Raw genomic sequence first — 144,179 nt, forward strand, 5'->3', positions numbered from 1 at the left:
ATCGCTTTTAAGGGCCCTTTAATGGTAGCATTATAGCTGCTGCAAGGTGAGAGAATCTATACAGGTGTAGGTAAAAGCGACGTTTGATGAAAGGCTCGGCTCGTGCACAGGTGACGACAGCTTTCTTCGCCTTTGTGGCTTGTGTCGAGGGATTTATTGAGTCCTTCGTATTTAAAAGCAGATTAGGCGGCGCTGATCGCTTGTACACAGCGATCAGCGCCGCCTCTTTCCTTGTCCCGCCATGTCCAAAACCGGGTGCGAGTGTGGGCGGCTGTCACCGGGGTGTCACAAATGGGTCGTTGCGTGGGCTGTTCAGGCGCCTTTTGCTCTCTACCACGGCGGCGAACAGCCACGGCCTTTGGATCTATGGTGGCTGGCGACAGCGACACTTAAACGACGCCCAGCCAGGTAAACTTTTTTTCGTAACATCGACCGTTAACAATGTACTTCAGTGACTATCGCAGAAGTCGCTGAAGCTGCGCTTAGCTATTTAATGGGTGAATTTCCGCAGACTTTCACTCGCCCTGATAATGTATCTCTGTAGGTTCCTAACAAGACGGCCAGCTTTCATTCTAAATTCCGAGCTCTGGTATCTTAAGTCATATCTGCAGTGGCTACTTTCATCTGGAAGTTAACGACTGTCTTCAGCTGGCTGCGTACCTAACTGGCAAAAAGCGGCTGCTTAACTCCATCATTTTCGACACGCATTCTTATTCTAACCAACTTTATAGATAAAGCAAGATAACTACGCATTTCCGAGAACGATTGTAAGCTTTATTTGTTGTTTCCAACACCCGCTGGCATGTGGCCTTGTCACTGTGATTAGGGAGCAGGAAAATTTCTTGTCTGTGTTTCTTTCACGCTCGGTATCACGAGTCGTGGGTTTGTCATTTTCTTTGTCGCGCAAGATCTGCCGAAATGTATCGTGAACGCTTCCAGCCACTCCTGTATGTTTCCACAATGTTCTAGTTTGTTTTAGTCACATTTTGTGTCTTTATCTAGATTTTTCTTCGCCCACATTAAATTAAGTACTGACGAGTGCAATGGGCCTTCGAAGTTCGACTAACAATGAGCACTTTTGCTGTCGTCGTAGCCACTGACCTACTTAGTTTTTTTCGGGTGCAAGTCAGCCCTAATAAAGCGCTATTTTCAGTTCTACACCTCTTCCCTATTTTTTCGCCTACGACATATTCATCACCACTTGACAGTACTTACCTGCCAGCGCCATTATTGAGATCGGGGCGGGTACCACGAAAAAAGGGCTGAACGTGTTTACATGACTTTGGCCACCTTCATGGCTAAGAGTTCTTCGAAACTGAGTGATATTTTCAAACCTAGAATATTTATTTACATGGAATCAGGAATTCTTAGCTTGAAATGTAGATATTCCATTTCGTGGAGGTTTTTGTTAGAAATGCCAAAGGAAAACAGTAAAGTAATGCATGTGCAACACATCAATCTTGTGCGCACGTGCACTCAGCTCATTATTGTTCATCAGAAATGCTCGTTACCTTCGCACTTTAATACAAGTATTTTATTATAACTTTCTCTTTCTCCAAGTGGTAATGTCAAAGCTCTGCTCACCCAGCTTTTTTCTCTTTCACAGCTGTTGAGGTTCGAGCTCTTTTTACCAAATCAACTCTTTAGCATCTCTGTAGTAGCTAACGAAAGGTTGGCCGGGGAATAGTTGTTTCAACGCAGTGATCTATGGCTGGCATTTCATGTGGCGTTTGTTAAAGTACCATCGAAATGAATATCAACTGCAAGAAACCTAAGTCATATTCATACAGGCGCAAACGAAACAAGTATTTTGTGCTATATCTGATCTTCACTAATGCGCAGTTTTGAAAGCCCTTCGGCAAAGTTCATGTGCCAGGCAGCTAGAAAATGTCATAACACAAACTAAAGACGAGTTCCTGAAAGCGCATTCCACAGATATGCGCATTCTATTTTCCTCTCACCATGACATACGGAGATGCTCATGATAATGCCAAGCGATGTCGTGAATTTTCATTTACGTGCCTTAATTCTTAACATCTTAGGATAATATTTAAGCAAATATACTGCATGCGAAGCCACAGAAAGAAAAACTAATTTGATTTCCTTAGTTTAGCTGTTAAACATTGTTAGCTGCTATTGTAGAGCAATCAGTGTCATAAATCATGTTGTAGTCATATGTTGTGGTCCCTGGTACATTTGTTTGGCCGTTCAGCAAAAGAGACATCACATAATCTTAGTAAACTGCAATGTTCGTGCATTGCTAGCTAAAGTCGTTTTGTTGCAGAAAAGTTTCCAATAATGCAGGAGATGCAAAAGCAACAGCACGTATATGAATCTCCTATTGTATATGAGAAAACATGTCCTGAAAGTAACTTTCTTAGAAGCCCGCTGACGGGTACAAGTCGTTAGGGCACTCAAGGCCTGAGCACTTGGACGCAGGTTCAATCCAGACAGCGCCGGCCACGTTTAAATGGAAGATATTCGCAAGGCGCGCCGTTTTGTGGGCTCCCGATTCTGGTAAGGAAGTTAAGGTTCTCTAAATTTATCCAGAGCTTTCCACTACGACTCCCTCTTTCTTCTTTCTTGTGATTTGTTAAATGAACAAAAAGAGAAATGTTCTCTCATGTCATATGCTATCAAATGTTGAAGCACCTAAGTGGCGGCCAACGGAAATAGACACGAAAGGCCCATCGGTGGGCCACCATTGATGGGTGCAATATGGATTCAGGCTAAGTGAAAGAAATAATTTTAAACTGTACGGACAGCGCCAAGATCGCTCGCAATTACCTTGGCAGGGAAATGGTGTAGTTTTCTATTCGAGTGCAAGTTATGACGCCGCTGGGCCAATCCACCAAAGTTTATGGTACGCGGGTACAAACTCGCACTAGTTAAACTCACAGCCATCCATCTTCGTCTGCTGGATGGCTTCTGGATAAAGACGTTAGTATATAATTACTTCGAGGGAAGATTGTGCTCCCCCCGTCGCACAGCCTGCTTGCTGTAGGAGCTACAAGCATATTATTCTAGTCACAGTTATGCTTCAAATGCGATGTAATTCAAAATATTGTGAGGCCATTGCATATTCTCGAAGGCGTTTCACGAATGAACTTATTGACTGCTACAAATTTTCACCTCCCACGCTGTCGTCCACCACCTAAACGGTGGCAGGTGCAATGACGGCCTATAACAGATAAAACTTCGATGGCTGGCTAGCCCCCGCCGCAAGCGGCGTTGACCTACCGTCCCATCCCCGTAGGGCCATGTGAGATCTTTACCGTCCGCTGGCATCGCACATCATACGACGTCTCTTCATTTTGCCTCCATCGAAACGCAGCCGCCGGCGGTTGGGATCTAACCTGGATACTTCGGCACACTAGTTGGGTGTCTGCCCACTACACCACCACGGCGGGGCCAACTTGTCGTCAATATTTTTCTCCGTCTAGGACACTAACCAGGGGTCCACCCGATACAAAGTGCTAGCCAAAAGTATCATCGTCAACAACGCCACAGACAATAAAAAGAGCCCATCGTCCAGCTGTTCGCGTGGCGCCTTTCCTATAGCGCTTTTTTGACGCCGCACCACACAGGATTCAGAAGCAGACGCAGTAAAGTAGTATTCACAGCACGTTTCAAATTGGTTTACAGGAAAGAAAATGCACAATATATTGTTACGAAGCGGCAAGCCGATGAAGACAGGAGACAGAACATGACCGATGACGATGGTAGATGACGTTTAATGAATGTGCGCGGGCCTAGCGCGAGCGCTCCTGACCGCGCCACTGCCCGCTTCTTCTTCTTTGTCGTCCGTAACATGACCCAGAGCCACCGAGCGATCGTCCCGATCATGGACGAAGACGTTTAGCGATGTTAATGATTTTATGGCATGATTATGGGCATGTCTGGATGCTTGAAGAAGAAGAGGAAGAAGGAAGAATAGAACGGCTTGCCGGTACGATGTCTGATGCGTGGGTGATCCGCCTCCCTTGGAGCTGTCAACCATTCGTCACCAGAGTCCATGCGACCGATGGCTCGAGGTCACGTCGGGCAGCTTGGGCGGGGGTTGCGTGTTCGTGTCCATCGGTTCCTTCGGGTTATTCGGGTCTTTCGGGTCCTTCGTCTCGGTTCTGATTCGTATGTCTGTTCTCCTTGTCTTCAGGTCCGGGCTTGGGGCTGGGCGGTGGTAGGTGTTCAGGTCTGGGCTTGAAGGGCTGGGGCGAAGCTGCTCGGCGATGTCCCTGGGCCCTCGGTGATGATCCCGGCTTGACGATGGCCTCGATGCTCCAAGGCGAGGATGGGGATGTCGTACCCCGCACCTCCAACGAAATGCTACGAAGCGGCAAGCCGATGAAGACAGGAGACAGAACATGACCGATGGTGATGGTAGATGACGTTTAATGAATGTTCGCGGGCCTAGCGCGAGCGCTCCTGCCCACGCCACTGCCCGCTTCTTCTTGCTTGTCGTCCGTAACAATATGTCACAATTCTTATTTGATTGATTGATTGATTTATAGGAAGGTAAAGGCGCGGTAACTGTCTCACTTGTTCTCTGTGGGCACCTCAACCACGCCGTAAGGGAAGGAAGAAAGGTGGGAGTGAAATTGGAAAGAGAGAAAGAGGAGCCGTAGTGGAGGGCTGCGGAGTAATTTCGACCGCCTGGGGATCTTTACGTGCGCTGACATCACACAGCATACGGACGCCTCCGTTTCGCCTCTATCGAAACGCAGCCGCCGGGGTCGGGTTCGCAGATACCTGAGCCGCAACAAATAGGAAGGTGGGAGCGCAGGAAGAATAAAGAAGTACCGTAGTGCATGGCTGACGACCACCGCGCTATAAAGGCTTTCGCCTCATCGCACTTTAGTGTTGTAAAGTCCCCCTAGCAATTTTAAGTACTCCATGCACGTGGATACTTCTTATTTGGCATAGTGCTCGAGGACATCGTCCGCAACGTTAAGCTTCTTTTGTTCTATATTATGAGATTTAAAGGTCGTACTGGTCCCGTAAAAGTCTAACAATGTCGCAAGTACCCCGCAGTCGCAATCATCTTCGTTGTAATAAACAAGAAATTCCCATTTATGAGCTGTTCCCATTACAGGGAGGAGCCATGCGGGGCAGCAGCAACGTGACGCGTGGTACGGACCCAATTTGACCCTGCGACCTATATTAGCGCAGAGCGGGCCCTTTAAACCCGTCAGCCATACCATTCCGCCACTACCTAAACGACGTGGCGACACCGGCCGCGCATCATATTCTTACCACCGCCACCTCTCTCGACCGAACGTTTAATCTAACGTGGATCCCAGGACTTGCCTCGATCCCCGGTAATGAGCGCGTTCATGCGCTGGCTCGAGAACTCTCTACCCAAGCCCCGGATGACCAGGCACCCGACTCCGCGAAGGAGGCCGCATCGGTGCTTTCTACATACCACCAATCACCGCATTCTACAAACACAAGCGCATGACACTGCCACCACCCCACAGCACCTTGTCACCCTTATCCAGTGCTACATGGCGACAATTGCAGACGGATTGTTTCATTTCCTTCTACCGTCTCTCATGCCTTCACCCTGGCTTGCCCCCTCACTGCGACACCTGTGGCGAGCCAAAATCCTCACTTTTCCACTACCTGGTGGAATGTCCTTCTTCCCAGGCAGAGACCCCAACTTCCAACCCACATTTTCTTTCTGGGAGGCTGCTTTGCGGACAGCTCAACCCACCGGTCAGAAATGGCTGGTAGATCGGGCTCTATATGAAGCAAAAGCCCGTGGACTCCTGGACTAGTAGGGGACCACCCTGGAAGACTTTTTTTTTATTAAATAAAGTTGTTTCCATCCATCCTTCCATGCCATGATAGCAAGATACTTCTTCCTGGAAGACCTTTAAGTTAGAGGAGCACAGATATTCTTGCTTCTTTCGCTCAGCTTAAAGGTTCCTGGGTTAGGTTTATGAGGGGTTCACTTTGTGTTGCCTAGCATTTCCTGTACCCTAGACAGCTGCCTCGAGTATAATGTTAGGCACTTCGTCTACTAAGTTTCGCTGTCATAGAGAACAGAAATTTCCATAAATTCTAAACCATCATTAGAGTATTTTCCAAAGATGTTATTTTATATACAAAAAATTCAGAATTCAGATTGTAGAAAACAAACGTAACCCATACTAGTATTCAGAGCATACATATTCTAACTAACCAGCGTATAATGATTTATATTATTTCATCAAACCTAATATGCTGAAAACTGCTTTCAACAAAAGATATTGAAATATTGAAGGATGGCATGTATGCTACATGTAGTGCAAAGCGTTGCATGGCGGTAAAACATTTATTGTGGGAACCAGGGTGCATTACAAGGATTTAGGTGGTTCCTGATCCCGGCTGGTGTCTGTCAGGCCGTGCCTTGCAGCGACCGCTTCAGCCCAGCCAACCAGCATCTTTTGCGCTTCTGGGTCCGAGCTGGAGACTGCAACCTCCCAACCCTCTTGGTCCGTGAGGCCCCAATGGGGCGGTGGCTTGAAATCTTCGCATAAAAACCATATGTGGTTGAAGGTGAAGTGTTATGTCATGATAGGTGAAAAGTTTGTCCCACGTGCTTCCCCAGTCTTCGGTATGACTCGTCCGGTTGACATGCGCTCGAGCAATTGAGTGGGCTGCCTCGTTGCCGTGGTTACCTTCGTGGCCTGGTACCCAGACGATGTGAATGGGTAGGGGAGTTGTGGAGCAAGAGGTTAAGATTTGGTGAGCTACTGGGTGTATTTTCCCTCTTGCGAAATTGTGAATGACCGGTTTAGAATCGCTGAGAATGTGTGGCAGGGGAAGAGCAGATGGCTAGCGCTATGGCTGCCTCTTCGGCTTCGGTTGACGTTTTTGCTTTGATAGAGGAAGAAACTGTGTTATTGAAGTTATAAGAAATCACACTGATGACATATTAAGTGAGGTGACTGTATTCTACCGTGTCTACGTAGGCCGCTGCGGTGTCAGTCGCGTGGGCTTTGTGTAACGCCTTAATATTGAAATATTGAAGGATTGCGTGTATGGTATACCTAATGCAAAGAGTTGAATAAGTATCAGTCGCCACTGCTGGAGAAGAAAATTCTTCCTCGCGACCTTTGACTCAGGCTAAAAACAATTGCGCAACCTCTCCCGCAAACCCATTAAGCAGCTTGGTATGAGCATTTGACGAGCTCTTTTTACATGACACAGGCGATGGAGGGAGAGGGAGTAACCGACTTGTGGCTAACCTCGTCGGGTTGTTTCTAAAAATACCTTTCCATTACGTTGACGGCTTCAGAGCCTTTTCACTCTGTTGGTTTTCACTCTATTACGTGAAAAAGTTACACCGAAGTTTAGTGCACATTGAGGTGACACAGCTGGAAACTGCATTTACAACTTCAGGCTATCGTTAGAATGTATCTCTATTCTTCGGTTTGTAACTGCCAACGTCAATCACATGCGCGTTTCATCTTGAGCTGCCAGCGTGAGCCTTGTAAAAGTAATTATATGCGAGCGCTCCTGACAACGCCACTGCCCTCTTCCTCCTTTTGTTACCCCAGTCACCGAGTGATCGCCGCTGATACTGTGATATCCACTTGACTAGGCGGGGGTTTGGCTACTGCTTCGCCGGCGCTTGGATCAGACGCGAACTAGTCCGATTACGTAAACGCTTTGGCGCAGGAGTCAGGCTGAGCCTCCTCATCTAGAAGATAGTCGTCCAATGTTGAGTCGTCGCCGAGAAGCAGCGAAGAAAACCTGAACGTCTCGAGGCAGAGGCAGAGACGGAACACGGATAACCTACAATGCAAAAAAAACTACACCGTGTAGCCATGCTCAACAGGCCTTACGCTCGGAAACCTTAGTTTAACTGGAATACTACTACTACTACTACTACTACTACTACTACTACTACTAATAATAATAATAATAATAATAATAATAATAATAATAATAATAATAATAATAACTATGATAATAATAATAATAATATTGTTATGTGGCGGCAAGCGATTACAACAGATCAGAGGACAGAGAGAAGATGCTCGATGGTCGTGAGATGACGTTTAATGAATCTGTGAGCGGGCCTAGCGCGCGCACTCCTGCCCGCGCCACTGCCCTCTTCTTCCTCCTTCGTCCGTAACATGACCCGGGGCCACCGAGCGATCGTCCCGATCGTTGACGAGGAAGTTTACCGATGATGATTCCATGGCATGATGATGGGTGTGTCTGGATGCTTGAAGAAGAGGAAGAAGTAAGAATAGAACGGCCTGCCGGCACAATGACCCATGCTTGGGTGATCCGCTTCCCCTGTAGCTGTCAGCCATCCGTCACCAGAGTTCATGGGACCGATGGCTCGAGGTCTCGTCGGGCGGCTTGGGCGGGGGGTTTCGTGTTCGTGTCAATCGGTTCCTTCGGGCATTCGGGTCTTTCGGGTCCTTCGTCTCGGTTCTAGTTGGTCTGTCTGTTCTTGTGTTCAGGTCCGGGCTTGGAGCTGGGCGGTGATGGTTGGTCACGTCTGGGCTTGAAGGGCTGGGGCGAAGCTGCTCGGCGATGTCCCTGGGCCTCCTGTCGATGGTCCCGGCTTACAGATGGCGTCAATGCTCCAAGCCGAGGATGGAGATGACGTATGCCGCACCTCCAACCAAATGTTACGTGGCGGCAAGCGATGACAACAGGAGAAGAGAGGACAGAGAGATGCTCGATAGTACTGAGATGACGTTTATTGAATCTGTGAGCGGGCCTAGCGCGCGCGCATCTGCCCGCTCCACTGCCCTATTCCATTCCTCCTTCGTTCGTAACAATATTACTAATAATATAATAATAATAATAGTAATAATTGGTTCACAGGATGCGAAAGTCATACACTGTCACACTTGTTGCTTGTACACCTCAACCGCACCGTAAGGGAAGGGAGGACGGTGGGAGTGAAAATGGAATGAGAGAAAGAGGAGCCGTAGTGGAGGGCAACGGAGTAAATTCGACATCTGGGTATTTTTAACGTGCACTGACATCGCCTAGCATATGGAAGCCATTTCATGCGGCCTCCATCGAAAGGCAGCTGCCGGCGGTCGGGATAAAGCACCGCAATTTTTCTCTTCTGCTAGACGCGGGCAAAACTAGACAAAACTGCTTCCCTTCAACCTGCCTAAATCTGATTTAAAGAGCGGAAGTAAGATTAAGCATAATGAGAAACAGTTTTGTTATATGGTTGAACCTAATACTGTCCGAGAACATCAAAGGAATAAAGAAATGAAGAAATAGTTCGAGCGCGCTAAGCGTCCATAGATATATGTGCACCTCAACAGCAATCCAGCCAGGTCTAGACACGAATATATCAATGTCATTTTCAGGGGCAAGTCTCAGTAGGCGAGTCATATGAGTAGCGGCGGAGGGAAGGGCCGGCAGTAGGTGACTGTAAAGTTATGCGGCATTTTGTCAGGCGACGTTGTATATTCGTGGAGGGATTTTCGGCACAAATAACGTTTTCCATACGTCTTAAGAAGAAGATGTGCGAAGAACAAAAGGCGAGCGCCTCCGGCGCCGCGTACCGCACGTAGGAAGCAGCTCGCAGCGCCAGCTTCTCGCGACGCAACATTATCATACCTGAACGCCTTCATGCAACAGTGTGAACTGGAGTGTTGAATCCAATAAAACTTTACCTGTCAAAGGTTTAAATTTTGTTTCTGACATTTAGCCTCCACAATGCACAGTCTGGGAAGCAAAAAAAATATAAGAGCATCCTTGGCTGGATTGATTAGCCTCCACAATGCGCAGTCTGGGAAGCAAAAAAAAAAAATAAGAGCATCCTTGGGCCTTTCCTGGGCCTGTTCTAGCTGCATCTTAAGGAACCCTCTTGTGTATACCAGAACTTAAGTAAAAGAAAGAAGCCTTACTCATTTTAATAATCAATGTTACATTCCTGATTAATTAGAGTAAAGTAAATCATAAATCCAGTAAATCCACGTCATGGTGGATGCTTCAAGCGTGCCCAGATGCCAGCGTGTTCTCCAGCAGCAAATCGACTCCGAGGGGTACCCATTTGGTTTCTTCTCTGAAGCTCCAACTTGATACCACCACAGTGGTTTCGGCCATGATCTGCTTGCCATCTACTCCGCCGTACAACGTTTCGACATTTGTTGTAGAGCCATGCAATTCAATTTCTTACGGGTCATATGCCTTTGGCATATGTGTTAGGTACGAACTCTTCCAAGTACGTAGTACGAGACCTCCGTCACATAGCTTCGGAGCTTACAGCGGACATCCGCCACATAAAATTCACCGACAATGCGGCAGCTCAAGCTCTTTCACGCATCACTTCTTGTGGCGCCTCTCCATCTCCGGTCGACTGTGTCGGGCACAGGTGCAGCTAAACGATCTTGAGCGGCAAGCATTTTGCGACCACCCCCGTTCTGTACTGACACTATTCAGCACCTCTACCTCGTCCCTTCATTCCGACCGCCTTTCATCTAGCGGTTTTTCACTCCCTCACTTCTGCCATCCCAGCATCCGAGCCACGCAGCGTCTCGTATCCCATAGGTACGTCTGGCCGATACTATACTCATGTTCGCAAGTGTACCTGCTCTTGCCTTGCATGCCAGAAAGCGAAATTGATACGGTGCACCAAGAATCTCAGCCAGTCTTTCCGGCCACCTGGCTGTCACTTCGACCACGTCCATCTCGACTTGGTTGGACCGCTACCTCTTTCCAACGAGAGTCGGTACAGTCTCAAAACATTTCACCGCTTCATCTGTTGGCCTGAAGCCGTGCCGCTTCTGGACATCACAGAAACGGTTGGCAAAGGCCTTGTCTGAACACGGCTTTTACGCTTCTTCTGCCCGAGCATTGCAAAGGATCATAACCGGCTAATTACTTGCACCTAGTTCACTCAGCTCACCAATCTGCTTGGTACTAAGTACTTCCATACCTTAGTTTACCACCCTTACGGCAACGCATCCTCGAAAAGTTTCATCATCGGCTCAAGGCACCTCTTACTGCGCTCCTGGAGAGGGAGCTCTGGGTCGACTACCTTCCTATGGTGCTTCTTGGCCTACTCGCCGTATATCGCCACGAACTGGGATGCTCAGCGGCCGAAGTCGTCTTCAGTGCACTCTGGCGGCTTCCCGGACACTACTTCGTCCACACAGCTGCCGCGCCACTGCCTTGATAGTACCTGCAAAGTCTTCAACACTGCATGCTGGAGATGCGCCCATGCGCACCTCGATCTTCTGACAGGCATATTTCGTACACCCAGAACATACGCCTTCAAAGCTGGTTTTTCTCCAGAGAGAGCTCCAAGACTTTCACCATCCTGCTGAACATTCGCGAGGAGATGGTTTTCGTGGACTGTCGCAAGCCAGCGTACGTTGACAAGCTTTCCGCTGAGCTCTCCTCAGATATCGTGGACATATCCATTGTTCTCTTTACCGTCCACGTAGCCTCCTCTCTGCCTCGCCGCTCTGCCTGCGCAGGGAGCCCTGTAACACCCACTGACGTCTCAACGGGGTGTCACAATGTTTGACGCTCCATGAAGGTGCATTGGTGACTGCTATGGAATGTGAAGACGAAAATAAAGTTTAGCACCGTGGGTCCGGTGCGAAAGCCGGGCACGGGCAGTTCGGCCTTCGAAGGATAGTATGTTGCACGTCTACTTCTTTCACTTCGCTGAAATGCCGTGATTTCCTTCAAATAAAAGGTAGGCTGTGCCGCTAACCGTGTCTCCACGCCTGATTGTGAGTGGAAGAGGTTAGGAACAGCTCTAAGGACCTGAGCTGGACAACAACCTGCCTAAACACCGCATCAACGCCCACCTACTACTTATTGGTGAGAGTTTATGACAATGAAGTCTGCGGACGGAGCAGCATCACATTTGTTCATTTCCTTACTAGATGCTTCCTCCAGAGAAAAGAATATTTTTGCTGATATTTTCCTGCATAACCATAAAACCACGAGTCCCTAGAGTAGGAAAACTAGGAGGCCTTTACCATGACACACAGCATAGTGAATTGGAAGACCAGTAAAGTACGACACGGTTCGAACTTCAAGGTTGGTCTTCTAACTCCTGCTTTTGATAGTGCATAAATGTCTATTAGGAAAGCCAACTTCAAAATTAGTTAATTTAGTTTTTGTAATCACCTATACGAGACATAGCTAAGCAAACGGTTTAAATATCGGTGCAGTGCACGATAAAAAATCACAGCTTCCACAGAACATTACACCTTCCCTTCTCTTTTCTGAAGAAATTATAGAAAACTGAGATATAATTTATTTTAATCTACTGTAAAGCCCAACAACAAGCGAAAGAAATGCTTTACGAGCAGTAAGAATCGAGATAAAATTTAACTACTGCAGACGGTTTATACACAGATGAAACTGGAAATTAAATTTTCCGAAACTTTAACATCAAACAAACCAAACGATAGCCCTGCAGTCTAACCTCCAAAGCCATCTCGAGCAGCGCGGCAGCGCTTTTGTCTCATTGTCATCTTTCTGAGCTGCATCAGATGTTACCTTTATAGCTCGCTACAATTGCACTGGGAACGAAGAGGATCTATCCAAACGACCTTTATTGAGAGCAGCAGGAGCAGGTCGTAGTAGGTCTTGAGGCGGCTGACGGTGACAGCTTCCCAGCCCCGGTGACATAATGTCAAAAGTTCGATGGACGGCTGCACGGCGTAATTTACGGACGATGTTGGCTCGACAAAGAGATAATTGTCGTAGATCCATGTGAAATTCTGGAGATAATCGCAGTGGAGAGCCGAAAACCCAGACGCAAACGACTAATCCAGTAAACATGACTTGTGGCATCTGATTTTAAACCTGATAATGCTTTTGATGGCCTTCGGATTCCGAGGTAGCAGAGCGCGCCAACTGGCAAACTGGCGAGATAACTCCGCATGCTTAGTAACTTAAACGAGAGGCCACTCGGACTGTAGGGGTATAATGGTGTCCATCGCGGACGAAGAAAGGGTTAAAGCAAGTGGTTTAGACTGCGTGGTAGTGTTGTAGGCGTACGTCATGAGAGGAAGGACCGCGTACTCGTTGGGTGCAATCGGCTGTGGTGTACATCGTGTGCATGTCTACTTTCGGCCTGATACTAAGTGCGTGGTCGTGATTGGCTATGCTACATTCAGTATATATATCACGGCATGTCCTACTACCAGTCAGCTTTAAGCAATTATACAGAACAAAAATAGCAGTCAGGCTTATATTTGTTCTTATAACTTTAACAATATCATTCAACATTGTTTTAGTGCTTTTGCTGTGTGATATTTGCAAATTACTGAGAATTGTTGGATTGTTAGGCAAAAGTTTAGAAAACACGACTGTGCATTTTTTTCTAAAATTAATTGAAGTGGTGTATTTCGGTAGCTGCAAAAAAGTGCAGAATACTAAGAAAAAGTTTCAATGCAGCAGTGCATCGTGCCAGAATATAGCGTTTAAATTTTACTTTCTTCTAGAGTGTATCTCTTGAATAATAATGATAATACTAATAATTTTATAATAATAATTATTGGTTGAGAGGAACCGCGCCTTAGGGGAAGGGAGGAAGGAGGGAGTGAAAGCGGAGAGAGAGAGAGGCAGCGTTGTGGAGTGCTACAGAGTAATTTCTCCCAGCTGGGCATAGCACACGGACATCTCACAGCACACGGACGCCTATCCGTTTCGCCTCCATCGAAACGCAGCCGCCGGAAGTCGGGTGCGACAGCGTTTGAAGGAGGCGAAATGACGCGACGTCCATGTGCTGTGCGGCTAAAGATAATAATTTTTCCTAACCATAAATGTGAATTTCCTAATTTTAGGGTTTCAAACATATATCAAAGGAGTACAGATGTACGAGGAACTTTTAGCGTGCTTGCTGCAGGGCTCTATCCCTGGAAGTGTAAACAATAACAAACATCTCATTTCTCCTCTTGTTATATATTATTCCTTTTCCGAGATATATTTTCCGCACTTTACAAAACCGGGTGCTTTCCTTTGTGTCGACATATTTAACCAGCACATATAATAACTTCATTGGAAACAATGATCATGGGACAGCGCACTTATACGGTTCTTTCTTGTACAGAACCACATACCGGGTGTTTCAGAAGAAAATTGCGAAAATTCTTATAACAGTGAATTTGAAATATCGAAAGAAATTCCATGGAGGAACTCGTAGGCAAGCGGGCATATTTTGCTGCTAAGCTCTTAGAACCACGTATCCAATTATGTGCCTGAAACTCAATTATTACATTTTTAAATATCGCAGTTGGGCATATATTCCGAACTGGGAGTTCCAAGCAGTGAGCATGACGATTTCAGATATCTGTTTTTGATACGAAAAAAAATTTACTTTCGAAAGCCCCAAAACCCAAAGCGATTCGAATATTTTTTCGTAGAAAACCGGAACTGAGTGCAAGAGACCCTCAAGAAGCTCGGCAGAAAGGCGACGTCTATTGAGGTTGTGTGCAGTATCTGCGGCGCATGCTCAAACTGACTGCTCAACTGGGACATGTCATGCGCTTTAAGACCACGAATTGGCAGTGACTGGAAAACACCAAGTACCCTTAATACACAGAGGGAGAGAGAGAACACCGCACGTCTCTTGTTAATTATGATTCGCTGACTAGCGCGTTCTATCACCCTTGCATGTTATCGATAAGGGGCCTTTCCCTTGCAACAAACTGCGAGGCAAAAGTATATACATGAAGTGACATTTTACCGGTCAAGTTCAACAGCGTCATAGCGCTATACAAATCATCGCAGGACGCCGCGTCAGCACTAACTTTAATACGTGGCTCTTGAGCTCAGTTTCGGTTTCGTACGAAAAAAGCGTCGAATTTCCTGGCGCTGCAACGATTAGGAAAGGAGTTTATTCGTATCAAACCTTGATGACCACCATCTTACTTAGCGTATGAAGGCCCCTATTTGAAATATCCACTAAAGTACAATGATCGAAATTTATTTATCTGGATAATTAGGGAATATTTATACGGTATTGTTACTACCGCAGTAGCTTATTCCTGCAAATACTCTTTCTCGATTTCGGCCCTGCTACATTCAAGAGTGTTTGAAAGTGTTCCCTGAAACAGCCGGTAACTTTAAACACACACAAGCACAAATCAGGTGACCCCGCTAAACGCACCCAAGATTTTCAATCAGTGACACAGCTTATCTAAGAACCAGGGGTCCGCCATTTAATCTTCCGAACCTCACCTTGCAGAGCGATGTTCTCGATGTTTAGTTTGCAACGCCGTTAACGCTGTATTTTGCTCAGAACGAGGCCTCAGAGCCATCGCGTTGAAAAGACTTGTGGCAGCCAATGAGGTCAAGTGACAACTGTTCCGTAGTGCGCCTTATGTTTTGTAGTTAAGTATTTGTTTCACTTGTCAACGTTTACAGAGTCCTAAAGAGTAAACAGCAAAGCTTTTACATTATTACCTTGAAATACCCGGTGGCAAAACAGAAGTTTTGGATCATCACGCAGAACAACTAGCAGCAATGATGCCATCAAGGTTCGTGTTACGTAGCTTATAGATTGGCCTAAAACTTACCGCGAGGAACGCTGCTCACTAATATCTTCGCTGCAGTTCGCACTCACAGCCTCATCTGTGGAAGCATACCAAAAATGCGACAATTTTGTTGATTTTGTTCTTCCTTGAGACACGCCTCGGGTTCTTCAGGTGGCGCAGCTGTCACACCAGTTTTAATCCTGCCATTTATGATAAAATCCCAGCACAAACTTTTCCTGAAGGTATCTAGGGCCTACCATAGTCATTTAGTTACATTTCAAGACAATCGCTTTCTCTACTGAAACTTAGTTTTATAGCAATTAAATGTACTTTTAACAGATTAGTATTTAGTAACTGCTACTGTGTAGAGCGCATATATAGGCTTAATTCTAGGTAACGCGTTTCTCAGTTTCTCAGCTGGTGTCACTGGGCGTGGACGCTTTGGTTTCTAAAAGCTGTAACAGATTTGCGAGGGGCATTTGATATATAGAGGGCCCTCATTTAAACTGAGCCAAGCGTTCATCAGTAAACGCACAAGTCTGACTCAAACCGAGCCAGGTACTAAATGCTGGAACTGGAACAGAGAGACTTAGGCGGTTCTAATATCCTCCGATCAAAAAGCTTTTTCAAAGCGACCAAATATATATACAAGGCTGGTGTAACCAATAGCTAACGAAATTTCACCCCAGTAAATTCAAACTGGTATCCTTTAACCGCAAAGGCCAGCGTTTCACTTTCACCTATATAAGCTCACACTTCAGGGTTCTGAATCTTACAGATAATTAGACGTAACCTTGAGCAAAGATCTGACCAAGAACAACACGTATCATTCAAGTATAATATCATTTCGTAACACAGCCCTGAAATGCTTAAAGCGTCATATGCGTCAGTTACCCCAAAACTTAAAATTACTAGCTTACGATTCATTTGTCTGGTATAGGCTGCAATATACCTAACCCCTCTGGAGCCCTAACCACATATATGTAATCATTTCCTTAAGAGCACTTCGGAATCGTAGTGCTAGATTCATCAATTCGTGCTAGTCGTATTAGGTATGGATAACATCATTAGAAAGGTAATCCGGCTAAACAATGGCTTCTCGGTGTCGACTCGCAAGTATGGGCTTTTTTCACGCGTGTTATTTTAATTTTGTTTCTGCAGTTCAATTCATCTCGCGGCCTACATCAACACTCTAGCACGCATCTCGATCCGATTGGTCATCCACACCACGTTGCCCGGTCATGAAGCCGAACTACCACATTTGCTCATTACTCCTGACCGATCAGCCCTGGACTGGAATGGCCATCCACAACACATTGTCGCAATCATGTCCTTCCCCATTTTTCAACCATGTAGCTACCATAATTAACGGCGAAAATTGGTACAGTTCTCTTTTCTTTCTGTTCTGCGTTACTCTCCTCTTATGTATTACCTCAAATTTAGGAGCCTTTGAGGTATTAAAGAGCAGTGAAGTTGTGTTTGGTTGTTTCTTTCCTTGTCTTTGGCTTTTATTTCTTACGTACGACATACAATGTTCGCAATCCCCCTCCAATAATGTCCCATGGCCAACGCAGGCATATATATAAATAAATAAATAAAACCTTCAAAACCTCAACCACGACGCTGTTAACACACTGCATACATTATGTCAAAAGATTTGGACAACCCTGCAGTGGCCACAGCATTGGAGGAGGTCAGTTTACATCCCCATTCCAAAGAAAGGCAGTGCCAAAGATTGTTCCAACTACCGCACGATCGCGCTTATTTCGCATGCTAGCAAGGTTATGTTGAAAATCCTGCAAGGTAGGCTGCAGCAGTATGTGGATCGGGAGCTTCCGGACGTGCAAGCTGGGTTTCGCAAGGGCAGAGGAACTAGAGACCAAATTGCCAACCTTCGCTGGATCATGGAAAAAGCAAGAGAGTTCCAGAAACCCATTTACTTCTGCTTTATTGATTATGCGAAAGCGTTTGACTGCGTAGATCACAGCAGATTGTGGCAAGCTCTCCAAGAGATGGGAGTTCCAATTCACCTCATCTGTCTCCTCAGGAACCTTTATGAAGGGCAAGAGGCCACAGTCAGAACTGGGCATGGTCTTACTGATTGGTTTCCGATTGAGAAAGGGGTGAGGCAAGGCTGCATACTGTCGCCCTCCCTATTTAACCTATATGCAGAGTGCATCATGAGGAAGGCCGGTCTGGACGAGTCTTCAGCTGGAGTGAAGATTGCTGGAAAACGTATCAACAACCTTTGATATGCGGATGATGCCACTTTAATGGCAGAAAGTGAAGTGGAACTCAAGAGACTTCTGATGCGCGTACAAGAAGAGAGTGAGAAGTTTGGGCTTAAACTGAACATTAAAAAGACGAAGATCATGGCGTCTTGCCCTATCAAGTCCTGGAGCATCAATGGACGAGAAGTGGAAGCTGTGACAGATTTTCTGTTCTTGGGAGCCAAGATTACCTCTGAAGGAGACTGCAGCCATGAAATTAGGAGACGCCTGCTTCTGGGAAAGAGAGCAATGGTTAGCCTTGACCGCCTAGTAAAGAGCAGAGACATTAGTTTGCCAACCAAGATTCGTATAACCCGTGCTATGGTCTTTCCAGTTGTGATGTATGGATGCGAGAGTTGGACTGTGAAAAAGGCTGACCGCCGAAAAATTGACGCGTTTGAATTGTGGTGCTGGCGAAGACTCTTAAGAGTTCCTTGGACTGCCAGAAGATCAAATCAGTCGATATTGTCGACCATAAACCCTGACTGCTCATTGGAGGGTCAAATTCTAAAGTTAAAGCTCAGCTACTTTGGTCATCTGATGAGAAGAGAGGAGTCGCTGGAGAAAGATTTGATGTTGGGAAAGGTTGAGGGTCGCCGGAGAAGGGGTAGGCAGCGAACGCGATGGTTAGATGGCATCCTCGAGGCATTGCAGATGAAGCTATGTGATGTTAAGAAGATAGTGAGAGACCGGAAAGCGGGGCGTGACATGGTGTATAGGGTCACGAAGAGTCGGACACGACTGAACGCCTGAACTGAACTGAAATAAATAAATGAAAAGGCATGTGGGTTTTCAGTGTGCTAGCACTAGATGGTTCTACACACCATATAGCCCATTAGATTTAAGCGTGCATGCTCATGCAGTAGCAATGCTCGTGTGAAGCACTTGTGTAAGTAGCGGTGGTATGTGGGACATCCAGAACCCGCATGTCATGATCGAGTGCGCAGCACCTTTCAGCTGGACATCACACCGACTAAGACCTTTGCATCCTGCTTCAGACGCGCTACTCTTGGGACATGGAGGAAGAAACGTACGGCTTGGTTTTAACGTAGCTTATTCTCATTCGAGTTGTTTCTCGAATTGAGAACTCCGACTTGGGCTTAGCTTTTGAGGTAAAAATTTAATCCGCAGGGATCGTTGGATCTTGAGTCACACACCTTTCGGCCATGTAATGCAGGACATGCAAAAATTGTGTATTAAAATGCATGAAATATTTTTACAGCACCAAAGAAAACGAGAAGACGAAAAAGACGTGAAAGAGCAAGTGAGTATTACAGCACGTCACAATTCCGACGACAATGCTTGGAACATGCCCTCAAATTAGCTTGCAGCAAAACAATAAGGCCGCTTGTTTTTTTTATAAATAGCATTAGGAAACAAAGGGCATTCAAAAACATCGGCACGAAATTTCGTCTCAAGCACTTTCCATTAGCGGTAGATATAAAATGTGGTTTCAGTAATTATATTTCACGGTTTATTGTATATTTATTGAAATAATTGTGGTACAGGAAGTCTAATTTTTATCAGTCCTCCTTCTAGAGAGTCCCGCTTTAGCTCTTGGTTTATACAGCCACTACATATATTAAACAATGCATTTTCGTAACAAACCACACTCCATGATTCTGGACGCGTTCCTACAGAGCAAAATGGGTCTCGACTTCAGTGCCCCATAATAAAGAAGCATTATAAATGCTCCCTAGCCTTTTGTGGGGATTCCTAAAATTTATTTTAAACATTTTCGCATTTTTGACGAACTTAGTTTCTATAACTAACCATTTTCTTCAGATCCCGTTAGTCAAAAAGTAATTGTCGAGATATCCAAAATCGGTCATTTATTATAAAAGGTGTTCCATTAATAATATCAGACACAGTGGGAGCGCAGCCGCAGATAAAAGAAACGTAGAAGTCGCATGCATGAATGGAATTCATGAAGAATTTGTCACACGAGCTTTGAATGTGGTCCATATTTGCTGAATATAATCATAGAGTATTAATAGCATCACACAAAGCAGATTCTTCCGAGCACAGACGCACCCGCCGGTGAAGATCTTCCGTGGTCTCATTCATATAAATTGAGAGCAATAGTTGCCTTAAAGCAGATTCCTATGAAGCATCAGATGTGATTGCCGCTATGCCGAAAAACTGCCGATGACCGAGACTAGGCAACAGCGAATCTTGCACTTCCGCTTCTTATTTCTAATATTCTTAATTGGACTCAAACATTTCTCCTATATCGTGAGCTCACTTTAGGTGGCTCCAAAAAGGCTCACCAAAGAAGTAAATCGGCATAAAAAATTGGGCAAAGGTTTAACTCTGCTACGCCTAAGTACCAAAAGCGAAAAGGGCGGAATCGGAACCGTTTCGCTCGACCTGCTTATCTTCGTCACTGTGTGGCAGCCTCTCGGCGACCGTCTAATTGGTGATCGGACTCTGTCTGTCATGTTCACAATGGAAGCATATATCGGAGCCCATGCGCGAGCGTGCTAGCTCTAGCGAAGGCGGCACTTCGTCTTTATTTTAAACAGCAGTGGAGGCTATCTAGACAGAGCGAGTGCCATAGCTCCAGCATATCTGCAGTTGTGTGACGTCACGGTTATCACGTGACTAGGCAATAGAGTCGTTATCGCGGTTTCGACGACGGCTGTGTGGCGTCATAGCTTCTATACGGTTTCTCCTCAGTTCAAGGTTAACGACGAGCACACGGCGCAGAAGATACAGAGGGGAGTAGTAAAAGCTTTCGCTTTTAAAATTCAGGGGAGGCCATCTGCATGTGGGAATACGATGGTTCTCTCGTGCGATGCATTGTCACGGCACAACCCCTCACCGCTTCCTGCCGTGGAGCGCTCGGCTCACAACCGGTAGCGCGACGCCTTCTGTACTCTTTCTTCTCAGATGATGACCCCTTGCTCCAGTCGTCCCCGCATCTACCGGGGCCGCGGCGGTAGTATTCGGGTTGTTGTGAATTTAGCACGGCATGCATTTGAGCTACGCCAGTCGTTGGTGTGAACCCTTATATCAAACCATCTACCAACTAGACTAATGGATGCATTCTAAATGGAAAGCGAAATGCTGTCACACAATCGAAGCGCTGCATGTAGAACTTTCCTATCACAATTTTCATGAAAGGGAATGGTGCCACATGCATGTCCCTTACTCACGGCGAACTAGCAAAGGCAAGCCAGAGGTGATAGACGATCCGCTCTGCCACAGTGGCATTTGACCTCAATAACCTTTGTTTGAATCTCTTATGCATACTACCCTACTCACGCTTCCGTGGCTGTAAAATGGCTGTTGCAACGTCATCTTCATGTGTGCATTCAGCCGCATTATTAATGCAAAATGTAATTTCGCTTAACGGGCCTAGGAAATGTTTCTCCTCAAAACTGTCTTGGTTTAATTTATAGAGTATAACATAAAAAACTAACTCAAGGTACGAAGGGCGACGTAGCACAGGGATTCCTACATCTTGAATACATGAGGTTCATTAATCTTTCGGATATCTCACGGTACGCGAACAGCTTCGTTTTTTCCCTACAAGGAAAAATTGCTACTGTAGACAAATTTGATCCCGCGCCCTCAGGTTCTGCATTCTAGCGCCCGGCCGAGCGTTTCTGCTGCCCTTTGCTGTTCAACACAATGCGCTTCGGTCTAAAGTAAACATTTATGCAAATGCGCTATTCATGTTAGATTTACCCCACCGAGCTAGCTGCTGAATGCCCTAATTATGTACTCTCAGTTCGACCTAGTCCTAGAGTCACACTTTATTAATTCTTGCCTAGAATTCCGTTGAATACCGTGTATTTTCCATTAACAGAAACATCCGCGGCGATGATGCCTGTGACACAAAGCTTTGATCCCGTCGCCATGCCGGCGCACTGTTCGAAAACGTATGCAATGGAACAGGTATAATAAAAATTATGAAACGCTGCATTCATGCAGTCGTGACTCGTACACAATATACAGAGTAGCATTACACAGCGCATAACAAGTACCTTAAACTGCAGGATCGCGTACACACATTAGCCAAATTCAACACGTAATCATTATAACGCTCTCACATTTTGACACTTAGCGTTTGCAAAATTTTCTTTCTGTTCGTTGTTTTCTCCTGTTTTAATTTTAGTGGCATCTTCCTTCTTTGAGACGATCAACCGTTCTACAAACTGATCATCAATAATTATCAGTGCCATTTTCCTGAAGCTGATCCGTATCGTGCTTCTGCTCGATGTTTATTGTTGTGTTAAATTGAATGTGAATTGTGAATTTGTTGAATTCTGAATTCGTTGAATTTCCTAAACAAAATATTTCTGAAGCAGGGGTCTTATAATTATCCCAAGTATTTGAATGCTCCCTGGGCAGCCATTAAGTGACATATAAAACCCTTTACGTAAGCAAATGTTTTCCCGAACCTACACACACTACACAAAATGTACCCCACACAATACACAAATAAAGGCCCATGGTACTTAGAAACACCCACGCTATATCACACGACGTGGGAATGTCAGGTAATTCCAGTAGCGCCTATTATAACAAACCCGAGTGTGGAGCCGTGGGAGGAAATGCTCTCCAGCAACTGGCGGGAAGAGCAAGAAGGTCTGATCCGAGGGGCCCAGCTGGCAGCGGCATCCTGCGGGGCCCTGGAATAAGGGCGGGCGACTACCGCTACGGAAGATGGTAGACATCTAACCACCACAAACTCTATAGATAAAATAAATGTTTATTCTCTCTCTCTCTCTCTCCACTTATCTTACTTGTTTTACCTTGATGGCATGGCTGGGCTGCACACTCTTCAGTGTTCAGGCACTCTTTATTGACAAAGTGAAAAAAAGATAAAATATTGCAACAATTATGTTTTCAACACGTGGGCCCAGTTCAAGTGCATAAGCTTACTTTGGCATTCCTTCCTTATTGCCCTTTAATGAAACCAGACGTAGTCACTGCGATGGGGTTGCCAAGATACCGACAAAAGCTTCCTTTTCCACCTGCTCTGAGATGAAAATTGTATCCTTTTCTGTTAGTCAACACAGAATAGCAAAGCAAGACCACTAAGCCTACCCTATGTAGATGTACAGTTTTATATTGCTACCTAGCACTGCCGGGTGGAGCATGACTGAGTAGTGAAGGACGACGAGATTGTTAGGACTATTCATTTTATATTTACTTACCTCCCGTTTTGTTTCCTTTCCTCTACCCTCAAATCAATTATTTTTCTTATGCAAGCATACTTAAAAAAAAGGACATTTTTTTTTGCTACCCAATCCTTTGCCGATCCCCCTCTGTGGGTATGTGCCATAAGTTATTTAGACAACAACAACAACAAGTGTCGCTCGCACTTTCGCGTTTATGCTGGTTGCTGTCGTTGTGTCTGGGCTAACTCTCTGCCATAAAAGAACGCATTGAGCACTGAGTACGTGAATGCTAGTGGATGCGCTGGTTAAAATGGTCGCTTATTCAAGAGTCACCATCTGGGAGACATCGCGCCAGCCCTGTGCCATTTGAAAACCCGGTGCATTACTCCAGTCGACGGCTCCAGGAACTGTCTCTGGAGCTTCAGTCATGAACCGCCGATATGACACCCAGGGCTTCTGCTCAGCACGTTGCAGGTGTCGTTCCTGCCTGAAACTACACCTTGCAACCCCCTCGGGCACCAAAGGCTTTCCACGGGCACCTCTTTGAGGATGTGGAGGACTGGTTCCTTCAGTTTGAATGTGTCGTTGCTTTTAAGCAGCGGGACGACTCTGGCGAACTAAGCAACACCTACTTCATCATCGAGGATGGCGCCCGTACCTAGTTTGAGAACCGAAAGCAAGTTTTAACATCGTGGCGAGAATTCTGTCAAGTGCTCGAGGTTTACACAAGGGCAGATCATCGCGAACATGCAAAACTTGCTCTCCACTCTCGCTTCCAGATGCCGAATCGTAGTGTTCAGGAGTACGTGGAAGACATCACACGCCTCTTCAGGCTAGCCGATCCCGCCATGCTTGAAGACAAAAAGGTGAGGCACTTAACGCGCGGCATAAAAGAACAGCCTTTCCCGTGCCTTGTGCGCAACCCACGGTCGACTTTCAACAGATTCCTTGCTGAGACTACCACAATAAAGAGGGTCCTACAACAACGTGCCGTCACGTATAAGTTATGCGACCTTTCCATACTGCCATAGTGACGGTATCCTTTGCATCCTTCAAGCTGCATCCCATTTTTTTTTTTGCACGAACTGATTCGTAGCGTCATGCTCGAAGAACTTAGCAAAGTTCTGCAACCTCTTGCAGCCATCGCCAGCTTCGGTTTCTGCTATTGTGCGTGAGGAGGTGCGATAGGTGTTTAAGAGCATTCTGTCGCCTGTCGATACGTACCCAACATTGCTTGCGGGGACCGACACTTGTCGCACATATGCCGAAGCTCTGCAACGTCAGTCTGCGCCCTTACCTGCACCTATTCTCGCGCCACCGATAGTTCCACTGTCATGGGTACAACCAGTGCAATATTTCGATGATCGTACTCTGCCCCGACGCGAAGTCAATATTTGGCGCACGCTTGACCGCAGGCCGCTCTGCTTCTGCGGAGAACCAATCTTTACCGCCTTCTCCCCAGTTCGGCCAACGACCCTGTGTTATTTAAGAGTACCGCGCGGAGCAGCCTTTTTCATGCCGTTCGCAACATCAGTACCGCTCCCCGTCACCAAGGCACTCTTGCCCGCGTCCGCTCACAGTTTCTTGCGAGAGGAGCAGGGCTGCTCGCCTAGCGGCCGTCGTGAAAACTGAAACCGACGACCTTCCGGGCGAGGCCGCTGGTAGTAGCTGCGCTAAAGACCTCCCCTCGTTGCCGCTCCGATCCGACTGAGATGTGCTGCTACCGTCGCCCAAGGAAGTAAAAAGCGTTTCTTTGGACATTCTTGTTACGTTAGACGATCGTACTACCGTCAATGCATTGGTTAACACCAGTGCCAATTATTCGATTTTGATTGGCCGCATGGCGACTGTTCTGAGAAACGTGCTTACTACTTGGCCAGGTGTGCCTCTTCGAACAGCCCACGGTCATCTAGTTACATTAAAAGGGATGTGCACGGCTCGCATTCAGACTAACGGATGCACGTTCATCGTTAGTTGCGTCATTTTGAGGGACTGCTCCTGTGACCTTATCCTCGGCATTGAATATCTGAGAGAATACGGAGCAGTTAATGATCTTCGGAAGAAATTCATTACGTTTTCGATGGGGCAATATGTCGAAAATGATATTAGCAATCCTCGCAATGCCGCAATTCTCATTTCCACACAGCGTCTCGCTGCCGCCACAAAACAGTGTTCTGGTTGACGTTTCTAGCGAGGACTTTCGGGCCGGCGACGTTGTAGCGGAGGCGACCCATTCACTCCTACTAGCTCAAATCATCTGCACTGCTCAAATTTTGTTGTCGCTTCACAATGGCAGGCCTGTACTCTTCATCAATTTTTCTAATCAGCACGGGCACTTGTTTCCAAGAACAGCTATTGTTTTCGCATACCCTGTTCTTCATGATTCGATCTGTTTTGCATCCACGGTAGCCGAAACATAAGACCCATCACTTGGCAACTTTGACATTAACTGCCACTTGTCCAACGATAAACGGCGGGCCTTAGAGAAACTGTTGCGGAACTGCAAGCAGTGTTTGCTTTTTCCTCGAAGGTTCGGCAAACGCCCATCATGCAACATCGCATCATTACTATATATGACGACGCTTGCCATATACGACAGCAACCTTATCGTGTGTCTGGCGGAGAACGAGAAGTGATCCAGACACAAGATCAGATCAGGAGTTGTTTGATAATGGTGTTGTGCAGCCTTTCCAATGTCCGTTGTCTCCGTCAGTTCTCCTTGTCAAGAGGGACGTGACCCTTAGATTTTACGTAGACTATCGGATAATGAACAAGGGCACAAAGAAAGCATGTGACCGTTGCCGCACATCGATGACTCGCTGAACCGATTGCGGCGTAAAAAGTATTTTTCATCTATTGGCTTGAAAAGCGGCTATTGGAAAATCGAAGTGGAAGAAAGAGACCGAGAAAAAAAGCATTTTTCTCTCGAAATGGCCTCTATGAAATCAAAGTATTCCCATTTGGATTGTGCTCTGCCTCAGCTACTTTCCAACGGAAGATGAAAATCGCCCTCACTGGCCTCGTGGCAGATCTGTCTTGCGTACTTGGACGATGTCTTCGTTTTTTTTTTAGAAAATATTGAACATCCCGTCTAACACTTTTAAGCTGTCCTGGAAGCCCTCCGTTCTGCTCATATCACGATGAAGCCCCATAAATGCCATTTCGTGCATACCGAACTCACGTTTCTTGGTTATGTTGTGAGCGGTGACGGACTGCTTCCAGACCCAGATAATACTGCTGCCGTCGCACGATGTCCCGTTCCAGGCAACATGAAAGCTGCTCAGTGCTTTCTTGGCCTGTTCTCGTATTACTGGCGGTTCATTGCGGACTTTTCTCACACTGCGGAACCCCTGACACTCCTCACCAGGAAGGCCACCTCCTTTGTGCAGAAGTCTGAGCAGCAGATGGCCTTCCCATTGCTTCGCTAGCGCCTTCCAACTACCCCTGTTCTGGCGCACTTTGATGAAGAGACTGAAACCAAGGTGCACACAGACGCCAGTAGCATCGGTATTGGAGCGGTTCTCGCTCAGTATCAAGACGGGATTGAGAAGGTAATAACCTATGCTAGCCGCACTCTCTCTCGTGCTGAAACTAATTACTCCACGTCGCAAAAGGAACACCTTGCAGTCGTGCGGGCCACTGTTAGGTTTTGTCCCCATATTTACGTCCAACCATTTAAATTCGTCACGGACCATCATTGTTCGTGCTTGTTGGAAAATCTGCGAGACTAATCTGTACGGGTTGCACACTGGAGTCTACGGCTGCACGACGGGCGATTTGGGTTTCCCTCTGACGCTCGCTCGAGTGCGCAACATGCATTACTGGACAGGAACTATCTGCGGCTTTGAAACGCTTTGTAAGAAGCTGCTGTGAATTCCAGCGCCGTACGACACGGCCCTTTAAACCTACCGGATTTCTCAAGCCCGTTAGAGCCCCGCGTATTCCGTCCGACCAAATTGGGATGGATCTCATATGCCATCACTTTTACCACAGGCGGGGAACAAATGGAAAGTAGTTGATACTGACTCTGAATCGATATACGCTGAGACAACATGACCACATGCGCACTGTTTGTGTGTTGTAATAGTCTCAAAAAACAGAAATATTGCTCCTAATTATTTACTTCCACCTGATGCCAACTCTGGTATACTTTAAAGTTATTTTTAGTAAGCATGAAATCAATGACATCCGCTTGAGTTTATTTTGAGGCGAAGCCATTAGAAGCTCTGCTCTCAAGAAAATCTGGCAATGGCATTTCCGTTGCAAACGAAAAGTCACAAGCATGCCCCTGGCAAGCTGTAGCTGACGGGTGACATGGCCGACCGCTGGCAAGCTGCGAATTGTGTGAGGTCACGAAACTGGAAGCTCCGTGCAGGCGGAAGCTTCTGCGAACTTTGGTAGCTCATGTGATATGCGAGAGTGAGATCTAAATCGAATATAAGGCCCAAGATCCCTTTTCGGGCACGACACACAACGTCCATGTAAGCAAACGTATTCGCGCTGTCTTGTCAAAGCGGGGCTACACAACAATGACGCCAGTTCATTTACATATAGTGTACAGCCACATATTAATCATTATATGTGAGATAAATGGGTGCAGACTTAAAGAATCGGTAATTAAAAATCCAATTTCATTAGGAGAATCGACAGAAGAGGACAATTGACGCTGTCGGATCATAACCTTAAAAGCAGAGCTTACCCTTTCCCCATACATATATATATATATATATATATATATATATATATATATATATATATATATATATATATATATATATATATATATATATATATATATATATATATATATATGCATATATATATATATATATATATATATATATATATATATATATATATATATATATATGCAGCTTAATTAAGGGGAAATGAGGGTACTCGTTATAATACATGAAGGAAAGAAGCCAACAGTCGGCGAGGCCAAGGAAAGCGTTGGGGATGGTACTTTGTTTTTGTTTCATTTTTTTTAATGCTTACTTGGATAAGCACAGAAATTAGTAATGTAATCTGTTTAGGGGAAAGATAATTTAACACAAAGTAGAAGAAAAAACAACGTGCCGATGGTGGGAACCGAACCCACGACCTCCGAATATCGCGTCCGGTGCTCTTCCATCTGAGCTACATCAGCCGCTGTCCCCCCTGCTACTTTCTTGGGTATTTATGTTGTCTCTATACGAACCTTGAGAGTGTTCACCAGCGCCACCCTCAGCCATAGCGGCGAACGTGGAACGTCCTTTGTTACCGCCAGCGTCACGTAGAACGTGATCAAGAGCGAGGGCGACAGCTGTGCTAGAACCCTCTTACGCTACCTATGGCTTCAAGACTGCCAGAACCGAGACCCCCGTAAGCTACAAGCAGCTCAATTAAGGGGAAATGAGGGTACTCGTTATAATACATGAAGGAAAGAAGCCAACAGTCGGCGAGGCCAAGGAAAGCGTTAGGGATGGTACTTTGTTTTTGTTTTATTTCTTTTAATGCTTACTTGGATAAGCACAATAATTAGTAATGTAATCTGTTTAGGGGAAAGATAATTAAACACAAAGTAGAAGAAAAAACAACGTGCCGATATATATATATATATATATATATATATATATATATATATATATATATATATATATATATATATATATATATATATATATATATATATATATATATATATATATACGTATAGCATACAGATTCTGCCTGATATGTCATGTTAAATGGTCGTCGTAAGCGTCGGACCTTTCAAGTCTTTAATAACCAAATCGATAATGGTAGATGACAACAGACGCAGGACAAAAAAAGCTTGCTTGAAAGCGTTGGTTCGAATTAAATAATTGAGTCAGCAGAAAAGGTTATCATTGACTTTCTCAGAACTGTGCATATTCTTTTGTTCTAGAACTCCTGGGTTTTTAGGCCAATAACTTTGAAAACATTCAATTCAATGAGATTCCCATCAGCGCTGGGAAGACTGTGTGCCCTAGTATATTTCACATCAGCCGTTCAAGGAATTAGGTATACTGTTCCGCGTAAATTATAGCCAGCCTGTGTCGCGAAAACGGGAAACATTGCCAGTCAACGTGCTTAACTTGAAGGAGCACAATAGGAGATTTTTCGCCTTTTCTAGATAAGTGGCCGCAGCCAACCTCAGAAGAAGCCGTTTGGTTAGCTAAAGGCTAACGTCAGGAAGAGGCAGAGCGTGCGCAAATTTGAAAGCCTAAATGTTTATTTATCCCAAGCTAGCCAGGAGACAGACGTACCGATGATCCATGAGAAGCGATAGTCTCTTTAACGTCTTGATCTCCGCCACTGCATCACCAACTGCAGTTCCATGCCTCCTGCTTTTGAACTTGTATCTCTCTGTATTGGGGCGAGCGCAATGGCACACAAGTAAAAAAGCGTGATAAGGCTTCACAGAAACAAGAACAACGTACCCGTCCGTGGCGAGGTCAAATTCTTTTTAGGGACACTTACACTGCGCATTTAAGGGTAGGATGAGATAGCAATGGTTAGCCTTGACCGCCTAGTAAAGAGCAGAGACATTAGTCTGCCAACCAAGATCCGTATAACTCGTGCTATGGTCTTTCCAGTTGCGGTGTCTGGATGCGAGAGTTGGACTGTGAAAAAGGCTGACCGCCGAAGAATTGACGCGTTTGAATTGTGGTGCTGGCGAAGACTTTTGAGAGTTCCTTGGACTGCAGAAGATCAAATCAGTCGATATTGTCGACCATAAACCCTGACTGCTCATTGGAGGGTCAAATTCTAAAGTTAAATCTCAGCTACTTTGGTCATCTGATGAGAAGAGAGGAGTCACTGGAGAAAGATTTGATGTTGGGAAAGGTTGACGGTCACTGGAGAAGGGGTAGGCAGCGAACGCGATGATTAGATGGCATCCTCGAGGCACTACAGATGAAGTTATGTGATGTTAGGAACATAGTGAGACCGGAAAGCGTGGCGTGACATGGTCCATAGGGTCACGAAGAGTCGGACACGACTGAACGACTGAACCGAACTGAGATAGCGTTGGTTACCACCCTACATATAAAACCCCGTTTTAACCATGCCGTATAAACCGTCTTGTGTCGCCTAGATCTTTGTTCCTCACTCAAAACACAAGGTTGCTGACATCTTGATTGGGATATCACTCGAAGTCCTACATGTAAGGAGAGGTCCGAATTGGCGGATCCTGTCATACGTAGCGTGAAGCAATCCTCCATCCAATCAGTTCGTAGCCACGTCAGATGCCAGCTACTACCTACCTGCGCCAAGCTCGTGATTTTTCGCTCACATCGCCGACGCCGACCGACTTCGCCGATGCCGGATTTTCTCGCAAACTGGGCCTTTATTGCTATCGCGTTAAAGCTACTGCATCAGCAAAAGCTCAGTTACATAAAAGTGATCGGGCACTGGGAATGCGGCTGCGTGCACGAAGCCTTTCCCACCGCTTGTGTAGGTGGCTTTTGTATCGCCTGTAAAAATATCTAGGAGTTAACCTTGTATATGCAACGCATTTTGTCTCGAACTACCTCAAGTGCCAAACGGTAATTCTTAACCGCGACAGTATTTACTCTACGAACATTGACGCAGTGTCGACTGGCTTTAGGAATGCCCTCAAACACCTGCAGCTGCAACAGAGAAGGAAAAGTGTGCAGCTACGTCGCAGCGAATGAAGTAGGTGCATAACACTGTCGTAATCACGGTAGCGCCGGCTGGGAAGCGCTGTACTTCTATCTGCAATAGGCTCAAATACATGTATTGTGTGGAGAAAGATGTGGCAAATGCGTCATTTGCGTTTAAAACATAAATTGATTGTTAAAGGTATTGAAATAAAACAGTACATTAACTAGAATTCAGCGCTGCTGCACCCAATGTGCTCTGTTGATATTAGACACATTGCTGATTTCAATTATTTTTTTATTGGTTTCGTTAACGCTCTTCGAATACGAACGCAGCTTTTGATCACTATAGTAAACTTTCTCTTTCTGTGTTTATTATAGCGCTGACAATATAGGTGCGTCCTGCTGCACAGCGGCTATCAGCAGTATACCAAACCATATGCCTCATATATGATGCATTGCAATCCCCCGCCACGACCTGTGCGAATATGACTTCCACCATCTCGTCCAGGCCTTTTTTTCCAGTCGCTAAATATATTCTCTTCCATATCTCTTCTTTTCTCGAAACGAAAACGACAGAATCTTCATTCGTCAGACGTATACGTCTTCCCGGTCCCTTCCCACAATGTCTACTGCCCGGCATTTTCTATGGGCATCCACAGCTCCCTTACAGAGCTGACGGAAGTCCATCGCACAGCTTAGCTCCTTCGTCTCACCTGCACACGTTCTGTTCTCACACTCCTCTCCACCATTAAGCTCTCCCTTCTTATTCCCCATACCACTGCACAGTCTATTCTTTCCCACGTCTCCTTCCTCCTAACCGTTAATACGCTGCCTAATACGCATCCCGAACACCCCCACTCCTGCATAGAAACGCAGGGCCCATGCTTAGGCGTCAGTGCGGACGGCAGCCAGGTATGGCTTGCGGCAGTTGAAGCCGAGGAGGCGGCTATTGTTTTTCCATTAAGCAAACCTCCGCGAAACACATTTTCAGTTACTCGAAGAGTGCCATATACAACTACGCGGTGGTACGGGTGGCACACACAGCCATAAGCAATCTTGACGTTCGGCATCAGTCCTTCTCGCCCCATCCAAATCATCTAGGTACTCCTCCCTGTGGCCTATCCTAGACACCAGGCGGCCGATCCCATCGCATGCAATTCGACTGACGGAGCAAGGCTACCGCCACGAAGAATGGAGATGCGTGACACTGTTTTCACGAACGACCAAATCACCCATCATTAGCAACGCTCGTCGTCTCATCTTCTCCCATCTGCCACCTTCAGGCCCACAATTTTCTTTCCCAGCATGTCTTGCTCTTCTTGATCCCGGAATGTACTCGCCGACCTGCCGCTTACGTGACAGTTCTCGCGACACCTATGCCCATATTCTTTACTCCTGCTTTAGGCACCCGCCCCCTGCCTCTCGGCACCTGACTAGTCCGCAACAGTGGGAGGCAGCGAGCGCAGAGCCGGACGTTCAACTTCGGCTGGTGACCTGGGCAGAGAACGTAGCGACTAAGCACGACCTGGGGCTACACCCGGAGGTCCGAAAGCAGTCCTTATCACTCGTACATAACTATTTTGACCTTCTTGCCAATGAAAGTTTGTTTGTAGAAACTGTTAGTTGGTTATAGGAAAACGAAGGGAGGAGTATGTGTCACATCTGGATGGACACTTGATCACGCCCTAAGAGAAAAGAACGTTGGATTGAAAGAAGAGAAAGAGTTGTCATAGTAGAAGGTTCTGGAGTAATGGAAGCGAAATGGCAGATGCAGCGTCGGAAGTATAAGAACTTAGGACGATGGAACGTCGAAGTTCCTTTATCCCTGAAGCTTTTTAGAACGCAGTGACAGCACGACGTTTAGTTGGGTCAGGAAGCAGACCGTCCTTAGAAACGACGTGGCCCAAAATTTATTAAGTTATTTATTTATTATTATTTATTTATTTTGCGTTAAGTACAGTGTCGGAGGACCAAGCAGGTCGGGAATACCAAGGAAAGTTTCAATTGTTGTGCGTTGCACTTATATTTTTGTTCAATTGGAGGCTAACTGCAGTATGGCAATCCGACACATCTCTCAATCTAGCGAGATGCGTCGGAAAATCACGCGAAAAAACAACAATGTCTTCCACATAGCACAAGCAGTCATAAGCTTGAGGACGCGCAACATGGTGTCCATTGTGTGCTCAAGCGTAGAAGGCGCTATACACAGTCTGAACAGCATTAAGTTGAATCCGCAAAGTCCATCTGGCATCACGAAAGCTCTTGGCATGGTCAACATTGGCCAGTGGTACTTGCCACTACCCTGAACGGAAATCTAATGATGATAAACATTCGGCGTCTTGCAAACAATCAAGGGTGTCGTCAGTTTACGGCAAGGGATAGATTTCCTTGCGGGTTTTTTTATCCAGGCGCCAATAGTCAACGCAAAAGTGGATTGAGCACTTTTGTTTCGTTACCAGAACGACAAGCAGGCCCAAGGCCTGTGCAATTGGTTGAATGACGGCACGCTTAAGCATATCAACCACCTGCTCGTCGAGTATTTGGCGTTCAGTCGTGAAAACTCGATGCGGTTGTTGGCGCAGGGGTAAGTAGGCCCCCATGTCGATACGATGCGCGACAGCCTATAAGCAACCTAAAGTTCGATGTGACAAATCAAAAGTGAAAAGCAACTCGTTAAGCAGGGCAAGAAGCTGGGTCGGAATGGGTCACTAGAAGTAGCAGTAGTAAGCGCAGCTACCGTTATGTGGGAAGCGCAATCATGGCAGTTGTTGCATTCAACCATCGAGGCGGAAGGCTGGACGCATCCCAGACACTCGTCACAAAGAAAAGAGAAGATGCAACTGAAGGGATTGATTACGATCATTGCGTTCTAGCCAGCTCCAACGATAAACACGACTAATGGCAGGGGTAAACAGTGGCGATCAGTGAAGTCGTCGGAAGGCGTGAAGATGCAGGCCCGTCAGAGAGAGATTCACAGAAAACAGAATGGAAACCACCATAGCATATCGGGATTGAAGCACCGTCAGCAACAGTTAGTTTGGCGCACATGGTAGGGGTATCGGTCTTAGTGCAAGTTCTGCACGAATATTGTCAATAACAGCCTGATGTTAGGATAGAAAGTCCCAGCCCAAGAACACGTCTTCAGAGAATGTAAAAATATGATGAATTAGGTGATGTACAGACCGCCTTGAATGCTAATCTTTGCTGTACAGGCAGCCAGAGATTCGGATAGCTGTGATGCTGTGACATGAAGCGAAAAACTATATGCGGCATCATCACTCTGAGCATCAGGCGGCAGTAGTTTTCGCTCAACACGTACATAGCATGGTCTATCACACAATTTGAAAAATCTAGCCAGAAGGTTTAATGTTAGTGTGGTTTTCTCGGCACCAAATAAACTGTCAAAAATATGTAGCATAGTTAAGAATAAAGCAGCGAAAAAAGTCCGGGAAAGAAACACGTGTCGGGTGAAGCATGACTTTTGCTATGTTCCATGTAAAGTAGGAGTGATATATAAGATTCCGTTATCTTGTGATAAAGTATATGTGGGTCAAACAGGCAGGTGTATCAATGTCCGGTTGCGAGAGCACGAGAGATCATTAGAGATTGGTAGAGGATCTAATCTGGTTATACACTGTAAGAGATGTGACGGCTGCCATCCTTCTCTAACAAAGACAGTTATTTTGGATGCCCATCCGGCACAGATTAACCGGGAAATCATTGAGGCCAGGCATATCATTCGATTGGGTGAAAAATGTGTTAGTGAACCGTCAATCGCTCTAACAGATAATGAGGTTGATTTTCTTGGACGTGGTGTGTGTGTGGGGTCATCATGATTTTCTTGTTTAATGTGCGGTTTGGTGCTGCTTGGCTGCTTTATATATCTGTGTTTTTTCAATAAACTTCAGCTGTGAGTTCAGCACCCGTCCTGTTTGTTCTTCACCTCCGTCCACGTCAGTTGCGCTGTTTTTTTTATCATGTCACCATACAAACTCCCCCAGATGTCTCTTCTATTACGTACATAGCACCGATGCAAATAAGAGCAAATAGATTGTGTTAAAACAGCGCTAGAAACACTAGAAGATAGGAAGACAAGACACACATTGTTTGTTTTGCTATTTTAACATCATGTCAAACCAACTGGCCCAACAATCCATTTTGCTTAAGAGCAAAAGCATCCATGCCCTCCACGGTAAAACGCAGTTCTTGTCTCCAGAACTATCACTAGGGCTGAGTCACTCGGAACTGTATGAGAGACACCGCAGCCACCAAGCTCCGATGTAGAGATGGGGAGATAGAGGGGTTTGGATGTTGAGTGTGGGTAAAATGGTGATCAGAGTCGTAAGCGTATTCTCGATGGTCGGTTTCGTGAAAACTGGACATGAAGAGTTGGCGGCAGTGACGCATCAAGTCACTGCTTTCACCAACCTGCTAGCCGCGAAAGCGAAGACGCTGCTCAGCGCGAAGTTTACGCTAGGTCGGACGTCCAAAGATTTCCTTCAGTGAAGGCGGTCTTAAGGCTGACCATTGGGTGAAGTCCGATTCGTGGGTTTCGAAGAGGAGTTGGCAAGATCGGTAAAGTAGAAGAAAATCATGAGCTTCATGATGTCATTTCACCCATCGTGAGCGCTCCCCAAGTCGTAGGAGAAAAGCCAGTTCCCCATTTCGTTGTCGTCTGTGCCACTGATAATCGCAGGGCCTGTTGGCGAAGCGCACCGGGGCATATCAAGGTGAAGAAGAGGCCGATTGGTTGACGTCGAATAGCATTGTGGTAGCAAACGTCCGACTACCTAACTCCAGGATGATGCACCACACACTTGACCAAGAATATAATGAGCTTTACTTTAAGCGACCTTGTTTACTAGGGCGAGGCAAGAAAACCGCTTGAAGCACCGAGCTCTTCCAGCTGGTGTTCGCGTCTCAGGTCATATTTACCTTTTGTATACCATCTGCAATGTGCATCTATCTCTAACGCCTATTTATGATGTAGGAAAAGACTACAATGGAATGCTTAGTGGGCTCAATTAAGATATACTTTGGATGACAAGTGGTAATGCTATTCACCCTAAGCTGTCCTAAGTCTTTTGTTTTCTTTGTATCTGATAAAATATAATCATCAGGCTGATGGAATGGTGCTGTCTTTTAAAGCCCGTTTTCCTCCTCACTGACATTTAAAGAAAAGGATTGACATTTCAAGTGTTTATTTTCCGCCTCTAAGAAAATCCTGCGAGTCATCTTACCACCATAAAAGAAGAAGCCACTCTGCAGTGTCTCTACTCGTCGTAGATTGAAGATCAAACGTGAGTAATGTTTCTTAACTTTAACTTTGATTAGATGAATAGAATTGAGCCTCTTTTGGGTGACTCTATTTTTTAATTGCAAGCGTGTTATCCTTTGCATGCAGACTAGAGAATTAGGTACCTAAATAGCCATAAGGGTATACATTATATTCACACATATTTGTTTATTTGACTGAATAGAAAATTTCAGTTACTCCAATTTTTAAACCGTATTAGAGAAGCTTTGACGTGTTCATTAGGTGCTTATTTGTACCAAATAACCAATTAAGTACATCATATGCTTTGCGCTTCGTTATTTTAGTTGCAACAAGCAACATAAATATCTTTAGAATTATATTCAACCATGAAGGCGGCGTTTTTTTTTTTCCAGCGCTTTGGTGCCGAAACACAAATCTTCACAAACAAGAAACTTATACTGGACCAATCCGTAATCGTTATAGGAGCCAAAAAACACCAGAAGCAGTAAAACTGAATCCCGCCTGAATGGGTTAGACATACATTTAAGTGTTTTGTAGAAGTAAATAGTTTTCTTCTTGACACTCGAACAACTTAACTTTGCGTAGATAAGTGACCAAGTCGGAAAATAAGAAGAAAAAGCTTCTCCTAAGATAGAGTTTATGTGATCTTGATGTGATCGGTGCTTTCTTTGCCTATAAAAGGAGAACGCCATTAAAACACATGGCAGAAAACTTCCTCCTTCCTTCATGTTTTGAAGATTACGGGTGGGCTAATGACTCGGTGGACTACAAAGAAAGAGGTAGTAACATGAAGGAAGAGTAGAGTGGGCATTATAGAAGAGGCGAGTTTAGGGAATATATTCAAAAGCTTAGCGGTAGCTTTCATGGACACGCAATTACGGGAGATTAGTTCAGATATTATTGCATGTTCGTGACGCCTGTGAGGTCAAAGAGCTTAAGTAGGATGATTTTGACTCAAAATATGTGAAACAAATCTTGAGTGTTTTAAAACACCACTTCTTTTCAGTACGTCTCTTTGCGTTGACTCTTTCCACTGCTAAGCACAACTCTCAAGTATAGTTAGTGCATAACCAGTTAATCTAAAGTATATCATATGTTTAACAGTGTACCAAGGAGCTGACAAAAGCATGGATTACCTATCATAGTACTCAAGGCGAACAACGAATTCCTCACCACTGCATTGACTAAGTGGTTAACGTTCTCGGCCACTAATTATTGAGACGCAGATGCTATCCAGGCACGGGGGCAGAGTTTCGTCGCGGAGAAATGTAAAGCTCCCGTGTGCTGTGCAATACCAGTGTACGTATAAGAACCTCAGCTAGCGAGAATTTCTCCAGCCCTCAACTGCGGTGTCCTTCATAGTCTGTGTAATTCGGAACGATAAGCTCCATAAACAAGAAAACGTTCTGCCAGATATTCTACGGCGGCGAAACTCCGCACTCACCAAGAATTCATCAAGTTTAATTTTGCACGTTGTCGAATATAATTGAACAATTCCGATGAGTGATAGCAACTTTTAAATAAAACTCAGCAAGCTTTTGCTGTAGCTTTAGCAGCATGGCTGTGTCAAAGAATTAGGCATCCTTTTAACATGCTGTCAGTTATGAAATGGTGTTGGAGATATCCGTTTCACGCTACACAGGAGATGGAAACCGTGCAGAGATACTCAATATTTTCAGTGATATAGCTTTCTCAGATTAGAGGGGCAAGAACCCTCTCTAGAACAGCTCTTCTAAAAGGTGTCCAGTACCATTTTAAATGTACAAAAGCTTTCAAGACATGTAGATTTTGAGGAAATTAACAAACTCTAGAAAATGTGGATAAACTTGGTAGTCGCGATCTTTTTAACTTTTGCTTTCTGAAATGTCCGTAAAAACAATAAATACATTTCTCCAAAAAGCGACAACAATTCCCCGAATAAACTTATTACGGCAGCTTGTTTGGTCCCTTTGGTTTTTTCACGGTTGCTTTGCATCAGATTAAGCAGCGCGCAGCACACGATCGTGGCGTCCCTGTATTTGGGATTGCTGCATGCTGGTCATACATTCTGATTATTGCTTCAATCATAAACACAGCAATGAGGTAAAATCTATGGTTGAGGCGCCGCCCATGAGTTATTCAATAATTACCCTTCATCCTAATAGTTTAAAGTTAACGTTATAATATAGGCCAGCTCTCTTTTCCACAGTTTGCGTTCAAGGTGAAGACCAACTCTCTAATGCGCTTATTGTAGGGCTTTCTCTACAAATGAGTCTAGACAAACAGGTGAGAAATCCAGTGCCTTGATTTATGTTTGATGTGTACCTCTTACGCATAAATAATAAAACAAATAAATGCCACACTTGAGAGAAAGTTTGTCTCAGTAGCACTGAAATACTTTCAAGTGTGAAAAAAGACCGCTTAAGCACTGTTTTCTCAAAATCCCTGCATCGAAATCTAAGCTTTGCCGCTTCCCAAGTACAGTATTGCAATCCCTGAGTGCAGGCGAACAGATAGAAATAATTAAATCAAAGTGCAAACCGTATTTTGCCTTTCTCGCTAAGACGGTCGTTTTGCATCTTTTAGAGTTTGAAGATACTTCTTTAGACATTATGTATGCTACACACAATGTTTTCCTCTTTTCTAGGCTGAGCTGCGCAGGCACTTCACTATAAACACCAGCATTGCGATCGCGTTTATACCCAATTTTCTTACCCGCGCTAGCGATTAGTGTGAATTACCGCTAGTTTGATTTGATCACGTCGAAGTTGACAACAGTTTTCATCCACGCATTGCTGACTGCAAAAATATGGAGTTTCACGCCAACAGCGAAAATATATCGAGAAATTTCAGAAAATAGTAAAGTTAAGTCGCCATTTATTCCGCTTGGACCACTTAAGTGGTAATATCACGTTTCACCGGCCTTTGATGACCAGCTGTAAACTTTATTCGGATTAACCACTGGTGTTGAACCACTGGAAGCAGCCGCGATTCCATACCCATAAATAAATCACTGCTGGCGTGTTCGTTATATGCTTACAGTTTGGTCGGTGAGAAAACTGCGCCTAAAAGGAAGTCTCTCCGGTTGTGACAAGAGTCAATGCATTCTTGGGGCTCCCAGAGAGTTGGTCTGTGTCTTTTCTTGTCATGACTGCTACTATTTAACAACTCCTGTTATACAGCTTCTGAACGTTTTGCTGTCGTTTCATGCGCTCATACAAGGCATAATCACGGCGTTACATTAGGACCGCGATGACACCGCCCACCGATCAATTATATTTGATTTCTGCACTAATGGCAACAATATAACTACAGAAAATTTGTATCGTAAGCAATAAACATATATAATTGCAAATAAATCGTGCCCGTGGAGCCCAACAGATGCCTAGCAATGGTGCGACCTTCCTACTAGTGCTTTTTCATTAATCTGCCTGATACCCACTATTTTGCTCTTTTTCAAAAGGCGCCCTGAGGGAACATGAAGCCGGAATTTAAATTTGTTTCCTATGTTCCTCGCACTGTAAACCTGAGCATTTTCTTCGGCTGAAGGAGAATCAAAATTTTCTTTTCGCAACATTTCCATTACAAAATATTGTCTTTTGGCCTGGACGCTGGGGTTGGACAGCTGGATTTTGCAATGCACTGGGGCAATAATGCTATCGTGTCGTTTTCCGTGGTATTTTTGTGAGCCTGAAGAAGATTCAGGCGCTGCATTAGGATGTCTAAGCTCGCATATATATATATATGTACAGAGGTGTGTGTATTTAGATCCTGCTCAGATAATTCTTACTCACCTTACATCAATTCTTAAGTGTTTAGATTGTAATTTAGGCCCTTATTATCATTATATGGTCCTAATTATTGACTATAGGGCACCATTATCAGAATAAATGAAAACAATGAAGACAGCATTCGAAGTGCAGCTTGAAGTACCGGCAAGTTAGCATGTGAAGGATCCAAATAAGCGTGTCTTGCGGCCTTTCTCGTTTTCCATGCACAGTGGGAGGCACAGTAACATGAATAAGCAACATAATACCATACGGTGTGATTCGCTACTCCTCTATTAAACTCAATGGCAAGATATCCCGGAGAGATACCGAATCACAGCGGAAAAGGAAATCATGGTTTTTGGATTTCTACTGTTGGCAAATCAACTAGTCAACCAACCATGGGAAAAAGAAGCCACTGTTCCTCAACCATGGTTTAATAATGGAACTACCGCACTATGTAAAAGAAAGATGTAACATTTTGCTCTTTTCGAGATCCTTACTTCCTCTGTATGGTGTAACGAACGGTATACAGGTACTGACAAGTTGACATCAAACAAGTCTTGTTACACGTGCTTTCGAGCTGCAGACGTGATAGCATGTCTCCCATCTGCGGCTTTTTTTGTGGACCATTATTCGAGTGCATTCCCTTGGATGCTGACTTCATTACTAATTCCTATAAATAAATGATTAATTATGGCCAACTATTGTCTCGACAATACTCGTTAATACAGAGTCGTAGCGTAGCATAGCATATTATGGAAAACACCACCCTAAATAGATATAAACCCCTTCCTAAAACAAGAAATGTGAACATACCTGCGTGGCCTAGAAATGGAGTATTTCACAAGATTCAAAGCCCCATAGGTTTCATTTTCATGTCAGTGTTCTATAACGAAGAAGACAACATTGGCAGCTCCTCCCATATCCCAGGGACTTACGTCGTCGCGCAATACACCGAGCAAGCAATTCCTAATGATAGCGCCTGCCAAATATTAACGCTAGATCACAGTGACGAAAAATCTAGCGTCGTTTTGTTTTCACAGTACGGGGCCTATTAACACTATCTTTTTAAAATAATATGACATTTTGATGCTGCTCCTCTCTTGAGTGCACTGTATTGACATGACGTTCTGTAGCCTGTATAGCCATTTTGAACCCTACCCCATAGTTGAAGAAAGAGTTTCTTTTGTAGACAGCTAGAGCTAGCTGTATAGTCCTGTATACCACGGCTGAGACTACCGCTTATATTTTTTTAAGATTATAAATGTAATAGGAATTTTCCTATAGTCAGCATCGATAACGATCGACAACCGTAAATGAAGACCGGTAAAAATATTCATTTGCACTCGATTCGTTGCTGTCACTGTTTCAACTCAATTTTCTTATATTTTTAAACAATTATTTGTACATGAATCAATAACCAACCTACAATTTATGTTTCTATTCTGAATTCAAGCGTATTATTAACAAACATTTAGTAATACGAAACAAACGCGGATAATCATTTTGAAACACTAGTTGGAACAGTGCTCCTTCTCTTGATATACAACTGTTTCTAGAACTGTTTCCCCTTAAGGTATAGAAAGAAGCATGTATTGAAGAGGCTTTACACATTTAGAAAGCAGGTGTAAAGAAAAGGTGTTATTCACACTTAGCTAAGTTAGCATTTTGATTAAAGTGAATTTTTTTCATCATGCAAGGTTGTGAATACAGAGATGAAAGCAGGCCTCTTGCAGTGCCATCGTGTAAAACTAAAGCGCGAAATGGTTCTGGCGTCTTTCATACTTGGGAGCAACGGAAGCATTACCTATCCTTATAAAACTGAGATCAACTTTCGATAATTCGGTATATCTTTTATTGAGAAATTGTGAACATATTCTTACGTGGTGACAAGCAAAGAGACGGCACAACAGGTGACAGGATGAACGATGATTTAATGTCTGGCCTAGCACGCGGGCTCCTCACGCGCCACTGCTGATCTTCTTCGCAACACTTCTTGGGGCCACCGAGCGATCGTTCCGATCGTTTTGTTGAAGTCGATGGTGAGGTGATGGTGTAGATGTTCAAGGAACAATAGAAGAGATTGATGCGCTTGCCACTACGATGACGATGAACCCAATGATGCTTGGGTGATCCGCCACCCCTGGAGCTGTTCAACCATCCGCCACCACAGTCCATGAAACCGATGGCTTGAGGTCGGGACGAGCGGCTGGGCGGGGGTGGCGTGTACATGTCCGGTTCCTTTAGGTCCTTCAGGTCTTTCGTGTCCTTCGTCTCGGGTCTGGTTAGTCTGTCTGTTCTCCCTGTCTTCAGATCCGGGCTGGGGGCTGGACAGTGGTAGTTGGTCGGACCTGGACAGGAAGGGCTGGGGAGATGCTGCTCGATAATGTCCCAGGGCCCTCGATCGGTGGTCCCGGCTTACGCATGGCGTCGATGCTCCAAGGCGAGGATGGGGATAACATATGCCACACCTCCAACCAAAGTGTTACTTGGTGACAAGCAGAGACGGCGCAACATGTTGACAGGATGAACGATGATATAATGTCTGGCCTGCGCTAGGGCTTCTCTCGCGCCACTTCCAATCTTCTTCTCAACGATATGGTTTCGAAAACACAATTTTTGAGACGTGAGAATATATTCAATAAACTCAGAGTGCACTGCAGAATCCGCAATGGAGAAATGCCAAAGCCTGAGCGTTGCTGCTGCGCACGGTACATCGCACGCCTTATGTCGAACACAGAGGTCCGTTGAACTCATCAAAATTCACTGCCGTTCTAGTAATAATAATAATTGGGTCATAGAAAAAGAAAGCAGCAGTCTCTCTTACTCGCTTACTCTCGCTGACACATCACGTGGACAAATCTCGCCGATGAAAGATTTTCACCATGAGCGTTGAAAGGTTTTCACCTTAGATTTCAACAACACGCGTGTTTTAAGCAACCTTAGATGGCTGCTTGGAAGCAGCAAGGTGCACGTAATATAAAGACTGCATGCGTACGTTAAAAATATTTCTGGGTTTTGAAGGGTCGTAGGAAGGTTCAGAACAGTGTTTTAATAATTTAATTTAAAATCAATCGAATTCTGCGTTATAAGCGGCAGAGTTGTAAGTGAAGCATACTGAGGCTTTATGCTGCCTGAGGAACGAAGCTCTCGTGCTTTCCGCGCCACTTTTCGACAGGTTCGCACAAATTTGTGATAATATTAAATTACGTTTGTGAAAAATCTTTTTTCGCGGTTTACGTCGGCCAGGTGGCTCCCGATTAGTTTAAGTAAATTTTGCTTGTAAGTGACATTTTATGGCATTTACAAAAATGTCAGACATTTCAAGATCAAAGGGGTTGGTACTTTGAAATACATAAGCTGTCCTTTATATATTCCGCTGCGTAGTCGACTCATTCCTGGAGAGAACGTACGGCTGGATGACTCTTTTCTACTTCGCCGTGGATCGCACATAATCGGTATATTTCTTTTTCACATTTGCGCCTCATTTGCAATTCGCCTTTGCCACAAGATCCTCTCGTTATAACGCTAGATAGATATATTTTGTTAGAAATCTCGGAGTCAATGAATTCGAAATTCATGGTTAACTAAATGGATATGCATACTTAAGTATATGCGAATATCTATGCATGTCGAAATATTAAAATTTTCCGGTACCACTCGCCTTCATTTTCGTATTTATCATGACACAATGCGCTGAAATATCTAGGCATGAGAAATATTTCATGCTAATTAGTTAGTTGTTCAAAGAAGGCTGGCCTCCAATACTGCATTTGTTATTAGGCTTAGCGCTGACATGATGAGTAAAATATTCCAATAGAATTTTTTAAGCAGAAAATTAATATTAACCAAAACTTGATATTAGGAAAGAAGCACGTTCGATCATATAATATATTATATTATAATATAAATAAGCACGCGATCCGGAACACACGATCCAGAGCCCATATAAAGAATCACGGATAAAGAAGCACGCTGCACTTATAAAACTCATCCAGAAAACACTCTTTTATTGAACACTTTTCAAGGAATAAACACATTTGTACAGACACTCAAAAATAACAGTGTTTTAGCAGCGTTAAACCGAGTAGGATGTCCAATAGCATCTGCCAACAGATGAAGTTGATAGTGACGATAAACTACAATGCGCAGCGCGAGAGCGTGTTACAACAGTCAGCACGGGGGGCGAAGGCTGGAGCGAAAGTTCATCGTTCCGGAGTCGCTTCCCACTAAGTAGTCCGGGAATCTAAACCACTCCGCTACGTTTGTTGTGTTTGTTCAAGTTCAGCAGTATGCAAGCCGCTACATGCCTCGTTGTGTTCAAGCATCCAAAGAAGTGCTTTCGCTGTGAAATTATTTAGATTTGACCTGGCTATGCCGATGATACCTTGCGGAACCACTACTTGAATGGCGAAAACACATGAGTATGAACTGTGAGCCACAAATCTGGCGGCCAGTCTGGAATGAGGCATATGGAGGTTTGAGAAAATAGTTCTTTCTCGCAACGCCAGACAGCCGGAAGAAAATAGAAGTTCTTTCTTGCAACGCCAGACAGCCGGAAATCCGGGCTTGTCATGGGACTGCAGTGATCTTTGAGAAGTGAACTTCATCAGTGACAGTGAACCTTTACGTCTTTCGACACGCTGGCTTAAAGCGTTTCGCACTTGAAACAAGGCTTTTCTGAGTTTTCGCGTGTGCAGGACACGACTTAGCATTAGTGTGCATATATCAGAGCTTTCGCACTCCTCTTCTATGCATGTTCTGCAATATTCTATTAGCTCTTAGTGCAAACTTAAGGAGGCAAGTAACGTAATCGCCATCAAATGAACTGTTTTATCAATTCTGGAATCAAACTAAAACCGTTTTATCAGATCTGAACTTGTGATATCGTTACTTTTTTTTTGAGACGCTGAAGGAATGAAATGTAACCTGAGAAAGGAATTCCACTAGAGGATATACTACTGAGCTCCATTTTACCATCGACAGTTAGGCTTGGTCACTTAGGCGAGAAACTTGAGGCTAAAGCACATAAACTACGTTTCACGCCAGACTTTAACCTCCACGTGAATCCGTTTGTGTCCGCAGGATGCAAACTAAAGCGTCTAAGCAAAATTACTCTTGAACGAAACGCCTTTTATAACAAGTAAACGGTGAAGTCATTTTACTCAGAAATGTTTTATGTTAGAAAAAGTATTGTGCTCAATTCAACGTTGAGCAAAGGACCGTCTGCGCTTAAGTGCGAGACGTAAATTTTCAGAAAAGACTACATTAGACTCACCAATGTGTTTTCAAATGTATGTGCCTATGAGTGGTCACAATGCGTTGTTATGCCACTAAATTGTAAAGTAATTGACCCATACCGCAGCATTTCAACCTGACGACTTTTCGTTGCTTGTCAGTGTTCGTTCTGCCAAAGCTTTATGTAATAAATCGCCTCCCTGATCAACACTAACGTGAAACACAGACTCCCAACCCTTCTTTCGTTTTAAATGCCTTATGAATTCTTTGATATATACATATGCTAAACATGTGCTAAGAGCACCATCAATTTAGCATTGCCTGCGAAACTGAATACCCAGATTTTCAATAATAAAACCTTGGTTGCGAAGATAGTATTAGACTAGTCGCCGTGGTACTGTGGTTAGGGAGCAGGACTTGAGGTTGCTGTTAGCTACAGGTGGGGTTGGCCTTGCCGGTTCTGTTCAAAATTGCTGCACCGTAACGCTACTTATATGTAATTATTGCCCACAAATGAGTCCCATATACACAATCACCTCAAGAGTCAATAATAATTGCTGTCGTCACCATCTGAAGTCCAGAGCAATTCCTGCAGGAAACCTACAAGAAGGCCTGAAACCTCTTTTCTACAACAGCGGTTTCCGCACGGCTAAAAAATTCCGTGAACTCTTGAACCTTAGTGTGTGGTGTAGAATGCCGCGCATGGTGACAGCTTTTCAAGGAAGGAGAGAATCAGGGTGCCCTTGTACTGTGCGCTGTTCGTGCACATTTTGATCAAAGTTTCTGGATCACGCCGCTAAGCCCTCCCTCTGAAGCTTAGTCACTTTGAGACTTTAAGCCCTATACAACCAAACCAAGGTAGCATCCGGTTGCTTTCGCTGACCTGGCGCTATGTCCTTAGTGTTTGGCTGTATGTGGTGCCTGTGGCACAGTGGTATGGCTTTCGATTGCCACCGCTTCACATTAACATGACACTGACCAAGGATGTGATTGTTATCCTACATGCTATGCGATCGCAATACTAGTCATAAGATGCGACTTAAGCCGCCATAGCTTAGTTGATAGAACGATGCAATAAAGATGGGGGGGGGGGGGGGGGGGGGTGTTTTCGGATACCACCAGTGGCATATGGTTGCCTTCGACTACTGCACTCCCAGCTTCCCGTGTGGTTGGGATTTTTGGCCGCCTTCCCTAATAAACGGAGCTAATGAACAATAGCTTCTAGCTGGCTTTACTGAGTGCAAGAGCGGTCCATGTGTGCGTGTGCGTGTGTTTGTGTCTGTGCGTCACAGCCCAGAAATGAAATTGCATTACCTATACGAACAGCATTGAACACCTCTGCACAGAGCAATAAAAGAGATTACAGGATAGAGAAAACGTTCGATCTTCACTCGCGTTCTCCCATGACATTGAAATAAAGAATGAAATTTATTTCATTTCATTCTTATATCAACCCTGCCAACAAGCACAAAATGGCTTTATAAGCATTGAGATAGCTTTTCATACTGCATAAGATAAAATGTGACTAAATTCAGCAAATGTTAGGTCTAACATTTGGCGCCTACTCCTTACGTGGAAGCTTAAGTACTTCTATAGAATAAACAATGCTTTCGGCTTTATATTTACTCTTGTATATTTACTTTACATAATAAAACACCTTTCGTTCCTGATATTTATAAACACATTAAGATTGTGTTTAGTTGACTTTGGTAAATATCGGAGTTGGGGCAGTTTTTGTTTTCAATTGGAATCAAAGTTGTCAATTGTTCGACACTTTTGAACTTTGGCTGATTTACACATAATATGAAAAAAAGAACGGATAAATCTAGAGGTTCAAAATTCTGGCAGAACGAAAGGCAGAGACCTGTATAATATAAACCAGAAGTTTCAGTAGCAACTCCGTGCCAGGATGTAGGGCTGCATATTGGCAATATTCAAGACAAGCTATAGGGTTTTATATATAATTTTACAGTTCTAAACGTATAATGCAACACTTTTTACTCCGTAATAATTATTAGGTACTCAGTATTTTCGACAGGAATTATAAAAAACAACGAAGATCCTTTTTTTTTTAAATTGCGATCAATTTTTTTTTTCCTATTTTGCTGTTTTGAAAGTTTGGATGGTTTAGATGCCTTGAGGAGACAACGCCTAGCAATCTAGAGCTTCAAATTTTGGCGGAATTAAGACTGTAACCCTCACAACAAAGAGAAAAAGTTTTAGTGCAAACAACTTAAGGCATCATGCCAGTATGTAAGGAGGAAAATGAACACTTTTGCTGCGCATTGCTCCTTAAGCAAAGTTTGCAATTTTTTACTGAATCAACTGCAACAGCAAAAAAAAAGTTTCTAAAAATATTATAAAGCTAAAAGCTGCATATATTTAAAACGGAATTTTGTCGCCACTAGTGATATATGATTTTTTCCGAGAAAGCTACACCGCACCTTGCAAAGCTGAGATTTATTCCTTTGTGTCGATACATTTACCCATTAGATATGAAAAGGTCGTGAGACCGCGAATACCTTCATTCATTGCACACACCTGTATATATAAATGGTGTCGCAGCTAAATCTAACCAAGGTCCTAAGATTTTGTACGGCGCATCCCAGAGCAGTGAAACCTATTTAAAGCTGTTCAGAGTCAGCTATGCTAATCTGCAGCCTTTTGTTGTTGGGCAAAGTTATCTAAATATTACAAGAAGCGTCAATACAAAAGTGAATCCCGAAAAACGGCCATTGTTTCGGTCACGCTACGACTTGAGCAGCCCTATTTATAGTCCATCAAAAAACTGTCAAGTGACCAACTGTTATGTTATGTTATTTCCCAAGTTCGTGCAACCAGCTTCATGAAAAACAGCATGGCCCAGAACGAGGATTTTGTTATATCGGGCGCCTCTCGTGGCTCTAAAGTGACGCCGCAGTGACGACGAAGTTTTTTATTGTGCCAAGCGCCTTTTTCGGCTCGTAAAGAAAAAACAGTCACTTTGCATAAAGGCTAGTTTGATGGAAACAACGCTGCTAGCCGTTTTTCGAGATAGACAATATTTGCTTTGGGTCTTTTTCTCTTAGGCCAATAAATTAAAAATAGCTAATTAGTTTTTAATAAAAATAATTATTTACGAAAAAATACTTCACATTATTATAGGCGACTCTTAGCAGCTCTTAATTTATTTGACTGCTCTAAGACACACCATATTTGATAAAGCCTTCGTTACATTTCTATATATATAGGTATATATTGTTACGGGGTAGTTCAGCTTGAAGCAGAGAGCGGACACGGAAGACTGGCTTTTAAACAGGCGTTTTCTGCAGGCACCTGCCGACACTGCTAGAACGTCGTCTTCTCCATTACTCACGAGATTCTTCATTCTTTATGAGCATATCAGGGCACGCACCACCTAATGTAACACTACCCCGCGGGCTGAAATGCACCGTCCCGGTGCGTGCTAGCGCCCACACCAGGGTCCATGTAGTACGGCTTAAGGCGTGCAACATGGACCGCCTCGGTGCGTAGTGTAGATGTATGGCGTACGGGATGCAAGAGCGCAATTTCGTATGTCACATGGAGTCACTTGTCGTAAAATATGGTAGGGTCCTGTATAATGGGGCAAACACTTTTCCGAGAGGCCAACGCGGCGAGCTGGGGTCCAAAGCAGCAAGAGAGAGCGGCAAGAATACTAGGTGTTTCGATGACAGGAATGGGAGACGTTTCTGGGAGTGCTGGGAGGCTGCGAGCTGGTTGCGAGCAACAACGTGAGCAGCATCAGCTCGGGCTATGGCGTCACGAGCATATGAGCTGGCAGTGGCCACAGAAGGGACCGGGCTATCAAAAGGAAGCAGAGATTCACGGCCGTATAGAAGATAATAGGGGGAGTGGCCGGTAGTGTCGTGACGCGACGAATTGTAAGCGAATGTCACAAATGGCAGCGTTATGTACCAGTCGTGGTGTTCATCAGAAACGTACATAGACAGCATACCTGTCAGTGTCCGGTTAAGGCGTTCGGTAAGCCCGTTCGTCTGTGGATGGTAGGTAGTCGTGAAAGAATTACGAACGTTGCACAGCCGTAGCATCTCGTCGAATATACGCGTAAGAAAGCGACGGCCACTGTCGGTGAGCAGTTGGCGGGGAGCTCCATGGACGAGTATAACGTCGCTGAGGGGGAAAGCAGCGATATCAGTTGGACAACTGTTTGGTATTGCTCGTGTGACCGCGTAGCGTGTGGTGTAATCAGTGGCCACCGCAATCGATTTGTTCCCCGATGCGGATAGTGGAAAAAGCCCTAGAAGATCAAGACCCAGTCGAGAACATGGGTCTATGGGGATGTCGATCGGCTGCAGAAGTCCAGCTGGTTTCCAGATGTCCAGCAGAAGTCCAGCTGGTTTTTCCGGCGTTGACAGCTGTCACAAGCAGCCACGTAGCGGCGGACCGCGCGGTATAGACCTGGTCAAAAAAACCGACGGCACACACGGTCGTATGTGCGAGACGCCTACATTACTTGCTGTGTGAACGTCGTGAAGCTGTTCAAGGACGGCTGTGCATAGGGGCTGAGGGACTACTAGCAGAAGGTCGGGGCCATCAGGTCGCATATTGTGCCGGTATAAGGTGGCGTCGTAGAACACAAGCAAACGAAGGGAAGGGTCGTAGCGATCGGCGCTCAGGAGATCGATAATTTCGCGATGAGGGTTCTGGAGTTGCTAACGGCGAATGTTGGAAAAGTCACAAATAGAGAGCATGCAAGCGCCATTTTCACATTCAGGTTGGCTTGGCGGGTCGGCTGGATGACGGCACAGGCAATCGGAGTCCGAGCTGACGTTGTGCGAGGATAGCACCAATTCCATGACCACTTGCGTCGGTGCGTACTTCTGTGGACGCTGACGGATTGAAGTGAGCAAACACTGGCGGACCTGTGAGGTGGGCCATAAGAGCGACGAAGGCCGCCGATTGTTCGTGCCCCAGAAAAAGAGACCTCCTTTTTCAGAAGCTGCGTGAGTGGACGGGAGATTTCCGCAAAGTTTGGTACAAATCACCGGAAATATGAGCAAATTCCGAGGAAGCTACGCACGTCGCTGCTAGATTTCGGTATAGCAAAACCATTTACAGCACGAATCTGTCGGGGTCCGGCTGGATGCCATGGGTGTTGACCAAATGTCCTAGGACCTTGAATTCCCGGCGACCAGAGGTACACTTCTTGGAGTTGAACGGAAGGCCAGCTCGTCGTAAGACGCCAAGAATAGCCGAAACACAGTGGAGGTGGCCCTAGAAGGTTGATGAAAATACGATGGCGTCGTCTAGGTAGTACAGACATGTCGTCCATTTAAACCCGCGTCGTAAGGAGTCCATCATGCGCTCGAAGGTCACAGGGGCATTACATAAGCCGCAATGCATCACAATGAATTGGTAGAGGCCATCCGGGGTGACAAAAGCCGCCTTTTCACGATCTCTATCACTAACAGCGACCCAATATCCAGAACAGTGATCGATGGAGGAGAAGCAGTTGGCACCATGCAGGCAATCGAGAACGTCATCGATCCTTGGAAGAGGGTAGACGTCTTTCTTTGTTATCTCGGTTAGGCTTCGATAATCTACGCAAAACCTGTTCTCTTTCTTTTTGATGAGCACTACCGGAGACGCCCAAGGGCTGCTCGATGGCTCAATAGTGTTGCTGGCCAACATTTTCTCCACTTCCTGAATGATCCGGCTTTCAGAAAGAACAACTTTGTAAGGCCGTCGGTGAATAGGGCGGGCATCTCTAGTGTCGATGCGATGTGTGACAACGGACGTTTTGCCCAGGGATCCGTGACCGATATCAAAAATGTCACTGTATGACCGCAAAAGGCCGGAAATGGCACTGACATATTCGGGACACAGGTCAGAGGCAACCACGGCTGAGATGCGGTCCTCCGGACTATGTGACGGAACAGGTTGTGCAGGTAAGGATTAAAACTAGCGGAAAGACGCAGACAAAGAGAGAAGCACACAACACAACGCCAGCGTCTTTCCGCTGGTTTAATCCTTACCAATATGTACCAACTGGCCTAGCTATCCCCTCTACAGGTTGTGCAGGTACCTCGGCGTGATGGTCGGACAGCACTGCAGAAATAGTAAAGCTGGACAAAGGTGACAGCTCGGCAAGAAAAATGTCCTGTGAGAGAACTTGCGAAGACATGCTGAAGTTGAGTACGGGAATGCAAGAGAGGTTATTCGCGTCGTGTACAATGTTATGAGATAGGAGAATGTTGCGCTGTAGAGTTACGTCGGTTATGGGGTTGACACCGAGGTCGCCATCAGGAAGGGAGGGAAAAGGTGACATGGGCACGTATACTGCCACCTCGGCAGGTAGGAGTAAATGTACTGCAGCAGAGGCGAGGCTGGGAATGGTCAGCACTATGGTCGTGAATCCAATGGGACAGGGCTAGGTGGAGAGGTCCGGAGGAACAGTCAATGAGAGCGGAATGGGCTGTTGAAAAGTCTAGGCCTAAAATCACGTCCTGAGGACAAGTAGTAAAGACAGCGATGAGCCCAGGGACGTGGTGGCCGGCGATTCCAAAGCGCGCAGTGCACATTCCAATGATGGTAGCAGTGGTTCCATCAGCAACACGAACTGTAGAGGTGTTAGCGGACTTGAGAACTTTTTTGAGGCGCTGGCGGAACGACGAACTAAGCACAGAAATATGGGCTCCAGTGTCAATGAGAGCGGGCACAGGGATTCTATCTACGAGGACATTGATCAGAATGCGGCGTGGTGCGATGGTCGAAACACAGTTGGCTGTCTTGGTTGGTAACACAGCGTCACGTCCGGGCGCGGCGTTGCCTACGTTCCCGAGTAGGGTACTTTGGGGGCAAGATGTGGCGAGGAGTAGGTGATCGGGAACGGTGTTATTGAGGTGATGGCGAACGGCTAGAATGACGGGCTTGCTCAAGTCCTCGGTACAAGCTGTGCTTGGGTGTCAGAAACGCGCCATGGTGCATAATAGTCACGGCGGACAGGGCTGTAATAGGGGCGAGAGGGGGGAGCCGGGCGGCTGTGGCAATAGCGGGACGTATGGCCAGCCCGACAGTAAACGAAGCAAATAGGCCTACTGTCAGATGTGCGCCACTCTGCAGGATTGCTGGTAGGGTAGCGCGGTGTGTAGGACGGGGTTGTGGTAGCAGCAACAGCTACGGGTATTGGCTGTGGTGCAGGGGGTGGCGTGGTAGGATTGGAAACGAGGGCCACATTCGTGAATTCTTTGCGGACAACAGCCTGTATCACAGCTATTGTTACCTCTGCAGGAGGTGATGTAAGTGTACAGGAGTTAAGGCCTCGATTTTCCTGCGGACGATGGTAGTAAGGTTATTGTGACTTGAAGGCAAATTGGGCAGATCGTCACATGGGGATCTAGTCGCCGTGTTGGGAAGGCGCTCAAACCGATGGACGATGCGGCACTGCTTCGCCTGTTCGAAACGGCGACAGACTTGCAGGACTGCGTCCACCGTAGAGCAGTCTTTGCAGAGAAGTATAATGAATGCGTCATCAGCGATACCCTTAAGTACATTGCCCACTTTATCATCTTCGGTCTGGAGGTGCTCACCTTTCGCCACAGGGCGAGGACGTCCTGTATGTATGCGAGGCATGGCTCGGTTGACGATTGAGCACGAGTAGCCAGGTTTTTTGGCTGCTAGAGATCGCCCGATTGGCTTGCCGAATAAGTCCTATAGTTTGTGTTTGCAGATGTCACAAATAGGCATCTAGTGTTCGTGGTTGGTAAAACAGATCTTCGCCGTTCCCGCTAGGTAGAAGATTATGTTGGCAAGCATTATGCTAGCATCCCACCGGTTGTTCGACATCCTTCTTGTCTTCGCCGTTAAAAATAGGCGGATGGCGGATTTTGGTTAAGGCTATGGCGGCAGCTGGAGTTTCCGTAGCGGGTGATGCGTCCTGGGATGCCATGCTTACTGTGGAAATCGGTGGGGTCAGCTCGGGGACATGGCGTCCACTGCGCAAATCTAGGTTTCTGGCGCGCAAATACGAGGAGCTGTGGCAAGGGGGATCAAAAGCGCCTCCACCATGGTTTTACGGGGCAGTTCTACGTGGGATTGCAGAGAGCGGACACGGAAGACAGGGCTTTCAAACAACAGGCGTTTTCTGCAGGCACCAGCCGACACTGCTCGAACGTCGTCTCCAAAACTCACGAGATTCTTCTTCCTCCTTCCTTATGCGCATATCAGTGCAAGCACCGCCTAATGTGTGTATATATATATATATATATATATATAGGCGGATGGTCGTGAAGCTATTTTAACATGATGCGTCATCTGTCGAGCAGTGAGACAAGCTCCATCCCGGCCGTTGGCGCGCTTGTCTCGCTGCCCGACAGATGACGCACCATGTTAAAATAGCTTTTCGACTCTCTTCTGCGAAAATTGTGCACGCCGCCGAGAGCAGTTTTTTCTCGATTTCGGAAAATCTAGGCAAGTACCGATGTTGAATCACTTATCAGATAACGTAGACGATATTTTGCTACTTTGTGAACGTTATTTCAGCTCGAATGGTGTAGAAGATATTGCACAGGAATGTTTTAAATCCCAGCCCCCAAATATTCAAAACCCTGTATATATATATAGTAGCTCTTTTATATGCTGCACAATGTTTTTTATAGTTAGGGCAAAAGAAACGTTTCAATGTCTAGGTAAATAGAAATTTTTTCTTTTTATGCGCATCATTATTTGATTAGTTGTCCGCTATTACAGCCTAAAATCATAAAGGCCAGAATTCTCTTTTGTTTCAGCACTCATGCTACTTCACGGAAGTCTGAACAGCTTTTGAGGGGGGTGTTGAAGCGACAACACTTTATGTAATTGGTGCAGCTGTACTATGCGGAAATGACATAACATCCTGTGAATTATGCAATGATGAAATGAGAGTTGAATCAGCTAAAGTTGAAATTGTGTAATTCATAACCGCTCGCTTTGGAGAGCAGACAACTGGATATTGATATGTTTTATGAGTTATATTCTCACATCCTGTAATGTACCTAGGTTGGATGTGCATAACACTTTTATACGAAATACGCTGTACATCGAGCCTCGAATGATTACGAATCTTTCGTAAGTACGCTTTATTGAATGTCAAGCCCTGCTTCGTTAAACACTAAACATAATTCAGCCCATAGTTCTGTGGATAGAAGTCTGCCAAATTTAAATTGGTTTTTGCCTAATCTAATTTTGTTTGCCAAAAGAACAATGACGACTGCGGTAATACAATTTTATGTTAGTGAAACCTAATGTTGTTGTTCAGATGTTTCGTCGTATCCGACTCTTCGTGACCCTATGGATCATATCACGCCACGCTTTCCGGTCTCTAACTATCTTGCTAACATCACATAAATTCATCTGCAGCGCCTGGAGGATGCCATCTAAGCGTCGCTTTCGCTTTCTACCCCATAAACCTTTCCCAACGTCAAATCTTTCTCCAACGACTCCTCTCTTCTCATCAGATGACCAAAGTAGCTGAGCTTTAACTTTAGAATTTGACCCTCTAATGAGCAGTCAGGGTATATGGTCGACAATATCGACTGATTTGATCTTCTGGCAGTCCAAGGAACACTCAAGAGTCTCTGCCAGTACCACAATTCAAACGCGTCATTTCTTCGGCGGTCAGCCTTCTTCACAGTCCAACTCTCGCATCCATACAACACAACTGGAAAGACCATAGCACGAGTTATACAGATCTTGGTTGGTATACTGGTGCCTCTGCTCTTTACTAGGTGGTCAAGGCTAGCCATGGATCTCTTTCCCAGAAGCAGGCGTCTTGCAGTCTCCTCCCTGGGTAATCTTGGAGCCCAAGAAGAGAAAATCTGTCACAGCTTCCACTTCTTGTCCCTTGATGCTCCAGGACTAGATAGGGCAAAACGCCATGATCTTTGTCTTTTTAATGTTCAGTTTAAGTCCAAACTTCTCACTATCTTCTTGTACGCGCATCAGAAGTCTTTTGAGTTCCACTTCACTTTCTGCCATTAAAGTGGTATCATCCGCATACCTAAGGTTGTTCATACGCTTTCCAGCAATCTTCACTCCACGTGAAGACTCGTCCAGACCGGCCTTTCTCATGGTGCACTCAGCATATAGGTTAAATAGGCAAGGCGACAGTATGCAGCCTCGTCTCACTCCTTTCTCAGTCAGAAAGCAATCAGTAAGACCATGCCCAGTTCTGACTGTGGCCTCTTGCCTTTCATGCAGTTTCCTGAGGAGACAGATGAGGTGAATTGGAACTCCCATCTCTTGGAGAGCTTGCCACAATCTGCTGTGATCTGCGCAGTCAAACGCTTTTGCATAATCAATAAAGCCGAAGTAGATGGGTTTCTGGAACTCTTTTGTTTTTTCTATGATCGAGCGAAGGTTGGCAGTCTGGTCTCTAGTTCCTCTGCCCTTGCAAAACCCAGCTTGCACGTCCAGAAGCTTCGGATCTACATACTGCTGCTGCCTACCTTGGAGGATTTTCAACATCACCTTGCTAGCATGCGAAATAAGCGCGATCGTGCGGTAGTTGGAACAATCTTCCCATTGCCTTTCTTTGGAATGGGGATGTAAACTGACCTCCTCCAATGCTGTGGCCACTGCAGGGTTGTCCAAATTTGCTGCCATTATGTATACAAAACGTTAACAGCGCCATCATGATTGAGGTTTTGAAGCAACTCAGCCGGAATGCCATCAATTCTGCTAGCTTCGTTCTCAGCAAGGCTGGCTAAGGTCCATTCAACTTCACTCTTCAAGATGTCAGGCTTGAGACAAGTAATCACAACCGTCTTATGTTGGGTTTGCACATCCGGTTCCTTTGTGTGCCGTTCTTCTGTGTATTCCTGCCACCTCTTCTTTATCTCTGAGACTTCAGTTCGGTCCCCACCTCGTTTGTCCTTTATCACGCCCAGCTTAGCACAGAAGCTTACTTTGATATATTTAATTGTCTTATACAGAGCTCTTGTGTTCTACAAAACCTAATAGTGCTACATTTTGTGACTTCACTATCGCTTTTCTGGGAGAAAAAGAAGTATTTATTGCCGAGATACTTCGATTTGATGTTGAAGAGATTATTTTGTCGCCAGTAGGATTTAAACTCAGTTTTCTTTGATATTCAGTTTCCTTGTTAATTAAACGCAAGTTCTCCTGATAGAAAAATGACTCGAAACCATGACGAAAATGCAGTCTCCTTAACAGCTGGCGCGCGTTGAATGGGGCTCTCCCGCAGGAACCGCAATTATAGCTTCCACCGGAGGGATACGTAGCTTCGTTTACGTCAGCCATCAATACCGTTCCCGAGCTCCGCGAAAGAAGTTCTCCCAGCAATCGTTGTGCAATGCATCGCCCTGTCCCCGCAAAGTGTGCGATGGTTTCTAGAGCTGAGCCGGATATTAGGGCGAAAGCCGTTCATGCCTCATACTGTCGTTAGCAGCCGTTTCGACAAATGGGTCCGCGTTTGGAGAGCGAGAGTTAAATATAAATTTATAAAGCTTGTCTCCACCGGGGAATCAAACCCCAATCTTTTGGATCCCCTCGCCCAGCGCTTTACCCCTGCGCCACTTCCCGGCTTTTTGTCAAAAATAAAGAAATAAATAAATACTCTCGGTCAACAAAGTGCATGCACGCATAGAAATAACCAGCCTACCTTCGACTTAAACGATACACTAAATTTTTTTATTTTCATCAATCCGTCAATCACATCTATCGTCTGAGGCTGCTCAGACTCACTGCGGAGAACTTCTCTTAGAAATGTGACACTTTCGGTAAGTTGTCCCTGACCAATCGTAAATTTTCTTCGGCGTGCTTGAATGCCATCCGCGTTTTCTAAATGCATTCCCAGCACCATACTCATGTCGTATGGGACCTTGTCCCTTTGTACGGGTAGAAACCGGATGCCGTAAGAATTCATGGGTATTTCTTTTTTCACAGTTCTTTGTAATATATAGGCAGCATGCTGTGAAGTTTGCTGTCGATCGCCGAGCCGTAACACATATCCCAGCCAGAACGGCAAATACTTTTAAGGCGCTTTCGTAGGGCGTTTTCACGACACCTGCATGAGCTTACACGGATCAGATTGCACGCTCTGTCGAAGTTTTGCGTAACGTGGACCAGATAAGTGGGCTACATCGAGAGCGCCTAGGCAAGGACGTAATCTGTCGCTTGCGTATCTATAACAAGGTATTTGTACTATGGTAGCGAAGGCTCCATAGACGCCCATACGTACAAAACATGGCGGCTCATGGGCTCCAGCGACCAATGCAAATTGGGGGGCCATGACGTTAAATTACGTCACGCATCCGTTCACATTGGCGCAAATTATAAACAAGATTTTTTTTTCTTTTAAAAAACCGCCGCGTTGCATTGACGAGCTTGCATCTTTTGAAGGTTGTTGCCATTCAGCGCGCGCCAACCTTTGCCATCTAAAAGAGCTCGAGTTTTTGTTGTTTACGTCCTTGTTTATAAGCAGTTGCTCCTGCACAATGAAAGTGGTTGGCAAAGGTGGCGGCATAGAAAGGCAGCAACACTTCCAAATAGAGACCACGCATGCAAATTCATAATACAAATACTGCTGCACGTCATGCAAGTACTTTGGCCATTTACTTTTTCCCTCAGCATAGTAAGGTGCGGTCCAGAAACAGTGGTGCAACGGGGCAGTCGTGCCCAGTTCGCAACAGAGTGTACCAAGTGAACAATTATGGTTTTCATATTCATGGTTTATTGCATCAACCAATAAAATACAGCACCAAATCACAACAATAAAAATGCATGTCGCAAACAGCACAAACAGTAGCGCTGTTTAAGCGGGCTAATCATCTCAATGATCACAGCCGAGGCATAGAAAAGGCTTGAAGTGCCTGCCACAAAACATCACCAGATAAGAAACATGCATGTACAGGAAACAAAGCTATGACAGCAGCAACTGAAATAAAAATGTCATGAATTAGTAGGTGCATCAAACCATACGTGGAGCATAAAGCACTGGGATAACTCTTCACATTTAAATTCTTCGGCAGAAAGTATCTAGCAGTTTTCAAGGCAATTTCAAGGTTGCACCAGTCCAGACAGCTTTAGCCTCAACAAACGTGCTTAACACAGGAGCATTAGAGCATACATTGAGCCTGTGTGAAAGTCAGCCGGGAAGCGGTGTAATAAGACACCGACGGTTGAGTCCACGCTGTTGCAATGTGCCACACAGCATCGCTTTCTCACTTTGCGCGGGTTCATCTTGCGATAAAACGCTAAGCGCAATACAATGCAGCAAAAAGACTTCGCACTGCCCGCACGACGAAGAGGACGAAACCAAAAAACACGGCTGCAGGAGGATATTAATCTCACCAAACGGCAACAGAGCAGCGACCAGCAAAAACGTCGAAATCTTCGCAAAAGGGACATTTTCAAACTTGCGAACTAAATTACGCTTTCCCGGGTGCAGCAAGGCCCGCACCACAGCAGACGAGCAGCAGACAGCGATAAGAAACCGTTTCGTGCTTCGTCAGCTTCGTTATCTCCGTTGCCTTGGTTACCTCTGGCAGCGCCTCCTTACCGATGCAACGTCAAGGGATTAGGGTTATAAGAGTCTTGCAAGATTTTTAAAAAAATTAAGAATGTATTTATAAAATACCTTACCTCATTCACAAGCGAAGTTATCAAAATGTCTATTATTTTTATGGTTATTGATACTTTTTAATTTGTAGTATTACAATTTCTTAATCTGAGTGGTTGGCCCCCGACCTGTGGCTATGCTGCGGTACCGCTGAACTGCTTTTGGGCCCAGCCTTCGCCACCATTCTACTTCCGCCATGTATTTAACAGCGATGAACATGCTCGGTCGTTTTTCGCGAACCAAGCGGCTAACGGCAACATTTTTTAGCGTGCTGCGGAGCAAATGCAGCGCCACCTATCCAGTGCAGGTTCCCTACAGCAGTGAAAAACGCGATCCCAGCAGTCTATAAAAATGTGATCGATGGTGTTTGGTTTTTTACAGATTTTGAAGTTGAGGGTCCATGGTACAAATATCCCGTTATCATTAAGCCACGTTTTTACACGAAGGATACCACAGTGAAGCTTGAAGAAAAACGATTTCACGGTAGTTTAACCGGTCTTCCGAACTCTCTTTAGGCCATCTTATCCTGGGCCTCCACAATATATAGATCGGTTAGAGCTACGGGTACAAACAGGTTGAGCAAGTTCATATGCAATTTTTTCCCGGATACAGTACTAAAATACTCAACCAAAAATTCGACACGCAAAATTTGTAAGCAAAAACAACTTTTCTTAAACATCCAGTGACAGTGCGATTTCTGGCCGGATAACTAGACAACAAAATTTGGTGTCACGTTACCTAAGCGTAACTGCATCATTGTGCGCAACAAAGGGTCTGTTTGATCGTGCCAAAAAAGAAATTGTGATACAACTTGTCTCTGAAACAAGTTCGAAACACCAAGACCACCCCTTTTCAGTGAAAGGAACAGTGAAAGAAACAAATTACTGCGGCTAGTTCGCTCCCAATTTCAGCTCCAAATAAAAACTGCAAATACTCTATGCAGTTTCTGCACATTGAAGCGGGAGATGCATAAAAATTGTAGCAAATAGCAAATTTTGGTAATCAAAAACAAATTACAGACACTTGCACGTGCGAACACTGAGAGGTCACGCCCTTTTTACCCATCCACTTTTGCTTAGTCTTTTGCGTCGTGTCGTCTACAACTCTCTGCTGCTATTATAATGCTCTAATGGTACACCCACGTACTTCGCTAGAACAGTCGTCCAACACATATTAGCAAACAGTGCCGGTGTATTATCCTTTCACCGTACCAACAACCAATTTTCTTCTTCCAATTGATTTTGCACTCTGTCTTTTTGCAGTAGTCACACGCAACTCGAGCGACTTCTTTAACGATTTCCCGATCTGCGCACAACACTGCGATATCATCCGCGTAAGCAAATACTTTTACCTGCGTAGACTGGAGAGTGAACACGTAGACACGTTTAATAGGCATCAGTGATAGCAGACACGGCTCAAGATAAATATCAAAAAGCAGAGGTTAAAGCGAACAACCTTGCCTGACTGAATAACAGACAGGCACACATTCTGATTTCTGCTTATTCACAACAATACGTCTGACACAGTTTTTATAAGCCATCGACACACCTTATGATATCACCGGAATGCCTACGCAAGGTCAAGCTTTAAAATAGCAACTTATTTTACAAAGGCGTTACAGCATTCAAGAACAGTTCTTGCAATGTGCACATTTGTTCCAATTGTGCGGTCTTTAATACCGCACGTTTGATATGGTTCTATAAGATCTTTTATAACATTTTGCAGTCTTCTTGCAAGTATCATCATCATCATCATCACTTAGTTCCCACATGTCGTTGGAAGTCCCCAGACGAAAAATCTGTTGAGAAACACTTTGAGGGTGCCTGGGGCTCGTATCTTAATAAAAACTTTATAATCAATATTTGTGAGGCTTATCGCCCCACCGGCAGCTGTTTAGCCTCCTCCTCAATTTTATTTAATAAACTCACATTGGGGTTGTTCTAAATTACGGGGCAATTTTTCTTTTGTGTCATAAATTTCCGTAAAGACGCAATGATCGAAGAATTATCGATAAAGATAAGTACAGAGCTGCCATGATACAGGTGAGCGCCGAGCGTCCCTGGCTCGACGAAGTGCCCACTAAGCGTATGATGAGTGATGAAAAGAAGTACGCGACTCAAAATGAAATCAAACAAATAAAATACAAAAATGATGTAACGAGTGACACCGATATAATTCAGTGGACTTTTAAAAATGAGCTAACGAATGACACTGATATAATTCAGTGGGCTTTTTCTTTAGCAGTACCGGGACCTGTCTGGGCGACAACAGATCCAAGAAGACGACTGTAGAAATATCTTTTTGTCCCGAAAGCCGAAACTAGAAGACGAAACTAACGAGGCCAATCAGCAGGAAAGAAATTGAATGAGCTATCGAAAAGTTGAGCGCTGGAAACTCTCCTGTCCAGACGGCTCAGATGCCGACTTCTATAAGCGTTTCAATTGAGAAATCACTGCGCCACACCCCGGATCGTGAAACGCTCTTCATAATTCCCCTTGTCTACAGTGATAATGATGGGGGGATTCCGCGAGTGACAGATACGGCTCCTTTCATTTTCTGTAGACTAATTATGAAACGCCGGTGCGTTTGATGCGTTCAATAAAATGTTGCTTGTGTTCGAAAATGGGCGCGACGTACCGCTAGAGATCATGACGTCAACAGGCAATTCAGAGCTGGGAAGCCCTACTGCGTAGCGAAGACCCCGCTCGGCAGCAATAAGCCGTTCGACTGAGGGCCGAGCCCTCGAAGAGACAAAATCTATTTGTTAGCTCTTAGTCGGGGAGGCTCCAGCCCCCATCCCGTAGGCCTGCGTGCGAGTGCGGGGCCTCAATTTAAGGTGGACAATAAAAGTTGTCATCCATCCATCCATGCATACACGAAGCTGACCCCGCCGGACTTCCGATCCAGGTGTCCGTGGAGCCTTTCATTCGTCGCGTCTCCGAAAGCCGCACCACGCAGCAAGCAGAAGCAGAACCAGATGTCTAGGAGACGTTAGTACAGCAGGCATCAGCGGCGTTTGAGATTGGTTTACAGGATAGCAAAGGCGTAGTATCTGTCACAATTCTCCGCGGACACATGTACCATGCCGTAAAGGAAGGGAGGAAGGTGGGGGTGGAAGAAGAGAGGGAGATAGAGGTGCCATAGTGGATGAATACGATCCAACGCACTATAGTGGTTTTCGCCTCATCGCACTTTAGGGATCCAAAGTGCCCTCTGCAATTTTTAGCAGACACGTTCTCGGTGCTTAATACACGTGCCTTTCGATTCGTTTGATAACTCATGACGCGGTAGCCGGAGCTCGCATACCAGAAGTGCACGTGCTGAGAGTGTTGGGAATGTGGATTCCGTCCAATCAGAGGTCGAACCCCACGATCAGATTGCTATCTGGATCTGCGGCCCAGATAGCGAGAATTTAGGCGAGTGACCTATAGAAGAAAGTTGATGAAGGAAGAAGACACGCTCAAGTTAGTGCGGGTGCTTGTGGTAAGCAGACCTACGTACAGTCCTCCCTATCAACACCTGAGCCAGACGAAGAAAGAGCAAGTGGAAGCGATCCTCAGGAGGGCGTACAAGAAAGCGCTGGGGCTGCCAATAAAAACGGCAAACGCAAATTTGATGGCCCTTTGCCTAACAAACACATACGAAGAGCACCGGGAAGCGCAGCTTCTCTCTCGGAAGATGAGGCTACAACGCACTACGGCGGGACGAGTGCTCCTTCGAAGACTGGGCTATCATGACCACATACTGGAGATTGAACGGACGACAGACATACCGGACGCGATCCGGCCTGCGTTTGTCGTAGCGCCAATTTCCAAGAACACGCATCCTGTCGCACATCAGGGTAGGCTTAGGGCCAGGGCGGAAGCCTTAGCAAGACCTATTAGAACAAGAACACTGTCTATGTTGATGCGGCGATGTACTCAAACGAAAAAGATGTGGTGGTGGCGGTGATAGGTTTACAGTTAAACCAGAAAATGAGCGCCTCGCTATGCAACGGCACCGTGTCTGACACCGAGGAAGCCGCTATTGCTCTAGCCGTCGCTGAGGGCAATAGGCCCGGGCATGCGTTGGTAGTTTTGACCGATTCGCAAGCCGCTTGCCGAGCATTTACCAGCGGTAGGATTAGCAAAAAAGCAGCTGCCATCTTGAAAGCCGGCGAGATAAGCGACAAAAAAACAACTTGTACTTTGGGCTCCTGGGCACGTCGGCATTGCCGGGAACATCCAGGCCGACCTCATAGCTCGAGATTATGCAAACCCAGAAAGGTCAGAGGCCGAAGAGACCGAGGCAGTGACTCGTACCTGCGCAGACATTTTGGTGCTATACTAAGGAACCAGAAGACGATGTCCCCCTCCCCACAGGGTGTTAGACAGTGCGTAGTCGGTGTCTTGGCGGCAGCTACAAACAAATTCTTATCCATGCAGTCTTTATACAGCAAGATACATCCGACCGTATACAAGGACAAAAGTGTCTGGTGTGGACAAAAATCGACAATTTATCATATTACATGGGCCTGCCAGAAAATATATGCAGTGCCTGTAATTTACAACACCACGCCTCGCAGCGGGAGGCTGCGCTATTCAGTTCGGAGTCGAAAAACCACCTTTGGCCAATTGAACGGGCCAGCCGGGCAGCAATAGATCGCGGGAGTCCAGGAATGAGTACCCAACCACGGGAGCTCTACATTATCGTTTTTCGTCTTTGCCTACTATAAAGTTTCTCCCTCTCTCTTGTGCCACGCCGCAGTATCATTTATGGAACGCATACTTCTGGGCAGGCAAAACAAAAAATAAAATGTTTCTGGAGCGTATGGTCATTTAAGGTGGTCGTAAACAGCTGTTATTGCCACAAAATGAAAGGAAATATTTCAGGCTGGGGCGAGTCCAGGGTGGCCTCCAGTCGGGGGTGACATCTTGAGCTCGCGTGACGAGGGCCAGTTGCGTAGGTTTTCTTGGGCTGGCCAACAGCTTGTCCCATTCCTCCGCTGAGGGAACTGGCAAGAGTGTCTTTGGAGGAGGATGGCTTGAGCATTCCCATAATATATGGTCTTGAATGGCCTGCGTCCCGTCACCACAGTGCCACCATGCAGGGTTGTATTCTCCGATCGTAATAAGATAATCTGTAGGTAATAAGAATGGCCTTTGTTTGCAGGGGTCTGAGTGTCGTGGCTTGCGCCCGGTCCAGATGGGGGTGAGGGGCTGGGTACGTGCATCTTAGGTCGCGATAAAAATTTGTTATGCTTGCGTATGTGCGCGGCGCCTCGACGGGCGCGTCCGTTCCCGATAGATCTCCCGTCTCCCAGCTGTTAAGCCTCGTGCTAGACGGTCGACCTGTTCGTTTCCAGAGTTACCCGCGTGCGCCGGAACCCATACCAGATTGATGTTGTGATTGAGAAATTGCGCGCTTACAGAATATTTGGCGAAATTGTGAACGACGCTCTTTGAGTCGCTTAAAATAGTTTTGGTGCGGCGATCGGCGATGGCCAGTGCGATAGCTACTTCCTCTGCCTCGAATATGGAGCTAGCATGAAATGTTATGGCGTTAATATAGGCTGACTTTGGAGTGGACATACATGCCAAGTATGCTCCATTTGTGATGTGTTGAGCTGCATCCACGTACACTGCATGTCGATCGCCCTCCTATTATTTTTCAAGGGTGTGTACCCTTGTCTTCCTGCTGGCATCACGTCTGAATGGTATCATGTTTTTGGCTATTGGTTTAACTAGTCTACTAGTGATGTCAGCCAATAAATTGGATGGTGCGCACACCTTCTCAACAGGGTGTATGTGGAGCTTGTCGAGAACTACTTGTCCTGCAACGCAGTGCGACAAGCGGGTCGCTTGGGCTTCAATTTGTTCAAGTAACGTCCTAAAACTTCCCAACTGCAGTAGTCTACTTGAGTTGGCGTATACCGGCAAGCCAAGGGCCGCTTTGTATGCTGTTATAATTATGCTATTAAGTGCATCTTTGTCCCTATGACGCAGATATTACGGGCAAGCGTACATGATTCTGCTTATTATGAAGGCTTGAATGATCCTGCACAGGTGGGCTTCTTTCAGACCCCTGCGACGTGTGGCAATGCGCCTCACCAGCCCACCTATCTGGGACGCCGTGACGCGTAGCCGGCGTATAGCTTCTGTGTTCTGCGTATTATTCTGAGTCAGCATTCCGAGAACTGTAATCGTGACTACCGGGGGTATCGGATAGTTGTCACTGTGCAATTGGATAAGTTCTCGGGAATTTGGTTCTGCCTGTGAAGCTTGTTTGTTCCTTATAACTAAGACTTCTAATATAGCCGGGGAACACGTAAGGTCGTTTTCCTGCACGTAAGAATGTACCGTGCGGTAGCTTGTTGTAATGACTCTGTAATCTCCCCATCGGAGCCAGAATTGGTCCATATGGTGATGTCGCCGATGTATACGGAATGATGTATATGTGGGATATCGTCTAACAGACGCGGGAGGCCGATTATAGCGATGTTGAAGAGAAAAGGTTAAAGTATGGCGCCTTGCGGTTTTCCTCATGCTACCTTGTGTAATTTTATCGCTAGTTAAGTATGTTTCAGTTTTAACATTATACCTAACAATCATTCTAAATGCCCCCAATAAAAGTTTGTATAGTTTCACGCCACTGGGTGACATCCGTGAGGATGAGAACTTATGCGGCGCGTAAAAGCAAGCTTGTATTTTATCCGATTATGCTTTTATAAAAACTTGTCATTTCACATCATACTACTAGGGGAGAAGCAGCAAAAAAGCAGTCATTACACGATTTCACCAACAATTATTCCTTTTTAATCATCTAATGCATTTGGTGGTTGCAGCAGGTTGGTTAATAGCGATGTCATTTCAGTATGCAGTCACTATTGATAATCTGTTAGGATGAGTCACTGTAATTGTAAATATATAAGCAAGCTTACAATATACGAGTCGGAGCCTACCATATCTATAGTATGTCAAATTGTCCTTTTGATTGCAGTACGCCAAGCTATTCACTAAAGAATTCCTTGCATTGCTCCAAGGACATGAATGTCATGTAAAATTCAAATGCCGTAGCCGTGGCCCCGGGGTCGAGTACCCGCCTCGGCTACGGGAGGTAGTGGGTTCGACTCCCACTGCCGGCCGGACACCCACCGGTTTTCTCAAATGGGTACAAGCCACGGCCCGGCCTGGTGCTCGGCTTACCAGGGCTCGTGACTTGGAAAAGGAGCCCGCGCCTTCTAAGCCCAACTCTGTGAGCAGTAAAAGGGCCACATAATGGGCTGTTGCCGCGCAAGGCGGACTTATTAATGTCCGATGGCGGAACGAATCACTGCCACATCGGCGCAACTATTTGGGCCGTGACCCCTTTTCCCAAGCATTTCACCCCAGAAGAGCCAAGCACCAGGCCGGGGGAAAGCTTGTATCCATTTAAAAACCGGTGGCCTTGTGGTAGAGCATCCGCCTCGCATTCGGGAGGTGCCGGGTTCGATCCCTGGTGCCGCCGGTTGCCCACCGGTTTTTCAATGGGTACAAGCTTTCCCCTGGCCTGGTGCTCGGCTCTTCTGGGGTGAAATGCTTGGGAAAAGGTGTCACGGCCTAAATAGTTGCGCCGATGTGGCAGTGATTCGTTCCGCCATCGGACAACAATAAGTCCGCCTCGCGCGGGAAAAGCCCATTATGTGGCCCTTTTTTACCGAAGCGGTGGCCTTGTGGTAGAGCATCCGCCTCGCATTCGGGAGGTACCGGGTTCGATCCCTGGTGCCGCCGGTTACCCACCGGTTTTTAAATGGGTACAAGCTTTCCCCCGGCCTGGTGCTCGGCTCTTCTGGGGTGAAATGCTTGGGAAAAGGGGTCACGGCCCAAATAGTTGCGCCGATGTGGCAGTGATTCGTTCCGGCATCGGACAACAATAAGTCCGCCTTGCGCGGCAACAGCCCATTATGTGGCCCTTTTTTTCGTTTTGTTTTTTTAGGACTGCTGCAGCTGAGGCTCTAAGAGACCACTTCAGGTGAGGGTCAAAGGAAGTACCTTTGCAAGACAAACAGAACCACCTTTGCAGGCTGCGAGGTTCGAAACTGGGTTTGGGCCCACTGCGGAGGAGGGGCGCGCAGCGGGGTTTACGGAGCTTCTCCCAAACGCACACCCCTGTAAAAGCCGAGCACCAGGCCGGGGGACGCTTGTACCCATTTTTACCGGTGGGTGTCCGGCGGTGGGTTTCGAACTGACCACCTCCCGCAGCCGAGACGGGCGCTCTAACCACTAGGCCACCGCAGCCGTGGCCTAGTGGTTAGAGCGCCCGTCTCGGCTGCGGGAGGTGGTCAGTTCGAAACCCACCGCCGGACACCCACCGGTAAAAATGGGTACAAGCGTCCCCCGGCCTGGGGCTCGGCTTTTACAGGGGTGTGCGTTTGCGAGAAGCTCCGTAAACCCCGCTGCGCGCCCCTCCTCCGCAGTGGGCCCAAACCCAGTTTCGAACCTCGCTGCCTGCAAAGGTGGTTCTGTTTGTCTTGTAAAGGTACTTCCTTTGACCCTCACCTGAAGTGCTCCCTTAGAGCCTCAGCTGCAGCAGTCCTAAAAAAAAAAGGGCCACATAATCGGCTGTTGCCGCGCAAGGCGGACTTATTGTTGTCCGATGGCGGAACGAATCACTGCCACATCGGCGCAACTGTTTGGGCCGTGACCCCTTTTCCCAAGCATTTCACCCCAGAAGAGCCGAGCACCAGGCCGGGGGAAAGCTTGTACCCATTTAAAAACCGGTGGGTAACCGGCGGCACCAGGGATCGAACCCGGTACCTCCCGAATGCGAGGCGGATGCTCTACCACAAGGCCACCGCTGCGGTGGCCTGGTGGCCTTGTGGATATGATTCAAGGAGTGTTAGCTAGTGTGACTGTGCTTTCAGTGCCGGGCTACGCTGACCAACGTTTGCAAAATAGTTACCGAACCCAGCCTTTCTATTTTCATCCAAAGTATCAGGCAGTCTATGTATATTCGGTAGAAGCACCATAGCTCTATGTACAAAATCTATACAGGTTTTTTTGTCTGGTCATATAATGCTATTTTCGGGTCTTATCAGTTTGGCCAACTGCCAAGTTTCTCGTGCAACTCTACAGAAATTTTCAGTGATCGAAATTTTTAATACAAAAATTTCAGTCTGATTTGTCTGTTGCTTTAGCAACCTAAGACGTTTAGCTTGTCTTTTAGGGAAATTTTCAGTTTTCATATTTCTTCTGGTCTGTGGTTACACAATATTCAATAACAAAAGAACCTTTTTATCTTCATGGTCATAGGCAACATATTGTGGTGAAGAAAAAGTTACGGTAAAGTTTGTGCAATTATCTTGGGATGCATTCTACATTTAGTAGCTCGCGGTTTGTTCAGCAAGCAAGAAGTGCGCTACGAGCAGCTCTCCTCGATGCGGCGGCGGAGAAAGCCCCCTACTTCCTTTCTCTCACATGAGTGGTTCATCGATGTAAATCAGTTGTCCGTTCTGCGCCGTCGTTGTCCACTTCTCCTTTTTGTCACGTCTCTGTTGAGCGCTTATATTACTGTCCGCCAGTACGGTCGCCTCGGTTTCATGTTGTAGCCCACGAAGCAAAACCAGAATAGCTTTGATCATAGCGTTGCCGTAAGTATATTTGTATACTTTATGTAGTTCTAACATCGCAAAACAGTCAAATCGCCACTGTGTCAGTGGCACTTCCAAGTGACCGCCAAGTGAACGGAATACCACGTAATTATACGCAGATTTAAACAGATTTTCGAGGAGTGAGTGAGCAATAACTTACTTCGTGCCTGGCAGGATTTAGTACGACCAGGCCTAGGCCTTCTACGTGACGTCGTCGAGACCTTGTCACTTCGCCACCATCAGGGCCTGCTGGATGGCCAACAGCTGGTCGTTGAGGTTGAAGCTCCGCAGAGCGGCGGACACGTTGGCGAGAGGGTTCGGCATTACCACCGGTCATGTGTGACTTACCGTTCAGAATATGCGCTTAAGATTGGCTGAATTTTTGTTGCAAAATGTAAAAAATAGCGCGAAGAACACAAGGACAGAAAGGGTGACGCAGACAAGCGTCTGCGTCTCCCTTTCTGTGCTTGTGTTCTTCGCGCTATTTTTTACATCAGGAACGTTCACCAACTCGCCCAGATTTCTGCGTTACTTTCACCTGTTGGTGTTATATATTTAAAGGTTAATCCTATTATACTTCACCCATTTCGGGTATATGTTTGTAACTGCCTTCAGACGACTGCCTGGACTCCACATAGTTCGTTGCATGAACGACCGGCGAGTGAGGCTTTGGATAACTCATTGAAGCTTGGCAGGACGCATATTCCCTTTCTTCACCATGGATCCCCTCAGCACAGTTTGCGAGATCTAGTGTGACGGAAAGAGCGATCTGGATGAGGTTGATGATACGAGGAAAGACGTCCAATTTGTTGAGGGAACCAAAACATAATGCACGAGGGCAGACAGTTGGTCTAGTTGGTGTGTCTTAGATCAAAAAACAGCTCAAATGATGGAGCAAGACAGGCTAAAGGACATTCATACCCATGTCCTTGACACGCGCTAGGCTTCACGTTAGCTTTTTCTTTTCGCCTTTTACAAACCTTTCATGAGCGCATGCACGCCGCACCGCAGCTACCAGGGCGCATTGATGAGAATTACGCAGTTTTAATTTGTACCGTCCGCCGAAGTCAGGCTCAAGTATCTATTGTTGTCTGACCATTTATTTTCCGGCAATAAAGAAAAAGCGTTTAGTGTCCGCAGCAGATTGACCTTCGGCAGACCTTCAGCCGTATCTCTAGCGGCGCGCGGCCTGCTCGCTGCGTGCTTCTACTGCGCACGTACTGTGCACAGAGCCGGCGGCGCTGCATTCTTCTTCTCCGTTGCTATACTTCTACTTGCTTCTTCTTCCCTCACCTGACGAACTTTATTTGTACCGGTACATATCACCGGTCTCCGCGCAGCGAGAGCGTGACGTCATCACTTAGTTATGCGCATTACTGCGCATGTGCGGTGCTCGTCTGCTCTGCGCCGCAGCTGGGAGTGTAAGTGGTGGAGCGCTCCATTTCCGACATCCTCTCGATCAGACCGTTTAATGCATCTAGAATCTGGTCCACTGAACACTTAATGTCTCCTAGAGCGCTTAACCTTACATTCACTTCCTGCATCTGCGTTTCCAGCCTATCAATTGTGCTTCCAAATTTACTCGTTAGCTTCCTCTCCAGCGTCACAAGGGGGTCGGTCTCACCTACCTTTCGTTTTAGCGAAGGGGGTCTAACCACTTCTGAGTCCATTTTCTCCTCTGGATCTTCTATTACCGGTTTTTTCTGCGGTGGTTTTTGCGTTACCGCTTGCGTGGGAGGCAGCACCGGCCTGGGCTTGTTGTTTACTAATCTGCTATCATTTTTCTCAACTCCGCAATTTCCGTGGCTTGCCTTTTATTGCGAAAGCAATATTACGTCCAGGAACGGCCTTTCGCGCAATCCTGGACCGTGCCAAGTTTGACCTTTAGGCGTCAACCGTGGATGACATGTGACGTCATACCAGCGGCGAGAGATGGGCTGCCAAAATGAGCCAAGTAGATCTGATTCAAATGGACCTGGAGAAGGCGTTTGATAAAGTTCGCCGTGATTTCTTGTTCAAGGTCTTGGAGTATGTAAACATTGGTGAAGTTTCGCTCAAAGGCATAAGGCTGTGCTATATGACCTCGTATACAAAACTAAATGTTAATGAATAGCTAGCGAAATCAATACTGCTGTGTTATAGCTCTCACTGCATGCTTGTGGGACATCACGGGTCAGGTGATAGCGGCTATAAAAGCAGCTGCACTCTGTCTTGCATGAAGAAAAACTGGCCACCCTGTATACGCAGTGCCTGGTGTCATCGACGGTACCGGAAGCATGGAAGAATGCAAACATTATCCTCATTCACAAGAAAGGGGACTCTAAGGACCTTAAAAATTACAGACCAATCAGCTTACTGTCTGTTACCTATAAGGTATTTACTAAGGTAATCGCTAATAGAATCAGGACAACCTTAGACTGCAATCAAGCAAAGGATCAAGCAGGGTTTCGGAAACGGTACTCTACTATCGATCATATCCATACCATCAATCAGGTGATAGAAAAATGCTCGGAATATAACCAGCCGTTATACATAGCATTCATTGATTACGAAAAAGCATTTGACTCAGTTGAAACCTCGGCGGTGATGCAGGCATTGCGAAATCAGGGGGTAGACGAGCCGTACGTGAAAGTGCTGGAAGATATATATAGTGGCTGCAGAGCAACCATAGTTCTACATAAAGAAAGCAACAAAATTCCCATAAAGAAAGGTGTTAGGCAAGGAGACACAATCTCCCCAGTACTATTCACAGCTTGTTTAGAGGAAGTATTCAGAGACTTGGAATGGGAGCAGTTAGGGATAAGGGTAGATGGAGAATACCTCAGTAATCTGCGATTTGCTGATGACATTGCCTTGCTAAGCAACTCGGGGGATGAACTGCAAATAATGATTGATGACCTAGACAGAAAAAGTAGAAAGGTAGGCTTGAAAATCAATATGCAGAACACTAAGGTAATGTTCAACAGCCTCGGGAAGGAACAGCAGTTTACATTAGGTGGCGAAATACTGGAAATAGTAGGCGAATATGTCTACTTAGGACAGATAGTAACCGCAGATCCGGACCATGAAAAGGAAATATCAAGAAGAATAAGATTGGGATGGAGCGCATTTGACAAGCACTCGCAGATTATGACTAGCAGCTTACCGGTATCGCTCAAGAGGAAAGTATACAACAGTTGCATCTTGCCTGTACTCACCTATGGGGCTGAAACGTGGAGGCTAACCAAGAGAGTTCTACTTAAGTTGAGGACAACCCAGAGGGCTATGGAACGAAAAATGGTAGGGGTAACATTAAGAGATAGAAAGCGTGCAGAGTGGGTCAGAGAAATAACTCAAGTTACCGACATTCTAGTGGAAATTAAGAAGAAGAAATGGACATGGGCAGGACATGTAGTGCGAAGAGCGGATAACCGATGGTCGCTTAGGGTAACAAACTGGATTCCAAGGGAAGGAAAGCGTAGCAGGGGGAGGCAGAAAGTTAGGTGGGCGGATGAGATTAAGAAGTTCGCAGGGGTCAAGTGGATGCAGCTAGCACAGAACCGGGTTAAGTGGAGAATAATGGGAGAGGCCTTCGCCCTGCAGTGGGTATAATCAGGCTGATGATGATGATGATGATGATGACTCTGTCTTGGCTGTTCGTTTTCGTGTGCCGTACAGCGTCTGAATAAGCATATGTGCTACTTTGTGAAGACACAACAGTTGCAATGGAAGTAATTCATAGTGCAAGCATGCAATTGGTAGGGCTAGTACCGGAACGCCAGATAGGGAAAGCACCTGGGCGCCGGATAGCAGCATGGCTACGTTCAGCTAGTTCGACCAGTTTGCCGAGTACGAGGAAGAAGATTTCGAGTCCTACGTTGAACGCTTTCACCATTACCTGCAAGCTAACAAGTTGAGCAATGACTTGAAGGTAGTGACTTTTGTGACTGCCACGGGGAAGACGATTTATCGGACACTCAAACATTTGCATATCCGGAGAAGCCAGAAGAGAGTGACTACGATCACTTGGTAAAGGTGCTCAAGCAGGTGCCCTCCAAAACTAACAATAATAGCAGAGCGATTCCGTTTTAACTGCCCAACGCAGCCCTTTAACGAGATAGCGGCAGCGTTCGCTGTGGAATTAAAAAGGCTAGCGGCGACCTGCGAGTTTGGGCAATTCTTGGATGAAGCATATGGCTGCACCATTTCGTAGTTTGTCTGAAGAACCAGTTTACTCAAGAAACGGTCCTAAAGAAAAGCCCGCTGTCGTTTGCAGCTGCCTGCGACTTTGCCAAAAGCATTGAACTAGCCCGCACAGAGACAAGGAAATTTCAACCTGCCTCTAATGAAGAGGAGCAAGTGAACACGCTAAGACGAGGCATTTGGAAGCCAGTATCTGGAGCACGAGACGCAAAAGCAGTACTAGCGGAGCCTGCGGAGTACAGACAGACTAAAAGCTCGTGGTTGTCCCCGTTGCGGAAACGCCCACGCTGAAGCTACCTGCCCGTTCCGGAAATAGCGCTGCCGTATCTGTAAGCGGACAGGGCACCTGGCCAAGGTCTGTCTGGCACGGGTGCGTTCCATGCGAACCATGAAGGAGAGTGCAGACCAAGAAGTAGTAATGAACGATATGAACTGCCTCATACTGCATAGTGTATTGTGTTGTGACAATAGTCGCCGGAGCTACCCTGTGAATGTTCTTGTGGGCGGTGGAAATATTACAATGCAAATTATACACTTGCGACTGTTTCTATTTTTCCACAAAGTGTTTATCAGAAGTACTGGTCAGCCCTCGCTCTAATAGCAGCGCACTAAAACTGAAAACGTACGGGGGCGTGCCTTTAAAGATTGTAGGGAAGTTAAATATCCCGGTCGAGCACAATGGTCTAACTGTTACTCTGCCTCTTATCGCTGTGAAGATACAAAACTACGTAGGAAACGGTACTCAATGTGCGCACTTCACAAATGTGTGAAACTTTACCGTTGGGTCGCGACTAGCTTGAAGCTTTGAAATTAGACTGGACGAGCGTATGCAGAATCAGTGTGGACAAAGCAGTTCTTGTGGAAAAATACTCGGAAGTATTTGAGCCCGCACTAGGACTAATCGACAGCTTTCCGGTGAAGCTCCCGTTGAAAGACGCTAGTACTCCTGTGTTCTGCAAGCACCGCTTTGTGCCCTTAGCGCTCCGCGAAACAGTAGCAAATAAGTTACAGTCCTTGGTACAATCAGGAGTGCTAGTTCGAATCGAACGCAGCGAGTACAAATACCACTGGAATGATCTGTTCGACAAGGGTGTCGACTGCCTCCATTGTCATTTGCCTTATAACTGGAATCCCTATGTCTCAGTATAATTACCAGTGCGGCCATCCGCGGTTTCTCTCCGGCTCAGTGTGAAGTTAAGATTTTAGACTACGCTGATGATATCGCCCTCTTTTGTTCTGACAAAAAGAGTGCGCTAGAGGCTTTACACTTTAATAAAGAGTTCTGCGATGCATCAGGCAATTCTCTTAGTTTAGATAAATCCAAAGGCTTTTCATTGGACCATTGGGGCACTATTCCAAGGGCGAAGCCAGTTTGAGGGCATATGTTGGGATTGTAGCCCTCTTCAATGTGTAGGGGTTCCGCTGCACAAAGCTCGCAACAGTGCAGCCTACTGGGATTCACTAATCGCACCTATGCGGCGACAAACAAAGGCTTGGATCAGTAGAGAACTCTCAGTGTTTGCTAGGGCACAGGTCTGTAACACATTTTTGTTTCTAAAACTTGCGTATATCCTTCAAGTCTTGCATTGTGCGAAGAGGAAGATACATGTATTACACAGAATACTTGCAACATTTGTGTGGCGTTCTCAATGGGAGCATATGCGGTATGACGACTTGTTCCTTCCGTTTGTCTGGTGGAGTGGGCCTTGTTCACTTGTTTGTGCATCAACTTGTTTCCCGTTTTGTTCTTTTTCAAATCAGCAAACCACCCCTTTCTTGTGGCTGTGCTGATTGGGCTTGTGCGCGTCGACTGGGCAAGCTCGTCAGGGCCTTTAAGGGGATTCCTTAAGGAGGTTGCTGACACTTTCAATTTTCTCACTATGCGTTCCTCGATAGATTACCTATATAGCCTCTCGAGGAAGCAGATGACCCAGGTTCTCGCTGAGTCTTTGTTCCCTACACCATTGTATCGGCCGCCTTATCTGGAGTTTTTGGACACCACTCTTCTAAAGCGTGTTAGGCGAATGTGCATTCAGGCAGCCGCAAAAACGTCCTTTTTCAAACTACACGCTGCGATGTTGCCTGTCAGGTCACTTTTTCCTGATATGGAGATGTTTGTGCGCTGGACGGTGAATTGCTGTCTCGGGAACGTGCCTGAAACAATTGGTCATTGTTTTATTATGTGCTTTGATGCTATGGTCGTTTGAGACATACTACAAAGAACTCCTAAAAAGGAAATTGAAATTGCACCATATACTAATGAATTTTTGCCTCTTAGCAAAAAGTCTGTTGTGCCTTATTATCTATTTGTGTTGATGGGACTGCTCAATTTTTGGAAAAGCCGTATGATGGACAGTCACGCCAAGCCACCAAGGTCGTCCGATTCCGTGTTTTGGGAGCAGTGTGCTTTGGTGAGGAGTGTACATGCTGCACGCGAAGAACCTCCGAACTGGCTGCTCTACCTAAATGCACGAGTGTGCCTCGCAGAATTTTGATGTTTTGATAGTGGTGCATTGTCGGGCAGGGATATGGCGGGGTCGTATTAAACAGCCAGTAACTTCAGACAAGAACAAGTTTAAGTAAATGGAGTTTTTGTTTGTTTGCGGAAGTTTTACAATGCAACAAAAACAAAATCCGGGGCGTGGCACACTCGGTAAAGCATTCGGCTGGGGATCCAAGGGACGGAGGTTTGATTCCCAGAGGAGAAAAGGTTTATTTACAACTACCTCCCTCGAACGCGTGACACCTTCGGCCGACAGCCTCTGCCGACAACTATGAGACATTTAAAGACTTCGCCCTAATAAGTTAATTAGCATTGATTACAAAAACTCTCATTTTTCGGTTGGAGAACAACTATGTCCTAAAATACCAACATATCTTTCACCTACATAAAACAGCCTTCAGAATAATACTCATGATGGAAAATAACGCGAAAGTACACGAAGGACGGAAGGAAGTAAGACACGGACAATGGACAATAAACCCTGCAGTTACGAGTTAGCGCTTGTCCGTGTCTTACTTCCTTCCGTCTTTCGTGTACTTTCGCGTTATTTTCCATCATGAATGTTAACGAACTCGCCTAACATTCGGCATTACTTCAGAATAATAGTCGATGTTTCTTACGAAGGACTAACAGAGTAAGGGTTTTGAACATAGCATATAGTTTCATTTACGCATCTGTACAAAAATGCTTTGTTGGCTGATAATGCAGCCATCGTTTTCAATGCGGTACTCATTTTGTAGCACATGACCGACAATAAATAATATGCTTCCCTACAGCAACTTTCGCATGAGGCAAACCCATACTAATTATGGACGTCATGTGATCTACCTCGAAGCATAACTTTTATAACACGTCTGAATTTTTACTTTGCACATTTGTTGTAGTTTTTTTGTGCTGCCGTCCAACGCTGTGCAATTCTGCAAAATGTGTCTTTCTTGCACTCTATGTTTGCGTCTTTTTATCTACTAGTGTTTTTTCTTCTGTTAGTTGATGTCAGAAGTTATGTAAATGTGGCATTTTTTCCTCTATCACGCGTAAAAACTACGGTTTCTCAATATTCATATTCATAGATCTACTCTTTGAAATGTATGTGATGTCAAAAACAGAGACCACTTAAAATGTGATAGTTTATATCAGTTAGGGATATGTAACAATTTTACTTAAAAGCAGGATGTAAACTCTCTAAGTGTATTGCGCCTAGTTTTTCATGTACAACATCGTATTTTGAGGAAACTTGTGTCTGATTATTACTTCCAAGTACTGGCTGACAGTATTTAAGGGGACATGGCATGTATGGCCATCCTGCATCATATAATGATATTTATTTATTTATTTATTTATTTATTTATTTATTTATTTATTTATTTATTTATTTGAAATACCCTAAAGGCCCAATAGGGCATTACATAGGGGGGGATGTGGAAGCAAATCAGTGTAGAACAAAAACAGATTAACAGATGATGTTATGGTGGTATGTGAGGGAAGTATATAACTAGTCATAGTAATCTTTATACAAAACTAGAGAAAAAAAAATAGTCGGGCAAGCAATATTTCAACATAATAAGAGAACTATAAAAAGATAAAAATGTGCAGCGATTTCAGCAAAAGGGAAAAACTTGCACATCGCGCATGACAGTCACTACAAAGCTGAAACTAAAACCAGAAAAAGACAACAAATGAAACACAGATTACACCGAAAGAATCAAGAAAGGGAAGCTCTACACATATGCCTTTTTCCTTGCAGAATGATGATGTCATACAAATCACTGGCCATGCTGAGTAGTCTTATTGTATATATTGGTGTGCGTCCGGTTGGTAAGTCCCCGATTTTAATGTTTAATGTAATAAAAGTAGACACCACCTTCCTAATGACATGCTTTCTGGCAGCTGGCAAATGAATTCTTTTCAGGATGACTCATCACTCGCTCCCAGATTAATCAAAATGTTGAAATAAAAAATACATATGCAGAATCATGGACACAGGCAAAGCATAACAAACTTTAGTCTTTAGCTTTTAACCTTTTTTCAGACTTATACGTCACATAGCTGAGCGGGCGGTAAAAAGCCGGAGACATGGCCCACTATTTAAGGAGACATGTGTATTATGAATTAAGCTATTTGTGAATCTCAGTTTTACTATGCATTTCTCTCCTATTCATTTATTTAATTTTTCATTCATTCATTTATTTTTACTGCATACTGCAGACCCTTCCCCTTCATGGATCACTGCCTTGTCGTGACGGAGGGGCTTGCGAAACTCGATGAAGTCGTGAGCTCTGCTGTGTAGGGCCACCCAAGATAGACAGGTCACGCCAGAGAGTTCTGACAAAGTGTGATTCACTGGAGAAGGTAATGGCAACCCACTCCTGTATTTCTTGCCGAGAAAACCCTATGGCCAGTCACAATACCATTAATGATATGGCGCCGGAAGATGAGCCCCCCAGGTTGGAAGGCGTCCCACATGTTACTGGGGATGAACAAAGGGCGATTCCTAGTAGCTCCAGGACGAATGAAGCGGCTGGGCTAAAGCCAAAAGGACGCTCAGTTGTGGATGTGTCGGGAAGCGACCGGAAAGTCCGATGTTGCAAGGAGATATATTGTAACGTAACATGGAATGTAAGATCTATGACGCAAGGTAAACTGGATGTCAAGCGAGAAATGGACAGATTGAACATTGATATCTTGGGTATCAGCGAGCTCAAGTGGACCGGAAAGAGAGAATTTAACTCCGGCGACCATTATGTCTTTTTTTGTGGGCACGAATCCAAGAGAAGGAATGGGGTCGCTCTCATAGTAAACAGAAGAATGGGCAAAGCAGTGCTAGGGTACAACCCCAAAAACGACCGAATGATTTCACTTCGGATCCAAGGTCAGCCTTTCAACATAACAGTTATCCAAGTCTGTGCACCGACTACTGCTTCTGAAGAAGCTGACGTTGAGAGATTTTATGCGGACCTACAATGCCTTTTAGACCGCACCCTATCATCAGACGTCGTTTTTCTCATAGGAGACTGGAATGCTAAGGTCGGGAGTGAAGAAATATCCGGAATTATAGGCAAGTTCGGTCTTGGCGAGCCAAATGAAGCTGGGCAGAGGCTAGTAGAGTTTTGTCAAGAAAACAACCTGACCATAGCGAATACTCATTTTCAACAGCACAAGAGGCGCCTGTACACACGGACTTCACCGGACGGTCTGTACAGGAATCAGATCGATTATATCATTTGCCGGCAGAGATGGAGAAGCGCTATACAAGCAGTAAAAACAAGGCCTGGGGCCGATTGTGGCACCGATCATCAGCTTCTTGTTGCCAAAATTAAGCTTCGATTGAGGAAAACGCAGAAAACTAGAAGGACTTTCAGGTATGATCTGGATCAAATTCCATTAGAATACGCTGTGGAAGTGAGGAATCGATTTCAAGAATTAGATCTGGAAGACAGAGAGCCCGAAGAGACGTGGACTGATGTTCGTGATATAATACAAGAAGTTGCTACTAAGATAGTTCCAAAGCAAAAGAAATGCAAGAAAGCAAACTGGTTATCTGAAGAGGCTTTGCAAATAGCTGAGGAAAGGAGGATGGCAAAAGTTATGGGGGAAAGAGAAAGATACAAGGTTCTCAAAGCGGATTTTCAGAAAATAGCAAGGAGAGATAAGAATGCCTTCCTGAACATACAGTGCCAAGCAGTTGAGGACAACATCCAATTAAGGAACACTGGAGCTCTGTATAAGCCAATCAAAGATATCAAAGGAAGCTTCTGTGCTAAGCTGGGCGTGATAAAGGACAAACAAGGCAAGAACCTCACTGAAGCCTCAGAGATAAAGAAGAGGTGCCAGGAATACACAGAAGAACTGTACAAGAAGGACCCGAATGTGTAAACCCAACATAAGACGGTTGTGATTACTGATCTCGAGCCGGGCATCCTGAAGAGTGAAGTTGAATGGGCCTTAGCCAGCCTTGCTAAGAACAAAGCTAGCGGAATTGATGGCATTTCAGCTGAGTTGCTTCAAAACCTCAACCATGACGCTGTTAACATTCTGCATACATTATGTCAGAAGATTTGGACAACCCTGCAGTGGCCACAGGATTGGAGGAGGTCAGTTTATATCCCCATTCCAAAGAAAGGCAGTGCCAAAGATTGTTCCAACTACCGCACGATCGCGCTTATTTCGCATGCTAGCAAGGTGATGTTGAAAATCCTCCAAGGTAGGCTGCAGCAGTATGTGGATCGGGAGCTTCCGGACGTGCAAGCTGGGTTTCGCAAGTGCAGAGGAACTAGAGACCAAATTGCTAACCTTCGCTGGATCATGGAAAAAGCGAGAGAGTTCCAGAAACCCATCTACTTCTGCTTTATTGATTATGCGAAAGCGTTTGACTGCGTAGATCACAGCAGATTGTGCCAAGCTCTCCAAGAGATGGGAGTTCCAATTCCCCTCATCTGTCTCCTCAGGAACCTGTATGAAAGGCAAGAGGCCACAGTCAGAACTGGGCATGGTCTTACTGATTGGTTTCCGATCGAGAAAGGAGTGAGGCAAGGCTGCATACTGTCGCCCTGCCTATTTAACCTATATGCAGAGTGCATCATGAGGAAGGCCGGTCTGGACGAGTCTTCATATGGAGTGAAGATTGCTGGAAAACGTATCAACAACTTTAGATATGCGGATGATACCACTTTAATGGCAGAAAGTGAAGTGGAACTCAAGAGACTTCTGATCCGCGTACAAGAAGAGAGTGAGAAGTTAGGGCTTAAACTGAACATTAAAAAGACAAAGATCATGGCGTCTTGCCCTATCAAGTCCTGGAGCATCAATGGACAAGAAGTGGAAGCTGTGACAGATTTTCTGTTCTTGGGCTCCAAGATTACCTCGGAAGGAGACTGCAGCCATGAAATTAGGAGACGCCTGCTTCTTGGAAAGAGAGAAATGGTTAGCCTTGACCGCCTAGTAAAGAGCGGAGACCTGCCAACCAAGATCCTTGTAACTAGTGCTATGGTCTTTCCAGTTGTGATGTATGGATGCGAGAGTTGGACTGTGAAAAAGGCTGACCGCCGAAGAATTGACGCGTTTGAATTGTGGTGCTGGCGAAGACTCTTGAGAGTTCCTTGGACTGCCAGAAGATCAAATCAGTCGATATTGTCGACCATAAACCCTGACTGCTCATTGGAGGGTCAAATTTTAAAGTTAAAGCTCAGCTACTTTGGTCATCTGATGAGAAGAGAGGAGTCGCTGGAGAAAGATTTGATGTTGGGAAAGGTTGAGGGTCGCCGGAGAAGGGGTAGGCAGCGAACGCGTTGGTTAGATGGCATCCTCGAGGCACTGCAGATGAAGTTATGTGATGTTAGGAAGATAGTGAGAGACCGGAAAGCGTGGCGTGACATGGTCCATAGGGTCACGAAGAGTCGAACACGACTGAACGACTAAACTGAACTGAACTGAACTGCAGACCCTTAGGTCAAGGCAAGGAAAAAAATGTGAATTCAAATAGGTGCATATAACAACAAAAAGTGATAAATTTATACAATTTTAGTCATCCTGTATCGCCAACTGTAGAACATGGTTCCTGTTTGATATTGTCCGAGCGAAAAAAAGCAAACTCAAACGTGTCAGTTCAAGCATAGTAATGTGTCAGTGAGTCAGGGTGATGATGTCTCGTGTGGCGTGTTATTGCAGGTGGTATATAAGGGGACTGGTTCATTGCAAGCTGTTTATCATCAGCATAGAAAAGAATTCAGTCCTTAGTTGGGTTCTTCGAGATTCAAGTGTGGGAATAGAATTTTCTGTCATTGTTTAAGAGGGCGAGTCGAACTTAGCTAATGTATTGAACAAAAACCCAGCTGCATTTTTCTTATTTTTAAATATGGTTTATTATTTGGCATGGTGTGAGGATCCCATGTTATGCACGCATACGCTAGCTTAGTGTAAGAAATGAGAAGTAACAGAGTAATTTTAAGAAAAAAAGTGAGTTATTGAGTTTGTGTCTCAAACAACAGTTTATAGAATGCAGAGGAGCAGATTGTATCACTATGCAAGGTCTTGGACAGAGCAGAAATTAAGGTAACAACCAAGTATTTGTAGCTGTTAATACTGCGCATCGGTGAAGTATTTAGGAAGCTCTAAACATTAAGCGTCTTTTTTTACAATGAATACGGATGAATACTGATTTGCCAGCATTTATCAATATCCCTCATTTACTACACAACTTCAATATCCTATACAAATTTGGTTGACGGATATTATGATCATATGGATTTGTCACATCTCTACATAAAGTACAATCTGATTTACACATCCGGACTCACAGCATTCAAGATGTCTTTGATGCTTATCAGATATAGCATGGAACACAGAACACTACCTCGGGGCACCCCTGAAGTGACTGCAAGAATGCCTAGCTATGTTAGGCAATTTTAGCTTACTGTGCCCCATTTTCACAAAGATATTTACACACAAGCCTATTATTCTCAGTAATTATCACAAACGCACGTTTCTTCCACGTATTTCTTCTGTTAAAGAGGAAGAACTGAAGACTTGCATCGGATCAAACGTCATAACAGTTTGGGAAGTGACAATGTTAAGGGCAAGCTAGCAAAACTACGGGAAAACTGCATTACATTTCGAAGGTACCGGGAACAGAACAACACCTATATTTAGTGTTTCTTGCCTGTCGGTTGCACGTACCACTTCTGAGAAACAACACAACAGCATCCCTGTTTCAATGAGGACTTCGTCTGCAAACAAGTTCCCGTTTATTATTTCTTGAAGTAATCGTAAGCGGTGCACCATGCTGTGCTACTGAGCATCGACTGTGGGATTTTACGACAGCTTTTTTTTGCGATTGGTTTCTTTGTCAGCTCATCTGCCCTATTTGACTTTCTATAATAATCACTCCTCTACGTCGTCTCAGCTAGCATACTTCCACGTGGCTCTGGGATATTTACAGTTCTTCTGTAATTAATAGATAATTATTTTCCAGCACAAAAATAAGGCGCACACCAATGTCCGACAACTATATATGAATTTGTCGATAATGATGAAATGACCTCAAAACGTTAAGGTGCGATAGCAGAACCATTCAATGTTGAATGACAATCTGACTGGTATTTGTACAGCCATGCTGAAATATTAAACAATAATAAATAAAAGTTAGACCAAAACCTACACACAATTCGAAAGTGCTGTTGCGCGCGTTTTTTTCTTCCGGCGTCTAGCTTTGCGTAGTTGGCTCGAGTGTGACACGTATTTGTGCCGTAATGAATATCCGCTTTCACCCGGCGTGTTGGTGCCGGTTTAGGGCGCTAGACTGCTGAACACAAGAATGCGGGATCTAATCCCGGCCGCTGCGGTCGGTTTAAGATGGTATCGAAGAGCAGGGCGCCCAGCTTCTGTGCGATATCAGAGCACGTTAAAGAATGCAAAGTGGTCGAGTTTCTGCAGCCCCCCCCCCCCACACTATGGCGCCCTTCATAGTCTAAGTCGCTTTGTGGTGCAAAGCTCCGTACTCGAAGCCAAATATATCTTTTTATTAATTTTTTTTCTGCGCCTGAGGTGCCATATTGAAGGACTCACCACTGTCTAGAACACGCGCTGCTATGCAACTTTAGGAACGTATCGCAAAGACAAGGACACAAAATAAGGGGAACACACACGAGCGCTTGCTCACAACTCAATATTTATTGGAAACGCTAACAGGATACATACTGTGCAAGATACAAAAAATATCAAGAACATAAAAAGAAGAATTGACAAAAGATGTGGAAAAAGCAAGTCTAGAAAGATACACAAAATACGAGCAAAACTACTTGACATCTAATTCAACATACGTAATCTCAGTTTTTGTTAAGTTGATGAATGCTTCGCTAACACACTTGTCCCCTCCTTTTGTGATTTGTTATGCCTCCATAATTTCTTTTATGCGTTGATTACGCGATGTGCCAAGCACGAAAGTTTTACCGAAAAGGGGGTCATTTGCCTTTTGAGCAATGTTTAGGCAAATTATCTGTTGCTGTTGGGGTTAACCAATTCCTATATATTCAAAACTACGGACATTCAAACAATGGCCAGTCTACCCTATGTAATATTTTTCAAAAGACAGGGACATTTTGTAAATTACCTGTGTTCTGCACTGTACATACCTAGATTTGTGGTTGCGAAATGTCGCCAATCGGTATGCTGTGGGCCAAATAATGCCGGCACTCACAAAATTGTATGGTGTGTGCGCTTTGGTTAGAAGACATGCAGATGCGTTAAAAAGTGAACCCTGCTGCTATATTAACCATGCGTCTAGGTATGCACAGTGCATAACACAGGTAATCTACAAAATTTTGTCTCGCGAAAAATACTGCACAGGGCAGACTGGCTGTTGTTTGAATGTCCGCCTTTTTGAACATAGAATTTTTTAACCCCAACAGCACAAGATAATTTGCCTAAACATTAAACGCCAGCATGTTTTCAATAAAACCGCCGTACTTGGCACATCCCTTATTCAACACACAAGAATAATTGTCGAGGCACACGATATCATGAAAGAGGGGACAAGTGTGTTAGCGAAGCATCCATTAACTTATCAAAAACTGAGATTACTTACTTGAATCAGTTATCAACTAGTTTCGCACGTGTTTTGTGTATCTTTCCATACTCGCTTTTTCTACATCATTTGTCAATTCTTCTTTTCATGTTTTTGATATGATTTGTGTCTTGCGCAGTATGTATCCTGTTAGAGTTCCCAATAAAAATTCAGTTTTAAGTAAGCGATTGTGTGTGCTTCCCTCATTATGTGCCCTTGTCTTCTTTGCGCTACGTTCCTAAACTGTAAAGCACCAACTCGCCCAATTCGGCATTCCTGTGCTGCTATGTAACCACGGGTCATGTCTTCCCAAGCAAGATCAAGATCTATTCCATATCGTTGCATCCGGATTAATTATTCGCACAAAAATAAAAGCGGCCGAATGCTGACATTCTGTAATCATCAGTATTGAATAAGAGCGCGACAAAATGCGAATAAATGCTTTGAAGAAACCACATATGGGTTCTTCCAATATGCTATCTTCTGACACCATCTATGTTTTTTGAGTATCGAAGCCCAGCTTACAAAATACGGTGAACAGGGGAATATGCGGATTGAAGTGCCGCTACGTGATATAAAGAAACATCAATTTTTTCTTCAAGCAACCAGAAACTGTTGTTGCTTATAGGGCGTTAGTAAGGCTCCAAAACCAGCTTTTCGCCACCTGAACCCAATTCACGTCTTAGCTCTTTTTGAAATAGATGCCTTGCATTTTGCCTCGAGCGACACTGCCCTCCGAATAATTCAGAGGGAAGTAATTAATTTCTTGTCAAGCTATTTCCTTATAGCTTCTCTATGTAAAAAAAATCTCTGCCTTCAACCATTAGAGCAGTTGCGGTAGGCATATAACGGGTGGTGAAAATCGAGCATCTATTGATAATCACAGCTCATAAACATTTAGGTGAGGATATGTAGCAAACTCCTTATTTGAGGAGTGTTCCTCTACATACGTAAAACATATATCAAAGTAATATTCTCAAAAGCTCAGAATTCGTATTTACAACAGGTTTATAAAACCGGTTTACTTAACAACTTCTTCAGAGTTTTACAGCATCTTAGTCATGCAATGTCGATATTGTCTGCCACATTTGCTCTCCCGAGTTATGCTCTCAATTCGCCAAGGGCACAGGATATTTCTTACCGCAAAGTGTTTTATTCGGGCACACTAGCGTTCGTGAAGCCCGAGGTATGCTTAGATCCATTAGGATATATAGAACTATACGCTGACACTCCTTACACTTAGCTTTCAAGGCAACCAAAATGATTCATCTGGCCCTACAAAGAAGTATCTTCATGGCACGTTACACTCGATATATTACGACGTAATGACTGGAAACGGCAGATGAATGTGGATTTCCTCAGTAGAAGTAAATGAAGCAACTGGCTTTGCTTGAACAGCGAGACTTGAGCTGTCTGGCACAAGCGACGGAAAAGGATCTTCTTGGACTTCGAAAATTGTCCCCTATGAAATGTTAGTGTACTTCAATTCTTACTATAACAATTTCGCGATAAAAAAAAAAAAGCAGGATGGAGAAGAGGGCCAGGGTTTTTATTGCAATACTCCAAATTTTACGGTAAAATAAATGATTACTGGTGTTTATTCGTTCCCTCGATGCAAACTCGCGCCCATCAATCTGTCAATCATCATGACCGATACATTGTGTCAGACGTGGAATACTCCCTGAACAATCGCTCCGCAGTACGAGCTACGGATACACCATGGACAGCGTCAAGCCCCCGGAGTTGCTACGCATATCTGGATAGGATGCAAGCTTTACACACCACGATATGAACTGTTCCGGAAAGCAACGGAATGTACTGAACAGCCACGAACAGAGACCAAGGCATCCTTGTATTTCCTCTTGTTCTGGTCCAGAAGCACTGGAAAGCCAGGAATAAACACAATACATCGAATTTTTTTAGGCGTAATAAATACGAAATTTTTCTATTGATCGCTTCATATCAAAAAAAGACGCAGCCCTTTTTGCTCAAGCCCAAAAATTCTGAAATAGACTAAATGAGAATCTCAAGAAGCCCAAAAAAAAAAGAATTCAGAGGTAGCTGAACAAGCAGCGATAGCCCTAGCTCTAAAAGACTTGAACTTCACAACTGTATACAGCGACTCTAGAGCAGCCACTCGAGCTTTCGCCAAGGGCGGGATAGACAAGACGACGCTACGGATCTTAGGCGGAAGTAATATCACCGATCACTCCATCGTATGGTTCCCAGCACACATGGGCAGCTTAGGGGGCGGCCTGCGGAATTTCAACGAGATCGCACACGAGGCGGCGCGAGGACTCATCAACCGCGTCCCTCCGGTTTCCCCTGCTACTCCACATATCGAGTACAGAGATCAATTATTAACGTACAACGAGGTCACTAGGCATTTTATCTAGGCAGACGAGCATTTCCTCTTGAAGAAATTAACCCGCAGCCAGTCACGTTACGCTTGCTCCAAACGAACCCCAACCCCTGGCGTATGAAGCACATCGACCCAGACTACGACGGACAACATGTGTGTGAACGGTGCAGTAACCGTGTAGACTTAAACCATATGCTGTGTGGTTGTGCATCGAGCGACGCCTGCGCCAAGAACAAAGACCATCGGGACAAAGTGTTAAAAAGTGCTTCACTACATGATCAGCTTCGGGCTGTCCAGGAGGCCCGCGCGGCAGCGGAGAGCTTCGGGCTCTGTGTGACGACGTGGGAGCTGCCCTCCACACCTGGCGCCTAGCCGAGTGTCCTCCAGGACCCCTACTGTGGGAAATAAAGTTTTACCAAACCAAACACAAATTTTCGTTAATATTGAACGAACCGAAAATAATTTGGAAAGTTGTACATATCAAGCTATCGAGCGGCAAACATAATGGGCCTTCCCAGCTATTTAATAGCGCAAAATAGAAGACGCACGAAGTACACAAACAAGCGCTGATTTTCGAAGAACGGCTGATTGGCCGCGTTGGTGAACCATGACGGACAGCAATATAAGTGCGCAACAAAAACGCGACAAAGGGGAGCAGAGGACGACAATGGCGCCCTCTGCTCCTCTTTGTCGCGTTTTTGTTGCGCACTTATATTGCTGTCCGATGCTAATTATTGCTTGTCCCATGAAAATATATACCCTGGGAACAAGCAACATAAGAAAACGTACCGAAATTCATATAAATAGATACAAAATATCTTCACCTGCGGATGCTAGCAGCGACGCCATTGCCTTGTGTTCAAAAACTTCAATTCTTTCGCTGTTAGGGCGCCCGAAGCACTAATACAGAAGCGTCATATAACCTGGCGATTGCAACGGCTTCCAGAATTTCTCTGGGTAGCTCATTGTGGTGTTTAGCATACTCATTTAGGCGAAGTTTGGAGTGCAATTATCACAGTCTGTGCAGTGAATGCCCAGGTTCCCTGAGCTGCTCACAGACGGGACCTCCTGCTCCGCTGTAACACTTTAAAATAGATTTAATGAGCGCTTTCTAGAAGCAGGCGCTTCTCAGTATTGAGAATATAGAAATCTTCCGCCACTAATAAGCCATTATATGAAAGCCAGTAGCAATGAATATCTACTTCTGCCACCCACTTCTATGAAAGATGTAGCAAATGCTGACCAGACGATGAAGATATAAGCACGGACCCAGTGAAAGCCGCTATTGGTAGCATCAGCTTGCCCCTAACACGTATGCGCAATAGAATGCTACTGACTGGGATGTTTCCTGATAAGATGAAAGGCGCCCGCGTTAAGGTAATCTTCAAGGGTGGAGATAAAAGTAACATGAAGAACTATCGTCATATCTCTATATTGCCGTTGTTTTCCAAAGTCACAGAATGTGTGATGCGTAAGCGATTACAAAATTTCGTGGGAAAAAATGTCAAGATGTGCGAAGAACAGTGTGCCATTTCAACTTAAGTCGGCACAGACTACTTTGCTAGATATAAAAAATAGCCTCCTTTCTAACTTTGAACATAAACCTTTCATCATTGGAATATTTCTCGAGTTTCGTAAGGCATTTCATGATATTAACCATGAAACTCTACTACTGCAGTTAGGAAATTTTGGAAGTCGCGGTGTTGCGTACAAATTAATCGAGTGCTATCTGACAGAAAGGAAGCAGTCTACGTGGCTATAGGAGGGGAGATCCGACACAGGTACTAAAAAATTTGGGGTAACACAAAGCTCTATTCTCAGCCTACTGCACTTCATCCTGTACATTAATAACATCGTCAACATACCCTTTACTTCCAACACGGTCATTTACGGTAACGATACTAATGTATTTTCTCCGGTCCCAGTTTCAGCATCATTGAGAATCTTTCTAATACTTAGTTTAGTGAATTGAAGAACAGGCTTGATGCAAATAAACTAGAACTAAATGTGCAGATAAAAACAGTTCGTGTCATCTTGAGTGCATGTGAGTAAACGTTCAAAAACATATAACAGCTGCGAAGCTCGCCTAAAGTCACCCCTGTAATATTTGCACACCATTAGCCGCAAATATAAACTAAAACGAAAATAAATATAGTAAACATAAAGGTAGCACTTTGCCAAGACACATCACTGATTAGCGAACAGTATAATGTCGCTGAGGTTATCAATAGCATATTCAATTTTTTGCGGCTATCCTTTCGTCTCTAGCAGCCTTAGTTGCTTTGGAACATTAAACCCTACAAACCAAACCAAAAGTGTTGAGCCGAGGGGGGCTGCTTCTGAGCCATTTCATTCGGCTTGCAATGCGTTTCTATTGTTCCGAATTTTTTGGTGATAAGAACATTTTTTTGTACCACCCTTTCCAATGGGAAGGACCTCCACTATTGCTATATCATTGCCACTACATGGCTCAGAAGCAGACCTCCTGAGCTCTACACCTTTGGCAAACGGTGTACAAGCGTTTATTTAATATGGCGAAAGCCTTTCTAGGCTCATTGAATGAAACTCCGTGCGCGAGAGTTATGGGCGACATCTATGCGAGAGATGTCATATTACGCGAGAGTCCACAGATTAGCTCTTGTCAACATTCCTGACATCTGCACTGCCACACTTAACACGCGCCAAGAAACGCCACGCGACAGGAGCGATTGTGTGCAGTCCATGCTCTTACTTGCCAGAGAACGCGAGACGGATACTGCGCCTTTCCTTTCCTCTCAATTACAAATATATGTAGCATTGCAACGAACGTCGATAAGAGGCAAATGAAACGAAGAGAAGATTAGGCTTTCGCCATTCTCCTCTTAAGAGACTTCTAAGCGAAAAATTCAATCATATTTACTTTATCGTATTTCAAGTAGACTTTTTCTTTTTGATCGCGGTGTATTTTTGTACACTCCTAAACTTCATGTACAGCTCGGGAAACCTCTACACAATTTGAGTACTCAGTTCCTTTAGGCTTCGTGTAGTTTTCGAGTATGTAAGTTTTATCTTTGCAGTCAAACAATTTTAAAATAACAGGCCTATTCTTTGAATAGTCAGAAGCTTGCTCCTGTCCAAGACTATGGATCCTTTCGAAGCATGCCGTTTGGAATTCTACCTTATCTCCAAACATTTTCTCTACAGTCTATTAGAGGTTTTTAGGGGTCTCATCCCATTTTTCTTTAACCCGATTTATGTGCGACTAGACCCGCGGTGTGTGTGTGTGTGTGTGTGTGTGTGTGTGTGTGTGTGTGTGTGTGTGTGTGTGCGTGTGTGCGTGTGTGTGTGCGTGTGTGTGTGTGTGTGTGTGTGTGTGTGTGTGTGTGTGTGTGTGTGTGTGTGTGTGTGTGTGTGTGTGTGTGTGTGTGTGTGTGTGTGTGTGTGTGTGTGTGTGTGTGTGTGTGTGTGTGTGTGTGTGTGTGTGTGTGTGTGTGTGTGTGTGTGTGTGTGTGTGTGTGTGTGTGTGTGTGTGTGTGTGTGTGTGTGTGTGTGTGTGTGTGTGTGTGTGTGTGTGTGTGTGTGTGTGTGTGTGTGTGTGTGTGTGTGTGTGTGTGTGTGTGTGTGTGTGTGTGTGTGTGTGTGTGTGTGTGTGTGTGTGTGTGTGTGTGTGTGTGTGTGTGTGTGTGTGTGTGTGTGTGTGTGTGTGTGTGTGTGTGTGTGTGTGTGTGTGTGTGTGTGTGTGTGTGTGTGTGTGTGTGTGTGTGTGTGTGTGTGTGTGTGTGTGTGTGTGTGTGTGTGTGTGTGTGTGTGTGTGTGTGTGTGTGTGTGTGTGTGTGTGTGTGTGTGTGTGTGTGTGTGTGTGTGTGTGTGTGTGTGTGTGTGTGTGTGTGTGTGTGTGTGTGTGTGTGTGTGTGTGTGTGTGTGTGTGTGTGTGTGTGTGCGCGTGCGCGCGCGCGCGTGCGCCTACCACATCATGCCTCAATGATCAACTCTTTTTTGGCTACCTTTCGGCGGCATTGCGATGCTATGAAGAAGCAGATCAATTATTAACAGGGACCTTTTTCCACTAGTTCTCACAGCTGCATCATCGTATACAATAGACGACAACAGTAGACGCTGAAGTGACAAAATTAACGTTTTGCTATTTCCACAAAAGCACTTGAACTACCAGTGCACGAGGGTCATACGGTTTGTTAAAACAGTGAAAACGCCCATCTCTAAGTTGGTCTGAATCACAAAACGATAGGCAATGTGATTAGCCGTACAAAACCATCCTGCTTCTATATATGTACCTTCAAAATTGATTGTGGTTTCTCTTGCGTAGAAGCCTTTTTGCGGCTCCTACTACACCACTTTGTAGCTTTTAAGGAATGTAACCAAAGCTGGTCTTTTCTCCTCACTAGACTGCGGCCGACAGAAGAATTCGCAGGTTGACCAAGCCCTTGCGTGTGGAAAACCCACCACAAAGATAGGACGAGTAAGTGCCTGCTATTTTTCTAGAGCTCATTGTCTCGAACTCATCGCTATCTTCTCCTAAAGTTCATGGTTTACTAGACGTAAACTTTAGCTGTTCCGGTCGTAGGCACTGCCGCACGTTGCTTTCGACAGTGCTTCGTCCAACAAATTTTCAAAAGACAATAACTGCGATAAACATACCGTTGCTGTGAAAGCCATCCCAAAAAAAGATTTAAAAAATCATCCGAATCGTGGCCGAAAACTTTCGGCGTGTGATTGTGCCTATAAGGCAGGCGCGAGTTTCAATTTAACAACCATTCTTTCGAATTTTTTATGGCCATCTCCGGAAAGGACTGCTTTCTGCCGGCCACGTCCGCTTTGGTCGATGGAACATGCTTGTCACTCTTGCTGATGTTGAGCAAGGGAGCAGTAGTGTCGCGTATCGCAGTTTTTCTGCTCCTTCACAAGTCACTTGTGCTAACCTTTTTCCGTTGCAGCTGTACTTAGTTAGGGGGTGAAAAGGATCACCCGATTGCAAAAAACATATTTTATTTTTGCAAACGCATTGCTGGATAGATCTGATGTGAGGGTTATCACATGCGACAGCTTTTCTGATTGACATTAGGCTCGCTGTGCAGCAGGCATAATCTATAAACCGCAGTATAACTTCTTCCGGGGCAAGTTAGAGCTCAAAAAAACAACCACACACACACAGACTAATGACACAGCACAAGCGCTCACTACGAACTGCTTTATTGCCGGAAGGTGACGCGTTATATACGGCGAAAAGAGCATGAAAAGAGCGGGAAAAATAAAATAACAAAAGGTAATAAATGAACCGATAGTGCGCAGTACGCATGCGCAGGCAAAAATCAACTTTAATAGTTTATCTTGCAATGTTTTTCTTCTCAACAGTTAGCAGATTCAAGATACTGAAATTCAACGTTAAAAAGAGTTACGGATGGGGTGCTGTTGCACTCACTGCCAAACTTCCTTATGTGATAGGCTTCTAAACTAACATGGGCCGTCTGGTCTGAACTTCTATCGAGAGTCTCCGTCCGATCAAACCCTGCCACACATCCTTTGCTGTCACTTACATGCGCAACTAAATGCTCATGCCTATCACCAAACTTCTTAGTTTTAGGGTGTGTTGTCCTAATCGGCCATTGATTGGCCGACATAAAACTTTCCACATGTCATGGGAATATAGTAAACCACTCCAGAGGAACCCTTCACAAACGGTGTTTTATGATTTTTGTCCCATCTACGTTTTTTGGCATCACAGATGCGTGGGAACAGCTTTGCCTTTTTTTAGGGAGCCGAGCAAAGGACAGCCACGCCATGTCTCCTTGGCACGTTTTAGAGGTTGTGCGAATTTCGGTGGGTGCAGCGCACAACCTAAGGCTTAGGGGCCTTCTTGTGGTCTTTTGCCGTTTTCCTTTTCGTTCCACGTTTGAATTTTTGTACGACGCTCTCAGAGGCTGCACTCAGCACCGAAAAAAAAAACCCAGCAGCTGAAATTCAGCTTATCTGATTGTTGAAACTCTGCTTCATTTGATGCGGGCAGGATTTGTGGAGAGCATATTCTAAGCACAACGATGCTACTCCTCTTTGGATTGTCTTGGAGTGCGCCAAATCGTATGTAATATCGTGAGTAATATCCCCAGCAGATGTGTTCCTCAAAGAAAGTCAGCTTAAGAACCTCAAAAATCCGTAAAACAGTGACGTTTTGTAGCTTATACGTAAAACTCAACCCAGGAACATTTTTTTTGTTAAAAACAGCTAAAACTTCCTCTCCTGTAGAGGGGTAGGAGAAGGTGGTCTTGTTCGTTAAAAGCACTGAAAATTCATTAACATATATCTAAAACCTTTTAAAACCGCCCCCCCCCCCTCATAAAACCTCGATCTAAAACATAATTGTCTACCTTAGCTAGGAATATATTGAAAAAAAAAACAGGAGTCACACATGATCCTAAACAGATTCTTGTGCGCTGCAAACATGGCTGGTTGCCAAACAACAATAAACTTTGAATTGAGATACAACTGCCATAAAGTTATACCATTATCAACGGACAATCATGCCGCGAACTGATAGGACACGTCGCCGTTTTCTTCTGTACATTCTTCAACGGACAACAGAAGTTGATCGTTAGGCACTGAATAAAACAAGTCTTGTACGTCAACAGAAAACCCGAAGCCAATGTCTTCATTATACGTACATAAGAAACTGTGGCACATCGTTTGACCTTTTGGTTAGTTATAAGTCGTTCAAACCTAGGTTCTTAATCTTTAATAAGAGCTGACTTACCTTCCTTAGCCGCAACCCCTTTTCACCCTAATCCTATAAACCTAATGATCATATTTAAATTGAGTGCGATCAAGCTCAATGAAATATTAGACCCCTGAAAGCATGAAAAGCACCAGCTGCTGTTGTCGTAGACACAATATTTTCTACTTGTAGAGTGCAGCATATTGAAGCGTGCGTTCGGGGGGAGTAGTGGATAGAGTGTAAGGTAACTGCGCGGAGCTCGCGCTAAAGTGACCCGCTAGGCGTGTGCCTGTGCTTTTCTCCTCTCATTCACCTGACATTACACGTATGAAAAGCTGACCTTAATTGCATCGACTGCGCCCGGCGGTGCGCGTCCTGGTATGTATGCAGGCAGCGACGACGAAATAATGACAAGTGGCGTGCAAAACTTTCTTTTGATGTCGTAAAAAATGCAAGTTATTACAATGAGAGCTCTAGATAATGCAAAAGTCAAGCACCAGCCACATGCGCCTGTTTAACCTTCAGCCCAGCCTCTATGTCAGACTTCGAGCCACGCTTTTGCACTGCAGTTATTATTTCGTTGTAAGCGTTCTTTTACAGGTTTTCTTATGCTACCACCTATCTTCGTGTAGTTTGCTGAAATGATTCTGGAAATTACTGGCGCTGAATTGCCTATCACATACACAAGAGAAGGATGTAGAAAGACGATCGCACCGGTAATGCATATACTAAAAAAATGTTCTGACTTATAGTAAGCAAAAAACGCTCTATGACAAATGAACAAGAGACTTGGAATCATAAGAACATGAAGAAGAAGGAGAAGACAAAGATCACAAAGAAAAAACTGAAAACAAAATCCAGAGAAAAAAAGGAATCGAAAACGCGATTTCAACTGTGGAAAGCACATCTATATTGTTTTATTCTCTTTAATAAGCACCTTTACTTGCTTCCTGCTGAGGGCTATCGACAGCACACCCATACACTGTTCATCTTGAGTCTTTACAATAAGTCATTCTAAAATATTTCGATAATCTCTCCCTTTAAACTATTGTTGAATCTGGCTGGGACTGTTGTGTCTGTGATCGTATGTCTCTCTCTCGCTGCCAACTTCTCCGTACCGATAACAATGGGTTTTCAAGCTTCCCGAATCCGACAATGTACCGCATGCCGTCTGAAGCCCTCAAACCGTTCAATTCAACGGCCAGTCCGCCCCACAGAAGCCTTCGTTACAAGTACATATGTAGTGATGTGAAATCTGGTAGGAGACGTAGGCTGCGGGGAAGATACTACCACTGTAGCGTCAGGTATTGAGTACTCTCAATATCCACGAACAGCGCTCGCCTCGAGCCCAAGGCACCGTAGCATACATTAACTGCATTTCGATTATGTGACACAAAAGAAAATGATCGCTTCATTGAATATTTTGCTACTAGACCATACACCTCTTCTATCTTCACTCTCATATGTGCCCCTTTAGGTAGCCTTTTCATTCGCAATAAAATGCATGCACAATAGGGCACCTTGGTGCCATAAACGAATCGCCATTGTAAAGCCAACATTAGCATAAGTCGTAAGAGCGCGTGCAAAGTGAATGCGGAACGGGTTCACGCATCGGCATATAAACTACAAAGCTTTGCCGTTGCGCAGAAGAAGTATGATAATGCATGCTCGCGTCACCGTTTTCGCCAATGATGCTTATTTCACTCGCCTCCCGTGGACGAGCATTTCTGGCGCTCTGTGCAGTGGCATTACACTGACAAACTACAGAATTCCTCTGATTATAAGTTAGGATATTTGACGTTCACACATTATATGGCTGGCCACCCTTTCTATTCATTACTGTATTCATTATGCACTGACATGCAGCTTACTACTATGCCAAACTATATTCTGTGATAGCTGTGTAGATGAATTCAGTTCACATCAAATAAGGTTTTCGTTAAAGCACCAAGCCGCTAAACTTGTGCTCAAGAAACACTAAAGTTTGTTATCCATAGAAACTGCAGTCTTGTCACGTTGCATGCTGTACATGTATGTACATGTAAGTTATTCCAAGCCAAGTGTATGTCCCCGTGGCTAAACAAATATGCACACAATTTTGTCACTGTGATGATGTGACTTTGGAATCGGATGTTTTGGACATGAATCTCTAACTCGAGGAAAAGATTATTTCTACAGAAAAGCTGCTTCATTTAAGAAACTAACGCCTAAAGTTATTCCTTTGTGAATAAGGCAGAAAGACGATTAAAATATATGGTGTTCGCAATGGCAAGCATTGCGGCGCTTGAATAAGAAACCCCTATAAGTAAGTGACTGGCCATAGGGTCTTCTTGGCAGGAAATACTGGAGTGGGTAGTCATTATCTTCTCTAGTAAATCGCATTTTGTCACAACTCTCTGCCGTGACCTGTCTATCTTGGGTGGCCCTACACAGCAGAGCTCACGACTTCATCGAGTTTCGCAAGCCCCTCCGCCACGACAAGGCAGTGATCCAAGAAGGGGATCACTGCATTGAGAGAGGGGAGTTCCAATTCACCTCATCTGTCTCCTCAGGAACCTGTATGAAGGGCATGAGGCCACAGTCAGAACTGGGCATGGTCTTACTGATTGGTTTCCGATTGAGAAAGGAGTGAGACAAGGCTGCATACTGTCGCCCTGCCTATTTAACCTATATGCAGAGTGCATCATGAGGAAGGCCGATCTGGACGAGTCTTCAGCTCGAGTGAAGATTGCTGGAAAACGTATCAACAACCTTAGATATGCGGATGATACCACTTTAATGACAGAAAGTGAAGTAGAACTCAAGAGGCTTCTGATGCGCGTACGAGAAGAGAGTGAGAAGTATGGGCTTCAACTGAACATTACAAAGACGAAGATCATGGCGTCTTGCCCTATCACGTCCTGGAGCATCAAGGGACAAGAAGTGGAAGCTGTGACAGATTTTCTCTTCTTGGGCTCCAAGATTATCCCGGAAGGAGACTGCAGCCATTAAATTAGGAGACGCCTACTTCTGGGAAAGAGAGCCATGGTTAGCCTTGACTGCATAGTAAAGAGCAGAGACATTAGTCTGCCAACCAAGATCCGTATAACTAGTGCTATGGTCTTTCCAGTTGTGATGTATGGATGCGAGAGTTGGACTGTGGAGAAGGCTGACCGCCGAAGAATTGACGCGTTTGAATTGTGGTGCTGGCGGAGACTCTTGCGAGTTCCTTGGACTGCCAGAATATCAAATCAGTCGATATTGTCGACCAAAACCCTGACTGCTCATTGGAGGGTCAAATTCTAAAGTTAAAGCTCAGCTACTTTGGTCATCTGATGAGAAGATAGGAATCGCTGGAGAAAGATTTGATGTTGGGAAAGGTTGAGGCTCACCGGTGAAGGGGTAGGCAGCGAACGCTATGGTTAGATAGCATCCTCGAAGCGCTGCAGATGAAGTTATGTAATGTTAGAAAGATAGTGAGAGATAGAAAGCGTGGCGTGACATGGTACATAGGGTGACGAAAAGTCGGACACGACTGAACGACTGAACTGAACTGATAAGTAAGTGCCAATAGCAAACATTTCACAAATGCACATATAACATTCTTTTTATGTTCTCACATCAGCGAGAGAAACAAACTAGTTAGAAGGTATTCGATCGCGAAATCAGTTTCTTTCTGTGTGGTACCCTTAGTTTTTGTTTTGTATGGAAAAGCTACATGCAGACAAGACAAAGAACGACAGACTATCTGTTTGTTCTGGCATTTATAGTCTTCGTCAGCCATTCTTCAGTCGCGAGTTTCATAATAGAGGCCCCGCCGGGGTGGTGCAGTGGTTATGGCACTCAACTACTGTGCCCAAGGACGCGGGATCGAATCCCGGCCTCGGCGGCCGCTTTTCGATAGAGCCGAAAAGCAAGGTGCCCGTGGGCTGTGCGATGTCAGTGCACGTTATATATATAAATTATTTACTTATTTCAAAAATGACATACAAATACGAGCCTGTCCAAGCCAACAATGGGCTTGTGGGGCAGCGCTCGGCAGAATGGAGCAAGCCAGGGAGCGGCAAAGTAAGTCAATATTGCACAAGACTCAAAATAAAACTAAAAAAAGGCAGTAAGAAATGACGGGGGAAAAAAATAAAAAAACAAAGAAAGAAAGAAAAGAAACAAAATTACACATACAGATCAAAGATATAAGATTTTAGTTCTTTCCATGTGCTGGAGGATAAAACATTATCTGGCAGGTCGTTCAACACATCAAGTACATAGAAGGCACGGACACGTTTGCCATATCTTGTCCGTAGTCTTTCGCGTGGACGTAATGTTCTGGCGGGGACATACGGGAGGCAGAACTCATTGTTCCATATATACGAAAGGATTACCGTTTCTTTGAATAACAGCCTGAACGAGGGCATGTGCGAGCACGAAAAAAAGACCGGGATTGTTAGTAATGTGCACACGATACATCACCCCAGAACCCCAGGTGGTCGAACTTTCCGGAGTCCTCCACTACGGCGTCTCTCATAGCCTGAGGCGCTTTGGGACGTTAAACCCCACAACCCAAACCAAGCCATAATAGGGGTAATATATTGGTTGGGGGAATGCTGCATAGTTGGGCACCAGTGCGTGTGCCCAGAATGAAACCGCACCCCCTAACTTTCATCGCATCATTCCGCGCGTGCGAATTATCTCCCCGCAATTACCCTGTTCATCTAGCCGATAGGATCGCAATAAATTAAAACTCGGTAATGCTGAATTTAGAAAGCCACTATAAATGTTCCCGCTGAAAACTTTAAAGTTACATGTGGCAGAAGCGCATTCTTGCTTCCTCGATAACAAAATTAATGAACTCTCAGTTATCGTCACCTTCCGTGTTTAGATCGTCCACATGCATAGGAATGTTTTATGCAGTTATTCGTACAGCTGTAAAACGCATAAATATAACTGCGATCGAAGAAAAGCAAGCTATAATTCTAAAGATCGCAACAAAAGGCCCTCGCCAGTAGATATGGCTCACTTCAATACGTACCGTCGTTGCCAAAAGTAACCAGGCTGCATGTTTTGCATCTCGCCGGTATTCTAAACTCAACATTGATCCCCAGAGGATCACAACTTGTTAAGAAGTGAGTGCAAGAGCTCGCCTTTACTTTGGACAGATTTACAGTTTCAGAAGTGATATGAATTCTTTGCTATCCGACTGAGAAGCAGAACACGCAGCCTGGTTACTTTTGGCAAATACGGTACATCTGGTGGATATAGCTCAGTGTCATTGACAAAAAAATTATGGTTTTGTAAGCGCTATGAAGAAATTCTGGCTATACCCGTACTTTGAAACAAAACGATATACGGATGAGCATGTCATTGCAGTAAAACATTCGCTTAAATGCTGTTTCTGTTCTTGGCTCTTTTCGAAAAGAGCAACCTGTATAATGAGTTAAAGAATTAGAAAGGTACAGGTATATACTACACTTCCATACAGCATGGTATTTTATAGTTTTCCATGCGGATTCATTCTTATTTAGCCCTTCTGTCGCAACCACCTTTTACGCTTTTCTCGGGCGGCGGTGCATCCAGACCACAGCGATTGCTGCTGGCTGAGAACACTAAATTCATCCGCTCTTACCAAACTTTCTTTGCTCATTGCGCAATAGAGAATCGTCCAAATCCTTCCTGTAACGACATCCTTCCGCCTATCTATTCCTCCGCACTCACCAACCATCATTATCATCAACATCATCATCAGACGGGCTATATTCACTGCAGGGCGGACTCCCATATTCCTCCAATTAACTAGGTCTGTACAAGCTGCACACACTTGACCTTTGCAAACTTCTTAACCTCATAGGAGCACCTAACTTTCGGCCGCCCCTGCTATGCTTTCCCTCCATTGGAATCAAATTGGTTACCCTAAGTGACCATCGCTTCTCATCTCTTCGCTCTACATGCGATGCCAATGCCCATTTCTTCTTGATTTCCACAAGAATGTCGCTAGCTCGGATTATACCTCTGACCCAATCTGTACGCTTTTTATCAATGTTGAACCTGATATTTTTCGTTTCATAGCTCTGTGCGTTGCCCTCAAATTAAGTAAAACACTTTTCGATAGCCTCCAAGTTTCATCCCAATGGGTAAGTACAGGTAAGGTGCCACTGTTGTATGCTTTCCACTTGATCTAAATCAATAAACTGCTAATCATAATCCCACCATGGTGTTCTACTTTCATGAGAACCAACCACCGCACACTTCTTGTGACTTTCATTCATTCTCTGTTCGACGCATTGTCCCGAACATTTCATTCCCACCTCTTTTCATATTAACTGTATGTGCATGGCATTGCTTAGGCCAACTGTGGTCACTAAGACACTAAAAAGCGAAGCAATTCCTTGGCAGTTCTCAGTATGAAAATGTGGGTTGGGTTTGTGAAAGACGGGAAATTTGTATTGTTTCCTGTATTATCAAAGATATATCACGCAAGCACTTATCGGTCGACGGGGCTGTGCGGAAGAACAAGTGCATGTCCAGAATGCGGGGTGTTGAGTCGTCTTGTGGGGTGTTCTGATTATTGCGAAAGAACCTTACAAATCAATGGTTATATTGGAGCCCAGAAAAAGATTGATTATTTGATTGATTGATTGCAATCTCTGCATAACCACAGGTTCATATAAAGAAAAATTTGCGATCAAAGACTTGACAAGCCCATTACATCTATTGCAATCGTTGCTAATATTACTCTAAATGCAAAGTACCTTGCAACTAGCGCACTTATCTGTTATAAGCGAGTCATTGTACCCATTAACAGCTATAGTAAATGCGCAGCAGATCGGAGAACAAAAAAGCTGTCCATACACCGCCAAAAAGCATGAATCAACATTTGTGTTTTTCGTTGCCGAGATGTCTATGTCTATGTAACACCTCCATGTAAAGATGTCTATAAAAAGATCGAATGTCTCCATTCGGACAATTGCTGAGAATGTGTACATCTAGTAGGAATGTACAAACATGACAGGTTACATTTAGACCTCTGCCTGTAGCAACACTGAAGTAACCTTTAGCCAGATAATGTTTGGCACCATCAGCTCTTATAGAGTGAGACTTATATCCCAGCCTTGAGGCAACAGACATCTGGATCACGGGATTCAAAATCTTAGGCTGGAAGTTGTTTGCAGAGCCTCTCAGTGAAACGAGTAAATTGTGTCTAGCATGTTCCACAGGTGGCAATCCACCGATCGTTACACAAACATCTGCTTGGCCCGAAGCCATGCCTTAACACGGAGCATTGATCTGTGCAGTTTACAAAAGAATGGTTTTTTATCAGATGGAATGCACATGCACTTAACACACAATAAAATGCTAGGGTGGAGAAGCTCCTGAGAAAGTTGCCGGCATAAAGGTATTGGAAACAGACTGAGTAAGAACCTGCGTAATCTTTTTTCTAAATAGATTGTACAGATAACCTAAATAAAAGCGCACAGTGAGGAAATTGAAGGTGTCCGCAAAAGTAATTACGGAATCACCAAAGAGTCCCTTCAGCATTTGTCAGGCCGGTGCAAATAGGTGTAGCAAGTTAGAACTAAGACACTTAATAAGCACACATACTAAAATTGATGGTTTGCCAATTTGGAAAACAAAAAAGTGCGAAACTATCAGTTGTTCGAACTAGTAAACGAGACTTTATCCGCCGAACTTTTTTAGAAGAAACACCTTATCACAAAGCACGAATTCCCACAGAGAGCACCATACGAAAGTTGCCAATATTGCGCATTCGCAAAATCTACTTCTTCGCATAACAAAAAACTCGCAGGACATACGCAAGTTTTTAAGCAAGAAGAGATTTAACATCAAAAGTTCTTGACCCATCCGCGCCTGGGTTTGCCGCCTAATAGCTACAATATCTGAATCCCAATATGACCCACTGATGTGAACTTAGTGGAGAGGAACACCTAGGTACTGTAGGGGGATACTATCCCAACATATGCACTAAATAAGACTCGGCCTCAGACTTCACTGACCAAACCAGAACACTTTGGATTTGTCTAAATTAGGAGCCGCACCTGACACCGCACATAAACCAAAAACACTGCCTAACCCATCTAGTTTAATGCACATCCAATCAATCCCTGCGCTGGAGGAACAATGAAAATGAGTAAAATGAATTATCTCACCTTCATATTGTCCAAAGTTCACAAGACTATTCTCGTGCTAAATCAACAATTAAAGCAGCACTAGGGTAATTAGTGCAATGACGCTTGCTTAACACGGCTTGCTCTTCATCCCCACAAACAATTTAAATCTCACAAGAGTATAATTTTTACGATCGGTGGGCACATTACCAACCAATGACATCACAAATAGGCTGGTATTCTGCTGCTTTAAAGGGTAAAACTGATAACTTTCCATTGAACAGGCAATATTTGGAGGTTACAGGATATAAGTCGCCCTTCATCGTCTATGTAGTACGGCATAGCTGTAATATCAAGTGTATTTGCCAGGATGAGCATTCACCCGCCAGATAATCCTCTCGAGTGGCTAACAATAACATTGTATTCTCGCAAAATGACTCGAAAGCTGCTTCCTTATCCTCGTCTGAGGACAGCATGGGTTCCTAGATAGCTACCATCTCACACTCTTTCTTTGGAAGATGGCGTAACTGATTTTGATTTGATGTCTACGCAAAGTCCTAACCTAAAGGAAGCGATTTGAAATACTGCGACGCTTGCCATTTTTGTTGCTCTCTATTAAACGCCTTTCCCTAAATAGGGTGGTCTGTCTGCAAATTGGCGGCATAGTGCAGATAGCGCCCTCATTTCGAATTTACCCAGCCCGCGACCACCAAACTAAATGCCTCTCCTCGCGCATCACCACCTGCACACACCTTCTCACATTCTCTCGTATTTTACGGTCAGCCATGCCCAAAGCACTTTGCCTGAAACAAATTGAAACTTGTGCAGATTCACTCTACAGTTCACTGAGGCCATTATCACCAGCACCTGTCACTAGCTAAAAATTTCACTTCTTGAAGCGACAAATAAATTTTTGCACTCTAATGGGTGAAAGAGGAACTGTGCGCCCATGACATCATCATTCCACGAGGTTAAAAATTTTTGATTCTACGATCTGGGCACCTACGCGCTGTGCAGCTCTCACGTTGGCTACCATGGAATAATAAAAACACAGCAACCCTTGTGTGCAGCTCTGTATAAACATGACCAAATGTTGTATCCCGCACCAGTCATGTGAACAAAAAGTGCGCTAAGAGCCATTTACCATGACCCCTTCCCACAACGACGCAGGTCACAAGTAGCTGTTGCTCTTCCCAGCCCCTTCAATCGGGCAAATATCTGCTTGTTATTATTGAGGAGCACCCATGGTTTCCGGTAGTACAGATGATCCATTATACATCATCTAAACAATTTCTACCAAAGATGCGGAACATATTTCCTACTTTTGCCATAGCAGACGAAGTAAAGTCATACAACGGCGTACACTTAAACAGGAAAAACATGGCTTCGCTTGCAACTGAGCTGAACTTATATCACTGCAAAGTGAGATTATATTGCCCCAAGCAGATGTAAACGTGGAGAGCTAGTTCCTCAAGCCGCTATAGTTAGGCTAATTCAGACAGCGCACATCGAAAACAAGACTTGGCTGCTGAATTTAATTAATACATACTGAGTTACAGGCAGCTTCTACCATGCATCCTGCCACCAGAGCAGCACCAGCACATTGCTACAAAAGACACTCAAAGAAAACACACAATGAAGGCCTACGCCGATTAAAGCAACATGCTTGCTATCGTAACTTCTTCATTGGAAAACAAGTACTTAAAACGAGGAATAAGGATAAGGAACCACTTCATCCCTAACCGCTTAATTGTGACTGCAAAAAAGGAACACCATTACAGAAGCAAACAAGGAAGGGAAGATAGCGTACTTCAAAAAGCTGTTGGTACCTGGTTACTCAGTAGGGCCATAATCCAATCATTCATTGAAACACAGTACCAGAACACAATGCACCACATGCGTCTCATAGCACCAAGCAGCAGGTGCTATCACGTTTACCCCAAATTGCCAACAAGCATTGTCAAAAGAAACAAAGTAGACTCATCGAAGAATGCTAAGTATAACCCCCCCCCCCCACACACACACACACAAAAACACTAATTTCCCATATGGTGGAGTGGCGTAGTGTTGAGTGTGTTGCTGTTTCGGTTTCAGCTTGGTTACTCCACGGAAGCTACAGAGTCATGGACATCATCCTGCCCAATGCATGCTGGGTATCTAAGCCGGCGTAGGAAGCAAGCGTTGAGATCAGCCATCAACTGCTTTGAAAATCATGTCCAATCCAGAGAATAAATGTTCAAATACCAGTTACACGTAGAACCCAATCTATAACTTCACAAAGACCATCTTCTTCATCTCCTTAAGAGAGAGTCTTTCATGAAACAGTAGGGCCTCATGGCAACACCCATGGCAGCAACAGTTTTCAACGATTGACCAAGTCCTTTGCTCGAGCAGTGTGATAGTATAAGTTTTGCAATATTAGTTAAATTTTTGAGATGATAAAATTGGTTTCCCCCGTCTTTACCCCTAGTAGATCAAATACGCTATGCTTTTTCATTCGTCTCACAGGCTGTACATTACGGAACGTGCATATGCAACAACAAAAACCACCCAGAGAATACGAAATGCGTGGTAAGTACAGCGGCTTCATTTGGGATTTTCTTTATTCAGTGCAGTTGCAATAACTATTTCTCAATACTTAATAATACGAAAGGTGTATTAGAATATATGGAGTCTCCAATAGGTATTCAATAGGCGATAGCATTCCCGCAATCTCTGCCACTCGAATACAGCTGAAAGCTATATATTTTTAGGAGAAAGTGTTTGCTTAGCCAAAACCCCGAAATAATGGCTGCAGTTCCAGGAAATAAATGGCCGGTTTATCAATACAAAACAGCATAATTTCAGATCGTAAGTAATAAATATGCTTTCTTCTCGATTAGAACTTTCTGTTTGTATTCATTTATAGAAATATGAAGTTGTCACATTCCGAATTCGGACAGGCCTGTCGTCAGTGTTGGCTGAAGAACTACGAAATTTAAACATGTTAAAACTTAATACGGTTATGTTTAGCAAAAGAAAAAATATATATGCTGGCAATATTACTAGTACATGATGGTGCATGCTGAACAGCTAGAAGGGCTTTTGTAATTCAAAATAATAAGGAATATTGCCTGCATAATACTAAAAGGATACCAATAAGAAGCCGTCGGGCGCCAGCACGCGACTCGGCGACGGCTCGTCCGAAATGGCAGTTCCGTTATAAAGAGGTTCTCTCGGTATGTATTATCACGAGAGCCGGACTCGTTGCTGCGAGGCCTTTTTCGCTCGCCACACCTCTGTCTTGCTACGTTGACTACGAATTCGTGAACATGGCGAACTCGTAGGGTGGTCTAGGAGGCCACCTTGTCTTGATCAGCACTGGCCAATAAAGAATTGTTCCGGCCTCCCCCAACCCGTTCTGGCCATGAGGAACACAGACGCCTCGGGAAGTCAGGTGAAAGGTAGCCATGGAATCCTGAGGAAGCCCTAACGCCATCGCTTCCGACACTTAAAAATAAAGCTTAATATACCGTCGATTGAATGCCACGGGTGGCATTTGTCTCAGCAAATCGCAAAACTACAATACCTGCACAGGAGCACTGAAATTTTGGATTACGGGTATCGCAATTGTTAACCAATTTTTTCCTTATTACCATTTCTTTGCCTGTGGCAGCGCCCGTCTATTTTCTGCCCCTCATAGTTGCCTCCTTTCTATCACTACCTACGGTTTTTGATATTTTATTCCTGAATCCTTTCTTCGATCGCCGCCGACGTACTTACAGGAGCTCCGGGTAGGCTTCAAATTGAGCGCACGCCATAAACATTCTAGTGTCCAAAGCGTTCCGCAAACCAAAGTCTAACTATACCTTAGCAGCACACATAAAAGGCCATCTTAAATTCGGATATTCAGAACTTCCTCGATGTAGTCCTTGATACTTTTTACAGGTACCGCGACTCTGTTTTCTCATCTTGTGTCTCACAAGTTTAAAACGTCTCCTTTAAAGTAGGGGCATCTAGTCTTGCTTTTGTGCATTTATAAACAATCTACCTGTATGAATCGGAAAATGTCACAATATTCCCATGAGCGCGTCGCCGCAGTCATTGTGAGTCTATATTGTCTTTATTACCTTTATCTGATGAGATTGGAATTGTGCGCTAACGATGTGTGAAATACGCAGTATATAGTCGATGTGGTTCAAAATGGTTACCGCGTTCGAAGTTTCAGTCCATGGTCGCGATATAGACGTCAGCCACGGAATACGTATTCCTATGCAGGAGAAAAGGAAACTTCACCTGTGTACCCCTGTCATTAGCACACTTTAGGGCATCCTAGTGATACTCACTACTCCGAAGTCGTTCTCTACGTCGTCTGCTTTCTAAATAGTGCTATCCAGTTAGATTTACTTACGCTATCTGGCTTGAAGCTTCTTATTCCTTCGCCACCAGGTCATCGTACTCCAAAATGCTTCAGTATTGCTTACTTTTGTTACGTCACGTATATCGCAAGTCATTATTCAAGGCATCTTACTTCTTTACCTATGCCGATGGGTTGCGTAGGAAATTATCATCACTCATCAATTTTTTTTCAGGTGACTGCATTTTTACCACTTCATTATGTGTCCTAATGAAACCCTCGCTCTTCATACGCACCTTCACACTACAATGCAATTACGTGGCAAGTGGCAGATTATTCTATGTGTTACTAATTGATAAATGATTTCATTTTGCCTTTCACTGAGCCTTTCATCTAGCACTTGGTAGCAGCAGCCACGGTGATCACAGTTTTTCTAAGCGCCTTCGTATACTTTCACAGGTTGCAGTCAGCACGTATCAACGAGTGGCGTGATCTTAGCAGCCGCAAGAAATGACCGTTATATATAGTTGCGAGCTTCTCCAGCTTTCTTCCATTCTCCCAGCTTTCTTCTCCAGCGTATTTTCCTGGCTGCGAACTTCAAAGCTGTCACCCGTTAATAATTAGGGGGATTATTAAAAGATGCGCCCTTAACGGTGCGCACACTCCAAGACACCCTTACAGTGAGGGTAGCTGTTCCGGTCACAAAGGAGATGCCCTCGACCTGCGTGGCAATCTCAGCCGGAGTTCAACTACCTTGTAGTGACAGAAGGGGGTGGTCGTTTGGTGCCCAGCGGTCGCCGGTTCAACCCAGAGTAAGGTTCGGAGCCAGAAGTAAAAAACAAAGCACAATTTATGCACAGCAAGAGTCGATACAAAAGAATACACAAGAAGATTTGAAATGCACAGACAAGAGGTTCACAGAAAACAAACGCTAAATATGCAACTAGATAGATATTCAATAACACAGAGGCTTTACACCACAGATCAAACACGAGAAAGTCTCATAAACAAACACCAAATTGTTCACCGGGCACTGTTGCAGTCCGACGCCTCGAGAGTCACGATGTGGCAGCCATGCAAGACTAGCGCCGCTCCCTCGAACGTCCGTGGGCTTGCCAGCAGCGGGTGATCCCCAGGAGTCCAGCCGAAGCACTGGCGACCACGCCGCAACCACTGCTGACTGACTACCAAGCGGCCCGGCCTCAGTAAATAGGGCGCGCCGCGTCTGTCTGTTAAGGCGCGCTAAAGCTAGCGTGCACACACACTTAGCTTCGCTGGTTAGAGCGCTCCCTATTCCTACCGTCGAGCCGCGCGTCGTCATTGGCCACGACCCGTAGAATGTTCTGGAGAGATGTGGCATATTCCAGACTGATGAACCACCGTCCTCCCCGGGCAATGGGAAAGAGGGTGACAGCGACGCGTACAAAGCTACGCGCTCTCTCGCGCAGGGAAGAAGGCTTTTCTCGAACATTGTGGTACCGTCCATGCGGTGCCGCGGGGGCCTCGCGCCGCGCCGGCTTGATAAAAATGTGCGCCGATTTCGTGACAAACGCACGCGAAGATCTCATCGCCACCTGACTTGTTAGCAGCAGTCACGGTAATCGCACAATTGTTATAAGCAACTTCGTATACTTTCACAGCTTGCACTAAGGACGCATAACGAGTGGTTTGATCTTGGTAGCCGCTAGAAGCGAAGACCGTCATCTTAGCATCACGCATCACCAGCGTTCTTCGGCACCGAGCACTGTTCCTGCATATATTTTTGGCTGAGAACTTTAAAGCCAACGAAGACCCTATCGTCGCCTCACTTCGTAGTAGCGACACGGCAACCCCAGTTTTCCAAAGCGCTTTTATATACTTTCGCGGGTTGCAGTCAGCTCATATCAATGAGTTGATAGATACGACTGCCTTCATGCATAGAAACGTGTTTTTCAAGTGTTCTTCAGCAGCGAGCGCTACGCCTCCGTGTATTCCTGGCTGAGCACCTAAAAGCCAATGAAGACCCCATCGTCGTCTCACTTGCTAGCAGCAGTCGTGGCAATGTGTACTTTCACATGTTGCAGTCAGCGCATATCAATGAGTGGCGTGATCTATACTGCCGATGGAAACCACGACCTTCCTCTATAGCAAAGTTTTCTCAAGTGTTCTTCAGCATCGAGCACTTCGCCTGCGTAATTCCTGAGAGAGAACTTAAAGCCAACAAAGACCCCATCGTCGCCTAAACTTGGTAACAGCAGTCGCGAAAATCACAGTTTTTCTAAGCACCTTCGTATGCTTTCACAGGTTGCAGCTCATACCTCACTTACCCAACCAAAATTGTTTGGATTTGTCTAAATTAAGAGCTCCCCCTGAAACCACGCAAAACTCTTCTGTAAAATGAAAAACCTCGAGTAGGCTCGTTGTCAGAACAACAAATAAGGCATACGGCATTAGCATAGGCCAAAATCCTAAATTTACATTGAGCCCGAATTAAGCCTCGAATAGCGGCGCTGGTAGTTTTGCTGAGATGAAGGGGCTCAAGATGTAGGGCAAGTAAAGAATGTGATGCAATACACACCCCCAGTGAACACATGATTTCAGTGGAATAGATTTGTTTAGCTCTTGGTTAACAAATAGCCGTGTGTAGGACCCCTTATAGCACAACCTTATGCCCTTAAGTGCATTATCAGAGATATTTCCACGCCGCAAGCTTGCTGACGGGGAATCGTGACGGACGTTATCAAACACTGTCGCAATGTAAATCTTCATTAGGACTCGTCTCGTCTGAGACAGTCCGCAATGACAAACGTTCATCGTGGATATAGGTTTGTATACTGCGGTTTCTAATGCCACAGACCTGATGCATTTTGTTTACGTTTGCGACGTACAGCTGCATGCGGCCACAAAAAACCTTAACAAACCATTTGTAACCTGCATTACAGATTGAAATCGGACGATCCCCTTCAACTATTAGTGTATTTGTTTATGGCGTAAATATAGTTTGTCCAGAATATAAAGAGAAAGTAGAAAAAAAAGCATCATAAGATGCTCGGAAAAGTTCCACCAAAGCAGGCACAAGGCAAGACAAAAATGTTGTATAGAACTCTCTAGTGAAACCTCCGGCCCAAGGGATTTTTGAGCTTGAAGTTCAGAAATAACAGATTGAAACAGATTGTTGAAAGTGGCGAGTTTGTTTTTCAGCACGCGGAAGTCGCTGTGTACTGTCTACGATTTGTGAATACTCTTTGAAAAGGACTCCCGGTTACCACTCGCCACACATTGGAGCGACACTTCTGCGAAGACGTTATCGGTGCTTGCTGGTTGCACTCAATTATTGGGCGCTCTCATAGTTTGAGAGAATGAAGGGGAGCGGTGGGGTGTTGCCAAGAATTGTTACCTTCGTTTTTTCTTGCACTCCGGCGTGCGCTTTCGTTGATAGGAGAGAGAAGTGTCATTTTCAATCGCCGATATGTTCAGTGTTAATGAACCTACCTTTGATGTTCTTCCGTTGCGAAAAGTACTGATGGAATGCTCATTGGAAGTGCCCGTCTTCTAGAGCAAATAGCTTTGCATTCGGCAGACAACAAAGGGTTAGTGTTGTAGTAGGTAGTCTCAATGGAAACTCACGTGTATGCCACTCACGATCGGAACTGTACAGTTCAGAGGAATTGCATGCATCGAGGCGGCATTACCCGCCACACAATCTGGTAAGTGCCTTCTAGGCAGCTGTACAATGGTGCAGGTGAGATGAGAATCGCCCAGTGCACATGGATCCCGAGCCGTACATATAAACCCTCAGCCATTCATGGATAATCGTGCTGCACGTTTAAAGCAAAAAGCAGTACCGCACATAATGTGGCGTCATAGACTGATACTAGTATGTGTGGTGAGTAGGTTCAAAGTAATAGGAGCACAAAGTAAGACAGCAGTGATTAAGGGAGATGCATTACGCGACCATTGCAAAGCCGTTCTGTTGTGGCCTTTTCTAGCCTTCTTAATTCAGTTTTCAGCTTAATCAGCATAATTTCTCGGAATGTGCAGTATACAGTTTTGTTTAAAATGCGTGTAGTAGGGACTCCAGTGCAGATAACAGCCCATTAGAGCCGGTGGATTTAGATGTGTAATTTATGAACAAACCCCTGTACACAGCCAGGGCATTGTTATTTTGGCTATGTAACAAAATTCTGAAGCCCTGTTAGTACTACACGTATGTGGATTATAAATAGTGTACGTTCACAAGTGGCCAATTTTTTATTTTTATTTATTTATTTATTTACAAATACTGCAAGCCATTACAGCCCATGCAGGAGTGGTGCAAAAACTAGCTGCCAGCTTGATACATCATAGACACTGCTCAAGACCACTTCATTCATTTATAAAACGAAAGTTTTCATGAAGGTCTGATGAAGTTGTCACTGTTACTGGAAGATAAACCAAAAATAAATGCTATCAACATCACTATAAAGAAAAACCTAATATGATAAGCATTTGCTGTAATATATTACAATTACTTTGCATACCCGCGCAAGCTTTCAGCCAGGATGCCTGAATGTCTGTTCTCTTCATTGCGAAGTTTTGTATCTGAATTTCGAGCAGCTTAACAAACCTTTACTGCCTTGCTTTTGTTTCATAGATGAAAGACACAAGCCCTGACAACGAAGAAAAATGGAGGCCTGGAGCGTGCAAAAACGGGGTTTGTCAACTCAAAGCCCTTACCAAAGACTGCGAAAATGTTCCGACTATTGTGAGAACTTTTTCAGTCTATTTACCACTGATAACATGACCATCTTATATAATGCTAGCAATATTTAACCATAATATATTCCCATAGCAGTTTTTGTGGCTTCAGAACTTTTGTAATTAAAGTGAGAGACAGGTTTCTGAAGAGCAGTGATCAAAATAGGCTTTAAAACATAAAAGGAGCTCATCGGGATCTAATTTAGCTGTTTGTGTCCTTATTCTTGCATTCCCTACAATGACAACAAGGTTCTTGGCACGTTACTTCTTTATTTACCCTCTAAATAAGGTTATTGTTTGGTGGGCGTAAAAGATATGTTCGTAAAAAGCATTTTACGTTTTGAACAATTATTTTATATTGCATCGCTCAGAGAAATGCCGATATGCTAAAAATGTGCTTCAAATCTATTGTACTTATTTCATATTAGCTTCGTATTTTTGGCCCCATACTCAAAATGCACAGAGATACAACACTGCATACTTTTTCCAATATCTTAAAATATATTTTTTCCTCCATAGTGTATTTCTAATATGTTGAAATCTGCTTTATAAAGTTCGACTTGTTATGCAGGGATGAAAAGCATTCCGACAATAAACTGACAATGTAGTTTCGAAGCATTACTAGAGTACTCATTACTTCTTTTTTCATGCAAGCAGAAAGTATACAAATAATGTGGCAAAAGTATATTTCTAACATGCTTCGAATACACTCAAAATGCACCAGAAATACGATGCACTTTTTGAAACGGGAAAAATGAATATACGGAAAATACACCAGGAATAACTCACAAATGCGCTAAGAAAATAAAAATACACAAAGCACTTCAGAGCTGTCTAACAAGAAACAAAGTTTCTATTATTCAGTAATGTCCCCACAAGTACATTGTTTCTCCGTTTCATACCCCTTGCTATCCAGCCTTGCAAAGTTTACGCGAGTTGAAAATACAAGTATTTACAGGCTGGAGTCCAGCTTTGCAAGCTAGCCCTGGCCCTTACGCGATAAATAATCACTGTGCGTGCGTGCGTGTGGAAACTTTATGGCGTATAGCGGGAGCAATTGGCATCATGTAGCAATAGGCGTCGTCCCTGGCGGATGTCAACGCAGCGCTATTGGTGAGAATTATGTATCAGATATTTGTTCCTAACCATTCTCTGCTCCGCGTTCGGTATGCTGTCACGTAATTACTCCTTTTAAGTAGCATAGAGCTGGTAGTCAAGTTAGATGCTACTTGCGGCAGAAATTGGAGCTGATGGAATAAATGAGCATATTAAAGTTTCACTGCGGAGCAATATTCTACGCGTACTTTACACGAATTAATTGAATATTTACAAAAGTAAACTTTGAATACGCACCAGGTATGGTAGAAACACCTGTCTTTTTCACGAATTCGAAAATTGCTCGAGGCTTGCTTTCAGGTCTTGCATTTTCGACATCTTTAATAAACACATTTTTAATATCGAGCTAGACCTCAAATTTCCTTCAAATGAATTAATTTTATATCTACAAATGTACATTTTGAATACATTCCCAACATTTTAAAATCGCATATATTTTTTTCTAATCTTCAAAGTGTGCTCGAAGCCATTCTAGCATTTTCGACCGCTTTTTGATATACATTTTGAACATTGAGAAAAACTTGAAAAATACTTCAGACAAATTAATTCTATATTTACAAAAGTACTTCTAATGAATTGACAACATGCCACAAGCGTCTATGTACTTTCCACCTGTTTGAAATATGCTTGAAATGTACGTTCGTAATACATTTGTTACATATTTTGAATATTGACTAAGAAATTTAATAAATCGTTTTTAATGTATTTAGAGCGTATTCCAGAATACAAATTATATTTGAAATACATTTTGAATATTCCGCAGCATAATTTCAAACCTATTACGTTTTGTTAAGGGATGCTGCTCAATCTGCAATACATTCAGCTCATATATATTTTAATCTAACCTATAGCGCGACTGATATAGGGGAAAGACACGGAAGCAAGGCACCGCGACGCCTTCACATCACCGTGTTTATTGAAAAGTGCACAACTATTTGCAAACTTTTGTAATTTTGCATGTCGTGCTGTAAACCATTCCTTAGGTTGATATTACTCTGGCACATCTACCCTAAGTTTTCACCTTTTCGTGGCATTATGTGTCGCGATTTTTCTGATTATGCACTTCATTTTGCATAATAAAACTATTTCGTTGTAGAACACATGATGAAAACTAGAAATAACACACGATGAAAACTAATTGCAAACTCAATTACAAAGCTGCTGTGGAGATTTTCTGGGGTAACGGCTTCAAATGCGGAGTAACGGCTTCATAATGAGTGTGCGTCCTCTGCAAACAAAAACACGAAGAAATCTGCGCTTCTTTGTGAGGCGGTCAAATATGTGTATAAAGTGGCAATGAAGATTTACCATAACAACGAAACTTTATGCGGAATATGTGATTTTGCTCAGAGACCATGGGTAGTGCGCTAATTTTGTCGAGTTCAGTAACAGAAGGACTTGGAGTAACGCTAGCTATCACGCTTTCTATTCTCGTGCGCTTCTAGTTCTACATTCAGTGAGAACTTAGAAGTATCACTTTCAGATAATTACAGCAAATTAGAATGCCGGAATTAAAAATTAGTACGGAGACAGGCACTTCATTTAGAGCTAATCAACGACAAAGCTACCAAAATGAACAATTTTTAATTCGTGAAAACCTCCTCAAGGACGACGGCTAATAGTTCTCACGTCTTATTGAATTTGAAATGACTTGTATTCCTTAAAGTACAGCAAAAACACCACTCGCCGACAATACGTTTGAATTTCGGTTGTTATAACAACGCAGGAGAGCAGCTCGCTGTTACCGATTTTTCCTGCTTCAGAACCTTTCCGGTATAGGTTTCTTGAAGCAAATTTCATTCTCTGTAAATTTACTATCAGCAGAACCTGACGTTTTTACAAATTGTGTAGAGTGAGATTTCATGCTACCGTTTAAGCAGTAGTACACGTTATAAGTACACGAGGCGCGTGAGACGAACCTCCACAGTTTCTTTATGTCATACCGCACTGCAGTCAAGAAGTATACGGTTTCAAAAACACTTGAAAGCCCTTTAGCAACTTCCAGCTGGCCTTTTTGGTGCAAAGCCACGCCGGCTATGAAACCCGGGGATTACCCTGGGTTGGAAAAAAAGGAAATGACACCAACACAAAGGCCTACCAAGCGACTGTCAAGGCGACAGAAAAGCAATAATATTAATACACCAGGTTTGGTGGAGCCACTTATTGAATTTCAATCATCGCAGCACTTTGGATAGACAAAAGAAATCACCCCAGGTCCTGCGGCTGATTTCATGGATGATACATTTCCCTATCATGGCAAGCCAACGTACAGCCACCACCGGGGTGGTTTTATTGCGATTTCATAGAAATTTTGAAAGACTTTATTCATAAACTTTGAGCCCTGACGTGGTGGTAAAGTTGTCAAGAAGCTCACTACTACCCAGTGATGCGGGATAGAATCGCGGCCGCAGCGGCCGCGTTTCAACGGAGGCGAAAAGCACAACGCCCGTGTGCTGTGCGTTGTGAGTGGAAGGTAAAGAACCGCAGGTGGTGTCAATTCCCGCAGTCCTCCCCCACGGCCTCTCGCCACCTTAAACCGCTAACGTTAAACCCATATAACTCAAACCAAACCAAACGTTAAATTTACAGACAAGATCCATAAATGCGTGAGGCAAGTGCGTATTGCTGCAATTTGCAAAACATTCGGCATGCTCTGCATGTGTGCTAAAGCGCCTTGAGGAATGCAATTCAGCCACTGTTTCCGCCGAAACGCTATCAATCTATTGATGCTTCAAACACATCTACATAAAGCTATAATGGTAAGGATGATAACGATGCCTTAGTGTTGCATACCAGCACAAGATAGAAAACAATGCATTTGACATTTAATCTCCGACACAGTGGACCACAAGAAGAGTTGGCTTTGCCAGAATAAATCCATCAGTATAAGAACGCCAGTCATGTTCTACTGTTATTGAGATACACCCCGTTTCCATTGCCTGCTCAATAAGAACGCCGACGTTTGGCTAGAGAAATTTGACGATGTGACCAAATTCACTGCCTATAACGCTGACTGCAAGCTGCGCCTTGTTCCCTTTTCGCTAGGACGTCGTGTGATGACATGACCCGGTAACCATAAATACCTCCTCTAGGCAATGAACACGTTCAAGGTAGAATACTCACCTACTTTAACCACGACATTGAAAGCAAAAGGCAGAACTGCTACTACACAACAACCTACAGCATCCAATGAAAGCATCACGTAATATACCAAAGATATGAATCGCTTCTTTTGTCGCAGACGTGTAAATTACTGGAGTCAAAAATACGTCTTTTGATGTCACATAATAGCGACCAGTTCTCTGGTCTTTTTAAACCCCGCCATTGGCATTAGCAGATATTCTCAGTGAAGCGACAGCCACCCACAAGTCTAATGGCTTGCGTGCTAGGTAGTACCAGTGCTCAACTGTATCTATGACCGCGGTCATTGGTATTGAAACCACAGCACCTTCAAAGGGTCGGGTATAAGGTGATTCGGGCTCCCATACGAGAGTAAACAAAATACATGCTGACCTCAACCGAGGTTCTAGCCGTCACAGTTTGTGACTTCAATCTCGAGGAGATGCAACACGCGCTGCGAATGTCAACAGCCGTCTCAGCTACTGCTGTGCCCTAGAACTTGATCCACGCTGCCATCACCAGCCGCTTAGTCCCGCCACCAACACTGCCTATCCACCTGAGCTGGTCGCGGATGCGATCGTACCTGCATACCTGATATCAGCAGTAGAGTTCTTTAAACACTGGAACACCTCAAGGCGACACTGTAAGTGAAAATATATGTCGCAAATGAAACTTCAAGGCAGTGCATTTACTTCAAGTTTGTCAAATAAATTAATGCCTTAACAAGTAATGTTTGTCGTCATGATTTCCATGACAAGCTGAGAACCTTCGCTATCGCTTCCAAGAGTATTTAGACTAGTGAGTGCTAAATTCACATCTTTTCGCATTTCACAGCAACAAACAAACACGCGATGACAGGACTTCACCATATTGCAGTAAGCTACAGGATTTCATGCAATCAAAATGAGAAACGAATGCCGACCGAAGTTTAAGTATTACGTAAATTCGTACAGCGCAGTGCTGGCTAGGACCGATGAATATCAGGTAGATTCACAAATTTAATCCGCGTGCATTTCTCAAGCAACAGTCGTTGTCTCAGCTTCATGAATACTTAAGAAACGTGAAGTTTGAGACTATAGTTATTTCTTTCTGGCCTTTAGTGCTGTGTGCAATTTCTTGACGTTGTGTATTTGGCTCTGCATTCGTAGAAACGATTAATGGCTAAGACAACTTTCTCAGAGAAACATTGTTTAAAGCAGTGTTTTGTTTCTGGAGTAGCTGGCCTGATGAGACTATCCACCTATTACCTCGTTAAAAACCCTTCCAATTAAATTTTATTGCAATCGCAATTAAATGCGCTTTTTATTCCTTCCATGCATCCTACGCGGCTGTTGGTATAAAGATAAATTATTCAACCGTATTCAGTTCAAATTTCGGAAAGTTACCATTTCTTCTTTGTTTATGTGCTGCTTTTAGCCCACTGGAAGTTCACCACCTCTTGGATGTGCTTTCTTCTGTGATCAAAGGAAAGGGAAGTACGGATATTTTCCACTTGGAACAAAATGCCAGGTAAGACAAGTTTATCCGTTTATTTCCTTCTACAATTTCAAATGAATGCGAATTACTAGTCAAAGCGGTGGGTCTAGAATGTGAGACAAGCAGATTTTATACCCATGTGAAAGGGACACTTTGACGTTTCTATTGATCAGATGTGTTTTATGCGGGAAGGGATATTCCGAATATTAGTGGCGTCGAGTGCCTGGCTTAAGCCTAGAATCTTCCCGGGTGCTCAGCTTAAGTTAAGCGCTATGATTAGTAATCTTGTGCTTGATTCCTCGCTACGTAAAAGAAGAACAATGTGCTTAATATCCAAGATGAGTTTTTGTCTATAGATAATTGGTTATTCAGTAGAAGGGTAGACATTGACAAAAGGCTTTCATCGAAGCGTTTCACGTTAGTCTAACGCGGCACTAGGCGGTGTGAAGTGTTGTACACACTAAAAATTTACCGACGATTACGTTACTTCCTAATGCGAAATTTGAACGCAGCTGATCAGCTGTTTCACCTTTTTCGATAGATTGAGGCAAAGATTTCGAGCAAAACATGCATGTACAATTACAGACTATTTTATTTTTGACACATATTCTTGCAAGAAACACTCCACTAGCTGATCTTGACTGCCATGAAGGAAGCTTTGTGATCGGAGAAAGGAAGAGATCAAATACGTTATTGCGAGGTTGCAGGAGGCAGTGCGTGGGCCCATAGGAACGTTGTGCGGCGAAAAGATAGCAGCGACTGACTGATACCGCTGACGACGCCAGCGAGTCAAGACAACGTGGCTCTGAACTTCGGCTTGGGATGCACCAGCCATGATCCGCTGATAGCGAGTCGGCGCTTCGACAACTGGAGAACGCTTTCGCCCCGCCGGAACAAGGGGGTACACGCAGCGGCGAACGGTCATGGCAGCAGCGCGCGCAGCAATCGGAGAGCCGCGAGGGGGGGGGACTCGCGCTGCCCTCGCTGCAGAGCTAGTTACGAGGGGCAACGCCAGCGGCGACCGAAACACGCAGCAACGGGCGCTAAATAGCTTCACTCTAATACGTGTACACCTCGACAGTACTGGAGGTCAAATGAAGCTCAGTAGTACTTGCGAGCGGGCAGCGCCGGATGTCGTCGGAATTGGAGGTCAAATGCGGGACCTCTACATAAAGGCAGAAGCTCCATTCAGAGTCCACAGTTTCTGTGGGTACCGACAGTTGGTGGTGAACGACACAGAATGCCCTAAAAAGAAGAATTATTTCCATCACCTATAAAAAAACGAGGCTTAGGCTGCTCCTTTATTGCGATTGGTCTTAGTTTTCTGCAAATTGTACACTGATGTGGCTGGCAGCAATAGCTGAAGCGCCGTTCAAACTTTTTTCAGCGATAACTTGCATGCCTCTAATGCAAACGGCAATTAACAATGTTCGATTAGTAGATGTGCAGTGAAGATTAGATGGTACGTACAGCGCATTTTCTTTCTTGCACGCATACTTATAACAGGGAACTGTTAAGCAGAATCAATATTTGTAAGAAGCAAGGTTCGGCACGTGTGTTCATAGCAGAAATACGTCGGATCATGTATTGTCATGTATTGTTCAAGATCGGTCACATGGCGCATCACCCACGCGATTTACCGGTTGCGCAAGGATGCTAAGGTGGAGACAAGGTGCACTTTTTAATGCGGGAACAAGCTGCTGCCATTTTGTGTAGTTTAAGAGACGCAGCTGTGTCCAGTTGATTTCCCGTAACCAAAACGGAGGCACTGTTACTGACGCTCATCTACTTTCATGAAACAGAACACTAAACGCCATGCTGCCATGTTCTGTGCGGTTTATTCAGCGTGAACTCACAGGCGGCAGAAGTCTTCAGTCAATCTGGATCAAGCTTTTCTCCGAGAACAAATGGGGAGTTTTCTTCTGACGCCATCGAGATGCGACGCCGCGGCCTGAATTGTTCGTACGGAGAGCTCAGGCGGTCAGTTTGAATTTTGCCAGGCCGGTGGACGCGTCCAACTCAGCACAGCTGTCTCGATGTAGACAAATGGTAGAAACCTCACTCCGAAATTTCAGCCATCTGTGTTCAGTCACCTGCAGCGACATCACAAGATCCGCTTTCTTATTTCGTCCACATCAGAAAGCGCCAAGTGTTAATCAGGGACGTTCGGGGCAGCAGCGCGGAGCATAAGCGAATATAGCACCGCGGGAAAAAAAAACCAAACGTTATAGACAGAGGCAACCAGGACAAGATCTCGGCGGAAGCAACCACAAGGAGCCGAGCAAGCACAGCATGAAGGCTGGAAGAAGTGAAACGCATTCGTTCCGCAGGTTTGCTGAGATAAGCTTTTTGATTTTTTGCCTTCGTATACGCGGCTACGAAAAAAATTGCCGGATGACATAAGCGCAAATTACCAATTTTGTAAACGACGAGAGTGCGCATCAAATCTCTTACAGCGGCCTCAAAGCACATCGGAAAGTTTCTCCTATGCGCATAGATGACCGACAGCTCACCCTTTTTTACATTTGCGCTACGAAAATAGCAAACTCTATCGGCTAGTTTCTTGAAACCACATCGAAACGTGTACATCGCTGCACATTCACTGCAAACACGACTTCGTCCAAGCGCGAGTTTGACACCTTCAACCGTGAAGCGCGAGCAAAAAACAGAAGCGCGCACGCGCGCGTCCAAGATAGCTTTTTTTTTTTCAATCCAAACGCGAGCCCCAAAAGCGCGCAAAGCGAATTAGCTCTGTGGTCAGGGCGCGCGCAGTCAAGCAGCTTTCAACAAAGGTAGTGGGAGGCAGCGCGTGGGCCCATAGAAACTTTGCACGATGAACAGATAGCAGTGACTGACTGATGCCGCTGACGCCTCTAGCGAGTGTAGAGAACGTGACTCTGCCTTTCGGCTTGTGATGCACGCACCGTGATCCGCTGATAGCGAGCCGGCGTTTCGGCAACCGGATAGCACACTCGCCGCCACGCAGGAAAAGGGGTGGGGGACGCGCGCAGCGATCAGATAACACGCGCGGTCGCCACCACGGAGGAAGCGGGACTGCGGCGGGGGAATTAGCGCGCGCTGCCCCAGCTGCGGAGCTGGTTACAGGGACAGCCAACGCCGACGACGACACGAAACGCAGGAACGGGAGCCAAGGAGCTGTGCTTCACAAACTGATGGCAAGGACCGTGACAAAACCCAAAGAAAGTTACAGTGCCTTAGCAATTTGTTTATTACAGGTGACCCCTGTAGTTTTACACCGAAAATATACCACAGAACAACACTGAGAAAAACGTACAGGTAGTATTTAAAATACATTCAAAATACATTCATTCATACTCAGAAACGCAGAACATCGTGTACCGTTAGCCTACACAAAAATACATGTTAGGGAAGCAAATGTAAAGTATTCTCGAGTGCACCACTAGCTCCAATGCAACAGTAACCGTACACAACATAATTTACGCTTTGTGCAAAGTATAGCTATTTGGAAAAGTAAAGTGCGTGGGGATCTGCACATGGGTGATTCTGCATGGTGCGTTGACATCGCTAGCATTCCCAACCTTTTTTACATGAGACGCACTCTTCTCTCACACCTCCAAAGTTAGCTCTTACATGAATGCTGTAAGAATCTACTGTACTACTTTTGAAGCAAAGCCTTCAGGCTTTTTACTTTTGCCAATGGTTCTCCAAGTCTTCAAATAAACCTATATCAACCCAAGGCCAAGCATCATTATTTTCTCTGCACACACTAGACATCTTGTGTGCACGGCCGACTGCTGCTCTACGCTACGAAATAGGACATGACGCACATTAACTAGCCAAATGTTTAAGAAGGTCCACCTAAAATTGAAGTCACTACTGAGTTTGTCGTGCTCAAGAGGTTGTAGACACCAATTTCGGTCAGATTCGGACCAGATCAAATTTTGGGGATTCAGACAGCCACATTTCGGGGGTGGTACTCATAACGTTGGTGGTCACCACTGAATTCGTCACCCACAAAAATTAGGTTCGCCACCGATTTTGGCGAGATTCAGACGAGGTCAAATTTCTGGGATCCAGAGGGTCAAATATTGGGGGTAGCCCACCGAAATTTGGACATGATCGCTCAATTCGCCATACTCACACCATTATGAGCCAGACTCGGACAAAGCAAATTATGGAGGTCCATGGCGCTAAACTTGGGGGAGGTCCACCGAAATTTGGATTGCACGTCACTGAGTTTGCCAAACACAAATTAAGTAGGATACCGCTTTTGGCCACATACGGATGAGGTCATCTTTAGGGGGTTCCCATGGGGCTATATTTTGGGGGAGGCGTACCGAAATTCGGACTTAGCCACTGAATTTGCCAAATTTAAATTAGGTTGGACACCAATTTTCGCCAAAATCGGACGAGGTAAAATTTTGAGGGTATAAAGAGACAAATTTTTTATGTGCGGATATATACTTTCTGCGGACACGTTCTGCGGACGAGTTCTCTACACGGTTTCCTGCGACGTAAGCCTATTATTGCGTTAATAGCCTCCCTCATTGCACGCGTTATCGTTGAGAAACGAGACCTGGGTTCAGAAATAAAAGCGGCTATTGCATGCGCATTGCATGCATCAGCTGTCGCTATTATAGCATGTTGAGCGGATCCCTCAAGTGAAAACAATAACGCGCATAACGACACAAAAGGATAAGTGAATTAAGTGAGATTAACAGCTTTGTGATGCGTTGCAAGTTGGATCATGTATACACAGTCGCTTGGAATAACTACAGAGTACCCCGCAGAGGTGGGCAGTTTTTGTCGGGATGAAGTTCATGCGGCCGGTCACTAAAAGAGCGAAGCATTTTTCACGCCGACTTATGCGCTGAAATTCACAGCTACTGGGCATAGAGCTTCACTAAAAGAGCGCGAATAGCGCGAAGTATAAGCGCGGAATGCTAGGAGCTCGGTCGTAGCAACGGCGGCTGTTGCAAACATTGCGCTGCCGAAAAACGATAACACAAAATGAGCGAACGTTTCGCGCGCTGTTCCCGACGACGACCCGCGGAGCCAATCACCCTTGAAGAAAAGCTCCATTGGGAGAGGTTATACAGGAGGATCTGCGAGGGGGCGCGGAGTGGCGGCAGAGCGCACAGAAAGTCGCTACGTTAATATTTTCGAGGGCTCTCAGTTGGCTACGCGTGCAGACGGCGCTAAGACACAAACGTCTACAGGCGAGCTGCGAGCTATTCGCTGTGCCCGGTTAACTATGCGGGGTTGCCCGGAGCTGTTCACTAGCCACCCTACGATTATTGAATTCCTTGTAATGCCAAATTTTTGGGGCTGAAAACCAAGTTCGGAAATTTAAGTCCAATTATTAGGTTAAACATTACATATCTTCTTAAACATTATTCCCTGCTCATTTAAGTACACTGGCATGTTGCATGAAACGTATGACATGTGCGAATTTAAATTACTCGCTAGCGCTTTTGCAAGATAATTAAATAGAGCCGGATGCAAACCTTCTGTATTCCCGGGAAGATTTGAATTTTTCGGTTCACGCCTAAAGCCGACAAAACATGATCCTATCGCGCTGACAAGGCTGTCATAATAACCTGGAAGGAGAGAACCGCACTACGTCCTCTTGGAAAAAATGTAACGAGGACTGAATGGCATAATGACCACAGAGCCGACAGCAGTACCTCAAACTGTTTTACTTCTTCAGTAACGTGTACGGATACGATTGGTGTCCAAAACATGTCTTTTAGAATGGTAGACGCTATATATGCTGTCTGTTTTTTTTTTTCTGTATTTTCAGCACAAAATACCCCCAAAGACCTACGTGAATGGGACGTGCCAACAATCCGGAGAAAAAGTTATCTGTTCTGAAGTGCAGCTACCACCAGCATGCTAAAGCTTCTACATAAAGGAAATCATTTGAGTTAATTAATAAACTGATATTGAAGTTTGGCATATTTTGTAATATATTCTATATATTATATACAATCGGAAAGCAATCATGACCGCTTTCAATGCCATTTGAAGTGCCATTTTTTTTTATTTGTTTACAAATACGTCTGTCTTGTTAGAGACACAACAGGACTGAAATATACAGCGTTTCAGTCCAATGTCAGGTAATATGATCGGGCAGTTCTTTCTGATATTGGTTATTTGACAGAAAACGCAGAAAACCATCTAATTTATTCCATAATTCAATCGTCTGTGGAAAAAAAGAAAACTTAAAAAAAAAATTTACATTAAGTGATAGAAACTATGTCGAGTATTTGAGCCCGTCAGTTAACTCGTGCTCCGTACACGATCAGTGGGATGGGCGTTTCAATGTTAGTTGATCTGTGTACGATTTCATGCAGCATGGTAAGGCGGTCACACATGCGGCGGTAGAGACTGGCACCAGTAAAATGAGTGCGCTTGAGATGACACTGAAAACATGCGGTCGTAGCGGTTGTAAATGAATCTGGTTGCCTTTTTGTTTTAGTAGGTTCAAATTTAGACCTGTATTTTAGACCTGGTCTAACTTATGTTTTTTAAGCGGTCGACTTCCATTGTTTAGTCCCGCGTTTTAAAGCGCGTTTTAAACATCCAAGTCTTCGCAGCGCTTTGGTGCATGTTAGATCGATATAATTATGCCAGATGAGGTTGGTCGTGAAATTAACACCAAGGCATTTGAATTCGTTAACGTGGGATAGACAGCTATGCGTGAATTTGAGAGGCTTTATCTTGTTAGTAAAGGTCATTGTCACAGTTCTATTGAAATTGTTGTTCATCTGCGATGTGGTACACCAGCTCGAAAAGAATGAAAAGACGTTATTGAGCACTCCTTGATCATGACGGGTAGCGTAGTGAACGCAGTCATCTTGCTTTTAGGCGTATGTTCACTGGTGCATCTCTGGCTACATTATTGACGTCATTTATATATATGATGTGTACCAGCGGCTCTATTATTGAGTCTTGAGGCATCCCCAACATGACACGAGCCGTAGAAGACGTTTTGCGATTAAAAGTGATTGATTGAAGCATTAAGTGCAGGTAATCGTATATCCAGCCAATGACATTATTACCGGGACATCTTGCTGCTAGGTTTAGGAGTATAGTTTTAAGTTTACCGTATCGATTGCTTTTGAATCTTCCTTTAGTGTTGAGGCTATATCGTGCGAGAATTCTATTAGTTGCGTTAATGTGAAAATCCTACCCGAAATCCATGCTGTTGCGGTGAAAGTTATTCGCTGACAAATACTGAACGATGTGCCTATGAATGACGTACTAGAGAAGTTTGCAACAAGTGGACAACGGTGATTATCTCTGGGATGGAGAATAATGTGGGTTGACAGGATTAAATTCCCAAATTAAAATCCGCTAGCTTAAACATTAGGGTGCGGGCATTTACATTCAGAGTGTTAGATTATGCTCATTACGAAGTCTCTCTGTTGTTCTGGTAGGTACGTTAGCGGAAACCTTAATACTCGACTTGCTAATGTCATCCCAGGAGTAACGGACGCTATCCACTATCAGGGTGTCAATGCTGAGTAAAACCTTGTTCCCATCTTTCTTATGCTCTACCTAATTATCCCAGAGTATTTTACGTATCCGTCGCAGGTGAAAAAAAAAATGATCTTCACTGATATGCATATTTGAACCTTTGAGTTCAAAAGCATTCTTTAGAACTGGGGCCTTACATCTGAATTCCAGTAACTTCAGTAAAACAGATCTCACTGTCATCTTTTTTGCACGGAACTTGTGGTAGGGCTCAACACCGTCTCACTTGATTATCAATCTGGCGGAGAAGAGCTCCACCTATATTGTTCGGCAGCTCAAGAGTCGACTATGTCCAATCATTCACATCACTTGGCATAGATTTTACACCCACAATGTCATGGGATACTCAGATAAACAAAGTCTGCACTAAGCTTTCTAAATTCATAGCCATTATCTCTCGTAATAAATATATTCTACCAACGAAGACTAAGCTTGACCTCTACTATGCATTCTTTTTCTCCTACTTAGGATACTGCTATTTGGTGTGGGAAAATACCACTATGTCCAATTTGCAAAAGCTTTTTGTTCTGCAGAAGAAAATGCTACGCGTTATAACAAATTCCTCCTATGACGCCCCAACCCGTCCCATACGGATGAAATACAAAATAATTCCAGTACCTAAGCTGTTCGAGTACAGGTTTGCTTGTTTTTATAAAAAACATACCGCACGAAATGACCCATTTTGTCCCGCATTGTACAGCTGGTGCCACACAACACGCCCTATGCTACAAGAAACCCTGAAATGTTTCAGGTACCCAGATGTAGAACAAACTATGGTTTTGCTATGTTGAAATATATACTGCCAATGTGTTTGAACACTTTTCTTTACAGCAACATGAACAAAATGACATTTTCTTTCCTCCGAGAAATGTTCACTGATTAGGTTGTATTGATAAGGAATGCGTCTATCGACAATTCAGTTTTACTTTTTACTTGTCATTGTATAACTTTTTTTTTCTGTTTCAAAGCACTGTCTCATTTTGTAACGCGTGAGTTGTTCATTTTATATCGCACAAACTGCCGCTGCTGTTCATCGTCGACCTTACGGGTGGCGAAGCCCGTCAAGCGGTCATTGCGAACTGCTTTTTTTTCGTCACCCGCGCTTTTTGTACCACAAAAGCGGAATAAACATTCATTCATTCATTCATTCATACAGAGTCAAGTAGGTTTTATAGCATTTCAGCCGATAAATCTGGCAGGCCATAGGATATTTTGTTGTTCCAAAGGGATTTGGTTTTCTAAACCGTCATCATCAAATTGCTTGATGGTTTTCCTAAGGTCAGCGATTGTTTCTTCCAAAGCACGCGCTGGTTGCTTTAGCGGCGGCCGATGCCCATGTTTTTAGTTTCGAAATCCTGTCCTCAAATACGTCGATTTAGGTGGTCACACTTGCCAATTCTTCCCTTAGTCGCCTTTGTCCTGCTCACAGTTCTGTCAGCATTAGTTCTGTTTTCCAGGAGCGGATTTGTCTCTTAATCACCAGACAGTATTCATAAAATTCTCAATTACTGTAGCAAACAGGAAAAAGCACAGAAAAAACGCTCTCATTCGGCAGCAGCAGCATCCAGCGATGTTCACTTCTAAAGCAATGTACAGTGTGCTTGTCGCTTACCTGCAAGATAAAGCAAAGAAATTTCAAACAGCCGTTTTTCATGTCGATACCGAACCCACTGAAGACCCGAAGCCGCTACTCTGGCTTTACAGCTTCGTGTGACCACTGGCTGTCGCTGTCACTTCCCACTATGTGCTATCTATTCATTGAGCTTTATCCAGCATCGAATAAATTCGTCGTCATGGACAGACACGTTCAGTGTGATGCGAAATCACACGAGCCGATCTAAATGGGATCCTCGTTCACTCGAACTGTACTGCCGCATGGTCTACACACAGAAAAGGCATTTTCCTCCATGTAGCGGCCACCGATGTAGGTAGTGATCTGCAAGATTAAGCAAGTAAATTTTGAGCAGCCATTTGCCATGCCGCTATCAGACCCACCGGCCTGACCACGGTCCACTGACCCACTGACCATGGCCTCTAGTGCTTCAGAGGAAAGCAAGAAACTACGTGTCTCTCGCGAGAGACTCCAGCAGAGGTGCTCTGGTGGCAACTGTTGGACGGGACTACTGCGAAGGATATTCGATCGGCAACTCTGTATAAGAGTGTTGGGACATAGATTCAGTGTCAGAAATTTGCAGGTGCTCCCGGACATACGCAGAACATTAATCCACGACTCGGCGTAATGGTTATCATTAGTTGCGTCCGAGGTATGATCGTTTGAAATGCTCAGATGATGTGCTAAAGCAAATTGCGCTAGCTTGGAGCCGCGTTAATTGGAGGGCACAGGGCCCCACCGTTCATACTTGGAATTAGTCACCAGCCAGTACTATTGGGCGGCCAGCGGCCAAGGCGATCACTTCGACCAGTACATCTAATGAAGATTCAAATTGTGCACGTGGAGGCTAGCAAATAGAGATGAGAAAGAAACTAATATATTGTGATCTGCACAGCACCCCCACAACTAATGCGGAAGTATAAACAGAGAATGCCTGAAAAGGAGGATTCCGCACAAGAAATAGTGCGCGCTGATGAGATGGTGCGGAGATGACGGCAACATCACCGGGCCAACCTGAGACTAAGCTAACTGCCATATTGTCACATAGCGATGACAAGGCCGTTGACACCAAAAGAAGACACAGGCTTGATGGTACTGAAATTAACACTTTTTTTTTGGCTGACTTGCGCCCTCAAAAGAGCTAAGCAACTCGGCGGCGGCGATAGCAACAAACGTGCTAGTCGATCGTCGAACAAAGAATGCCCGCCGCACTCGCCAACGCTCAATTTAAAGGCTGCTCCGAACAATCTAGATAACGTCACAACTGCTACAAGCACAAGCTGGAACATTGTAGAAAGACACACGAGTGGCCGGAATCTTCGAGACAGATCTTGGTGCACCTTGCGCTACAACGAAACTGATAAAGGTGCGTTCCGCGACATCGAGCATTAACAAACAAAGAATACAGAACTGACACGCGATCCAGAATCACCATGATAAGGCCGCATGCCGGCGGCTGTTAAACAACAAATACAGTTTTGAAAGTTTCGCAGCATTACTCCCCACTTAAAAGAACATCGCCTCGTTGTTCGAAAAGAAAGTAATATAAACATAAACGCTACAAAGTTTAAACACCACAGATAGATAGATGAATTTATTGAAAGGAAAAGGCAGAGAGGTTGGCCCGAATAATTCAAATCTGGCCTGCTACTCTGCACTGGGGAAGGGGAAGGAGAGAAGAAAGAAGGTCATGATGGGTGACGATGTGGGAGAAGGCATATGAAATATATATACAGACACAGCAGCTTGCTTTACAAACGTGAATCAAGTCCGCTGGCACTCAAATAGCGGCAAAGAGCGCGCACTGCCTGGACGCCCTTCCCCTTGTCCTGCCAAGCGCCCAGCAGCAGTTCCTCCGACAGAGGCCTCTTGTCTAAACGCTTCAAGGAAGCAGCTAGCACATTTCTTTCGTTCGCATACTCTGGGCACACCAATAATACATGGTCCACAGTCTCTGGAATGCCACAATACCTTAACGCGCGTAATATGACTTCAGTCGTGCAACGTGTACAATTTCTGGGTGTGCGCGCCGCCGTTGTGATGCTGAGGTTCCGTCGCGAATGAATTCATAGTCCAGTACTCCGACGCGGCGAATGATTTTGTACGTATCGATCCAACAACTTTTCACTTAGTCCGCGACGGCGAATTGGCGTCCAAACCCACACTTGATCTCCTGTGTTGTACTCTGCGTGGCGTCATCGTAAGTTGTATCGTCGCCTGTCGGTGCGCGATTGGTCTTTAATACACAACCGTGCGAGTCGTTGGGCTCCCTCTGCACACTGCAGGTAGGCGGCGACGTCAAGGTTGTCCTCGTTGGTTACGTGCGGCAGCATTGCGTCGAGCGTCGTCGTGGGCTCCCTGCCGTACACAAGCTCGAACGGGGTCGCTCTGGTCATCTCCTGGACTGCCGTGTTAGACGCGAAGATCACTTACGGCAAGATGGCGTCCCAGATTTTGTGTTCAGCGTCGACGTACATGGCGATAATGTCCGCGATCGTTTTGTTCAGGCGCTCCGTAGGGCCATTGGTCTGGGGATAGTACGCAGTTGTTCGTCGATGGCTTGTATGACCGTATTCCAGGATGGCTTGCGTCACCTCTGCCGTAAACGCCGTTCCCCTGTCCGTGATGAGCACTTCTGGGGCGCCGTGTCGCAAGAGAATTTGCCGTCGTCTGCCGCGGTACCATTGGGTAATGTTTTTGATTCAGCGTAACGTGTAAGGTAGTCAGTGGCCACGATGGTCCACTTGTTACCCATAGACGAAGCTGGAAAGGGGCCGAGGAGATCCATCCTAATTTGTTGAAAGGGCAGGATTGAAGGCGGTATCGGGTTTAGTGGTCCAGCTGGTCTGATCGGCGGCGTCTTTCATCGTTGGCACTCACGACACGTCTTCACGCAGTGGGCAAATTCGGCAGCCAGACGCGGCCAGTAGTACTTCTGCTCGATTCGACGCAACGTGCGCGCAAATACGACATGGCCTGCTGTGGGCTCGTCGTGCAACGCCTGCAGAATTTCGTGCCGGTAGTTTTTAGGCACTACAAGAAGCTGTGCGGTCCTGTTGGATGCGAAGTTCTTCTTCACGAGGAGGCTATTGCTTAACGCGAACGATGATAGATGTCGCCTGAACACAACAGGAGGGGAAGCGGTCTTTCCTTCTAAGTAATCGGCTAGCACTTTCAGCTCAGGGTCTGATCGCTGTTGTCCTGCAAAACTGCTGGCGCTTCATCATCATCATCAGCCTGGCTATGCCCACTGCAGGGCAAAGGCCTCTCCCATATTTCTCCAATTAGCCCTATTCTGTGCTAGCTGCATCCACTTGACCCCTGCGAACTTAACCTCATCCGCCCACCTAACTTTCTGCCTCCCCCTGCTGCGCTTTCCTTCCCTTGGAATCCAGCTTGTTACACTAAGCGACCATCTGTTATCCTCTCTTCGCACTACATGTCCTGCCCATGCCCATTTATTCCTCTTAATTTCCACTAGAATGTCAGTAACTTGAGTTATTTCTCTGATACATTCTGCACGCTTCCTATCTCTTAATGTTGCGCCTACAATTTTTCGTTTCATAGCCCTCTGGGTTGTCCTTACCTGTCCCAAAAAGACGTCGTCGTCATCGTCCTTCGAGGGAGCGTCAATGGGAGCGCGGGATAAGCAGTCTGCATCGGAATGCTTCCGGCCCGACTTATAAACTACAGTCAAGTCAAATTCTTGAATTCGTAGGCTCCACCTGGCAAGGTGGCCGGAGGGATCTATCAAATTAGCCAGCCAGCAGAGGGCTTAATGGTCTCTTACCACCTTGAATGGTCGGCCGCATAGGTATGAACGAATCTTAGAAGTGGCCCAGATGATTGCAAGGCACTCCTTCTCGGTCGTCGAGTAATTGACTTCGGCTTTTGTAAGGGACCTTCTAGCGTAGGCGATTACTTTCTCCTGTCCGGCACTATTCTGGACGAGAACGGCTCCTAGGCCCACACTGCTCGCGTCGGTGTGAATTTCGGTCTCGGCGTTTTCATCAGAGTGGCCAAGTACGGGGGGGGCATTGCAGGCGACGCTTAAGTTCGTCGAAGGCTTCTCCTTGAGGCGCTTCCCATTTAAAAGGTACGTCCGCCTTTGTAAGCTGCGTGAACGGATCGGCAATGCGCGAAGTTCCTGACAAATTGCCGATAGCAAGCGCACAACCCAAGGAATCGGCGCACAGCTTTCTTGTCGACAGGCGGTGGGAATTGTATGATTGCAGCTGTTTTCTCCGGGTCTCGGCGAACACCATCCTTACTAAGGATGTGACCTAGGAACCGCCGTTCTTCGTAGGCGAAGTGGCACTTCTCTGCTTCTAGCGTTAGTCCTGATGACTTGATGGCTTCCAGCACTGTCTGTAGTCGTTTTAGGTGGTCTTCAAAGTTTGCCGAGAAGACAACAACGTCGTCCAAATATAACAAACAAATTTGCCACTTCAAGCCTGCCAGGACTGAGTCCATTACTCGTTGAAACGCGGCTGGTGCGGAGCAGAGGCCAAATGGCATCACCTTAAACTCAAAAAGGTCGTCCGGTGTGATGAATGCGGTCTTCTCGCGATCTCTTTCGTCGACCTCAATTCGCCAATATCCGCTCTTCAGATCCATCGATGAGAAGTACCTTGCATTGTAGAGCCGGTCGAGAGTGTCGTCGATGCGGGGAAGCGGGCGGACATCCTTCTTAGTTATGCTATTCAAGCGGCGGTAATCAACGCAGAAGCGCAGTGTGCAGTCTTTGTTCTTCACCAAAACGACTGGTGCCGCCCAGGTGGTGTTCGATGCCTGGATTACGTCATCACGCAGTATTTCCTCAACTTGATGGTGAATGTCCCGGCGTTCTCGCGGCGATACACCGGCTTTGGCGCAGAGGTTGAGCGTGTTCGTCCGTTATAATTCGGTGCTTGGCTAGTGGTAATTGTCGTACCTTCGATGATGACGAGAAGCACTCCCTGTAGCTTTGAATAAGACTGCGAATCTGGTCTTTCCTGCTGTGGGTTAATGCCGGGTTGATGTCAAATGTGGGCTGACGGAATTGGTCCGATGAATCTTCCAGCGGTTGGTCGTAGAGGGCGAACACATCTCGAGGTCCGCTAAATCGTCTAGAAAAGCGATTGTCGTGCCCTTGTTGAGATCCGGTATGCTTCGGTGAATTTTGTTACCAGCACCTGAGCTTGTCCTCTCCAAAATTTCTCGATGCCAATTTCGATGCCGACACCTCGTTCCAAGAGCAACTGAATATTTTCTTCGACGATCCCTTCAGCGGTTTCGATGTCTGCGTTGCCTACGTTGACTGCGACTCTTGATCGGGGTGGCGCGGTCAATTCTCCGTAAAGGACTTTTAGAGCGACGTGTTGCGTCGAAGTCGTCGTAGCAGGTATGGCTTTGTCTGCAGAAAGCTTTATCAGCTTGGATCGGAGGTCGATGATAGCCCTATGTTCATTTAGGAAGTCCATGCCTAAAATTACGTCTCGGGAGCACTGCTGCAACACCACAAAGCTGGTGGGGTAAGTACGCCCATTTACGGTTATTCTTGCAGTGCATCATCCCGATGGAGTAGTCAGGTTGCCACCTGCGGTGCGAATCAGCGGGCCGTCCCAAGCGGTGGTAACTTTCCTGAGCTGAGAGGCTAACGGTCCACTGATGACTGAATAGTCAGCTCCGGTGCCTACTAGGGCAGTGGCTCTGTGACCGTCGACCTCAACTTCAAGGTCGCTTATTCGCGTCCTCGCATTGCACGTGGGCCTTGGTGTCCGATCTCGGCTCCGTCGTTTCTTCAGGTCATGGCCGGGGCATACCGTTGTTACTTCGCTGGGCGGCGGTGTCTGCTTGCACTTTGGTCGTGTTGTCGTCGATGTCGTCGTGTGGAGCGAAGGTGAAATGGCTGCGCCGTCGTTAGTGGTCGTCGGCGGCGGAGGATGTTCGTCTTTTCGCCGTTGAGCAACCTCACCTCTAAAGGTTGCTGCATTTAGTTTCCTCCACGGGGACTAGGAGACCGTCCTTGCACGTAACCGCGGCCCGGCGACGCAAATCGGGCATTGTGCGGCGATGGGGAGCGTGACCGACGCCTTGGCGATGAGTGCTCTTCGCTGCGCAGGAAGTCGTTGATTTCATGTGGTCGCTCGCCAGGACGGGGTCGTGGGGCATCGACAGCGAAACCACGGAGGCCGATCCGCCTGTACGGGCAGTGACGGAGGATGTGCCCTGCCCCACCACAATAGAAGCAGAGTGGTCGGTTGTTAGATATCCTCCAGGCGTCGCATTTCCTGGGGCTTGGAGATCGTTGGTAGACTTGGCGGGCGGGAGCCAAGGGGCGGCTTTCAGGGGCAGGATAGTAGCGACGAGAGCTTAGGAGGTCGCGTCGGGGTGCAGGACGATGTAATGCACCAGTATAGCTCATCGCTGCTGATTCATGCACTGTAGCCATCAGAGTTGTCGCTTGAGGAACGCCCAGTGCCTGCTGGACTTCTTGACGTACGATGTCCTCGAGCGTCGCCACCTGGGATTGTTGTGATGATGGCAGCAATCGGCGGAGCTCCCCTCGCGCGGTCTCCGGGATGAGGTCCCGTAGGTTTTCGCTGCTTGCAGATGCGCTGGGGTAGTGGTTTGAGTAGTCCGGCTGAAGTGGTCGCTCGTAGTGGCGTATCCAGGTGTCCAACATCTTTTCGATGGTCGATGCTTCCCGTTCAAATTAATCTGCAGTTTTCGGCGGGTTCCGGACTAATCCTGCAAAAAGCAACTCTTTACGCCTAGCATTAACAATTTAACTCTCTCACCTTCGGTAATGTTAGGGTCAGCGCGGCGATATAGCGCTTCATCTCCTCTACGTATGCAAGGGTGGGCTCGTTTGGGAGTTGAATTCTTGATTGGAGGAAGGCCTGTGCTCTTTCCTTTCGAACAGAACTTGCAAAGGCCATCAAAAACTCTGCTTTGAATATCTCCCAGTCCTTTAAAGAAGTCTCGTGATTTTCGAACCAAACTCGGGCATGTCCTTGAAGAACAAAGTAGACTGGCGTGATTTTCGCAGTGTCGTTCCAGCCGTTGAATTCTGCCACACGGTCGAAAAGATCCACCCAGACTTCCGCATCTTCGTCCGGTCGTTCATGGAAGCCCGGGGGCTCACGGGTTTGGACGAAGAGAACCGATGCTGTAGGCTGAGCCATTGTCAGCGCCGACGCTTTCCGAGATTGAATGGGGTCCGGCAGCAGACCGTGTTCAGGTTGGAGCCCTTGAAGCCGGAGACTGGTTCGGTGGCCTGTTGGCTGGTCCTTCAGGTTAACAGGAACAAGGCTGGGGCCTTCGCTTGGTGGATCAAAGGCAGCACCTCCCCCAGATGTCACGTAGTGGTGACAATGCCGTTGACACCAAAATAAGGCAGGCTTGATGGTACAGAAATTAACTCTTAATTGGGCTGACTTGCGCCAGCAAAATAACTAAGCAACTCGGCGGCGGCGATAGCAACAAACGTGCTCGTCGATCGTCGAAAAAAGAATGCCCATCGCACTCGTCAACGCTATATTTAAAAGCTGCTCCGAACAATCTAGATAACGTCCCAACTGCAAGCACAACCTGGAACATTGTAGAAAGACACATGAGTGGCCGGAATCTTCGAGACAGATCTCTGTGCACCTCGCGCTACAACGAAACTGATAAAGGTGCGTCCCACGACATCGAGCATTAACAAACAAAGAATACAGAACTTATACGCGATCCATAATCAGAGTGATAAGGCCGTATGCCGGCGGCTGTTAAAAAACAACAAATACAGTTTTGAAGGTTTCGCGGCAATATAAGGGCCCACCACCACCGCTAGAAAAAAGGAGGATGAGAGGAAAGGACTAGAGAATGCAGCCCAGGAAGAAGGCCTTAACGTTGACAATGGCCCAGCCTACGGTTCCGCTCGTCACTCAGCAGCCCCGACAGACCCCCATTCGGCAACACGGAACAAGATCTACAGGATAAGCTAGACAGTAGACATGTATGAACGAATTGCCCCATTCAACATCAGTCAACAATTTGCATGAAAGGAGTCTTCCCTAGTGACGTGGGAGGACTTCACGAAGAAGTTTTTAAAACAGTTCGCGAACATGGTGAGCAAAGAAAGAGTGGAACTACTTTTTCATTTCAAAGCCCAGTTCCCCAATGGGCCCGTCCTCGCCTGCATTGAGGAATGCAAGCGCCTCTCGCCGGGCCACCTCAAATATGACTGAAGAGGAAATGTTTATTGCGAGGCATGAAAGAGTGGCTTATTAGAATCCTAGTCATAAATCCACCGACAACTGTGGCCGAATTTCAAAGAGAAGCCTGCACCATCGACAGGATTATAGACGGCCGCATACACCGGTACACTCGATTACTTCAACCAGCGTACGCAAACCCTTCTAGCGACTCATCTGCTAGCGGGGAGAGTTTTCGGGAGCTCACCGAAAAGAACTGTTCCGGCTGTTACCACTATCCCAACAACCTCAAGTAGCATCTTTCGCGGACGTTGTCCGTAAAGAGCTCCAGCAGGTATTGGGCGTTACTCAAGCAACAGCCCTGATGGCTACGACCAAGGAAGCCATAGCAATGAATTATTCTGCTGCGTTACGCCTACCTGACTTACGACGAGACCAGGACGGATAAACACACCTGACCGCTTCGTCAAAGCCCAAACTTTGTATTGTCGCGAGAACGCCAGGCGATACGCGATCAATCTGAGAAAATGTTTCGCGATGACGTCATCCAGCCATTGAAGAGCTGCTGGGTGCTGCCAGTGGGCCTTGCGAAGAAGACGGCGGACTTCGGTTCTGCATCGATTACGGCCTCTTGAGCAATGTAACGAAGGGTGTCTATCCACTCCTCCACATCGACAGCATAATAGACCGGCTCAGCAACACTAGATACTTGTCCATAGACATGAAGAGCAGGTACTGACGATTTGAGCTCGACGAAAGAGACTGCGAGAGGGCCGCATTCGTCACAACAAACGACCTCTTCGAGTTCAAGGTAACCCAATTCGGTCTCTACACCACACCATCGATGGTCCTGGGCGTACGGATACCATACTTACTGGTTTGAAGTGGCATATTTGTCATGTGTACTTAGACATCAATTTTGTATTCCCTTCGACATTTGAAGACCGCTGCAATACTACGTACAGTGCTCGGTGTAATCAAGTCGTCGGGGCTAGCACTGAAAGAAAATAAATGCAACTTCGCACAGAGCTTCTTGGGTCATATCATTAGCAAGGATAGTGTTCTCCAGGACTCCGGGAAATAAGCTGCGATCGCGCAGTTTCCGCCACCTGTCTACAAGAAAGCTGTGCGCAGATTCCTTCGGCTGTGCGCTTAATACGACGCATTTTCAGGAACTTTACACGCATCGCCGAATTGTAATGCAGCTTACAAAGGCTGACGTACCTTTTAAATGGGCAGAATCGCAATCAAAAGCCTTCGACGAACTTAAACGCCACTTAAAATCCCCTCCTCTCCTAGGCCACGTTGATCACAACGCCGAGCCCGAAATTCACACCAACGCAAGCGGTATGGGCTTAGCGCCGTTCTCGTTCAGACGAGTGCCGGGCAGAAAAACGTTATCGCTGACGCTAGCAGGTATTTCTCGAAAGCCGACGCAAATTATTCGACGACCAAGAAGGAGTGCTTCGCGATACGCGGGGCCCCGTATAATTTCCGTCCGTACAAATGCGGTCGACCATTCAAGTTAGTCAGCGATAAATTTAACGGCCCCTCCATCGCCTTACCCGCTGGAGTCTACGTCTTCAAGAATTCGAAAAACAGTTGTCTACAAGAGAGGCCAGAAGCACTCTTACGCAGACTGCTTGTCATGAGCCTCCAGTGAGGCGCCGCTAAAAGATAACGACAACGCCTTCTTGGGACCGGTAAGCGCAAGCCGTTTTGCACAGCACCATGCAGCGCTTAGACAGTTCGAAATCTAGCAGGAAATACCGTTTCCCCTCCAGCATGCGTTCAGGTGTCAGTTGTCATTCGCCTTAACCAATGACGTCCTCGTGATGAGCTTCGCTCCCAACAGGCCCACGCAGCTTGTCCTTGTGCCTAAAATACTCAAGCATGGAATTCTTTATTCGTTGCACGATGATCGGAGCAGGGTATCTGGGGTTTCGCGCATGTTGCAGCAGCTTGAAAAGTACAACTGAACGTGACTTCCTGCCAACGTCGCCTATTACGTGAAAACGTGGCGTGAGTGTCAGCAACGCAATACGCCGCCAATAAGACCAGCTGGACTACTGAACCCGATATCGTCCCGACCATGCCGCAGCCCTCCTCTTTATCTCTTTCCACTTTCACTCCCATCTTCCTCCCTTCCCTTACGGCGCGTTTGCGGTGTCCACAGAAAACAAGTGAGACAGTTAACGCGCCTTTCCCTTCTTATAAATAAATAAATAAATCAGGCAGCGGAGGTGGCTCAGCTACAGATCCAGTAGCAGGCCCGTGCATTTTCTTTCCCTTCGTCCTACAGGTAAAACAACAACGATTATAGGCAGGCAAAGGGGACTTGGTTCCTTGCGGCCTCTTCCGCCAGGCGCGATGTGAGATGATAACAACTTCATTATTCCAGCAGCTAAGGAGGCCCCTAGTCCCCGCCATCGGCACGCAGGCCTAAAGGACGGGAGCCGGGACTTCCGCGATCAGAAGCAGGCAAAGAGGTCTTGGTTATTCGCGGCTTCTTCCACCAGGAGGACGGCTTGTTGGTTTGAAGCAGGGACCTCACGCCGCAGCGGGGCTTCCAAGGCTTGTGTACAATTTATATTTATTTCTGCCCCTGGGGAGCTAGCACATTCCCACATTATGTGGTCGAGGTCCCTCTCTCCCCACAGTGCTTGAAGTTATCGCTTTTTTTATCGTCCATCTGGACATAATATGCCCAGACCAGGCTGTCGATTTTCCCAGCTTTCAGGCGCCGCCATGCGACTGTCTGTTTATTCTTTAGGTTTATATCCGGTGGTGGCATCAGTCTCCTGCTTAACCTGTAATTTTCGAGAATCTGTATAATTTTGCAGACGCTTGTTCAGGTTCCGACAATCGGGCGGCTCCACAGTTACCCGGAAGTAGAAAGCTCGGGTTAACTCTTGGGCCGCTTTATTGCCTTGGACGGACGCTTGCGAAGGGGTCCAAATTAGGCTAATTTTCCCGCTTAGTTGTCTACTGGCCAGAAACCTTGCCGCTTCCGGCGATATCCTTCCCTTTCCAAAATTCCAGATGGTCGTTTTGCTATCGCTAATTATGAATTTGGTTTCCGTTCCGACGAAATTGGCGACTGCTATTGCGACTTTTTCAGCCGTTTCCATGTTGCGGCTTCTAATAGCGGCGGCCCATAACCGGGCACCTAGGCCGCCGACCACCGAGGTGACAGCCACGCCCATTTTACCAGTTGCCGCATCCACGTACGCAACCGACTTGCTGTCCATCGAATCGAAGCGTCTGATTAGTGCTTCTGCTCTCTCCTCCCTCCTCTCTATGTTGAATATGGGATGGATGCTACGAGGGAGGGGGCGAATGATTAGATTTTCTCTACACTCCTGCGGTATGCCTCATTGTTCTCGTAATCCCCTATCTGTCTGCAGGCCTACCATTTCGAGTATAATTCTGCCGTGCTCGTCCGCCTTAATCTTTCCAGTTGCGATATACTGACAGCCTCCACTATTTCGTCCCAGCTGTTATGCACTCCCATAGAAAGGAGCTTCTCTGTGGATGTGGTAATTGATAAGCCCAGGGCCTGTTTATTCACCGTTGAATGAGTGTTTAATCTCCTTTTCTCCTCCTATCTGATATTTAGGAAAGGCGCGGCATAGCTCACGCGGCTTATTACGTAAGCTTGGGTTAGTTTAGGCAAGCTTCTTTCCTTCAAGCCTCGTCCTATCAGCGCGATCCTTCTAAATAAGCCAGTGGCTTGGGTGGCGAATTCCTCTAGCTTTTTGATTGTCCCTTCAATATATCTATTCTCATGAATATATAGTCGTAAGATTTTAATTTCATCTACCTTTGGAGCTAGTTTCCCTTCGATTTTAATCTCAAATTTCGAGCGGAACTTGCATCGGAGTGGCTTTGGGTTATAGATGAATAATTCCGATTTTGCGGCGAACATGATAGACTCCTCCGGGCAGCGTAGTGTACGACAGTGTCCGCTGCCGCCTGCAAGCGCTCCTCAATGCTCGCATCGCTACCCTGGTTAATCCAGACATTGATGTCATGAGCATATATAATGAAATTTAGCCCATTTATGCTCCTCAGAGTTGAAAAGGAACGAATAGAGTGAGCCCTGTGGCGTGCCCCTGCTCCCTAACTTCACTTTGGGGGACTGAATGCTTCAGACTTCATGCAGGCAGTTCTGTTTGACAAAAAGTCCTTGATGTATTGGTATGTTCGTAACCTAGCCCGATTTTTTGGTGACCGCGGAGAATCGCTTCGTGTTTAACTTTATGAAAAACCTTTGTCAAGTCCAGGCCGAGAATCGCTTTGGGGTCTCCTGAACGCGAATCGATTATCTCGCATTAGAGTAATAGCATTACGTCCTGTGTGCACAAGCCTGTTCGGAAGCCGACCATCTCGTGCGGCCACAGGTCGTTTTTCTCCATAAAGCGCGTCAGTCATGTGTGGACTACATGCTCCATAAATTTCCCCACGCATGAGGTTAGAGAAATAGGTCTTAGATTTTTTAGTTTCGGGGGTTAGCCCGGCTTTGGGATTAGAAGTACGTTTGCCGATTTCCACTGCCGAGGCAGGATACCTTTAGTCCAAATTTCTTGCACATACTCAGTAAGAGCCCTAATGGAGTCATCATCCAGGTTTGGTAATAGTTTATTAGGCAGGCCCACACCATGTGGTGCAGGTTTGCCTTCTCCCCGCAATATTTGCAGTTAGGGCCTCCAGATGACACAAATACAGTGCCAACAGTTGAGGGGTGAGAGGCTGCCCTATCCAGCTCTGAACAAGAGGACCAACGAGCCCTCGTGACACGGGCGCGGATAGCAGCGGAAGCTGCTGGAGTCCTGGACTAGGGACCCCCCCCCCTACACATCCCCCTCCCTTATCTCTATTCATTAAAGTTTTTCACTCACTCACTAACTCACTGAGGATGTTCGCATCGCCGGTTTCGGCGCTCACACCGTGGGCGATTGGCGCGCATTTGTAAATACTGGAGCCCTGCTACCTTGCTCCAACATACGTTCATGGGGGGCGTGCATCGAGGCGCGAAAAACGAGTTCCGTGGCTCTCTCGCCGCGCCGTTATGCGGACCTATGTCCACAAATCGCTGAGATGCCGCGCTCTGCAGTGGCGAGATCTTGCTTCTCAGTCCGCTTCTTTTGTGCAGTTGTGGCGAAACTCAGTAGGACTTTTCTAGAAAAAATTGTTCGCCTCAATGCAAACTCTTCGAAAAAAGAAATACCAGGTTTAATGGGAAGAAGTGTTCTACCATTAGTATACTTGCACTAGACAAATCGCAGATCTTAAACATCTACTGTGAATTATCTCAGTGTGAATAAATTTGAACATTATGCTACATTTAAAGATATATCACTAGATAGCTTACGTCAAGTACGATTACACTGTACTAACTGTTGGTACTAATGAGTTGTCCCTAATTTGTAAATTGCGAATAAATATTTTGCTACACCTTCAAGTCATAAATTGTTGGATAGTAATTGCGCTGAACTAGCTAATAGTATTTTTCAAATAATTATTGCCCTCTTTTTAATTCTAACTAAATATGCAATATGCATGGTTGGAAAACTTATATAAAGTAATATATCATATAAATAGTAGGAGGCGTTAATTAATTATCACTAATTTGTTAATTGCGAATATATATATATATATATATATATATATATATATATATATATATATATATATATATATTACACTGCAACCTCAATTTACATATCATTGAATAGCTTATGTAGAGTATTGTTGCACACAACTATTATTATGGGTTAATTATTTATCGCTAATTTATTATCGCCATAGACAGTTCGCCACAATACACCAGATTTAGCCTAATTCAGAGCAAGATACTGTAATCCTTACTGATCTTTCACGATAGTGGGGTACAATTATACACAACATAGGCGATTGAAATATATATAACTTGAACATTTAGCATGGCACTCATTGTTTAATTGCAATTAACAATGTAGCGATAATAGTTTAGCGCCTACCAATCATTATTTGCTATAATACTTCATACAAGTTTTCCAACCATGCATGACTTCATGGTGTAGCATATTTCATACTTAGTTGCAATTAACAAAATAGCAATGATTAATTTAAAATACAATTAGCTAGACCAGGGCAATTATACTCTGCATAGCTATCCAACAATTTATGACTTGAATGTATAGTGAAATTTTTAATCGCAAATTACAAACTAGTGACAACTCATTAATACCCACAATTAGTACAGTGTTATTATACTTGACATTCTACCCAGTGATATATTATTAAATGTAACATAATGTTCAAATTTATTCCCACTTGACATAATTAACAGTCGACGTTTAAGGTCTCCGATTTGTCAAGTGCAACTATACTAGACAAAAAGGCCGAAAGTAGAACATTTGTTTACATTAAAGCAGACTTTTCTAAAAACGTCATACTGAGTTTCGCGGCAACTGCACGAGAGAACTGGGCTGAGTAGCAAGGTCTCGCCACTGCAGAGCGCGGCATCTGAACGCTCCGTGGACATAGGTCCGAAAACAGAGCGGCGAGAGCTAGGCACGACACTCGTTTTTCGCGTCTCGATGCACGTACGGCGATGAACGTATGTTGGAGGAAGGTAGCAAGTCGCCAGTATTTGTAAACGCGCGCCGAGACCGGTGATGCAAATATCCAGAGTCACGACGCCCTCTTTAGTAGCGAGCGGCAGCGGCGAAACCATGAGGAAGGAAGGCTAAACGGACTAACACCGCACATAGAGTTCCGAAGGCGTGTTACTTTACAGCGCGAGAGGGAGGGAGAAAACTGTCGTCACATAGGGCACCCTCGCACCGAGCGCCGGGCAGAGATAGCAGCGCCGCGGTGCGGCCCGTCAGCCGCTCCGCGGACTGAAGCCGTGGGCCGTGTATTTTTGAAAACCACTGTACATGTCGATTAGTGCGTCCATAAATTCCGCGTCTGTACCCTTAAACGCGTGCCTGGCTTTTGATAATCTAATTCCCGATAGGGATTTTGAGTTGGTCGGATCTAATAGGTGTCCCAGCAGACCCCACGTTCTGTAAAGGCTCATTCCCCTTCCATCTCGTCGCATCGGCAGCACCGATTCTGTTCGCATAATTTGACCGCATAATTTTAATTTCTTTGTTATGTCTAGCTATTCTCCTTCTACGATTACGGTTCCATTTTACTTCTTTAGTCCACGCTCCATACCATGTTTTGCCTCCCACATATGAAGCAGTTTGCTATCAGCTATCTCCGGGGCATTGCCCCCTTCAAGACTCTGTTGCCTCCCTAACGTAACGCATGAGAACCTTCGTCCATTTTTCAATGTTTGTAATCCTCCGTCCGGCAGTTTTCGCTCGCTTTTCCCTAAATACCGCGCGTTGCGTAACACTTGGTCGACACACACACGTCTTTACTCCTTTTTTAAGAATCGAGGCCAGAATAAAATGTTCGCTGCCGAAATTGTTGTCGAAAGTTTGCCAGTTCACGTCTGTCACATTTTTCGAGAAGGTCAAGTCAGCGGAAGTGTCTCCGCAGACGCTGTTACCCACCCTGGATGGAATGCTAGGGTCAGTGTGCAAGGCAACTCCCAGCTCGTGCGCGTCCTCCCATAACTGCCTGCCTTTAGGATCTTGTTTAGCGTAACCCCATTCCGGGTGCGCCGCATTGAAGTCAGCGACTATTAGCAAGGGGTTACTCCCGGCTGTCATTATCGCTTTACGAATGCGGGCCCTGAATTTCCCCTATCTCTGTTGTCAGGTGCTCTACAAATTTAGGAGGTACACGCTTAGTTGCTCTTTTCGTCACTTAATAATTTCCAATAGCACTGCCTCAATTTCTTTCGAGTTGATTTCGTGCACGATTGCTGTAATGTTTCTCTTAGCAACGTTGTGACACGAGATTTCTCACCTCTGTCACTTGAAAAAGATTGGTATCCCGAGCGTTTTGCTGCCTTACCTGTCTCTTGCAGGGCTGTAGCTGGCGGTTTTTTACCTAATAGCGTTGCACTGTTGCAATACTATTTCACTAACACCCGCTTGTGTTAGAAGCCGCCACAGTTCCACCGCCAGATTAAAGACTCACTTGGTGAGCCTCTAGCCATTTAGAGCTGGTCGAATTTTTCCACAGTTTTTGTTGCCATTCTTCGATGGCGTGAATCTCCTGGTGACGTCATAACCAGATGTGACGTCAGTATCACTTCCGGTTATTAGGCATTGTCGGATGTAACATCCTGATGACGTCACACCCTGTCATGACGTCATGGCCGATGCCGTCACCAGGTTACGAGGCCGACGGCGACGCCGACGCCAACGGCGACGACGACGCCGCAAAAGGCATGCCCCGCCAGGGTGGCGCAGTGGTTGCGGTGCTCGACTACTGTTCCCAAGGGTGCGGGATCGAATTCCGGCCTCGGCGGCCGCTTTTCTATGGAGCCGAAAAGCAAGGTGCCTGTGTGCTGTGCATTGTCAGTGCGATAAAGAACCCCAGGTGGTCGAAATATCCGCAGTCCTCCACTACGCCGTCTCTCATAGCCTGAGTCTCTTTGGGACGTTAAACCCCACAAACCAAGAACCAGCAAAACGCAAGAACAGGCGCCAAAGAGCTGCGGTCTAAAAAAGCGCAGTGTCTGTCACAATTCTTCGCGGACAAATATACCACGCCGTAAAGAAAGGGGGGAAGGTGGGAGTGAAAGAGAGAGAGAGATATATAGGAAATGTGCGGAGTGAAAGAAGAGAGAGAGATAAAGGGGACGTAGTGGAGGGCAACGATCCACCGCGCTTAATGGCCTTCGCCTAGTCGCACTTTAGTGGTCCAAAGTGCCCTCTAGAATATTTTTCTCCTGCAATTTCACAGGTTGCACCGGAATAATATGCAAGCCACTAAGGAGGTTCGGACTGTAGTTTTTGCATATATGACACCATTACGCACTCCTTGCCACTGTGATAAGTTGCAGCGCCGTTTAATCATTCCTTACGCATTTACTGGACCAATCTCCCCTGTCAATTATCGCGTTTCCCCTGTACACGTTTCACGCATGAAGCTTTTTATTCGGCGCAATAAAGGGGACTAAATGCGGCCAAGCTGGCCGCTTCAAATACTGCAAGAGAAATAGTGTGAGAGCTGTATGGCGCTCCATCTTTCACACGAGTGCACGAGCTGCTTCATCTTCATCCTGCTCTCTAAAAGAGAACCGTCGTCAGCATATAGTGTGATTCGCTCCGGTGTACAACCCGGGCTTCAGGTCTCTAATAAAACTGTACTACCAAGCCCGTCCTTACAATATTTTTATATCAAAACATTAGTGTTATTTGCCAACTATATTCTCAACATGATTTTTTTTTCTGGGAATATTTCAAACTTTGGTGCGTTTGAAAGGCATTTTACTACAAAGAATAAAATTAGCTTTTCTTCCGAAGCTGTTGTGGCTAACCCACCAAAAATAATCGGCTCAAAAACAACATTTTTTCTCCTTATCGGCTACCGGTTCCACCGAATATTAAAACCTAAAAGGCTTGACGCATTTTAAATGTATTCTTACATTATCTTAACTGGCGTAGCTCCATCGCAACAATTAATGGAAAGTCTTAACATGAAGTTTGCTGCTTCATTTTTAATTCTAATCCCACACATCGACCATGGAACATTCGTCGTCCTGAGTCTCCTGACAATTGCCAAGTCAACCTACTCCCCTGAAGCAGAGAGAAACAAGGAAGAAGCTCTCGTACTCGTCGATCTAAAGATGAACACCTACATGCGTGTTTTGTTTCAATGCGTTTCCCGGCGTCTAGATTGAACGGGTAAAACTGCGTGAAAAAGATTGGACGAAAAAAACGGGACGCCTTGTTTGTGCCTGTGTTGTTCTTTCGTCCCGTCTTTTTCGCGCAGTTTTACCCGTTCAAATAGTGTGAACCAACTAGCCCTTCAGCGCGTAATACTCCGCCGTCTAGAACTGAAGTCATGAAGGCCAGCCATTTCCGACGGAAAGAAACGCAACTGAATTCTACATCTTTTTTAATAAAACCACAAACGATGAGCTGGTATACATTCTGGCAACACAATAATTAAAGTAGCTCATAAACCCGTTTCAACAATCACCCGCTTTCTTGCAGATCCCCAGAATTGCCAACCGCACATTATCTTTAAAATTTTTATTTGAAGAAAGAATATAGGGTTTTCAAGTAAACGCAAGCCGCTGAATTCGACTACCGCTCTCTATAATGCGTGAATTTTGGTCCTTATTGTTAATGACGTTGTTGCCGGGTTCTTGAAGGCGTGTGTTGAGCCCACTGCTTCACGTGCTCGTCATTGTTGGGAACTACAAATGTATTGTATCAGAATTTCAAAAAGACAGAACGAGAGGTGGTTAAATCTTTTCATATCACAAAATATAGGGATACCTAACACTTCCTAACCGACTTTGAAGTTGCATACCTAGGTATAAGATGACAAATGGAGCTCTACTTCTTATTTACGCAGAATATATTTTTTCTTGTTCATATACCTTTAATTTCTTTGCATTGATTTCTTTCGCTCATGCGAATAAGACGAATAAAGTTAGTTAAGAGGTAGCGTTCCTCCGGTGTCGTCCTCCGGCTTTAGCGTTCCTCCGGTTTAGTCCCCGTGTTTTCTCCAACTGTTCGATGCGATGGATTCTTACCAACTCGTCCAAATCGCTCTATTTCTGCAACATACATCTATGTTCATAGTTCAGAGGTGCCACTTCACCAGCCTTGAATGGCTCTTACACCTCGTCAGGTATTTGGATAGAGCGTTTAAGCTAGGTGGCGGACCATAAAGCATGCTAAATAAAGATCATTGGTCATTTGTTCTTCATTTTGAACCTAATAAGCGCATCATTTTTCTTTAGGAATTCGTGGCCGAAAGCCCCTCTCACACAGTCATTTTTAAAGACGATTGAGTTGATGGCCTTCGAGATTTCCAATCGTGATTGAAGTCGGAGTTGTGCCGCTGCTACATGGCAAAACTCTAAGGCTATTGAAATAGTGCTGGTGTTTGTAGCCAAACTTTTGTGACGCCACTGTCGTTGCTTTCAGTTTCGTCGGAATAAATAAATTTTCTACAAATGCAAAATATACCTGTTACCCTTTTTTTTTGTAACTGCAGGTTTTTAGTCGTTATCAAAGGATAACGTTTTTGTTTTTCTCTTTTGTTTTGTTTTTGTTTTTTATAAACGCGTTGACGTTATTAGGCTGTGCTTTTCATAGTGTTTACTTTTCTCAGCGATGCAGGTTACAGTGGTAGAGATTACAAATATAACAAAATAGAAGCATGGGCGAGTTGGTATATATACATTCTAAAACAGCGCAATAATTCAGTTGTAAGTCAGCGCTCGTGTTGTACGTTTCGTTCTCTCGTCCCTGTTCTTTTGCGCTGTTTTAGAATGTGAGCAACTATAACGCGCCCTAAAAAGGGTGCTGCTATATTTAAAATATTACGAATGCTAATATTTTACGTAACTCAAAGATATGAAATAATACAACTACTTTCATGTTTTTGTATCGTAAAGGCGCCGTGGGCGTGTGCGCGTGGCGCGCCTCGGCTAAACGCTAGCAACCCTGCGCGACGTTCGAAGGCCTTCGAGATCTCTATAGAGTTCTCAGCTGTTGTGTTGACTCGATACACTATCCACTCAATGGCCATTGACAACGCCCGTGTGGCAGCTTTCGAGGGCCTTCGAGTCAATAGACAGTC

General features: G+C 45.2%; 1 protein-coding gene across 1 annotated transcript; it reads left to right on the forward strand.

Moving 5' to 3' along the window:
• The first annotated feature begins 42,927 nt into the window (after positions 1 to 42,927).
• LOC146171547 (uncharacterized) lies at positions 42,928 to 121,082 on the forward strand. The gene is made up of 7 exons (XM_084586483.1): positions 42,928 to 42,991; positions 76,408 to 76,478; positions 89,965 to 90,038; positions 102,893 to 102,955; positions 109,333 to 109,443; positions 115,089 to 115,181; positions 120,934 to 121,082. The coding sequence occupies exons 2-7, from the start codon at positions 76,409 to 76,411 to the stop codon at positions 121,027 to 121,029; spliced, it is 507 nt and encodes a 168-aa protein (XP_084442609.1). The 5' UTR covers positions 42,928 to 42,991; position 76,408; the 3' UTR covers positions 121,030 to 121,082.
• Positions 121,083 to 144,179: the final 23,097 nt, after the last annotated feature.

The sequence above is a fragment of the Amblyomma maculatum genome, unplaced genomic scaffold, assembly GCF_055883805.1.
Source record: "Amblyomma maculatum isolate TAMU_Amacu unplaced genomic scaffold, ASM5588380v1 scaffold_20, whole genome shotgun sequence".
Taxonomy (NCBI): domain Eukaryota; kingdom Metazoa; phylum Arthropoda; class Arachnida; order Ixodida; family Ixodidae; genus Amblyomma; species Amblyomma maculatum.

Excerpts from the sequence above, each read along its gene's own strand:
- LOC146171547 (XM_084586483.1), top strand. The coding sequence starts at position 76,409 with ATGATGATGTCATACAAATCACTGGCCATGCTGAGTAGTCTTATTGTA. Across the intron at positions 90,039-102,892 it reads CCACCACAAAGATAGGACGA|GCTGTACATTACGGAACGTG; the intron begins GTAAGTGCCTGC and ends TTCGTCTCACAG. Across the intron at positions 115,182-120,933 it reads CACTTGGAACAAAATGCCAG|CACAAAATACCCCCAAAGAC; the intron begins GTAAGACAAGTT and ends CTGTATTTTCAG.